At 42.5% G+C, this 118156-nt stretch overlaps 4 protein-coding genes across 10 annotated transcripts; 3 read left to right on the forward strand and 1 right to left on the reverse strand.

The window, feature by feature from the left end:
- Positions 1-19332: 19332 nt before the first annotated feature.
- LOC308672916 (uncharacterized protein) lies at positions 19333-57331 on the reverse strand. The gene is made up of 3 exons (XM_081336209.1): positions 56299-57331; positions 35986-36126; positions 19333-19522 (listed from the first exon to the last, which is right to left on the reverse strand). The coding sequence occupies exon 1, from the start codon at positions 57145-57147 to the stop codon at positions 56356-56358; it is 792 nt and encodes a 263-aa protein (XP_081192335.1). The 5' UTR covers positions 57148-57331; the 3' UTR covers positions 19333-19522; positions 35986-36126; positions 56299-56355.
- Positions 57087-80635, forward strand: LSM14A (LSM14A mRNA processing body assembly factor). 3 transcript variants are annotated; one of them, XM_081336206.1, is made up of 12 exons: positions 57143-57337; positions 57512-57545; positions 64240-64403; positions 68778-68910; positions 69179-69298; positions 71194-71370; positions 71851-71916; positions 74046-74222; positions 75063-75225; positions 77182-77422; positions 77822-77864; positions 78971-80635. In XM_081336206.1, the coding sequence occupies exons 4-11, from the start codon at positions 68844-68846 to the stop codon at positions 77861-77863; spliced, it is 1053 nt and encodes a 350-aa protein (XP_081192332.1). In that variant the 5' UTR covers positions 57143-57337; positions 57512-57545; positions 64240-64403; positions 68778-68843; the 3' UTR covers position 77864; positions 78971-80635. The 3 variants fall into 3 exon arrangements, with proteins under 3 accessions (XP_081192330.1, XP_081192331.1, XP_081192332.1); XM_081336204.1 differs by lacking the exon at positions 57512-57545 and having other exon boundaries at positions 57087-57337; XM_081336205.1 differs by lacking the exons at positions 57512-57545; positions 77822-77864 and having other exon boundaries at positions 57087-57337.
- A 1176-nt stretch (positions 80636-81811) lies between these two features.
- Positions 81812-95874, forward strand: PDCD2L (programmed cell death 2 like). 4 transcript variants are annotated; one of them, XR_014027536.1, is made up of 8 exons: positions 81812-82016; positions 82513-82676; positions 83780-83849; positions 85905-86248; positions 86697-86810; positions 91975-92086; positions 93763-93914; positions 95222-95874. XR_014027536.1 is itself a non-coding variant. In XM_081336207.1 (7 exons), exons 1-7 carry the CDS (start codon positions 81909-81911, stop codon positions 95350-95352), a joined length of 1101 nt encoding a protein of 366 aa, XP_081192333.1. In that variant the 5' UTR covers positions 81812-81908; the 3' UTR covers positions 95353-95874. The 4 variants fall into 4 exon arrangements, 2 of the variants coding, with proteins under 2 accessions (XP_081192333.1, XP_081192334.1); XR_014027537.1 differs by having other exon boundaries at positions 95204-95337; XM_081336207.1 differs by lacking the exon at positions 91975-92086 and having other exon boundaries at positions 95204-95874.
- A 1672-nt stretch (positions 95875-97546) lies between these two features.
- On the forward strand, positions 97547-111206 carry UBA2 (ubiquitin like modifier activating enzyme 2). Of its 2 annotated transcripts, none has more exons than XR_014027527.1 (17): positions 97547-97763; positions 99690-99773; positions 100547-100617; positions 101200-101264; positions 102455-102555; positions 102663-102784; positions 104129-104196; positions 104521-104642; positions 105892-105991; positions 107144-107304; positions 107596-107689; positions 107779-107891; positions 107969-108124; positions 108290-108386; positions 109479-109584; positions 109770-109892; positions 110317-111206. XR_014027527.1 is itself a non-coding variant. In XM_081336064.1 (17 exons), the coding sequence occupies exons 1-17, from the start codon at positions 97617-97619 to the stop codon at positions 110490-110492; spliced, it is 1911 nt and encodes a 636-aa protein (XP_081192190.1). In that variant the 5' UTR covers positions 97547-97616; the 3' UTR covers positions 110493-111206. The 2 variants fall into 2 exon arrangements, 1 of the variants encoding a protein (XP_081192190.1); XM_081336064.1 differs by having other exon boundaries at positions 109765-109892.
- The last annotated feature ends 6950 nt before the right edge of the window (positions 111207-118156 follow it).

Raw genomic sequence — 118156 nt, forward strand, 5'->3', positions numbered from 1 at the left:
TGTTTGCCATGCTCCTCGTGCTGCCCTTATAGTTGGTTAAGTGCTGCAGTCCCTGCCATACTTGCCTTGGATTGTTATCTGCTAAGTGGTTCTCCACCTTTTGTTTGTATTGTTGTTTTGCCATCCTAATGCCTCTTCTGAGGTTTGCCCTGGCCTCTCTGTATCTATCCCTGTCCCCTGCCTTAAAGGCAGAATCCCGGGCTCTCAGGAGTGTTCGTATCTCTGCAGTCATCCAGGGTTTACAGTTCCCGTAAACTCTAATGCACTTATCCGTTGTTACACTATCAGTGCATGTTCTAATATAAGAGAGTACGGCATCTGTATATGAATTTAGATCTTGTTCTTCAAATACACTCGTCAGTGGTTTCAAAGCAGTCCTGCAACTGACTGAGAGCACCCACTGGCCAGGTTCTGACCCTTTTTGTGACTGCCTGAGTCCTTTTCCTGAGAGGAACATACTTTGGGCACAACAGGAGTGAAAGATGGTCGGATGTACCCAGGTGGGAAAGAGGGAAAGCTCTGTATGCCTGTTTCAGATTGGAATACACGTGGTCTAAAGTGTTCTTCCCTCTGGTGGAAACTTGCACATACTGTGCAAACTTAGGGAGAACTGTCTTCAGACAAGCTTGATTGAAGTCCCCAGCCACGACAAGAGCGCCCTCTGGGTGAGTTTGCTGCTGCCTGGTGATGACGTCATACAGCTTAGAAAGTGCCATGCTGACATTGGCATCAGGTGGAACATAAACAGCTATAATAATTACCACAGTAATTTCTCTAGGCAGATAGAAAGGCCTACATATAACAGTCATCAGTTCCACATCTGGGAAGCAATACGTGTATACCAATCTGCTGTTATATAGTGTATATACAGTGTATATACACACACATTGCAAGCTGAAAGAATGGTTTCATTTAATGCTTTTAACATAAGGAGAATCTGTTCCTGGTCTTCATCCATATTCTCTTAGTAATGTATTAAATTAAGAGCTTTAAAGTCAGAGAATGAAAATAATTTTATAACTGAGTATAGAACACAGCTGAGCTTCTCACAGCTGATAATTGTCAAAGTTGAAAAAGTCTTATCTGTAGTCTGGGCTTCCAGCCAATTCTCCTTTAGACAATAACAAGTTGTAATATCAAATGTAGCCACAAGATGTCACCAATGCCATTTAAGGTTTTTTAAGTCCAAAATTTTTATAATCCTTTTTCCAATTTTACTTCTTTTTTGTAAACAAAAACCAAGGTCTTTAATAAGGATAAGAAATCTTTTGGTCCCCAAATTCTAGAAGATTAAGGTTATTCCTTCAGTGTTTTAACTCCCCTGGATAGTCAGCCACCACTATTCTTAGAGGGTGCAATAAAAGTTCTCTTCCTTCTCTCCTCATAGGGGGAAGATACTATGGGCAGCTTTTGCAGGAGAAAAAAAATACTTGGGATTAAAGAGAGGTTCAGATCTCACCCAGTCTCATCCGCACTGCTTTGGAGTGCCTAGTGGTAAGTTTGACTTCAGCTGTCTGCAGCCTAGTCATGAGCCATATTTCTATGGCCGGTCTTTCATCCGCCAGTTTGGAGGGCTGCCCCGGATCAAGTGGAAGGGCTACCACCCTCCTACAATCAAGCAGGGATCCCCTCCTTGCTGTTCGCCCCTACAGGGAGACTTTTGACCCTTTCCAGGGTCCCCCAACGGTGCAAAATCGAATGCGGAAGACGAAGCTTACCTTCCAGCGGCCACAGCAGCCACGATGGCAAACCGGAAGTCCTGAAATTATGTGTACTATTTCTAGGAATTCTACTGGGCATAATTTGATTACTTTTGAGTAAACATGCATTGGGCTGGCTACTATAATTCAAGGGCTAACAAGAAACTGGAAAAGGCTGTCTGGAAATGAGAACTTAAGGAGGGGAACACAGGAACTAGGGAAACAGACCAAGTGAGGATTAGGAAACAATCATTCTTGAATGGAAGAGTTGTAAAGCTCATTCAGAGCCAGGGAATGGACAATCCCCAAAATTCTCTCAGGGTTACTTCCCCAGCAAACATTTGGTAATACCACCAAATTTCATTGATGCATCTAGCAAAGTTGTTTTGTCCAAATTTAAGGTGGGAAAATACAAAGTTAGATTACAGATAACCATTGATTTACAACCACGATTGTCTCCAAAATTTCTGTTGCTCAGACAGTGGTTAAGTGAGTTTTGCCCCATTTTACAACCTTTCTTGCCACAGTTGTTAAGTTAATCACTGCAGTTGTTAGCTAGTAACACAGTTGTTAAGTGAATCAGATTCCCCCATTAACTCTGCTTGTCAGAAGGTCACAAAAGGTGATCCCGGGACACTGCAACCATCACAAAAATATGTTTCCAAAAGTCTGGATTTTGATCACATGACCATGGGGATGCTACAAGAGTTTTAAGTGTGAAAAACAGTCATATGTTTTTCAGTGCCATTGTAATTTCGAACAGTCACTAAATGAACTTGTTGAATGAAAAATCTTCCTCAGGGTCCAGTCCAAGCCGGCAATAAACAACATGGAGACTGCTTTAGAAAGAAGGTTGTAGTTTATTGAAGAGGAGAGCCAGACAGAAAGACGGCTTTGGAAAAACTGACCACAAGTAGTAGGGAGTGGGTTTTCATACCTTCTGGGGCTCTTGTTTGGAGTTGTTCCTGTGGCATGAACTTTGACCTGAATCTGAGCTTTTCTGGAATTCTGATGGTGGTGGGTTAATCCTATTATGTCCCAAAGGTCATATCCTCCTTCCCTGGGGCTGTGGCTGATGAGTTGGATTTTTGGTGTGAGGGATTGTTGATTCTAGGGATCTTTCTTCCTAATCCCAGCTTCCTGACTCCAATCTTTCTGACAAGATTATCACATCTGCATTTCCGCAGACCTGGCTTCTGTCTGGGGCAAAGAGACTTGGGGGGGGGGTTGGTTTCTGACTTTAAAATCCTTTGGGGAAATATATTCTGCCTTTTTAATATTTCCCAAAATATTTCTTTCTCTGGATTCTTTCCACAAACTGTTGTCAAGGACATCCTATACAGCCCATAAAATAGCACTAACATAGTTCATAAAATCAAGCCCGCCTCCATGAATGCATTGAACGAATCCTGGTCTGACTCATTTCTGCAATCCAGTTCCACGGACTCCCTTCTTTCGATTGCCACTCAAAACCTGCTAACGAAAAACTTCAACACTTAAATCAGTGAAGAAAATATGAACCATTAGCCAGGAATTCAAGTCACCAAATTTCAGTTATTGTTAGGAAAAGTTTCAAGAGTTCTTCTTAAGTGATGGACTCTCTTTGGCTGGGCTTTAAATGAAGTGTCGGGGGTACCGTTGGCATAGGAATTCTTCCCATATGTTAGATTCTTTTGCACATACTTAAATGTGCTCTCTCTTTATAGCTCAAAAACATAAAACAATATGTAAACTATTGTGCTAGTCTCTGACTACAATAAACATTTAATTTAAATTTAAATTTAAATTAGTAAACCATGCTGTATTTCTCCAGCTTTGTCTATCACAAGCGTATAAAGGTTATGAGGTAGAACCTGATATAAAAGGTTCAAGTAGCCATTTCATAGAACAGCACATCATTAACAACCTATAAACAACTACCCAAAAATATTTTTTTAAAAAACTTCGCTCTGATGAAAACTAATGTAAAAGCATGTGAAATTTATATTATGGCTAAGGAGTGGGAAAGCATGGCATAAGTTAATTTTTATAGATGGATTTAAAACTATAAATTCTTGATTGTGCTGAAAGGAATAAGATCAAGAAGTTAGGAAAATATATGAAGTTGGTCCAGAGTCTACTACAGAAATCCCAACTAATGGTTATCATTCAATTATGCACTGGCTTCCCAATTTTAATTTTTAAAAAATTAAATGGTAGAAACTTTGTGTGGTCAGCAATTTCATGTCAGAACACCCAAAACTCACAAGCTTTGGTAATCTTCAGAAACATTAAGCATTTTTTTTAAAAAAAAAACATTTTTTAAAAGCAGGATTCTGTAGAGCCCATCTGTGCTGTTACATCAGCCATAAGGCACTATGCAGTGCATATTGTGCTGCCACCATGTGGTTGTTTGGGGAACTACAACATTATGTAAATTTGGGGAACTACAACATTATGTTAATTTGTTCAGCCAACCCCTCCCATTTGTGATGTACTTCTTTCTTCTCCTTAAACCCCTCCCATTTGTGACGAACTTCCTCCTTCTTCTTACCCTGAATGTTCTATCTCTTCCTGCCACCATCTCACATGCGGTGGTCTCTTCATGCTAGGAATATTACTGTCTTTTGACCTTGAAATACCGTCCATTTCTTCATCTACCACACCTTGTCTGCTGTAATCTTTTCTACATGCAAATAAAGGTCCTTCTGGATGATTAAAAGGTAATTTCATGAGTTCTGCTATCTGGCAAAGGCTGTTAACAGTGATAGTATCCGCTTATACAGGCCAGGCACAGGGGTCTCAGCAAGGGGATAAATCATTAAACAACAGTCAGAGTCAGAATAGTCAAAAAACAGGAAGACTTCCGGTGGCGACGCGACGCTGAAAGACAGCCGTTTTTGGGCTGCCCGCTCCGCAGCTGTGTTTTTCCATCGTAAACAGCGTCGATCAGCTGTTTAGATGGATTTGAAGCCCCCTCCTCGGGAGAAGAGGAGGGGGTGAGGCCCCAGGTAGGGGTTGAGCTCTCCGGGCCGCCTGAGCTGAGAGCTTGGGCGGCTGAAGGATGAGCCCCCCCGAAGCCTGGGTTGCTCCGAGCTGCGCAGTGCCTCTGCTCTGGGATTTTTGGAGCAGAACCAGGCGTTAGCAACCACCCCTGCCAAAAGGAAATACTTTTGATTATCAAGATGCAGGCAGAGCGGTACAGGAGGTCAAGGTGAAGTGGACTCTTTATTTTTACTCTCTAGCTCAATGGATTTTATAGCTTTAAAGTGAAAGTGCGTAATAAGTGAAAGTGGGGGAAGATGGCGGCTAAAACTTCTAAAGCTCTTCGGAATGCGGGGTCTTCCCTGGTGCAAGAGACCTCATTGCAAGCTTTGCTTCCTCCTGCATTGACGCTTAAGGATTTACAAGACGCTCTTGGAAAGCATGCACAATTGATGTCTGATATGATGGATGAAAAGTTGAAAAAGCTGGAGGAGAAAATGGAGGAGAAAATGGAGAAATTGGAGAAGAAGATGGAAGAGAAGCTGAGAGCAATGAGGGTGGACATCTTGTCTATGGTTGAATCCGTAGCTGAATGTGTGCTACAGCTGGATATAAAAGTGGAGGACCTCAGTCAAAAGAACTCTATATTAGAAGCAAAGGTATTAGAAAATGAAAATATAAGGGATAAAATGGACGAAGAATTGAGCCTTGTTCAGTATAATCAGATGCAGTATGCTATTAGAATTAGGGGTTTAAAGGAGAATGGTAAAGAAGATTTAAAGCAGCTGATTTCTGAGGCTCTGGAAGGGGTACTGGGCCAGTCAGCATCTGAAATTGAGGGAAATATGGACAAAGTTTTTCGTGTAAATTCATGGATTGCAAGACAGAGGAAGTTACCCAGAGATGTGGTGGTCTATTTTACAAAGAGAGTAATTAGAGATGAAGTCATTCAAGCTGCTTATGATACTAATTTGGTAGTGGCTGAGCAAGAAGTTTTGGTTTTAAAAGAGATCCCTCCGAAGATCCTAAGGAGAAGGAAAGATTTTGCATTTCTAGTACAGGAACTTAAGAAACGTGATATTAAGTTTAGATGGGAGATTCCAGTTGGATTGGTGGCGACGCACGAAGGTAAAAGACATCGTTTGGTTACTGTGGCTCAGGCACGTGATTTTTATAGTAATGTGTTAAAAGCAACCCCCCTATCATTTTTGGAAGCTGCAAAAGGATACGGTGTGGGAAAGCTTCAAGATGTTGCAGATAGACAGACAGAGGACAATGGTGTTGGAGGGGATCAAGTCACAGTCTCATCGGTTGCTGCAGGAGGCCAGAAGATGACGCGTGCCGCCCTAAGAATTGCGAGACGAGAGCAAGAGCAAGACCAGCAGAAAGTTATGGAATCTTCAAAGTGTGCTTACAGTGAAGATATGGGAGGAGAGCGGTCTAAAGAAGTTTTGGGGGTCATGACAGAGGTGCTCCAAAAGTTTTGGGGCGTTAAGATTGCTGATTAAATTTTTAGATTAGAATGTCAATGGAGTAAAATTATTATAGAGGAGAAAGAAAGTTTTTTTTTAATATTTTACACAAAAAGATTGATGTTATTTGCTTGCTAGAAAAGTATATTAGGGTTATGGACTTAAAGTATGTGTTGAACTAAGAATGGGTATGTAAGCTCCTAATTAACAACAAGTTGTCTTAGAGATTGCCTAAATCTTTTTTTTATATACTCTTTTTATTTGAACTTTTATTTGAACTTAAGGATGATTTGGAACTGCGAGACATTTGGCGTGATACATGCAAGAACTATTTTTGATCATCGTTTAGTTTGGTCGGAGATTATTAAGATTAACAGAGATAAGCGCTTTTGGCGCGTAACTGAGAATTTGTTTGGAAATTAGAGAAAGGTGGGAGAATGCAAATAGCAGGTGAAAGGTTTTTTTTTCTTTTCTGTTTTTTTTTTTTTTTGAAATTAATATGAATAAGGACTGGGATTAAGAAAATTTATTTTGAGTAAAGCTCCTTTTCTGTTTTCCTCTTTTTCTTTTCTACTTTATTTGTAATATTAATATTGTTTGTGAATATTGTGAAGAGGAACTGAAGAGTCTCTTGTTGCGAGTGAAGAAGGAGAGTGCAAAAGTTGGGTTGAAACTAAACATTAAGAAAACCAAGATCATGGCATCCGGCCCTCTCAATTCCTGGCAAATAGATGGGGAAGAAATGGAGGTAGTGACAGATTTTATTTTCCTGGGCTCCAAGATCACTGCAGATGGGGACTGTAGTCAAGAAATTAAAAGACGCTTGCTCCTCGGGAGGAAAGCCATGGCAAATCTAGACAGCACACTAAAAAGCAGAGACATCACCCTGTCAACAAAAGTGCGTATAGTCAAGGCTATGGTCTTCCCAGTTGCAATGTATGGCAGTGAAAGTTGGACCATAAGAAAGGCTGAGCGCAAAAGAATTGAGGCCTTTGAACTCTGGTGCTGGAGAAGACTCCTGCGAGTCCCTTGGACTGCAAGGCGATCAAACCGGTCAGTCCTAGAGGAGATCAACCCTGACTGCTCTTTAGAAGGCCAGATCCTGAAGCTAAAACTCAAATACTTTGGCCACCTAATGAGGAGGAAGGACTCACTGGAGAAGAGCCTAATGCTGGGAAAGATTGAGGGCAATAGAAGAAGGGGACGACAGAGAATGAGGTGGCTGGATGGAGTCACTGAAGCAGTAGGCGTGAGCTTAAATGGACTCCAGAAGATGGTAGAGGACAGGAAAGCCTGGAGGAACATTGTCCATAGGGTCACGATGGGTCGGACACGACTTCGCAACTAACAACAACAACAATATTGTTTGTACTCATTTTATATGAGCTAGAGAGAGATAGAATTTATAGTTTATTGTTGATAACATAGGGGTGTTTATGTTTGTTTTTCGATTTTATGCCCTGTATTTAGCTCTGGGAAGTGGGGGGGGAGGAGGGAGTGGGGGAGAGGGATAGGGAGGGTTGGATAGGGGTGGGGGAGGGGGGGATTTAAGTCAAAATGTATTGTAAAACTTTTTAAATAAAAAAAAAAGAATAGTCAAAAAACAGTAATGATCAGACTTCCGGGTGGCGCTTCAGCGGCGAGGACAGTCGGATTCGACCGCCAGCCCTTCGATCCTGTTGAAGCGGCAGAATAGCCGACGATCAGCTGTTCTGCCACTCAAAAACCCTTCTCCTCGGGCAAAGAGGGGAGGGGGAGCTTCCAGGTAGGGGTAGAGCTCCCCTAGAGCCCCAGAACATTTGTTCTGGGGCATGAAGGGTGAGAGCCCCCCCGAAGCCTGGGAATGCTCCGGACGAAGGACTCTTCTGCTTTAGCAGAACAAGATGCTGAATCCACTCCTGCCAGATCTGATTGACATCTTGAGTGACGGTAGCAGCAGAGCTGATGCAGGAGCAAGATAAATATCAAGTACAAAGCTTTAACTCTGAAACTCAAACTCTCTTCCTGCTCCAATGATCATTTTGAAAGAAGGGGAAGATGGCGCCTGACTGATTTTTTTTTTCTTTTTAACAAGAAGCGAAAGTGTTTTTCTTTATTTTATTTTTATTTTTTATTTTTTATTTTAATCCCATTTATATCCCGCCCTTCTCCGAAGATTCAGGGCGGCTTACAATTTAAGCACAAACCAATGTGCTTAGCAATAGCCTTCATTTAAAGTAAAGTGACTGTTTGAACTGAGTTGGAATATGTAAAATGGACTTTTAAACCTTAAAAGAGCTACTTATAATTTGGAGGTGCTAAAAAGTTATTTTAAAAATTTGGTTATTTCACAGTTTAACTACAAAGTAATAAATGGACTAGAAAGTGAAAGTGTGTATTGAAAGTCATTAGTTGCAAAGATGGCTCCCAAACCGCATAGACCCGTTTTTAAAAGTGCTGAGGCATTGTTTGTTCAGCAATCTGGAACGCAGTCTTTGAAGTTACCTCCCGAAGCTGCTGCATCTGTATTGTTTTTAAAAGATTTACAATATGCTCTAAACGATGCCTTAAAAATTCAGTCTGGAAAAATATTTGAGAAGGTGGCAGAATTTATTGGAAAGGAGAGCAAGAAAATAAGGGAGGATACTTTGATGGCACTTCAAGTGTTTTCAGGCTGTATTGAGAATCTGGATGAATGTGTGGAAGAAGTGAAACAAAATAATCTGATGCTGGAGGCTAAAATGGGTGAAGTGGAGAACAAAATGGAAAAACTTGAAGATGATATGATGATGATGCAATATAGAGATATGGAATTCGCCCTGAGGATCAGAGGTTTGAAAGAAAATCCGCAGGAGAATCTGGAAGAGACGTTGGTGGATGCCCTGGCGCCTATTTTGGGGTTTCAACTTGAGGATTTTTTTGGGAAGATAGATAAAGCATTTTGTGTTAATTCTTGGATTGCTAAACAAAGGAAACTGCCAAGGGATGTGGTTGTGTATTTTACAAAGAGAAAGATTAGAAATGAGATCATTCAAATCTCTTATCATAAAAGACTTAAAGTGGCTAATCAGGAGGTTTTGATTCTGAAAGAGATTCCTCCAAGAATTTTGAGAAAAAGGAAAGATTTTTTCTTTCTGACAGATGAATTAAAGAAACAACAGCTTCGGTTTAGGTGGGAGATACCAGTGGGGATTGTGGTGAATTAGTGAATTAGTGTGGTGGGATGGAGGGTTTATTATCACTGTGTGTTGGGGGGAGAGAGCACAGGGGGAGGCTCAGCTAATCTCAATGTACACATGTTGTACTTTGACAATAAAGGTTTATTATTTATTATTATTCTGGAGAAAGATATTGTCTTAATACAGTAGAGAAGGCACGTGATTTTTATTCTAATGTATTGAAAGCAGGCTTACCGTCATCCTCAGAAGAAAAAAAAGGAAAGGAAGAAGGAGAGCGACAGTTACAAGAAATAGTTTCGGAGGCTGTGCAATCCTTGGCTTTATTTAAAGATCTTAAGATTCAAAGAATGACACGGCTGCATTTAAATTTAAAGAATAATAATAATAATAATAGTAGAGATTAATGAAGGACTTTGATAGAAATAAGATTTGGAACTTGTTAAACATAAATAAAATGGAACTTGTTAAAGATCGTAGGATAATCAAGATCTAATAATGGTGGATATTTGGGGATGGTATTTACAGTAGATCTTAAAAATTAGAATGTATGTATTTAAACTGTTAGTCTAAATGTTGAAGATGTGGCTGTGATGATGCAATGTATTATTATGTATGGTTGAATTGTAAAAGATTATAATTTTAAAAGTTAAAGTAATTTAGTGGAATATGTAAGATCTTTAAGAAAAAGATATTTATAACTAATAACTATAGTAGAATTTTTGGTACTGTTATATTGGAAGAAGGCTGATTTGTTTATTATAGAAGAATGGATTTTGAAAGTTTTGAATTAGATAGAAATGGTAGAATTTGGAATATGTGAAGAATATTTGTAATGGAGATATATTATGATGTTTAAGGAGAGTTAAAGCGCGACTGGATTTAAAGTGTAATTATAGTTAGTTAGTATATTTTAGATTAAGATTGTGAAAATAATACCCTGTATTCTGCTTTGGGAAGTTGGGGGGGGCTGGGGGAGGTAGGGGTATTGGGTGGGTTAGGGTATGAGTTAGGGGTAGGGGGGGATGGGGTTTTTGTTCAAAAATGTACTTTAAAACTTTTTAATAAAAAAAAAGACAGTAATGATCCTGCCTGTCCGCATGTATGGTGGAAGTGAAAGAACGGAGTTTAAGGAGAAGGAGGAAGTACGTCACAAATGGGAGGGGTTGGCTGAACAAATTAACATAATGTTGTAGTTCCCCAAATTTACATAATGTTGTAGTTCCCCAAACAACCACATGGTGGCAGCATAGTGCCTTATGCATCAGAGGCATATCTCTACTCCAGGAAGATGAAAGGCAGCTGTTCGGCCACTGCCATTGATGAAATTGTCCTCTGCCACCAAATTTGGGCTGTGATAGTCTTCTTACCCCAAGGGGTCTCTTCATTGGGTCTTCCTGTTGTGAAGGGGAACAAGCAAGAGAAAAAATGCTTTCATCGGGATTTTTTTCCAGTTTTTTTTATTTCTCAGATTTAAATACTATTTACTTGGTTCCATATCTGGATGGGGATGTGCTGTAAATTACTGGTTCTTAAAAGAAATATAAAGGCACCCTCAACTCAAGCTCACTCCTGGGGACATTTTTGTTGCAATTTTTCCAAAGTGGTTTTACCATTGCCTTCCCTGGGGCATATTTTCCAGATGGCCCTCCATCCAATTTTATCCCTAGTCTGCAAGATAACAAACAGAATAACAGAGGTGGATGGGACCTTGAAGGTCTTCTAACTTCAGTACTCAAAATTCAATAACCTCCATGTTGTCTCGAAAGGCATGGCTGTTTGCTAGGATCTGAATAAACTACAAGGACAAAATTATAATGGGAATATGTAATGTAAAAAGCATGAGCACGGGAAAGCTCGACTCAGTGACAGATGAAATAAAAGTCACAAATTAACATCTTAGCCATCAGCTGAGATAGACTGAGATTGGATATTCAGAGTCTAAAACTCGTGGCATGAAAAACAAAGAAAAAAACAGCATTTCTTTTATAGTTACCAAGAGTATAACAAGAATACTTTAGATTGGACGAATTAATATGACAATCATTCAGGTTTCTGCTCCAGCTACCAATGAGATTGATGAGTTTTATGATTAAGTTCAATTTGAGACACATCATGCGAGCAAATGTTGCTTGTGATTAGAGACTGGAATACCGGTATAATGGAATGCTGGATGGCTTTGGGGAACAAGGGGAAGAGACACTGCATGGGAAATAGCCAAACAAGAGAAGTGAGGGCCCTCAGTCACTCAACAGTGAGAGAAAGAAATTTAGCAAGGCTCCACCTTCCCGGATTAAACAGATTAAAGTGGCACTGGGCAATTTGTACTTTCAGACACAACATTAATGTCACCTTATAATAAAGTAGAATTAGTTAACCTCTGCTTGTTTCTTGTGTCGTTTCCTGTGAGGTTTATCTGGGAGTGCTGATATCAATCTTGCAATTCTCCTACTCTCTTCCAAGAGAGATTTCAAGAATAAATCCACAAGGAACAGCGGGACTGCTGAGCATCTGGCAGCTGCATTTTTACAATACCAAAAACAAGTAGATGTACAGATGGGCAACATACATACTTATGCTGTGACCTAAGTAACACATGTAGCTAGCAACTCAATCAATGCTTCTGCATTCCCATGGAAATTTGCAGAAGGGACCAGAATCAATTACATACTTTTGTTTCACTGGAGGTTTTTAAGAAAAGACTGGACAGTCACTTGTCTGAAATGGTATAGGGTCTCCTGCTTGAGTGGGGGGTTGGACTAGAAGACCTCCAAGGTCCCTTCCAGCTCTACTCTGATTGATTGATTTGAACACTGGACCCTATCCAACACAATGCAATTTAATGATGAAAAGTAGGGTTTTATACCAAGAGCAAAAAACGAAAAACAGATGCACAGGTATAGAATGGGTAATACCTATTCAACAGCAGTAACTGCGAGAGGGATCCAGGAGCCCTAGAGAACAACCACTTAAATATGAGCCTGCAGCTGTCAAAAAAGCCAATGCAGTCCTAGGCAACACCAATACAGATACTATCAAGCTAACATGAAGTTAGTGCCACTTTATCCAGCACCACGCTCAGAATGCTGCATCCAGTTTTGGTCACAAAAAAGATTTTGAGACTCTAGAAATAGTGCAGAAAAGGGCAACAAAGATGATTAAGGGACTGGAAGTGAAATGAACATTTGCGGGAACTGGGAATGTCTAGTCTAATGAAAACAAGGATTCATGTGACGTAATAGCAGTCTTCCAATATTTGAGGAATTGTCACAGAGGGGAGGGGGTCAACCTCCAAAGTACCTGAGGGCAGGTCCAGAAGTAACAAATGGAAACTTAATAAGGAGAGATCCAAACTAGAATTAAGGAGAAATTTCCTGTCAGTGAAAACAATTAAGTAGTGGAACAGCTTGCCCCAAGAAGTTGTGGGTGAATGGCTGTCACAGAGCAGAGGGGGTTGACTTATTCTCCAAAGCATCTGAGGGCAGAATAAGAAGGATGGAAGCTCATCTAAGAGAGATCGAACCTGGAATTAAGAAAAAAATTCCTGTCAGTGAGAACAATTAATCAGTGGAACAGATGGCCTGCGGAAGTCGTGGGTGCTCCATCACTGGAGGTTTTCAAGAAGAGACTGGACAGCCACTTGCACTTGCTCAAGCAGGGGATTGGACTAGATAGAAGATCTCCAAGGTCCCTTCCAATTTAATTAGGACCTAATTATAAGCAGAAACCCCTAGAAAACAAATCAAATAATGAGGCAAGGAGGGATGGGAAGGAAAACAAACTCAAACACCAAATAGGAGACATAGGAAGCATACCCAGATCACAAATGCCTATATATACAAATACACAAAGTTTGGGGAACAAACAGGGTGAACTAGAATTAATAATACATGAAGGTAGATATGATATAATTTGAATTACTGAAACTTGTTGGGACAAGACCCATGAGTGGAACACACTTGGTAAGGCCACACCTGGAATACTGTATCCAGCTTTGGTCACCACAATGTAAAAAAGATGTTGAGACTCTAGAAAGGGTACAGAGAAGAGCAACAAAGATGATTGGGGGACTGGAGGCTAAAACATATAGGGAACGGTTGCTGGAATTGGGTATGTGTAGTTTAACGAAGAGAAGGACAAGGGGTGACATGATAGCAGTGTTCCAATATCTCAGGGGCTGCCACAAAGAAGAGGGAGTCAAGCTATCCTCCAAAGCACCTGAAAGCAGGACAAGAAGCAATGGATGGAAACTAGTCAAGGAGAGAAGCAACCTAGAACTAAGGAGAAACTTGCTGACAACTTAGAACAATTAACCAGTGGAACTCCTTGCCTCCAGAAGCTGTGAATGTTCCAACACTGGAAGTTTTTAAGAAGAGACTGGACAGCCATTTGCCTGAAATGGTATAGGGTTTCCTGCCTGAGCAGGGGGTTGGACTAAATGACCTCCACGGTCCCTTCCAACTTACTTATTACTTATTATAAGGATATAAACTGTTCAAAAAACCCAGACCCCATAAAAGAGGACATGGAGTTGCACTATATGTAAAAGACCACTATATTGGTATAGAAACACATGAGACCAAAGACAAAAACCTAGAATGCATATGGCTCAGTGGGTTAGGACTCTGAGCTTGTCAATCAGATGGTCGGCAGTTTGTTGGGTTGAATCCCGAGTGCCGCGTAACAGAGTGAGCGCCTGTTACTCGTCCCAGCTTCTGCCAACCTAGCAGTTCGAAAGCACGTAAAAATGCAAGTAGAAAAATAGGGTCCACTACGATGGGAAGGTAACAGCGTTCCGTGCACCTTTGGCATCTAGTCATGCCGGCCACATGACCACGGAGACATCCTTGGACAAGCGCTGGCTCTTCGGCTTTGAAACGGAGATGAGCACCGGCCCCTAGAGTCGAAAACGACTAGCATGCATGTGCGGGAGAACCTTTACCTTTACCCTTTTATGTATATATATAATTTACCCTTTATATAATATATAATTGCTAACCAATTAACAAACATGTAGGAAACACACTACAGTAGTAATGGAAGACTTCAATTACACTGATATCAACTGGAAGACTAATTCTGAACCAAGTGAGAAATCGAATAGATTCCTGGCCAACCAAGTTGACAACTTTGTTGTCCAAAAGGTAGAGGAGGGAACTAGAGGGACAGCCATACTGAACTTAATTCTCATGAAGAAGTGATAGAGGGAGTTGAAACTGCAGGAACCTTGGGTGAGAGTGACCACATCATATTGGAATTCAATATAATGCAAACCACCAGAATATAATCCAACTAGTATCTTAAACTTTAAAAAAGCTGATTTTAACAAACTTAAAATAGCCTAAGAAAAATCCCATGGATGAAAATCCTAATGGGGAAAACAACTCAAGGTGTGGGAAACACTGAAAAATATGATCATAAAAGCCCAGTTCAACACAATACCACTGAAAAAGAAAAAATCCAAGAAGAAACCAGGATGGTTGCACAAAGATCTCTCTGACAAACTGAAACACAAAAAGGACAAGCACAAAAAGTGGAAAGAGGGACACATAAGGCAGAATATCAGCAGACAGCCAGAATCTGCAAAGAAGGAGTCAGGAAAGCAAAGGCTGAATGAATGAACAAAGACTTGCAACAAAAATCAAAGATAATTTTTAAAAAAGCTTATTTCAGCATATAAATAAATAGAAAAAAACAAGGAAATTGTAGGTCCACTAAAGACAGCAAGGAAGTAACAGGCAGCAGAGAAAAAGCAGAGCCGCTTTGCATTGGTCTTCACGCAAAAAGAACTATAGCCGAACCCCCCAAAAACACAACTGAAAAAGACAGACTAGAAATAAAAGTTAAAATAAATAAATAACAAAATGGTAAGAGAACACCCATCTGATCTTGATGAACATCCTGGAGCACCAGGGAGCTATTAGAGGATTGGAAAAGGACTGATGTGGTTCCCATCTTCAAAAAAGGAAAAAACACAGACCTGTTGTGATTCCTCACCGACCAGTGGATCCGGCAGCCGAGTCTGAGGACTCAGATGAGAAGGAAGGGTTTGGAGTGACATGGGAGTCTGAGAAAGGCTCTGAGGAGCACCAAGACTCACAGTCAGATGAGGAGCCTGGCCCCTCTACTCACGCTTGGGCAGAGACACAGCAGTTTTGGGAGCCTGAGTTGGGTGACAATGAGGATGTGCAGAGAGGAGAGGCAAGCAAGACAGAGGGGGGCAGTGGGGCAGCTCCAGAGGCAAAGGAAAAGTCATTAAGAAGCCACGCCCTGGCTGGACTATAAAAGGGCGAGGTGTGAGAGGTGCTGATTGCAGAAGGCAACCATTCACACTGCAGCTTTGTGTTTTGTTGATTGGGTTGTTTGCCTCTGAAGTCTTGGACATTGAGTCAGGTGTGTAAAAATAAAAATGGGGTTGTTTTTCTTGTGGGTCCTGCCTGGTTTCATGAAGAGGGGTTTTTCCTCATGAGTAAAGCAGTTGAGCAAGTACTTGCATAGGCTGGGACAGAACAAGACCCAGGAACTACAGACTGATACCTGAGAAGATACTGGAAAAGATAAGCAAAAAGATTTGCGAACATCTAAAAACAAAGAAAGTTATAACTAGAAGCCAGCATGGGTTTTTGTTAAAAACAGATCATGCCAAACTAATTTTTCTTCATTCTTTGATCAGGTGACTGATTTGGTGGAACAGCGGAATGCTGTGGACATTGTATACTTAGACTTCAGCAAGGCATTCTACAAAGTAAACGACAACAACCTATTTCTTGGAAAGTTTTAAAAAAGTGGGATAGACAGCATCACCATCATGGATTTTTAACTGGCTGACAAACCGCATTCAAAGAATAGTCCTTAATGGTGCTATGTCTACATGGAGGGAAGTAAGCAGTGGGATACCACAAGGTTAAGGGACGCGGTGGCTCAGTGGGTTAGGACGCTGAACTTGTCGATCGGAAGGTCGGCAGTTTGGCGGGTCGAATCCCGAGTGCCGCGTAGCAGAGTGAGTGCCTGTTACTCGTCCCAGCTTCTGCCCACCTAGCAGTTCAAAAGCACGTCAAAATGCAAGTAGAAAAATAGGGACCACTCCGGTGGGAAGGTAACAGCATTCCGTGCTAGTCATGCCAGCTACATGACCACGGAGACGTCCTCAGACAAGCGTTGGCTCTTCGGCTATGAAACGGAGATGAGCACCGGCCCCTAGAGTCGGAAACGACTAGCACGCATGTGCGGGGGAACCTTTACCTTTACCACAAGGTTCTATCCTAGGCCCAGTACTCTTCAGCATCTTCATAAATGACCTAGATGAGGGAATAGGAGGGGAACTTATCAAATTTGCAGATGACACTAACCTGGCAGGAATAGCCAACACCCCAGAAGACAAGCTCAGGATCCAAAAAGATCTTGACAGACTTGAACACTGGGCCTTATCACAAAATGAAATTCAATGTAGAGATTATGCAACTTTGCCTCTGAAAGGTGAAATGAGTTTGGGTTAAATGTTCCAAGATGTATAAGAGCTTGAATATGACTGTCCTATATTTTATCCCAATCTCTATCTGACGCCTTTCTCTTCCGTTTCGTCCCAAGAAAGACTTTAGTTGGATATAGGGGAATCTGTGTGTGTGTGTGTGTGTGTGTGTGTGTGTACTTACAATCATGTGATCAAAGCTTGACCCTTTTTAACAAGTCATGGTTGCATCTTGTCTTTTTTTAATTTCCTGTGGTCACCCATGCTCAGTGAACTTTTCTGATAGGGACACTTCTGTCCTGACCTCTGAGAAATTAAAAGCAATTTCTGTCTAATTGGCAAAAGAAGATCACTTTCCAAAGACCATTTGAGTAGCGCAAGAGTTGTCTAACTTAGCCCATGTCCAATGAACTCAAGATGTGGCAAAATTTAAAATGATCCATCTAATTAATATCTAGTCTTCAGGACATCCATGCAAGGAGGCACTAAAAATCAAGATGATCAAAGCTGTGTCCCTTTTTAGGTAATGGTTTCCATCACACAGTTGTGATCATGATCTTAATTTTTTGATCCCCCTTCCCATGAAAAACTTTGGGGATTGACGCCCTTCTTGGCTTTTGCTCAGTCCACTGAGACTGTTAATCCATGAATGTGCATTGCTTTCGTTTCTCCAGAATTCCTCTAGAATTCTCAGGCTGTGGACATTGCCAGTTTGCAGGAAAGTTCTGGTGCATTCTGAAATGACCAGACTTGCTAGATGTATGGAATCTTGGAGGCTCAGTGTTGCAATCCAGCTTGATGATGGGAATAGAGTTGGGAACTATTAGAGTTGATACACATTTTAAAAAGCAGAATTTTAATTAAACTTTGGCCCTTTCTTGACTTTTTTGAGCCCACCCCATGGATGATATCCCTGAAGGAATGTGGCTGTCCAAGTATATGGTTTTGTTTTGGTTTTTTGAATAAATGGATTACCTGAGTTGACACAAAACCTTAAGCCAGAAGCCACGTTTCCCAAGCACTTTGGCAAGGCTATACCTTGCATGGGCTGTGTGCAAGAGGGTGGCTAATGTTTCATCTGTTTCTTATGGTTGTTTTTTTTAATCATTTAAAGCTCCCCCTTTCCCTGGGACAGCTCCATCTCTTATTTACGTGTCCGTTTGCACGGACTGCTCAAAAGATAAGATGAAGGTTCATTTTACAAAAAGTGTTCATATTACCTGGTAAATGTGTCAGACAAGTCAAATAGGCTTTAAGGAGGTGTCAGAGATACAAAACTGAACATGAATCTGAAATAAGTGCTAATTGAATTCAAGCAGACAGTTGAGATAAAAAACATTCTGCTAATAAGAAATATGTATGAAATAAAGACAGGATCGACATGGCAAATGCAAATTATGTATGATTTAGCTTTTACATTATTAAATGTCTGACATATGTCTATTTTTGTAAGCTGATTCAAAGGCAGTGAACACTGCCCTCACTTTATAAGCAACGACGGAAGCACAGATGAATGTATGGTTTTTGAGAAGTAAACTATGTCTATGATGCTCAATTTAAAGTTTGATTGATACGTACCATCAGTGTAGACTGGTCTCTATTATAATTTTAGTCCCATTTCTTCACTATTCCTTGACTTATGATTAGGCCTGCATTTTTGGCTATCTGAATAGTATCAGCATACTACAGGTTACTGATGTTTATTATTCCAGGTTTAAAATCACACTCAAATCCTTCCAATGCAGCTTTCCTTAATATATGTTCGCATATATATTGAATAAATAAGGGGAGATTATATAGCTTTGTCTCACTCCTTTGCCAACCTAAAGCCAGATTGTACCACCATATTCTGTCTATAATGTGGTTTCCTGACCTGAATATAACTTCCTTGTAAGGACAGTGAGATGTTTTAGGATTTTTCTGAACTTGACATGATTGAGACCAAGACCTTTCTGTAATAAATGAAGTGTGAGAGTCCTCACAAGGCCAATGGTTCGTTGAGGCGCTTCCAAGAAAAAGGCAGCACGCAGGGATGCAATCAGGTGAAAGCTTTATTTAAATATAAAGCAAAGAAAAAGAGTTCCATGGCATGGAGGCATCCATGCCTGGATTGAGCCCATGGATCAGTCCCAAAGGGAGCTAGATCAAGAGCTAAAGTGCAGCCCCCGTGCAGGGGTTTTTATAGGGATTCCCAACCCCTCCCTTACCAATGAGAGTGAGGGGGCCGGAGGGCCATTAACTCTCTCCAATGGGGCTGCAGGGGCCGGAGGCCCCTGACCCACCAGTGGGAGCAAAGGTGCCTCTTTGCTCCCATCTGGTGACCTTTTAAGGAACTGCCATGGCTGGCACAAAAACATCTAACATGAAGTACCTATTGACAGCATGCATCAACAACAATATCTCATGTTCTTCAGTCAGCTTGAACAGGCATTCACAAGAAGTCAAGACTGGTTTGGAGGCACAAATACAGACACACAGGCACAACACTATACAATCCAAGTACATTTTCCTCTTTATTTCCAAACTTTGTGTCTGCCCTCCCAAGTAGACCAGAGAGGAAACATGACTAGATAAATTATTTATTGTACGGCAAGATTAACTGAATCTTCTTGTCTATGAGCATCTGCTGCTTTTTTGTACCCAGCTCTCACCAGCTCCAGTTGTTTCTTTAAGAGTAGGGTTGCTGGCCTCTTGTATAAGAAATCTGTGGCATAAGTAATGGTGCTTTCTGGCCCGGTTGTGCAGGTGGGATCCATATGTTGCCTGAAATGGAGACACACCAAGAGAGTTGTGCTGCGTTGTTATAGGCAAATTCAACAAGAGGTAGCATTTCAGCCTAGTTGTCTTGCTACTAAGGAATACAAATCTTAAACTGCCACAGTACCTGATCACCTCATATTTTTTCCATTGGAAACTGAATGATGAGATGGATGACATACAAATATGAATATTTAATCATTTCAAAGTACCCTCCAAATTTTGAAAGTTGATTTCATTTGTGTGTTGTGTCATGATTGACTGTCTATACAAAGAAGCAGTCCAAAAAAGTTGAGCTGTTTTGGGGGGCTCTTGGAAGATCCTTACAAAATTGAAATGGGCCAATTTGGTAAATAAATAAACTAAAGGGGATTTCTGAACCGGATAGCAATTTCAAGAGAAAAAAAAAATATCCATACATAAAGATAATCCTGAGTCCACTTGGTTTTCCTATTTCTCCTTGCCAAGGAGAGTATGATTAAGATGATTAAAGATCTGGAGACTGAAACATATGAAGAACAGTTGGGTTTGGCTAGACTGGAGAAAAGAAGGACTGGGAGTCACAATAGCAGTATTCCAGTATTTGAGGGGCTGCCACAAAGAGGAGGGGGTCAAAAATTACCAAAGGACAAGAAACAAGGGGTGGAAACTAATCAAGGAGAGAAGCAATCTGGAACTAAGGAAACAGTGAGGACAATTAACCAGTGGAACAGCTTGCCGTCAGGAGTTGTTTCATCACTGGAGGCTTTTAAGAAGAGACTGGACAGTCACTTGTCTGAAACACTATAGGGTCTCCTGCTTGAGTAGGGGGTTGGTCTGGAAGACCTCCAGGGTCCCTTCCAACTCTGTTATTCTGTGTTCTGTGTATTCCTTCAGGGAGATGACAGGAGTTGAAAAAGGGATAAAGGGTTGAACAGAGTTACTCTTGTCCTATAGTTGCCTCTTTCATTCCTAAAGGAAATTTTCTCTTTTCCTTCCTCCATCATATGGTCAGAGTTAAAAATAATGATTTTCAAACTGAAAATAATTCATAATTCTATTTGTTCTGGAAGTTTCTAGCACAAAACTTTTCAATTCAAACTAATAAGAAAACAGGTTGTTTATGATAGATGACCAAACACAACTAACAATAATAATTGATTTACTGATTTTGCTAAGATGAATGTTAATTAAGATTAATTGGTTTCAGTCAATTGCAGCTAATTATGTTTTCATTTAAAAAAACATTGTGTACTTGAATCACAGTACTTTTGCAGGAAGACATATCAACTTTGATTATCCATATTTTTACTCTGAATAAATTTATTTATGAATAAATGTTGTATCAATTATCAGGTTAACATCTGGAACAATACAAGTGAAAATTAGTTAGCTCATTCTCATCTCATTATTGCACTCATTTTCCTATTACATAATCTTTACAATTTGTTAAAATGCTTTTATTACTCAGGGTTTTTTTGCCCAATGTGTTGCCCTCTTCCCTGCCCAAGTTGAAATTCTAGAAATTATCTGTTACTATTTGGAATGCCTGAATTTGGGAAAATGGGATTCTGCTATTTTTATATCAAGATTGCTCAGGGCCTGCTTCATGGAAAAGCAGTAATAAAGAACTTGGTTCGGACTATATGCAAAGAAGGGTTGGTTTTTAGCTAATATTTTAAAAATATTAAAATATTTAATGTTTTAACATTATTTATTTAAAGCGAAGTATTGATTTAATTTAATAAGCAAAGAAGTTGACCTGTGCAGAAAGACCGATGTGCATGAAGGAGATCTTGTGGTCATGTATAATGACTGGCTTTACAATATCCAGTCACTTCTGCTTATTGTACATCATTTTGAAGTACCGTATATACTTGAGTATAAGCTGAATTTTTCAGCCCACTTTTTGGGCTGAAAAATTCCACTTCGGCTTATACTCCAGTCAACAAAAAAACTTACCGAGGACTTGTGCGCGGCCGAGGCTTTGGTGCTTCCGGGATCACGCGCACCTCTCCCAAGCCACCGCCGTCCGAGACCTGCCGAAGTTTGGGGAGGTTTGGGGAGGTGCGCGCGCACCTCCCCAAACCTCCCCAAACGGCAGGTCTCCGTTCCTCCGCGCCCTGCCTGCCTGCTTCTTTCCGCAGCGGAAAGAAGCAGGCAGGCAGGGCGCGGAGGAACGGAGACCTGCCGACGTTTGGGGAGGTTTGGGCGCCTCCCCAAACCTCCCCAGGTCTCCCTTCCTCCGCGCAGACCTGCCGACGTTTGGGGAGGTTTGGGTGCCTCCCCAAACCTCCCCAAACGTCGGCAGGTCTCCGTTCCTCCTGCCGACGTTTGGGGAGGTTTGGGCGCCTCCCCAAACGTCGGCAGGTCTCCGTTCCTCCTGCCAACGTTTGGGGAGGTTTGGGCGCCTCCCCAAACCTCCCCAGGTCTCCGTTCCTCCGCGCAGACCTGCCGACGTTTGGGGAGGTTTGGGCGCCTCCCCAAACCTCCCCAGGTCTCCGTTCCTCCTGCCGACGTTTGGGGAGGTTTGGGCGCCTCCCCAAACCTCCCCAAACGTCGGCAGGTCTCCGTTCCTCCTGCCGACGTTTGGGGAGGTTTGGGCACCTCCCCAAACCTCCCCAGGTCTCCGTTCCTCCGCGCAGACCTGCCGACGTTTGGGGAGGTTTGGGCACCTCCCCAAACCTCCCCAAACGTCGGCAGGTCTGCGCGGAGGAACGGAGACCTGGGGAGGTTTGGGGAGGCGCCCAAACCTCCCCAAACGTCGGCAGGAGGAACGGAGACCTGCCGACGTTTGGGGAGGTTTGGGGAGGCGCCCAAACCTCCCCAAAAGTCGGCAGGTCTGCGCGGAGGAACGGAGACCTGGGGAGGTTTGGGGAGGCGCCCAAACCTCCCCAAACGTCGGCAGGAGGAACGGAGACCTGCCGACGTTTGGGGAGGTTTGGGGAGGCGCCCAAACCTCCCCAAACGTCGGCAGGTCTGCGCGGAGGAACGGAGACCTGGGGAGGTTTGGGGAGGCGCCCAAACCTCCCCAAACGTCGGCAGGTCTGCGCGGAGGAACGGAGACCTGGGGAGGTTTGGGGAGGCGCCCAAACCTCCCCAAACGTCGGCAGGTCTGCGCGGAGGAACGGAGACCTGGGGAGGTTTGGGGAGGCGCCCAAACCTCCCCAAACGTCGGCAGGAGGAACGGAGACCTGCCGACGTTTGGGGAGGTTTGGGGAGGCGCCCAAACCTCCCCAAAAGTCGGCAGGTCTGCGCGGAGGAACGGAGACCTGGGGAGGTTTGGGGAGGCGCCCAAACCTCCCCAAACGTCGGCAGGAGGAACGGAGACCTGCCGACGTTTGGGGAGGTTTGGGGAGGCGCCCAAACCTCCCCAAACGTCGGCAGGTCTGCGCGGAGGAACGGAGACCTGCCGACGTTTGGGGAGGTTTGGGGAGGTGCGCGCGCACCTCCCCAAACTTCGGCAGGTCTCCGGACGGCAGCGGCTTGGGAGAGGTGCGCGCGATCCTGGAAGCACCGAAGCCTCGGCCGCGCGCAAGTCCTCGGTAAGCTCCGGGCGGTCACTTGCTTCGCGTCTCCTGAGGGAAGGGGGGGCGACTGGAGAGGGCGTGTTTCCTCGCCTGCTGGGCGCCGCGATTTGCCCGGGGAACGCGCGGGCCCCGAATGGCAGCGTGGAGCGAGGAAGCGGACAGCCAGGGCTTCCCCGAGAGCCGCGGCCACACAGGGTATTCCTGTGTATTCAGGCTTGCAAAATGGCAGATCGAGCCTCTGCTGGCGGCGGAGGCTTGCAGAACGGCGGATCGGCTTATACTCGAGTCAACAACTTTTCCCAGTTTTTGGGGGTGAAATTGGGGGTCTCGGCTTATACTCGAGTCGGCTTATACTCAAGTATATACGGTAAGCGTTATCTAAAATCTCAATTTCCAAAACATCCTGTAACAGCCAAGATATGCAAGATCAAGAATCATGCATGGAAACCAGGGATTTCATTGTTTTTGGTGGATAATTCTGTGAAAAACAACCTAGAGGTTTTTCTAGGAAAATCGCACTGAAAAAAAACTGGCTTCATGTATGTACATGTGTTATATGTTAATTGTTAATGTTAAATATTAGTGTTGGAAGAAATGTTAACCACTGTATGAGGTAATAACCATGACAGGAATACACGTGACAGCTTTTGACAGCTGTCAAAAGCTGCCGCCGGCAAAGGCGCAGGCGCAGCAAGCTGACAGCTCTCAGCTGTCAGCGCAGCTCACCACCACACATGCGCAAACCGCCATGAGGACGCGAAGCGGTCAAACACACCCCGCAGCCGATTGGCTCAGCAGTCCAGGCGGGAGAGGAACGAGCAGCGGATTGGTGCAGCCAACCAGCGGCCGGCTATAAAAGAGCAGAAGCGGAGCACATGATTGTCCAGTACCTCAATAAACTGTTTAGACCGAGCCAGCTGTCTCTGAGTGGTTCTTGAGCCACTTCAGTACATAGTTGTCAAATTCATTTCTTTCTAATTTAGCGGGCAAGTGTCTTCATCGCTACGGCTTTCTGTTCTCTCCCCGTTTGAGAAACCGAGGGCACTTTTGACCACAGCTTTTCATTCACCAAAGGCCATGTTGGTGAAGGGCCATGCTCAGGAAATTGACTAGTCTTCTTGGATACTGGACACTAATTTGAAACTGTTGCTCTAGTTTTAGCTTTGCACAAAATCTGACATCAAGAGTACAGAGAGGATGTTGAATAGGTAGGTGATCTCCCTCCCAAGTGAATAACGCTGCTTTGATCAAATTCCTTCCAATGTGTTGGGGTACCATTCCCAACCATCCAGGGAGCATGCAGGATGGTGGAGGATCCACGTCTGACCTTTCCTAGCCAGTCACATTCCTGGTCAGGAAGCAAAAACAAGCAAACAAACAAAGGCTTTGGGCCCAGGAGGAATTTCTCAACTTTCTGCCTTTTTCATACCTGGGAATTAGTCAACTCATGATTTATGACCACCATAGCATACCAGAGTTTTTAAAAGGGCTGCTGTCCATATTGTCCCCATTAAGGATAATAGTAATTTACATATGAAAACTCACAAAACAAAATTAAGGAAACCACGTTAGTTCCTCATGTCACCAAATAGATACCATGACATATATAAAAATAAAGGGAAAGAAAAGCGATCATTTGACAATACAATGACAGTTTGGTTTCATTAACATCTTTAATGTAGACTGTAGGAAGCCCCCCCCCCCAGAATAAAATATTCTTTATTCTTAATATTAAAAAGAGGCTGAAGGAGAAGAGGAGAGACATCTTCTTAAAATTTGCAGAAAGCAGCCCTGGTCTTCCTGCTATAGGAAAACAGCCTCAGGCAAAAACCTGAAGAGGCTACTCTTTGGGAATGGAGATTTTCCATCCATTCAGTAAGACTGGCCCAGTATTCATAAACGAAAAACAGCCAGAAACCCTCAATAAGCAACAGAAAAGGCAAGTCCAAACTGCCAAGATTCAATCAAACAAAACACCTAAGATTTGCATTTCCCCTCTTGCCTGTAGAACCAACCATGACCCCTACATAACCCCATAAGAATCTGGCAACAGCCCTTAAATTATTAAAGGACATATCGTTACACAGGGACAGGCATCTCAATCCTAAAGCCCCAAAGAATGTATAAAAACAAACCTACTCTCAACTCCACTTTGTCAGCTGTCCCAGAACTGCATGCTGTTGTCAGTTCTGCTCATCAATAAACAGAGATCTTCTTCCCTAGCAGTCAGCCTCCACTTTGTTTTTCAGTGTCTTTCTCACGGATTGGAACCAGACCTGATTTTTCTTCCAACGAGACTTTAAAAACCTTTGAGACCTGTGGTAAATAGTTTTAAGTTTCTCAGATTTGATGTTTTGTTCTCCCTTAACCAAACATCAAACCTGGGAAACAACTATTTACCACAGGTTTCAAAATGGAGTCTATCTGAGAATTGCAAATAAGAGGAAGGTAGCAACAGAAATAGCAAATGTATGAATTCAGAATTGTAATAAAATATATTATTCTTTTTCTTTGAACATTATGATGTTCAAAGAGGCCTATTCTTTGAACATTATGATGTTCAAAGAGGCCTATTCTTAGCAAAGTCTGTTAAGTGCTTATACATAGAAGACACCAAACTTTCAATAAAGAAAAGTATTGGTAGCTCAGGGTTGAAATGAGGGCTTGGGGCTGTATGAGCTTGGTTGTTTTCTTGCAAATGTTTCATTACCCAAACAAGGTCACATCATCAGTGCAGGACAAGAAACATGCAGGGCAAGAAACAAGAAACAATGGTTGGAAACTGACCAAAGAGAGAACAACCTAGAATTAAGGAGAAACTTCCTGACAGTGAGGACAATTAACCAGTGGAACAGCTTGCCTCCAGAAATCATGGGTGCTTCATCACTGGAGGTTTTTAAGAAGAGACTGGACAGTCACTTGCCTGAAATGGTATAGGTCCTCCTGCTTGAGTGGGGGGCTGGACTAGAAGACCTCCAAGATCCCTTCCAGCTCTATTCTATTCCATTCCATTCTAGTCTGGGTAAAGAAACATCTATGGAGATTCTTAGTCATCCAGGTCATGGTTGTCCCAAAGGTGCTTTTTCAAAAGGCAACTGAACTTTGTTTTTCCTTGAAGATGTTCTGAAGAAGCTTCTTGGATAAGAAGGGAAATGACTTCAAGGAAATAAAAGACCAGTTGCCTTTTGAAAAAGCACCTTTGAGACAATCAAGCTCAGAGAGCACCAAGGACTCCTCACACCAAAGTTTCAAATTAAGTAGAATACCGGATTATTATTATTATTATTATTATTATTATTATTATTATTATTATTATTATTATTATTATTATTATGCCCCTGTCATGGACCGATCATCATCTCCTGCGGCTGGTCTTCCGTTTTGCTACCCCCCGCCGTGGGTGTGTGGAACCAGTTAGATGGTACCGCCCCAGACACTTAATGGATCCCGAGAGGTTCCAGGCAGCGCTGGGGTCCCCACCTGCCTCCCCCACTCACAGCTCGGCAGATGCCTTAGTGGAAGCCTGGGAAAGGGCAGCCACTGAGGCTCTTGACCGAGTTGTACCCTTGCGGCCCCTGACCCAATGCAGATCCCGTCGAGCTCCATGGTTCTCCGCGGAGCTCCGGGAGATGAAGCGTCGGAGACGGGGCCTAGAGAGCGGCTGGAGGTCCAGCCGATCCGAATCCGACCGATTGCGACTAAGAACCTATATTAGGTCTTATCTCGCTGCGATAAGGGTGGCGAGGTCTAATCACTTCACTACCCTTATCGCGTCCGCAGATAATCGCCCGGCCGCCCTGTTTAGGGTGACTCGCTCCCTCCTTAATCAAGAGGTGAGGGAGGAACCCTTGCAGGGTCGTGCTGAGGAGTTTAACCATTATCAGTCGGAAAAAATCGCTCGGATTCGGACCGGTCTGGACTCTGACTGGGCAGAGTCTGACGATCAGGACACGGGCGGTCTTGTCGATATCACCTGGGAGGAGTTTGATTCTGTGACTCCGGAGGAAGTGGACAGGATTATGGGGAGGCTGAGCTCCACCACATGTTTATTGGACCCGTGCCCTTCCTGGCTGGTTTATGCAGCCCGGGAGAGGACACGCAGCTGGTTCCAAGCAGTTATATCAGCTTCTTTGAGGGAGGGTAGCTTCCCTGCCGTCTTGAAAGAGGCGGTGGTGAGGCCTCTCCTCAAGAAGCCTGCCTTGGACCCAGCTGTATTGAACAACTTTCGTCCGGTCTCCAACCTTCGCTTTCTTGCAAAGGTTGTTGAGAGTGTGGTGGCGCATCAGCTCCCTTTGGTCCTGGATGAAGCGGATTATCTAGACCCGTACCAATCTGGTTTCAGGCCCGGGCACAGCACGGAGACGGCATTGGTCGCGCTGGTGAATGATCTCTGGAGGGCTTGGGACAGGGGTCATTCCTCTGTTCTAGTCCTATTAGACCTCTCAGCGGCTTTCGATACCATCGACCATGGTATCCGGCTGGGGCGTCTCAGGGGATTGGGAGTGGGAGGCACGGTCTTACAGTGGTTCTCCTCCTATCTCCAGGGACGCTCGCAGTCGGTGTTGACAGGAGGGCAGAGGTCGACCGCAAGGTCTCTCGTTTGTGGAGTTCCTCAGGGGTCGGTCCTCTCGCCTCTCCTGTTCAACATCTACATGAAACCGCTGGGTGAGATCATTCGTGGCTTTGGAGTTGGGTATCATCAGTATGCTGATGATACCCAGCTTTTTCTTTCGACCCCAAACCACCCCAGTGATGCCCTCAACGTGATGTCCCATTGCCTGGAGGCGGTTCGGGTCTGGATGGGGAGGAACAGACTTCAACTCAACCCCGACAAGACCGAGTGGCTTTGCATACCTTCATCCCGGGTCTATTCGGATATTCCATCTCTTTCTATGGGGGGTGAATTATTACCCCCCGTAGATAGGGCTCGCAACTTGGGAGTCCTCCTAGATTCACGGCTCACCTTGGAAGATCACATGGTGGCTGTGACTAGGGGGGCTTTCGCCCAGGTTCGCCTGGTGCGCCAGTTGCGGCCCTATCTAAGCCGGGATGATTTATGCACGGTCACTCACGCGCTCGTGACCTCTCGTCTAGACTACTGCAATGCTCTCTACATGGGGCTTCCCTTGAGGACCACCCGGAGGCTCCAACTGGTACAGAATGCAGCCGCGAGAGTTGTGTTGGGAGTCTCCCGATACTCCCATGTCACACCTCTGCTCCGTGAGCTGCATTGGTTACCAGTTGTCTTCCGGGTGAGATTCAAGGTACTAGTAATGGTGTTTAAAGCCCTACATGGCAGGGGTCCGGAGTACCTTAGGGAACACCTGCTGCTGGCGTCTACTTCCCTCCGCCCTGTGCGTTCCCACAGAGAGGGCCTCCTCAGGGTGCCACCGGTCAGAGAATGTCGACTGGTGGCCCCCAGGGGGAGATCCTTCTCTGTGGGCGCCCCGGAGCTATGGAACCAGTTACCGGTTGAACTCCGGACGGCGCCCGATCTTCGCTCCTTTCGCCGCGATCTGAAAACATACTTGTTCGAGCAAGCCGGCCTGGCCTGAGGGGGGATTGGTGGGGTTTTTATTATTTTTATTGGGGTTTTTAGTATGTATTAACTGTATTTTTTAATTGGGCATGTATTTAATTACCTTTTATCTTTTGTAATTTCTGTGTTTTATTCTTGCCCTGTACACCGCCCTGAGTCCTTCGGGAGAAGGGCGGTATAGAAACATTAATAAATTAAATTAAAAATTAAATTATTATTATTATTATTATTATTATTATTATTATTATTATTATTATTAATAATAATAATAATAATAAGTAGTAGTAGTAGTAGTAGTAGTAGTAGTAGTAGTAGTAGTTGGAAGGGACCTTGGAGGTCATCTAGTCCAACCCCCTGCTCAGGCAGGAAACCCTATACCAGTGGTGGTTAACCTATGGCACACGTGCCAGAGGCAGCACTCAGAGCCCTCTCTGTTGGCACGCGCACTACTGCTGCCAGCAGCAGGTCCATCTGGCCGCCCCCGCCATCCGGAGCAGGAGCCCTGCCCAGCACAAAGGAGACGAAGCGGCCGACTAGCAAGCTTGAGTAGAGGTGGTAAAGCAGAGGTCACCAACCACTGTCGATTGGTGGACTGGAAGAAAAGGGAGGGGGAAGCATTTTACATGCGTGCATGCGCGCATGGGGCCGTGAGCACACACATGCTACAAATGGGGCAGGGCGAGTGCCTGCGTGATACTCACTAGCCTTTCCCCATTCTTGCGTGGTGCAGTGCCTTGTATCTGCACCCTGCAGTGCGGTGGCCATTTTTGCATCTTGCAGCACGGTGGCCCATTTTGTGCCCCCAGTTTTTGCATGCCAGAGGCAGCACTCAGAGGTGCCTCCCTGCTCTCCCTCAGGGCACCACAATGCTGATGCGGCCCTGGCACTTTGCAATAAATAAGTGTGTTTTGGGTTGCGGTTTGGGCACACGGTCTCTAAAAGGTTCGCCATCACTGCCCTATACCATTTTGGACAAATGGCTGTCCAGTCTCTTCTTAAAAACTTCCAGTGTTGGAGCATTCACCACTTCTGGAGGCAGGTTGTTCCACTGGTTAATTGTTCTAATTGTCAAGAGAATTCTCCTTAGTTCTAAGTTGCTTCTCTCCTTGACTAAAGAATCTGACAAAGAACTCTTGATCCATACTCTCCCTGGGAAGGAGATTTGAAAAAAACAACATTTTGTTGTATAAGCACTGTTGAATTATATTAAAAAATCAATAAAACATTTTTAAAAAGAGAAAACAACATTTTTGATAGTATAGCTTTTAATGGTTTGACAAGATTAATGTAGATTTTAAAAATCATGTTAGAAGTCCTATAACTAAGAATATGGAATAAATATAAATTTAGGCTGTGCCCTAAAATACTTTTACTGGTTTCAACGCAGGAAGCATTGTATAGGAAATGAACAGTAGACAAAGAAAAATGTTTGACATATCAATATTTATTACTATTGGAACATGGGGGATTTAAAATGAAGTCAAGAGAAAAATTGACTAAAGAAGGATTTAGATTTCATATGTATATTTAAGAGAGAGATTTACTATAGATAAAACACTATTAAAAACACAAAATAGAAATGGAAATTTAATTCTACAAATGATGAAATGATTGCTAAAATGTAAAAAAAAATGTTGATTTTAAATAGGGAATAATTTAAAGAACTGCATAATAAATTGGGCTAAGAATTTGATTATAAGATACAGATGGACCAGAATGTGGATAAAAGGACTGATATTCACATTGTGTTACAATTTAAGACGGAACGTTTATAAAATTATGTACTGTTGTTATATGATTTCAGAGAAATTATTGAAGACATACAAAGACACTTCTAATCAATGCCAGAAATGTGAAAAACACGAAGGGACATTTTGTTATACATGATGGAAAAAAGCAAAAAAAGAAAAGAGTACATATACAAGAATTTTAAAAATCAATATTCAGATGAAACATAACTTTTCTTATTAAGAGTTAATGGATAGCCAATTAGATAAGTCTTATGGAAGATTGATTTTGAATATGGTAACTGCAATGGGACCATTATAAGCACAAAGATGGAAAAATACTGAAATACCCATAATGAATGAGTAGATTTTGAAGATAGCAGAAGAAATGGTGAAAGTGGCATTTTCATTAGGGATAAGACAACAAGTACTTTTATAAAAGACTGGAAACTGCTTATTGACTTTCTGCAAAAACCAGGGAAAAAAGAAATGGTGATTTTTTAATTTTCTTGATTAAAAAAGGTTGAATATGGGAAGAAGAGAACCATGTTCTGGGAGAAGGTTTCGCAGCATTCCAAGCAGAACAACTAGATTCTATAATAGCTTTATACTATATAGTATCAACCTTGTTAACTCTCTTTTTTCTGCTATACATTCAAAATGGAATAAAAAGTGGAAAGAGGGGCACATAATTAAGGCAGCCTGCAAAGGTGAAGTGAGAAAAGCTAAGGCTCAAAATGAACTGAGGCTTGCAACAAAAATCAAAAATAACAGGAGGCTGTTTTGCAGCTGCGCACATAGGACGACTAGCCACATAGTTCTCAATGTCTTTCTTCAACGATGGCCACCAAAACTGCTGCTTAATCAAGTGTAATGTTTTTATGAAACCAAAGTGGCCAGCAGTTTTTGAATCATGGGTCCTCTGCAGGACAGTTTCTCTCAAACTGGAAGGCACATACAGTTTAGCCCCAACCCACACTAGACCATCACAAAGGGTGCAGTCATTCATGGGAGACAGAAACCTCTCATCATTTTTCAAAGCCCCTTTCAATTCTTCACATAGTTCATTTGGAAGTTCAGGCTGAGATTGGGGCTGGTAGTCCCTGGAGCTGCTAGCTACTTAGAGGGGATGACTGGCTGTAATACTTCAAGTCTAGCATTGTTATATTGAGGTAATCTAGTAGATAAAGCATCAGCCATGAAAGATTTCCCCGCTGGGATGTATCATAAGACGAAATTAAAATGGTTAAAATATTGTGCTTAGCGAACTTGCTTAGGTGACAATTTTCTTGGGGTTTTCAAGGCTTCAAGGTTTTTATGATCACTCCGCATCTCAAATGGTTGTTTAGTCCCCTCAATGAAATGCCTCCAAGTTAGTAATGCCCATCGCACCACAAATGCTTCTTTCTCCCAGACTGCCCACCTCCTTTCAGTGTCAGTCTCTTGGAGGTATAAGCGCAGGGTTGCAGTACCCCCCAGGCATTCTCCTGCAACAACATGGCAACCACAGCACATCACTAACATCTGCTTGGATCACAAACAGTGCCTCAGCATCAGGGTGTTTGAGTGAGAGTTCAGCTACAACCTCTTGAGCTTTTCAAACTTCGTTGGTATTCCTTGGTTTAGGCTTACTTTCACCCTTAGTTTTTAAAAAGTTGGTAAGAGGCAATGCAGTCTTGGTAAAGGAAGGGACGAATTGCCAATAGAAGTTACAAAAACCCAGAAAACTCTGCAATTGCTTCCTAGTGTATGGGCAGGGGGAAAGATGCCCAGTCTAACACTGCCCACAACTTTTTGGGATCCACCTCTATTCTTTCATGGGAAATGTGATAACCCAAACAGTCAATTTTGTCTTCGTGGAACTCACACTTTGACAGCTTAGCATATAGTTCAGCTGCCCTGAGCTTTTCCAGGGCTGCACACACCAATTTCACATGCTCCTCCATAGTATTAGTGTATATTAAAATGTCATCTAAGTATACCAAGACCCCTTTATACAAATGTTCAGGGAATACTTTGTTGATTAATTGCTCTTTCAGGAGCAGAGTCCCTGGTCAAGATTAATACCCCTATGCAAGTATAAAATCTGCTGAAGTACTGGAAACCCTAAATGCAAGACTCCCCCAAATCTTTGCGCTGGAAGGCAGTAAAGGACCAAGCGGTGGTGGGTGGAGTTGATCACCTATGTGGCTTAACCAGCACAGATCACCCTAAGGCAGATGGTGAGCACTGACTGCAAGGAATCAGGAAGAGGGAGGGGATGAAAACATGGGAAGAAGCTAACAAAACTTTTAAATAGTAAGGTTCTTCCCTGCCTCTGGACACAGCCCTATTCAAAACCCGCACGGGGGTTTTGTCATATGCAACAAGGAGGAATTTATCTCACATTTTTTAACCACCTTTCAAAGCCACCATTTTCCTGCTGTGGTTCCAGCATAAAAAGAGCACCAAAAAACCTAAAAAGTATTACACATTTTAACTAATCAAACCCATCACAAATTTTAAAATACCCATCAGAGACAGAAGCTGCAAAACAAGTTAGGAAAAACAGATGGATTTGGCTTTGGAAACGGCTTCCATAGGGCAGGTGCCATGCCTGATTTCTTGAACAAGCTGGGTTCACACAGACACAGACACAAACACACACACACACACACACACATTAAACAAACAAAAATATGTTTGCAAGTTCACACCTCAGCTAAGCCAGAACCAAAACCAAGTTATAGTGTAATGTGCTCAAGCACATTTCTTGAAAGTATTTTTTTTTAATAAAAATGCAGGGAAACATAATTCCAAAAGTTGTTCCTTATGCCTTCAACAGAGCAGTTTATTTCTGAGCAAAAGGACAAATGACTCAATTGTTAATGTCGCAAAACAAAGTTTGTTCATCATTTCTTATCAGCCAGTCTTTTACCCAAGCATCTAAGAAGAACCTTCAACGGCTTTTAAAGAAAAGGTAGAGTGTGAAGTAATAAAGAAAATATGGCATAATAAAACACTACAGGTGAAATACGTTTATACACCCCCACGACTATTTTTCAAAGTCCTTGCTTGGCTTCAGGTGCCAGTTTGCCTCCCAGGCTGAGAATATTGAGGAAAACCAATCAACATTCAGAGGATTAATAGAGGCTCTCCCTTCTTGGCCCAGAGGCTCCATGGGCAGGCATCTATTTGTCCTCAGGAGAGGTTAAAGGTTGAAGTGCAAATTGGCCAACAGCATTGGTCTTTATTCAGATGATCAAGGCAAAGCTTGGTCTCAATTGCTGTTTAATAATTCCATGAAATGTTATGGACTTAAATGTTGCAGAATCATTTCCTCCTTTTTTGATGGGTGAAAAGGAAGAAAAGGAAGAAAGAAAAGGCTACGGCTTTTATTCACTAAAATTTGTTCTCTTGCAGGGAAAAAGGAACACACTTGACAGCTTATTTACCAAAACTCACTAAAGATTTATTGATTTGTCAATCAGTGCCTCAAGCACGTTTCTCTTCATCGGAAAAAAAATTATAATTTCTAGTGGCATCTATATATAACCAAGCAAATGCAAGAACAATTTGAGCTCCGTTTAAAACATCCAGAAGAAAGAAAACACTCATTCTTCTTAGGGTCTGTGGGAGGTTAAACCTGAAAGTTTCTTTGTCATTTTTGTTATGTACTGATAATAACAGTTAATGTGCTTTGTTTTAAAAGTGTCTCCAATGGTTTTGGAGGGAAACTAAAGTTTATATTTGAGCGGGAAAACCAGCTTTAAATCTGATTGGTCACTGCCTAGTGGCGGCACATATAAATATCTGTCAGTCTGTCGGTTGAGCCAGTTCTGTTATTCTTGTAAATAAACCTGTTGCATTGAATCGGTCTGGTCAATGTCTCCATGAACCCACTACGCAACAATTTTACCATACCTTGTGGGCATTTGTAGCAATACCAGCAGGTAAAAGTAGAAAGGATTTTTAAATTGGTCTTCAAACAACTTGCTTCTTAATGAATCCACTTCTAAATAAAAGCCTGCATTTCCTAATGACTGAAAAGTCTTGGCTATCTGTAGCTGCAAGGGCTATTAAGCCAATGATGGACTTACATCTGGGCTTGCTAAGTTTCCTAACATTTATTTCAGCATAGAACTCTGGAAAAAATTGCTGCACTGTCTCAGCCTCTTCCTATTGTGGGAAGAATCCAGAGAATGAAATAGTTTGGGGAATATTAAAAAGACAGAATCTATTTCCCCAAAGGAATAATGGAGAAGATCTTTTAAAAAAACAGAAACCATGCAGAGGTGATAATCCTTTCAGAAAATTTGGAGCCAGGAAGCTAGAAGAGATTAGAAGGACAAAGACCCCTAAAATCTACATACCCCCACCAAAACTCTAAGAACAGGAAAAATAATAGGATTAACCCACCAATACCAAAAGGGCACACTCAGACTCAGGTCAAAGTATATGACACAGGAAATACAAAGCCTCAAACAGGAAATAACCTCAAGAGCCCCAGAAGGTATAAAAACCCACCAATCCCAGCAACATGTGGTCAACTGCTCCAGAGCCTCATGTTTTCTGGCTCTGTTCTTTAATAAACTGCAACCTTCTTTCTAAAGCAGTCTCCATTTTGTTTATTCCCGGCTTGGACTGGACCCTGATGAAGATATTTCATTCAACACTATATTTACAGGTCTTTGCTGAAAGAGTAGATGACAGCTGTGGCTAAGCTGGGCAAAGATTGCGCCCTTTCCTGGATCGGGCACCCTTCTCACAGTCACTCATGCCTTGGCACTGTTTATGTGAATCACTGCAGAGTTCTATATAAAGGGCCTGCCTTTGAAGATCATTCTGAAGCTACAACTGGTCCAGAATACGGAGGATATATGTGGTATGCATATCTTTACTTCACAAGCAGCATATTGACTTCCAGTTGCTCCCAGGTGCCAACTCAATGTGATGATAAGCCTTTATTTACAAAGGTCCTAGATATTTGTGCAACTGCCTTTCTCCATTTTTTTATGATTGTCCTATCAGGTCTGACAGGGTCAGCAGGCTCCAAGACCCACCAATAAAAAGAAGTTATCTTACTACAATTTGCTTTCTTTATTGTCACATCTATGGTGCATACCCAGCTCTGCATCCTTCAGGAAGATTTTAAAGACCTGGCTCCTTGCAGAAGCACTGGAGTGGAGCTGTTTGCAAATTGACTGGAACACTTTAAAAAAATTTATTAAAGTATATAAATACAAAGAAACTAATGCACACTGAGAAAAAGAGGTGCAGAGAGAAAGAGAGAGGTAAAGGATGACTTCCACTCCTTCCAGACAAATATTGACAATGTTTTTTCTAATATTTAAATTAAAATAATTATTCTTCCCATATCTTACCCCTTATCAATAATCAAATTACAAAAGCCCATCATTCACTCCTAATCAGCAAAAGTTAGTCAGAAGTATCACAATTAAAATAAGGCATACTAAATAACATACAATTTAAAATATAAATACAAGATTAAAATATGTACATATTAAAGATCTTGCCCCAAAACTAGCAACATTGGGTTCTCTCGCGCTGCCATGAGGTCCTCAATTGCATATTCATCGGGGAACAAAAGGCAGATATACACATATGTTGTTGTGTGCGTGTCACCACAATCACAAAGCACAGAAGCCACTAGATAGCCCCATTTGGGCAGAGTGCCTCTGGAACTTGGCATACCTGTGCTCAGTCTATTTGATGATTTCCATACTTCCCAACTTTTGTGAGATCCAGGTGCCAGTTCCTCCGTTGGTTCCATTCGGTCTTGGTTCTTTCCATAGGTTCACCCGGCTTTCCAATTCTTCAAAGTCTTCCATTGAACTAAGGAAAGAGAGAGAGAGATTAACCTTAGTTAAGTAAATCCATTTATTTCAATTTATCACTTTTTCCAAAAAATAAACAAAGAAATCTCCCCCTATTTAAAAATAGATCATTAGAGCCTCGTCATTCAGTCCCAATCAAAAAAAAAATCCATAAAAAGTTACCAGAAACCATAACACATATATTTTAACCCTGGTCAGATTTCTTGTGCTTTAAAAAACTTGATCATTAATCCTGTTGAATAATATCCTGCATGTTGATTCACCATTTTCTCTTCTTCTCCTTTCAGGAACAACTTCAGTAGTTTGATATGTTCCCTTGGTAAATCCAAGATAAATCAGAAGAAAGATTTAGAAGCCTTATTATTTGTATCTCCTCTTTAGTTATTAAACCATCAGTCAGATGGTTTTTTCATATCACTCTTGTAGTCTGGCATTTCACTCTTGTAGTCTGGCATTTCAAAATCCATTTCCAAATCCAAAGTATCTTTTTCCACATCATTGATACCTGGAATTTTTTAAAAATCCATTTTTAAATCCATATTCAAATCAGCCTCAGTCTTTGCGTTATATAGTAAAGTCTGTTCTTTTTTTATATCCTCTGTTAAATCCATTTTTATAGTATTAGACACTTTTATAAGTAATTTCTGAGCACATTGTTCAGAAGGAGGAGGTTATCCATTCAATTGTGTCCACTTCTTGGCAATTTCATGGGCTGGGTCTCTGCACATCTTGCACTACTCAGGCAAACTTCTTTCATCCAATATAGAAGGAAAAGCTCTCAGAGTGAGGAATCTTTCCCTTCAAAACATTCTTAACATCCAGAAAATCAATAGCAAACAACTTCTTACAGCAGAGAGGAAGTGGATGAACCCAGCGTCCGTTTGAAGGTGCTGACCTGCAGCTTAGACAGGATGATTTCCCCACCCACCCACCCACCCCCGGTGCTCTCAAACTAGCTGGAAATCACTATTTATTCACCAGTTCCGTTCAGTATAGGGACGCGGTGGCTCAGTGGGTTAAGACGCTGAGCTTGTCGATCAGAAGGTCGGCAGTTTGGCGGGTCGAATCCCGAGTGCCGCGTAACAGAGTGAGCGCCTGTTACTCGTCCCAGCTTCTGCCAACCTAGCAGTTCGAAAGCACGTAAAAAATGCAAGTAGAAAAATAGGGACCACTCCGGTGGGAAGGTAACAGCGTTCCGTGCGCCTTTGGCATCTAGTCATGCCGGCCACATGACCACGGAGACGTCCTCGGACAAGCGCTGGCTCTTCGGCTTTGAAACGGAGATGAGCACCGGCCCCTAGAGTCGGAAACGACTAGCACGCATGTGCGGGGGAACCTTTACCTTTACCTTTTACCTCCGTTCAGTATGGAGTAAGCCTGTGGGCGATCTTAGTCCTCTTCTTGATCTGGAGAGGAGTTCCATGGAGCGGATCCATTCACTGGCTCCTCTTAATACCACAGTCTTGGGTTCCAGTCTTGAGGAGCTCTCTTTAGTCAGCTATTGCTTCCCTGTAAGTCCTTGAAGTCCTTGACTTGAAGCTTAAGGATTTTAAGATTTTTGAATTTCGAATCAGGTTGCAATTCAGATGCATGATGAACTTACAGGTTCTACTAAATTATTTTGCCCAGCCTGGTGACTTCCTGGTAAGATGTCTGGAGCTGTATGCTTCATTCTATGCAACTACACCTCATTGACAATATCATGATAGGAAAGCATCTCTTCAGGCTCTGGATACCTCTGGCCCACAGTGAAGATACATGTTACTCTCAGTTTACTGATAATCTCAAATCCTGAACTGGAAAATGAACTATATCCCACCAGTTTCTTATACATGTTGAACAGAGAAAACAACAAATACTGAGTATAGGCCATTAAAAATCTTTCCAAGAAAATCCTTGGAAATAATTGAAACTAACAGCTGCAAATCACACCTCTTCTTTGTTTTAGACTACACCTGGCCATGGCTTAGCCTTAGAGCAGGCATGTCAAACTCGCAACGTCACGTGACGCCGTGCGACGTATCGGAGCTTTTTCCCATTGCCAAAAATGGGATGGGCGCGGTTTCTCTGTGACGCTCTGGCCCGCAGGCCGGCAGTTTGACACCCCTGCCTTAGAGTAAAGCAGTAGCAGTTCTGGTGGGCACAGTCTGAGGTCGTTAATTAATGCCACAGCTGTAGCTGTTCTTCCTAATGGGCAGTAGCTACATCGGTTTTGCTTGAAAATGTATCTACCTGTCCAGAAAAGAAGAAAAAAAAAGAGGCAAGGAAGAATTGATTGGGGGAGGAAGGACTAGTTGGAAGCTTAGTGCAATTTGTCTTGTAAAAATTGAGTTTTGTCACATGCCACACTGTTCTGTTAGACTTCTTAAACCAGGAGTGTCAGATGTGTCATGGCAAAACCGCGCCCACCCCATTGCCGGCAATGGAAAAAAGGCGATACATCATGACACGTCACGTGACGTTGCGAGTTTGACACCCCTGCCTTAAACCATGCCTTCCTATGTGAAGATGGAACATCCAGTTCTACTCTGGAGGGCCTGAATTGGGATTATAAATACGTGCCAATTCATATTGTGTGTTATATTTTATGGTGAGATGAAGGAGCCCTGGTCTCAAATTGTATTCATTTACCTATCAATCAATGAGATTTACAGGCAAATTAATCTATTTAAATTTAGATTTCATATCCTTATGTATTAGTACTTGAATGTCTTTCCTCAAAATCCTGGGTTGGTCTTTGTGGCTGTCATTGATGTAAATATAAAAGGACTCTTAAAAATTAATGGCAACAGAAGAGGAGCAAACCAGTGTAGCTTCTCACCAACACCTGTTTTACATTATCCAAAGACTACATACAGTAAGGCTGCAGCAAATTTAACTGCAGGCAAAAGCAGGAATGTTACCATTAGTATACTGCAGCTGTCAACCAAAAGTTACATTGTTATTGAAAATATATCTAAGAAAAAAAAACTAAATGAGAAAGAATAGAATAAATTTTGGAATGTGCAATACACTTTCCTTAATAAAAAAGGAAAACCTGTATTTGGAATTTTTTATTCCATTTTTTAGGAAGAAGAAATTAAAACTAATATACTAAAGAAAAATAATATAAAAACACTGCCCTCTAGTGTTGAATTTAATTAAAACCAAAGAGTTACAAAGGGTTTGCACTTTTTTGAAAGACAAAAACTTTTCTCTTTAACCCGAAAGAACTAGTCTCACGGAAACGGGGCTTGTTTTTCTGCTTTGCAAAGACCTGTACACAGTGGTGGGATCCAGCCGGTTTGCACCACTTCGGCAGAACGGTAGCTAATGTTTTGTTGCCCAGGCCCAGAATGGACTTCCGGAAGTGGCATCCACACAGAGAAGCGTTTGTTCACCTTGAATCCCACCACTGCCTGTACATCACCTTTCCACCTCATAAGGCTTTTGATGGTTGGGATTTTTGGTAACTGGAAACACTTTGCCATGGTATTATGAATTGCCAGAAACCACTCTAATTAAAAAAACTACCTTCTCTCCATGAACTAAATTAAATTGGCTCTAACGTGTAGAGTACAGCAAGTAGTAATTATTATTTTTTAAAGCGCCAGTGAAAGAAGAAAACATGGTTTAAAAACAATATGTGTTCAATAAACCTGTATGATAATATACATCATAAGGACAAAATCAATGGAAAACTCTGTTGCTATGTGACCACAAAACATTTTGCTATCTTTCTGCAGCATTCAGGTGTAGGCAAGGCATTTATGTTCATGTAACTTGTAGATTGTCTTTCACATCTCAAATATTGTGCTGAATAGCTGAATGGAAAGTGCATTTGAAATTAGCTTCTTTCATGTGCTATGACAAAGTTCCACAATATTCAGTTTATAGTATAATGCCAGGTAAAGTGAATGATATTATTACTCTCTTTATATGTGATTATCATTCTGTAATGTAGCTCTTCTGAAAAAAACAGAGAACAACATATGTGTTCTCAGACAATCATAAAATGTACTCTGGATTATCCTGCAATGATAGCATTAATGAAACATAGGTATTCCTGGATGAGCATTCATATCTGGTTTGACTCTTCTTATAAATTCCTCTCCATCGTCCTTAGGATATTATTTTCAGTAATGAAACCCAGTTCTGTTTCCCAATCCAAACAAGTTTTAGGAAATGGGATGGAAATGATTTAGGACATAAAATTATTTAGACCTTATTTTTTTTAAGGTGACAAGTCAGTTAACCTTTAACTAAACTTAGTTGGCAGGCAGTTAACTTCAAATAGATGGGTATGGTTAGCAGGAGCAGTTGCTTTGGAAGTATATTTTTCAACCATTCTACATTATTCATATTAATTAAGTTAAATCATTAATTTCTGGAAGGGGTAGATATAACTGGTTGAAAGAGCAGGGCACTGCAGTAAAATAACTTGAGAGCTTTTTATCAAAGTCCTGAAGCTGAAAATGATCTAACTCATTTGGCATTCTAAGTTGTACAGGAAACAACCAGGTGTATTGCAGCAGATGAAATCCTTGCCAAACTCCCTCAGACACTTTCAAAATATTCTCAGCACAACAAGAATCTATTTTTAGTCAACTTGCTACACCTTCATTAGAATAGGGTGACAGAACATCCGCAAATGCTTGTAATTTATATTTTTCATCTTTTATCTCCATACCTTTAATTTCTGGGTCCTGTCTAACATTTCTATTCAGCACTTCCAGAGTTAAAATAAATAATAATGGAGATAGTGGACACCCTTGTCTTGTGCCTTTTTTAATGTTAAAATTCTCTGTAAAATCTCCATTTACAATTACTTTAGCCATTTGTCTATGGTAAATTGTTTTGATTATATTTATAAAGTTTTCTCCAAACTATAGTTTAATTGTTGTACCATAAATTGCCAGTGGATACTATTGTACATCTTGGCACTAACGGTCTGTTCCAAAAGGATGTACTCTGTGTGCAGAATGATTTCCAGAGCTTGGGGCAGGAACTCAGCAGAATAGGCTGTAGACTCACTTTTTCAGAGGTCTTACCAGTGTATAAGGAGCAAAATGCTGCCGGCGTCAACTTCCCTCTGCCCTGTGCGTTCCCACAGAGAGGGCCTCCTCAGGGTGCCACCGGTCAGAGAATGTCGGCTGGTGGCCCCCAGGGGGAGGGCCTTCTCTGTGGGCACCCCGGCTTTATGGAATCAGCTGCCGGTTGAGCTCCGGATGGCACCTGACCTTCGCTCCTTCCGACGTGGTCTGAAGACCTACCTATTTGAGCAAGCCGGCCTGGCCTGATGGGGGATGTGTTGGGGTTTTTATTGTGGATTTTTATATTACTATCTATTGTTTTAGCTCGGGCTCCTATTTAATTCTTTTTTAATTTTTGTACTCTGTATTTTTATATGTGCCCTGTTCACCGCCCTGAGTCCTTCGGGAGAAGGGCGGTATACAAATATAATAATAAATAAATAAAATAAAATAAATAAAATGGAAAAGGCCAGCTTATAGCAGAATTTAATATGTGGCTAAAGGAGTGGTGTAAAGGAGAAGGCTTTGGTTATATTAGTCATGATGTCTGTAGCTGGTCCAATGAAAAAATGTACAAAAGAGTTGGTCTGCATCCATTCAAGAAAGGGACAGAGTTACTTGGCAATAAATTCACAGCTTTTCTGGAGGAACATTTAAACTAAACAACGGGGACAGTGAGTTAATTGATACAGAACATCACTGTCCCCGGCAATCTAAGAAAATCATAAAGGACTCAAATGTCTACACACCAATGCACAGAGTATGAACAGTAAGCAGGGTGAACTAGAAATTCAGGTAAATGAGGGTGGATATGATATTGTTGCCATTACAGAAACATGGTGGGATGAAACCCACAAATGGAACACACAGCTAGAGGGATTTAAATTATTTAAAAGAAACAGACTAAACAAAAGAGGAGGTGGAGTTGCTCTATATATAAGAAATAACTTTATCTCTACAGAAATAGAGCACAACAATGATGAAAACTGTAAACCTGAATGCATTTGGGTCAATATAAAAGGGGGGGAAAATGACATTGCCATAGGTGTATACTATAGGCCGCCCAACCAAGCAGAGGAAATAGATGAACTTTTTGCTAGTCAGCTAACTAAGGTCTGTAGGAAGCACATCACAATAGTAATGGGGGACTTTAATTACCCTGACATCAACTGGGAGACAAACTCTGCACCAAGTGGAAGATCAAACAGATTCCTGACAAACCTAGCAGACAACTTTGTCTCCCAAAAAGTAGAGAAGGGAACTAGGGGATTAGCCATATTGGATTTAATTCTCACTAACAGAGATGAAATGATAGAAAGTGTTGAAGCCACAGGAACCTTGGGGGGAAGTGATCATGCAATATTGGAATTCAACATTCCGGAAGCACAAGCAATAGAACACAGCCAAACTAGAGTCTTGGACTTTAAAAGAGCTAATTTCAATAAACTTAGAGAGAGCTTGGGAAGAATTCCATGGATGAGAATCCTAAAGGGGAAAACAACTCAAGAAGCTTGGGAAATTTTGAAAAGTGAGATAATAAAGGCTCACTCTAGCACAATACCAACAAAGAAGAAAAATAACAGCTCTCAAAAGAAAGCAGCATGGCTGCATAAAGAACTCTCTGATAAATTGAAAGATAAAAAGGACAAGTATAAGAAGTGGAAAGAGGGGCACATAACTACGGCAGAATATCAGCAAATAGCCCATGCCTGCAAAGATGAAGTGAGGGAAGCTAAGGCTCAAAATGAACTAAGGCTTGCGACCAAAGTCAAAAATAACAAAAAAAGCTTCTTTCAACATATAACAAACAAGAAAAAAGTTAAGGAAATGATTGGTCCATTAGTGGGGGAAAGTGGCAAGAAGGTGACAAGCAACAGGGAGAAAGCAGAACTATTTAACTCGTTTTTTGCATCTGTCTTTACACAAAGGGGAAAAACAGTCCAACCTACCAAAACCAGTGCCATAAAAAACAGAATAGAAATGCAAGTTAAGATAGGCAAGAAAATGGTAAGTGAGCACCTGTCCAGCCTAGATGAGTTCAAATCACCAGGAACAGATGGATTACACCCCAAAGTTCACAAGGAACTGGCAAACGTGATCTCAGAACCACTGAACTATATTTTTCAAAGATCCTGGAGCACTGGGGAACTACCAGAGGACTGGAAGAGAGCTGATGTAGTTCACATCTTCAAAAAAGGGAAAAAAATAGATCCAGGAAAATACAGACCTATCAGCCTGACCTCAATAGCTGGGAAGATAATCAAACAACAAATCAGCGAACACCTTGATGCAAACAAAGTCATCACTAAAAATCAACATGGGTTTGTTAAAAACAGATCATGCCAGACAAAACTTATTGCATTCTTTGACCAAGTGACAAAATTAGTGGACCAGAGGAATGCTGTAGATATAATTTACTTGGACTTCAGTAAGGCATTTGATAAAGTAGATCACAACCTACTACTTGATAAGATAGAAAAATGTGGGCTAGATAGCATCACCACCAGATGGATTCGTAGCTGGCTGACAGGCCGTACTCAGCATGTGGTCCTCAATGGAACTGCATCTACATGGAAGGAAGTGTGTAGTGGGGAGCCCCAGGGCTCTGTTCTGGGCCCAGTGCTCTTCAACATCTTTATCAACGATTTGGACGAGGGGATAGATGGGGAACTCATCAAATTTGCAGACAACACCAAGCTGGCCGGAATAGCCAATACTCCAGACGACACCAAGCTGGCAGGAATAGCCAATACTCCAGACTAGCCAATACTCCAGACTCAAACACTGGGCGCTATCTAACAAAATGAAATTCAATGGTGAAAAAAGTAAGATTCTACATTTAGGCAGGAAAATCAAATGCACAGGTATAGTATAGGTGGTTCCTTGCTCAATAGTAGTAACTGTGAGAGGGATCTCGGAGTCCTAGTAGACAATCACTTCAATATGAGCCAGCAGTGTGCTGCAGCTGCCAAAAAAGCCAACCCAGTGCTAGGCTGCATTAACAGAGGGATAGAATCAAGATCAAGTGAAGTACTAATACCACTTTACAATGCCTTGGTAAGGCCACACCTGGAATACTGCATCCAGTTTTGGTCACCACGATGTAAAAAAGATGTCGAGACTCTAGAAAGGGTACAGAGAAGAGCAACAAAGATGATTGGGGGACTGGAGGCTAAAACATATAGGGAACGGTTGCTGGAATTGGGTATGTGTAGTTTAACGAAGAGAAGGGTGAGGGGTGACATGATAGCAGTCTTTCAATATCTCAGGGGCTGCCCCAAAGAAGAGGGAGTCAAGCTATTCTCCAAAGCACCTGAAAGCAGGACAAGAAGCAACGGATGGAAACTAGTCAAGGAGAGAAGCAACCTAGAACTAAGGAGAAGACAGAACAATTAACCGGTGGAACAACCTGCCTCCAGAAGTGGTGAATGCTCCGACACTGGAAGTTTTTAAGAACAGACTGGACAGCCATTTGCCTGAAATGGTATAGGGTTTCCTGCCAGAAATACCATTTCCCCCCCTAAAAGCAGCTCTGCATTATGTCAGCTAAAATAAACTAACTTCCAGAAATTGTATAAACATCAAGCATATTAAAACAAAATAGTGTGTTAGAACTCGGGGGGGGGGGATGAGTGCCACTGCAGCACCACTTTCTGGGGATCCATTTGAATTTCGCCTGTGGAAATGTGGTAGCCCCAAAAATCCAGTTGTTTCAAGTTAAAGGCACACTTTTCTAGCTTAGCAAAAAGGTGTTTTTTCTCTCAGCCTAGCCAGGAGTTCCTGCACATGTTGAACGTGCTGAGATTTGAATACAGAGTAGATCAGAATGTCCTCTATTAAAGTACTATAAATTTGTCGAGTACATCAGAAAAAATCTGGTTCATAAATCTGGAAAATGCTGCCAGTTGATTAACCCAAATGTACTCAAACTTGCCATACTTAGTGTCAAAGTATTCATGGCCTTCCTTGATTCTAATGAAATTGTATGCATTGCAAAGGTCCAACTTGGTAAAAATGGTTGCACTTTGTAATCTCTCCAGCCAGTCTGCTATTAATGGCAATGGGCAATGGTCCCTCACCAACACAGAATTCAAAGTTTTATAGTCATGAACCCTAACCCTCAGGGGAACCTCACTTGGGTTTCTGATGCCTGGGTCTTGCTTCTTGGGACTTGAAGCTAGTGATTCTGAAGGTTTAATAAATCCTTTTGTAAGTTAAAAGTCCAAATATCATTTTTAAATTGCTAGGTCTTTAGCTGACATGGGATACTGCTCTGAGCAGGAATTTTAGCCCCTGGGATCGGGTCTATGTCATAGTTGTAGTCTCTGTATGGAAGGAGGACTGAGGCTTTGTTCTCTTCAAAAATATCTGCAAAATTTTCATTCTTGCTCAGTAGCCTGGAAGTTTCTTCCCTGTGGCTTTCTGCAGGCTGGGCTGAGGGATGGGCACGGTGATCATGGCAACCTGGATGATCAAAAGTGTCTTTCCTCCAATGAACAGTAGTGTCAAACTACAAATCCTACTGGCTTTAGGACCGCGGCATGCTTCTAACTTGCCAACAGAGAGGGGAGGAAGGGAAGAGAGAGCTTTGAATCTACAGGTGTCCTTTATCAGCGTGAGACCCGAAGCTGCTGAAGAATTGTTTTGGCAAAACTAAAGTCTATTCTCATAACAATCACTAGAAGATGTACCGGACGATGTGACCTGTATGTCAGAAAGGGGTAGGAAAAGTTTCGTTCTTTTAATTAACTGCTTTCCGCCATTTCCTTACAGCGAGCTTCCTTTTGGCCCCACCGGTTTGATTCTGCTCAACAAAAATAATCATTAGAAGTTTGCAATGGCTGTTTTGCTTGGTTGGGCTTTTCAGCCATGGGTTGAGAAGTAGGGTTGTGAAGTGCAGCATCCAATCCCATGACAAGGTAAGGTGGTTTGTAACATAGAGGGATAAAAGCTCATTGTGTGTCACTATTGTCACACACATAAGGGACGCGGTGGCTCAGTGGGTTAGGACGCTGAGCTTGTCGATCAGAAGGTCGGCAGTTTGGCAGGTCGAATCCCGAGTGCCGCGTAGCAGAGTGAGCGCCTGTTACTCGTCCCAGCTTCTGCCAACCTAGCAGTTCGAAAGCACGTAAAAATGCAAGTAGAAAAATAGGGACCACTACGGTGGGAAGGTAACAGCGTTCCGTGCGCCTTTGGTGTCTAGTCATGCCGGCCACATGACCACGGAGACGTCCTCAGACAAGCGCTGGCTCTTCGGCTTTGAAACGGAGATGAGCACCGGCCCCTAGAGTTGGAAACGACTAGCACGCATGTGCGGGGGAACCTTTACCTTTACCTTTATTGTCACACATAAGGGATCTGTGATGTGAGTTTTCAGAATCCAACCATCCTTTTAACCTGCAATGGGGACCTTAGAAGGGTAACCAGGATGTTCCATGTCTTCAGCATCAAGTCTCTACAGCTGGTCATGGCCCCTGACTCTAATAATGGTTTCCTCCTGCCTGCTGGAGACATAAATCTTTAAGAGCATATCTGGAGGGGAATGGTCTGGAGTTCCATTTGCTGCTTTAATAGCTCCTACTCAAGTTCTTCTGAGAGGGGCTATTGTCATTTCCATGGCTCGGGTTGGGCACTGACAAACAAATCGTACTGAGCAATGAAGATTCTAATTTTTAAAAAATAATGTTTAGTTTATTCAAGAAAAGTTAAAATACAAAACACCAAAATATAAAAAAGAAAAAAAAACACAAGTCATTAAAAGGGTCTTAGAAAAGATTAACACATATACACATAACATCCTCCCTAGCTGAACGCTGACTAATATAATACAACAACGTTAATCTCCCACCCCTTACAAAACAGGCCAAAATAATTTCAAACTACTCAACTAAATCTGTTTACGAATTATTAGCCTGTCATCTATATACATTAATAACAAAATAGCAGGAAAACAATAATAAGAGTATTATATAAAAATAAAAATTATCAATAATAATGGAAGACAAAATTAAGATTCCAAAACCCTTTGTTAACAAATTGTTATTATAATCAACTCGGAGAAAATTTAATCTTAAATCATCCCAAAAAATTAAGCCTAATTGGTGCAGATCAATTATCCATGTTTGTTTCTTAATGCAGGGCTTTTCAACCTTTTCACCCAATGTACCACTTTTAGGATATGGCAACATCCGAGTACCACCAGTCGCCTAGCAAGGTGTCAAAAACTTGACCCCCCAAAAAAGGAAAAAAGTGATGTAGTCCTCGACTTATAGGTAGTCCTAGTTCACTTAGTGACTGTTTGAAGTTACCATTGCACTGAAAAAAGTGCCCCCCAGGCCACAGCCAAGCAAGACACCTGCCTGCCCGCCCAGCGGCGCTCTTCCTCCTCTCCGAGGTTTTCATTGTTGTGAGCATTTCTGTTTAGGATTGGCAGCAGGGGTGGGGTGGGGTGGGGGTGTTTGGTTTTTATTCCCCCATCTGCTGTGTGGTTGCAGCAGGTTTTGGTCCCTTCACATGACCCTGGGACACTGTGACCGTCATAAATATGAATCAGTTGCCAAGCATCTGAATGTAAATCACAAGACCCTGGAGATGCTGCAACATTCCAGCTGATCGGCGCTTCTTCTGGGCTCAGAAGTGCCAGGATCAGTGCTGAGCTCCAGCTGGAGCCTGGCGCTGATCCTGGCACTTCCGCTGAGTCCTGACAGCCCCGAAGCGCTGATCCTGGCGCTTCCGCTGAGCCCTGACAGCCCTGCAGCTCCAGCCGTCTCTCGCTCAGGCTTGTGCGGTGCTGCCACTGGTTCAGCTCATCCCCCTCCCCTGCTACCACTTTTCTAGGATGGTCGCATACCACTTGCCAGGTGCCAATGTACCACAGGTGGTACCCGTACCACTGGTTGAAAAGCCCTGTCTTAATGCCATCTCTTGATTAAATACAGTAAGTCCAATCTCCAAAACTAATCTATCTTCCCCCCAAAAGTTGGTTGGGATTGTTCCCCAATTAAATGTAATAACTTTCCCCACTCTCCTTCAAACCCCTTAAAAAGAACCCATTTATCACTTATCCACCAAGACAGTTCTATTATATGAAAACACAAGATTGAGCTTCAGAGGTATATGAGGTTGGCTCTGTTATTTCTAGATCCATGTTTCTTTCTGGCTGCTTTATTGCTGGAAAGCAAGGCTCCTCTTGATTTGGCTTTGCCACAGTCTGTGTTGTTTCTGAGTCATGTTGTTTAAATCTGCTAGTGTAAAACCAGATTCCTTTTGCAAGTTTAAAATATTTAGGGTCGGTTTTTCCAAAATGTTTTCCACAGACTATAAATTCATCAAACCTTTAAGAAACAAATTTGACTAGAGATTGTATGTTTACTAAGCAGTGTTTTCTTTCTCTCTCGCCCCCCCTCCCCGACCCCCAGTGTCAGCCATCTCCTTCTCTGTAATCTGATATGTTGTTATTCCATGAAGCAGACCAGCAGAAGAGGGGATACTAAACACAGAGAGGATAGTTTCTGATTGTTTTGATCCAAGTTAATAAAATACTGATTCCCTGAGGTGAATATACAGTAAAATATAGCCCTAATATACATTTACACCATCCAGAAACACATTTTATTTATTTATTTTATTTATTTTAATTCCATTTATATCCCGCCCTTCTCCGAAGACTCAGGGCGGCTTACAAGCTTAGCAGTGCTTCCATACAGAAATTGGTACGGGTAACCCAATAAATCCAAAAGAAAACAGAAAGCGCAAATAAAGTCCAACTGGAGGTTGAAATAAATCATCATTCAGACAGCCAATTGACATTTAGAGATAAAACAAACAAAAGTACAAAAAGTAAAAAGTTCCAGGCTTGCTTACAAAGATATCTGCTGCTAAGAAGAGATGTAAATGCCCACTGACTTCTCGGCTGCTGCCACAAGGAGCTGCAAACTTCAAGATTCTCCCTTCCAGAAGGTTCCACAGCCCCCCCAAATTGTCTTGGGTCAGATCCAGGGGGTAGGGCTGCCAAAGAGCCAGCTGTCAACCGTCTAACTAGTGAACTCAAAATCAAGGAGTCTTCAAGGCTTTGAAGTGCCATAAAAGATAAACTTTTTCCAAGCCATCCTGTTGCCAGAGAAGCACGTCCATCACAATATTGTCAGCTGCTGCTCCAGCCTGTGCATCCAATGGCATTCTGGTTCTTTTTTTTTCTCTCTCTCTCTCTCTTTCTTTCTTTCTTTCTTTCTTTCTTTCTTTCTTTCTTTCTTTCTTTCTTTCTTTCTTTTCTTTCTTCTCTCTCTCTCTCTCTTCTTTTTCTTTCTCTCTGTCTTTCTAAAAATTTTGATGATTAACCAGATTAATGTTAGGCACAAAGAATTAGGATGATTCATAAATTTGCAGCATAAAAGATTTATTCAGACCTATACACAAGACTCTGGTCAACTAACGGTCAGCACTAAATTGGCACTACAGAAGAGTCAACACAATTCAAGGGAGGCTATACTTGAATATCTTGTGGCAATGCAAGGACTCTAAACTGATGACACATTTAACTCCACTCCTCAGCTCTGCCAGCTTTTCTCCCAGTTTTTGATATTGCTAAGACTACAGATGGCCATTGAAAACGTTTGATCAGCTACTGAAAGATAACTTCATTCTCTTGATTAAATATGCACTCTGAAAGACCCCTTGAAATATTTCTGTCTTTCTAAGAAGACCCTTTGATTACTGAAAAAAATATCCAAATTTCTATTCCCAGTTCAGTAGGGAAAAGCTGCCCTATGGCGCTTCTGTACAGAATACGTATTACATTAAACTTTATTCAAAGATGCACATGTTTTAATGAAGGTTCAAAATGTTGCTTTGTTTGGAATCCCAAAAATACATAATTAAATTTCGGTTAAGTAAAAAGAATGTTCCAATGCAGGGTTGTTGCTCCTAGAAAACTGTTGCATACTATAGTACATCCCTGGAACAGTGAATATTATAAAAATATAACCTTGATAACAAATCAAAGGAACACAAGTCAAAATGATCAGAAAGGAACCCAATGTGTTTTCCTTTAGCTGCAAAATATGTTGTGGCAACTTAAGAATCCTAGTCAGTACAGGAAGAATAAAATAAATCTTCAGAGACCTGTCAGGCCAAAAAAAAAGGATAAAAATGATTTCACAGAAGAAGAAAGGCAGAAAAATAAAGATATCTTACAAAAGGGGACCACGAATCTTTACATGAAACACAAAAAACAATGTTTCCAAGTTTCTGTTTATCATACTTTTTGTATTTATGTTTTGGATAATTATAACATTTCTTCTAGAAGAAGTAATACTTTCAGGCACCAGCTGCCCTTCTGGGATTTTTTTTTTTAAAAACACCTAAAACCTAAAAAGATTAGCAAATGTCATGTCAATTAGATCATCACCAAATCTTGTATGTTGTTATCTGAAACTGCAAGATGTCGTACAAGTGTCTCACAAGATTTAAAAGAAGCATGAAAGGTATTACATTTCAGGGGTCCACAGATGACATCAAGAACAGGGGTCCCCAACCCCCAGTCCCTGGACCAGCACCGGTCTGCAGCAGGATGCAGGCAGCATGCGAAACCAGGCCCCCTCCGGCCCGCAGAAAAACCTCTCTCTACGGAACCGGTCCCTGCGGCCCAAAAGGTTAGGGACCTCTGATCTAGAACAACTTTCCCCAGTCTGGTTCTTTCCTTATGTACCCAGTTACATTACCCAGAATCCCTGAATAAAAATCTCCAGTGACCATTCCTGGCTTAGTGCAATAACCTTGGGAGGCAAAATGAAGAGCTGCAGCCTAGGGAACGGCCTGATAAATGAAATCTGAGTCTGAAGGAGAGGTGTGCGTGAAGAAAGTTCTCAGAAGGCACCCACCCTACTTTTTGGAGAGTAAAAGGAAAGGAGACGGAAGAGGTACTTTCAATCCAAGGGCAGGAAAGTAGCTGCTACCAGTTGGGAAAGAGCGTGCTAGGTGCACAATTGGCAGGAGGAGATATGGTGTGAGGATGGTGGGGTTACTGTGGGGAGCGAGGATATGTGAGGATATGTGGGTGGCTGGCGAGGTGTTGTGCAGCACAGGTGGAGGAAGCTGACCCAAGCAACTTGTGGACTATGCTGCTGGCTTCCCCACAACTTTGCTTGTGGAAAGCTGGCAGGTAAGGTAGCAAATCATAGTCATGTGACCCTGGGACACGGCAACCATCATGAGACCTGCTTGCCAAGCATCTAGATCATGAACATATAATTGTGGGGTGATGCAACAACTGGAAGTTCAAAGACCAGTCGTAACAACTACCCAGCTGTCCTCAGTTCTAACCCTCATTAACTAAGGACTACCTGTAACCAGTACAATATCGGGGAAAAGGACAGACCCCCTCATTACTGTGCAGTTAGTCTATGGGGTGGGGGTGGGGGAACCAGCAACTAAATACCCACTTTTCGAACTGCAAGCTAGACTGGCTGTAACTGGAGAGTGTGCTGCAGATGATTGGGTGGGATTTTGAGAGGCCAAATCTACAGTGCCCCACCTTGCAATTTAATATGAACTTTTTACAGCCTCATTTATAGCGAAGTAATGAAAGCAGAGACACTGTGAACACTTTGGATGCTTTTTCCCACATTTCTCCCCACCAGGGCTAAATAGCTGAGGGTGAGATAAGCTCTCGATTGACTTGTAGTTATTTATGCTTCTCTTTGCATCCATTCTTTTTCCAGCTTTCCACAACATCTCATCTTTGTACACCTTAAGATTTTAAAAGCTCTTTGAAAGGGAATCTGCAAACACCAAGAAACGAGCAAAGCTGTTACAGGTACTTGAAGTGCACCCGGAGGCTTCAGCTGGTGCAAAATGCGGCCGTGCGGGTGCTTATGGGAGGATCGCGATACTCCCATGTTACACCACTCCTGCGCGAGCTGCATTGGCTTCCGGTTGCCCTCCGGGTGCGATTCAAGGTGCTGGTAATAACCTTTATTAAAGCCCTACATGGCTTAGGCCCGGGGTACTTGTGAGACCACCTGCTGCCATTGTCAACTTCCCATCGCCTGGTTCGCTCCCACAGAGTCGGCCTCCTCAGGGTTCCGTCGGCCAGGCAATGCCAGCTGGCAACCCCCAGGGCGAGAGCTTTCTCTGTGGGCGCGCCGACCCTCTGGAACGAACTGCCCCCGGAACTGCGGACAGCCCCTGACCTTCGGTCCTTCTGCCGTGACCTGAAGACATGGATGTTCCAACAAGCGGGCCTGGACTGACTATGGTTTAAAATTTGGCTTTTATTGGGTTAAATTGTCATTTATTTATTACATCCATTGTTTAACTGTTTTTTAAATTTTGTACTTTGTTTTTTAATTTTTTATTGTTGTGAGCCGCCCTGAGTCCTTGGGGAGAAGGGCAGCATATAAATTTAATAAATCTAAATCTAAATCTAATCTAAATCTACTTTTCAACTTACGATCATTGAGCCCAAAATTCCTGTTCCTAAGTGAGACATTTGTTAAGTGAGTTTTGCCCCATTTTATGACCTTTCTTGCCCCATTTGTTAAGTGAATCACTGTAGTTGTTAAGTTAGTAACACGGTTGTTAAGTGAATCCGGCTTCCCCATTGACTTTGCTTGTCAGAAGGTCGCAAAAGGGGATCACGTGACCCTGGGACACTGCGACTGTCATAAACAGCAAGCAGTTGTCAAGCATCTGAATTTTTATCACTGACTATGGCTGTCACTGCAAAAAATGGTCATACGACACTTTTTCCCAGTGCCATTGTAACTTCGAACAGTCATTAAATGAACTGTTGTTAAGTCAGGGACTACCTGTACTAGAAGCCAACATGTTTGTCAAAAACAGATCATGCCAGACAGACCTTATTGCATTGACAAAGTGACTAAATTAGTGGATCAGGGAAATACTGTGGACATAGTTTACTTAGATTTCTTTAAGGCATTTGATAAAAGAGACCACAGCCTATTTTTTGGTAAGATATAAAAAAAGGTGGGTCACCAGATTGATTTGTAACCAGATGGACTTGTAACTTTCCAACAGTGGTGAGAAAAGAAGTCTTACGTTTGGGCAAGGAAAGCCAAATGCAGTCATAGAATAGGCAGTACCTAAGTGCATCAACAAAGGGATAGACAGCAACAGGGTCACAAGAAGTGATAGCACCGCTCTATGCCACACTAGCCACACTTGGGAGTACCGCATGCAATTCTGGGTCACCACAATACAAAAAAGACGCTGAAGCCCTGGAAAGAGTGAAGAGAAGAGCAACAAAAATGATAAGGGACCTGGGGGCTAAACCTTAAACGTACGATGAACGGTTGCAGGAACTGGATATGTCTAGCCCGACAAAGAGGAGGACCAGGGGTGATATGGTAGCAGTCTTCTAATATCTGAGGGGTTGTCACAGAGAAGAAGGATCGACTTATTCTCCAAGGTACCTGTCAGACCCCTCCATTTTATTTGCCTGCATATTATTGCTTTGCTTGGATATTCATTTTCGGGGTCTGTCATTCTGGTGGGAGCGGGGGCTATTTGGCTGGGAAATTGATTTGCCTTGCTCTGCTCTGTCCTGCTTGAAACGCCTCCCCTTGTGAGAAAGGAATGTGACCTGAAAAACATCTGCCTTGTCTCCAGACAAGTGAGCCTGGCACTGTTGGAATCCAGCCAATCTACAGGTGCCACCGTGTCATGAGAAGCTGGAGATCCAGTGGCCTTCTCAAGACCTCGCTTTCATTTCCCAACAGTCCCAGGCTCAGTTTCAAGCAGGACAGAGCAGAGCAAGGCAAATCAATTTCATCTCTAACTCTACCAGGTTCTTTTAAGAACATCAGGTATTCAAGGAATCGAGTTGCCACTAGATGGTAGCAGTTAACACACCACATTGGGAGGAAAGAGCATGAAGATTCTGGAGGGTGCCTCATGACTTACCCAAGTATTAGACTTAAGTCCTAAACACTTTTTTACACACACTCACGTTGCACCAAGCCATGGATTATTTTAAACATAGTTTCTTGAATAAGTTGCCATTACAATTATTTTTTCTTTTTACAAAGCATTTTAAAGGAAAATGTGGCATGAAGAATAAAAGAGATTTAAAAATAAAAGTAAAATTTAATTATGGAGTGTGGGGTCATTATGATTATTTTTCTTATGCAATATGTTTAGTCATTTAGATTGTTATGCAAATAGGCAACTATGTTAAGAATGTAATACTATATTTCAAAATTAGTAGACAACTAAGGGGGGGGTTTGATGGATTGGCTTGCAGGGGTGCTCTCTAGAGCAGCGTTGAGTGCTGGGGCCTTGGGGCAAGTAGGCTAGTGTTATTTATTTATTTATTTATTTATTAAATTTGTATACCGCTCTTCTCCCGAAGGACTCAGGGCGGTGAACAGGGCAATACATATAAAAAACAAGATACAAAAATTAAAAACGATTAAATAAAATGCCCACGAATAAGTTAAAACACATTAAAAGTAGGTTAAAACACATTAATAAAACCCAACCCCATCCCATCAGGCCAGGCCAGCTTGTTCGAAAAGGTAGGTTAAACGCTCCTGGCTACTTTCCTTCGTGACCAGAGGCAAGCTCGCCTGACCAAAAACCAGCCAAGACACAGTGAAGGCCTTTTGTTTCGTTTATTGCAACAAGCGGGGAGAGAAGCTATCAAAACTTGGTTCTCTCCAAAATATTCACAATCCCTCCTCTTTCCCCATTGGCTGAGGTACTATGAGGTTACACTCTTTCTGACCGCCTCCTACATATTTCCTGCTACATACTAAATCATACATCCCATGTACATTAAAATTAAGAGATAATTTATGCAAGGTGTGTCAGTTAATATTAATCAACTAATTGCACATGCGCAGTTGCTTGAGTTCTAGCCCCCTTTTTATGACCTTTTAGAAAAAAATAGGTTCTTTCCAGTTTTGCTAGTTATCTTCTCTTACAGACGTTTTTATAGCTTGTCTTCTTCCTTTCCCACTCTAAGAGCTAGCTAATTTTTGCCTACGTGTTTCACTTAACATCCTTTCTTTGTGCTCTCCTTTCCTGGCTCTCATCTTCTTAGTAAATTCAGTTTTAAATTTCTCAATATTAAAATTTGAAGACCTTTCATTTACTTCTATCATTAGGGAGGGGTGCTGTAAGGACCTGCCTCAACTACAGTAGGTCTCCCAAGAAAGCAGAACTCTTGAAACAGGCATTGTCTCAAAAGGAACTTTTTATTGAGAGTTAGTGATAGGAAGGAAGCAAAGCGAGGTCTGAGGAAAGAGCCCACCTAAGCAGTATCTCAAAAGTGGTATTCCTTACTCCTCCCCCCAGGGTCCTACTGTCCCTTTGAATCTCAGCCAATCCACAGATGATATATTGCTTTGGTCTCCCCAAGGTCTCTGTCGGTTTTGTTTCCCTGTGGCTCCAAGCGCCAAGCCAACCATCTTCCAGATAAGGCTGATGGTATTCGGCTGCATTCCTTCCGCTGGGAGAAGGGCAGCATGGCACAGCACTGCAAAGCATATTGTATATCCCCACAATGGAATCCCTCCTCCCAGCAGAATGGCAGCCCCCCCCCAAAATGGTTATAGAAGCATGGATAGGAATACAGCAGGCCTGCAAGGGGGTGCATAGTAGGCGCACAAAATAATGGGGCGAAGTCCACCATGCAGCCGATAGGAATTTTTTTTTAGAAAAGGCAGAGTCAGAACAGGCACTTTTCCCACACTATTTATCCATTTATCTATCAAATGTGTATAAAACCATCCATCTCAGAAAAAAACAGTTGCAACCAGCCTGGCTTCCATTGAGGACCTGTATACTTCACCAGCCAGAAAAAGGGCTGAGAAAACATCTGCAGACCCCTCACATCCTGGAGATAAACTGTTTCAGCCACTATGAGGGCATCGCACGCCGAAACCATTAGACCACGGGTAGGCAACCTCGGCTCTTTTATGACTCATGGACTTCAACTCCCAGAATTCCTGAGTCAGCTATGCTGACTCAGGAATTCTGGGAGTTGAAGTCCATGAGTCATAAAAGAGCCGAGGTTGCCTACCCCTGCATCAGACGCAAAGGTAGTTTCCCGCCCCCGCAACCACTCTGCCGAACACCCAACGCCCACTTGTCTCGCTTCTCATTTTCCCTACCATCTTCTCCTATTAGTTTCTTACGATTCATCCATTGCTGCTTGTAACTTATGATTAAGGATCGTAACTACGATTTCTGATCTATGACGTCTCGCTCGCTGTTTCTATGCGCGCCGCGAGCCGCTGCGCCGGAGACAAAGTCCTCGTTGTGCGTCCATCACATTCCGCTTCTGTCTGACGATTGCGCAGACCAAAACGCCGCCGCCTCATCGCTCTGCGCAAATCCGTTCCCCGCAGACGGGCCCGGTCACGCCGCGCTGCCCGCCGTTCAGGGCCGGGGTCGAGAGGCCGCCCGCCCGCCCGTCCCGGCCGCAGAGCTCGTCCTCGCCTAGCTCGGAGCGCCTGGGCGCCAGCGAGGCTCCGCCGGGCCGGCCTTGCTCTCTCCGGGCGCCTTCGGGCTCCTCCCCGAGGGTCCCCCTGCCTTCCTCGGGCCGCCTCGACGGCTCCCCCGAGGGAAAATCTTCCCGCGGATAGCGTGGCCTCCTCCTCTTCGGCCCCCCTTCTCGGCTCGCTAGACCCAGGCGGCCGACAAGCGGGACGAGGCCCTTCAGCCCGGCGGCGGCAGAGAGCCAGCCGGGAGGAGGGCCTCGCGGGGGCAGAGGCAAACCCGCCTGAGGGGGAGAGAGGCTCTTTCCGGCTGCTGCCGGCCCGGCTCTCGCCGCATAGATTGCCTCTCGGGCCTGCTGCGAAGCCCCGGCCTGGCAGGCGGCCCGAGCCCGGCGGGACTACAACTCCCAGAATTCGTAGCGAGGGCCTCCCGCTCTTCCCCGCCGCCTTCGTTTCGCCCAGCGCGGGGCACTGCGGTTCTCGCGAGAGGTCGCTGCCGTTTCCCGGCATCCGTTTCGTGGCGCTGCTGAAGGCGGCGGCCGCCATATTGGGAGCGTTCGGCCGGCTGTAGCCCGGAGGCGGCTGGCGCGGAAAGGAAGCGGAGTCGGCGGCGCCATGAGCGGGGGCACGCCATACATCGGCAGCAAGATCAGCCTCATCTCCAAGGCCGAGATCCGCTACGAGGGCATCCTCTACACCATCGACACCGAGAATTCTACCGTGGCCCTCGCCAAGGGTGAGCGCGGACAGGCCCCGCAGGCCGCGCGGAGGGCCGAGCCTCGCCGCGAGCGAGATCCAGAGCCCGAGGGGCCGCGGAGCCCTTGTTTTCCCCCTGGTTGAAGCCGTTGGCTTTCCGAGGGCTTTTTGCGTTTGTCTCTCTTCTCCTCACTAAGTCTTTAAATACTCTTAGGGCGGATAGAATAACAGAGTTCCCAATCCTCTGGGTAAATATTTCTCTTCTGCTTTTCACTCCTTCCAGATTTGCTGTAGGAAATAGGGTTACTATTTGTAATATTTTGGAAAGAATTCTTGGTAGAATATGTATTATGCGTTTCCAAGCCTTTTCAGCCCTCCAACATCTTCAAATGGACATTTCCAGCTTAATGTCTGAAATTGGACACTTAAACTGGGATCTTAGGTGTTTACCTGCTGGCAATCCAACAGTCCCTGTATGGGGCACTTGGACTCTTGCTGGAGGTAGCGATGTGAGTTGTAATTCAAAGTACAAGAACTATTAGTTTTGAATTTAGTTAGTATAGAGACACTGAGGTAGACATATGAAGCAGCAGACTGATCTGAAAAAGAGAACTTGTGTCATTTCCCCAGGAAACATTACATGAAGACAAAACAACTTATTTGGTTGAAGGCAAAAGGTCTTGACTAATCAAGCAAGTTCTGCTTACCCAAATTATAGGAACCGCAGTACAATTACAGACTGAGGTTTTGTTTAAATTGCTGCTGCAGGCTTAAGGTACAAAAGATAGCTCAGCTCATGTGGAGGAAGACCTCCACTGAGGCTGTAAAAAGTAAGCCAGATTCACAGTACAACAGCTTCCATAGTAATTCACATTTTCCAATTGTTATTCTTTTCTAAATATACTGAAAAGTTCTGTTTTCCTTGGTACAGAATTTCTGTATTTTACGTTGGCTGGTCATCTTGGTTGTAAGATATTTTTAAGTCTGGTCAGTATTTAAAAGTGCTGTTAACTTCTCATTGTGGAAGCATGTATGATATGACAATATCAATTACTCAAATTGCATTCATTTGGTGTAAAAATTGAATATTATACTATTCAAATCTGGAATTGTAATCCAAATAGTTTTGGGTTTAAATTCCATGCTCTGAACAAGTTTCATGTGGAATTTTACAAAACAGCGGCTGTTTTGCATCTTTTAAAAGGTGATTCAAAACTGTAAACCTGGAAGCAAGATGGGTACAAACAAATCTAATAAACATTTTAAAGATTTATTCAGATACCATTTTAAGGAGATGATATCTGAAATTGGTTGCAAAGCCAATCCTATACTAATTTAGTTCTGACTATGCTTTTCATTTATAAACTTTGAGTTACAAGGAAATATAACTGCAGTCCTAGTCTTTCATTTTTCACCTGTAATACCTGCCTTCTTCAATACATCTACATTAGTTTACTTGTTCTCTTTAACTGTTAAGTGAAAGCATATAGACAGAACAGTGTACATGCAGTCAGATACCCAATATCTCTGTCTGTCCCCTTATTGGCCTCTCTCACCCCAGCAAGAGGTAGTAAAAATATTCAAGGCAATTCAAGTTTGGTGTAGTGGTAAAGGTGCTGGCCTAGAAATCAGGAAATGATGAGTTCTAGTTCTAGGTGGCTGGATGGAGTCACTGAAGCAGTAGGCATGAGCTTAAATGGACTCCAGAAGATGGTAGAGGACAGGAAGGCCTGGAGGAACGTTATCCATGGGTTGGACACGATTTTGCAATTAGCAACAAGTCCCTCCTTAGGCATGAAAACCAGCTGGGTGGCTTTGGGCCAGTCACTGTCTGTCAGCCCTCACAGGTTGTTGTGGGGAACATAGGAGGAGGAAGGAGTATTATGCACATACTGAATATTCACCACTTTGAATTACTTGTGAAATAATAAAAGGCAGGATTAAAAAAATAATATAAACATTGGTGTTTGGGGATGATTTAATTATTACTAAATAATTATTATTTAATTTCAAGATAGGCCTTCCATATACTATATTGAACCAGATATTTCAAAATCAATGAGGCCCAAAATTTCCATTGCTAAGCAAGACAAGTGAGTTGCACCCCATTTACGACCTCTGTTGTCGCACTTGAGTGAATCATGCGGTTGTTACGTTTTCCCCATTGACTTTGCTTGTCAGAAGGAGCAGGGAAGGTTACAAATGGTGATCACACGACGTGGGACAGTGCAACTGTCATAAATACAGGTAGCCCTCGTCTTAAGATCCCAATCAAGCCCAAAATTTATGTTAAGTGAGACATTTTTTAGTGAGTTTTGCCCCATTTTATGATCTTGCCATAGTTAAGTGAATCATTGCAGTTGATAAGTTAGTAACACGGTTGTTAAGTGAATCCGTCTTCCCCATTGATTTTGCTTGTCAAAAGGTTGCAAAAGGTGATCAGATGACCTTAGGACACAGTAACAGTCATAAGTATGAACCAGTTGCCAAGCATCTGAATTTTGATCACATGATCACGGGGCTGCTACAAAGTTTGTAAGTGAAAAAAGTCACTTTTTTTAGTACTGTTGTAGCAGTATGGCAGTGAAAGTTGGACCATAAGAAAGGCTGAGCGCCAAAGAATTGAGGCCTTTGAACTATGGTGCTGGAGAAGACTCCTGCGAGTCCCTTGGACTGCAAGGCGATCAAACCGGTCAGTCCTAGAGGAGATCAATCCTGACTGCTCTTTAGAAGGCCAGATCCTGAAGCTAAAACTCAAATACTTTGGCCACCTAATGAGAAGGAAGGACTCACTGGAGAAGAGCCTAATGCTGGGAAAGATCGAGGGCAATAGAAGAAGGGGACGACAGAGAATGAGGTGGCTGGATGGAGTCACTGAAGCAGTAGGCGTGAGCTTAAATGGACTCCAGAAGATGGTAGAAGACAGGAAGGCCTGGAGGAATGTTGTCCATAGGGTCGCGATGGGTCGGACACGACTTCGCAGCTAACAACAACAACAGCTTTGAACCATCATTAAATGAGTTATTGTAAATTGAGGACTACCTGTACATGCCAGTTGTCAAGTGCCTGAATTTTGGTCATGTGACCATGGTGGAAAAAAAATTTCAGTTTCATAACTACCAACAGTTACACAAATGTTTGTAAGTCGAGGACTATGTGTACAACAGTCACAGCTTCCCATGGTCACATGATTGCCACTTGGAATCTTCATAGCTGGTTTCCAACAAACAAACTCAATGGGGAAGCCTGCAGGAACTCACAGGGTTGTGAGATACTGTGATCACCCATGGTGATTTCCTTAACAATGGCAGCTGGAACTGATGAAGTGTCCTTTTAATTTGGAACTGGTAACATGATTTTTCACTTTATGACCAGAGTTGCCAGTCCTAATTGTGGTTGGTGAGGACTACCTGCCCATCTGATGCTCCTATTTGTGAGTTCTATGTGGAACAACCTTGGAAAGTTGGATCTGTAAAAGTAGAAATGCCTCTTGTCTTTGACGGTTGTGTGCACATTGGAGATTCCTCCAAAATCTTCATTAAAGACCTGTGATGACTCCTCTGGATACTTCCCCAGATATCTGTCCAAATGTCAGCTCGGAGGAAGATGAACCAGTTCCAGGCATGTTTGGAGTAGGGTTGGTTAATGGCTCCAAGCAGCCATCTGAGAGAGATTTGGCTCAAGCACAGCTGCAGCAGGGCAGCCCTGAGGCTTCAGGGAGGGAAAGCATGTAACTGCAACCAGTCAGTGATGAGGAAGAGGAACTGCCTTCTGCACCTGATCCAAGAACTCGTAGGGCAGAGAAAAGGCAGGAGCAGAGAAGGTCAGCCAGTTTACTTGTGAGGAGAAAGCCTCGCCTTTCTTGACAAGCTGCACTGGAAACTGGCTAATTAACACAGCAGACAGATGGAAACGATGCTGGGAACAATGTGTTCATTTCCTAGCTGTGTTGTTTTCTGGTTGTTGTGATTCTTGCCTTGCTTTGGATTGACACAGTGCCTTGTGAACTCTGGACTTTTGTTGCCTCATGAACCCTCTTGTATTGTGGATTTAATTTTGCCTTGTGGGTTTATTTTGACTGGGAAACTTTGTGGACTCATTGCCCATTGCTCTGTGGATTAGCATTGGTCTGCTTGTGGCTGGAGTTAATTGGGACAGTTCTGGGTGTTTGGTGAACGGAGTTGCGGGGGAATATTAATAAACCTACTAAACCAGAGTTACGTGTATTGGTTGTGTGTCTGTGTGTGAGCGGCACAGCACAGAACCAGAGCATACTTGGTCATCAGTGGGAGCAGAAAATGATGATGGGCAGCACGGGCTGCAGAGTTCAGGGGGCCAAAAGGGCATAGATAGCGGAGATAAGCAGGGGGGAGAGTTGTGGCCATAGGTGTGGATGGGATCCCACACACCCAAATTTTGGTCACTTGATCATGGGACACTGCAACATCTGTAACTTCAGAGACCAGTCATGTCCCTTTATTCAGTGATGTTGTAACTTGACTACTTGCAATGTTTGGGTGAGGAGCAGTTGCCACAGCATATAGATAGTCCTCAATCTATGATGATAATGTTGTTTTAGCCATTTAGTTGTGTCCAACTGTAGAATTTTTAACAAGATGTGGACTTCTAAGCATTTATTTACTGAAGTCAAAGGTAAAGCTGTGTGCTTAGTTTGTGAAATATGGATCACTATGTTTAAGGATTACAATTTGAATCCCTACTATGTGTCTAAACACGCACAGATATAGAACAGCTTGACTGATGCAGGGTGGGCACTGGCATCTGATGGTTTGCTAGCTAAGCTGGAAAATGAACAAGGATTTGTTGCCAACCTTCACACATCCGAGGATGGTGCAGCCAAGAACAGTTATGTGGTATCTCACAAAATCGCAAAAAAACAGTAAGCCATTTTTTGATGGGGAGTTTATCAAAGAGTATTTGGTGGATTTTACAGCGCTACTGTGTCCCAAATAAAAAGAGGCATTTGAATATGTGCCCCTCCAAATGAACTGTAACTAAAAAGATTGAGGGCATTGCTGGAAGTCTGGAGTTTCAGCTGCCAAACAAAGCAAGCAATTTTGATATTTTTTTTCTCCTTGGCTTTGGGTGAGAGCTGAGATATCTGTGACACAGCCAGTTACTCATCTTTGTACATGGGATAAAGTGGGGCTTTAAGATTACAGAGGATCTGGCAGCAATGCAGTCAATGAAAGACAATAAAGAATGATTTGTTCACAGAGGTAAATGCATGCTTGTTACAAGGTGGGACTGAAATGGGACAGATTGGCAGATCTTACAATAGATGATTGTCCCACAGGGAAAAATGAAATGGATGCAGGATAGACTAAAATGAACCCTGAACAGAAATTAGTATTTTTACATTGTATTATACATCAGGAGATGTTGTGTAAGTCAGTGCTAAAAAATAATTATATTTTGAAGTTGTAATTAAAACAGTTAACTTCATCAGACCAACAGCATTGAATCACAGAAATTTGTTGCACTTTTGGAGGCTCGTGAGACTAAACATCAGGACATAGGTACCACATAGCTGCCAGAACCTGACTTGACTCAACATCTTCAGCCCCTATGGTGCACTTACCTATATTTGATTTCTAATTTCCAATTGATCTCCCATAGGCCAGACACGGATGGCTAAAGGGCTGGGGACTATACAGTGGCCAGATCATGAGAAATTTGTAGTTTCTTTCAAGCCAAATGGAGGACAACATTCTGTTCTTACTTTTTTAAGGGTATTACAGTTTTAGTAATTTGTTTAGTTTGAACAGTGTATTCTAGTGGAAGAACTGCACTGGAGAGAGATGTTAAGAGAGTCCTTGCACTGCAGAAGCCTGACGTCGTCCAAAATCTCTCAAACCTTATCTGGCTGTTCCACAGGGAATGCAGTCATTGTGGTGGGACTCTTGTAACATAGGTGACTAACAAAGCTGCTGCTTGAGGCTACACATGAGTGGTTCTGGTTGCTTGTGCCTGATGGATCCTTTGTAGCTTGGCATGATGTGACAGCTCATCACTGAGCAGCATGCAAATACTGAAATAAATAAGACATTGTTTCCGATTGATATGCCTCCTTTTAGCTCTACTTTTGAGAAATGTTCATTTGAAAATATTGGCATAGTAGACCAAATGTATGAGTGATATTGCTCTAGGATTGCTTAGAGTAGGCGTGTCCAACCTGCAACCCACTGCATGCAACCCTGGACAGCTACCGTCTTTCTCTGAAAATAAGACCCGGGCTTTTTTTTTCCCCTCTTCCAAAAGGTCTTATTTTTAGGGGGTGTCTTCCATTCACCTCCGGCACCAACAGCCCCGCCCATCTGGCCCACTTCTTCTGAAGGTGCAGCTTCATTCTGCAGCTGAGAATGGAGCTCTGCTCTGCATTTCGCAGTCAGAGGCCCTTCTGGAAGGCCTCTGCCGCTGAGAACTGAGCTATGGATTGAAGGCTGCAGAAGCTTTTTAGAAAGGCCTCTGATTGCTATATGCAGGCTGGGGGACACCACAGAAGAAGTGGGCTGGCGAGGAGAGGCAGGTGTCGATTCGTGAGAGGCCTAGTAAGTGGGTGCGGGGAGGAGCTCCATACACACATCCGCCCTAGCTTGATTTTTAGGCATGTGCCTCGCCCCAAAACTAGGGCTTATTTTTGGGGTAGGGCTTATATTAGGCCCACCCCCCCCCCCAAAAATCAAGCTAGGGCTTATTTTTGGGGTAAGTCTTACCTTCAGGAAAACACAGTAGTTAATGCTGCGCCACAAGATTGTAAACTTGTAACATTAATATGTGATTTATATATATATTTGCCCAAGATGATGATTCTTCATTTGGTTGCTCACCCATGGCTTAGACTCAGAACAAATACTTAATGATCCAAATTCTTGAATTGTTTGCATATAAAATTAATATAATTTTTTTTTTGTTCTGCAGTTTGTTCATTTGGAACTGAAGACAGACCAACTGATCGGCCTATACCACCTCGTGATGAAGTATTCGAATACATCATATTCCGCGGAAGTGATATTAAGGATTTAACTGTTTGTGAACCTCCTAAACCACAGTGTTCTCTTCCCCAAGATCCAGCAATTGTTCAGGTATCACTGTGTAACACTGAACTTTATGTGGGTCTAATTGTGAAAAGTGAAAAATCTGTTTGTGTGTGTGTGTGTGTGTGTATGTATGTTTTAAAGTGCACTGAATGTTACTATACATAAATATTTGGTGAATATTTCCCTGAATTTCAGAGAAAACACCCAATACCTTTGCATAATGGATTTTTCTTTTTTAAATATGTTTTATTGATTTTTAACATAATTACCTTAATATTTGGTAAAGCGTGTTGTCTGGGTTAGTGTTTAAAAAACAATAACAATTTCTATAATTCTATAGTCCATATTATGGCTTTGCTTGATTTTCTCTTCTTCCAATAATATTCTTTTTTGCGAACCTTAAATTAATACAGATTATTTGAATAAATGACAGTTAAATATAAACATTTGCTCATGTTTCTGCAAATAATAACCACATCAATATAAAATTTCTTTTCTGATTAATCATCTTGATTGCCTCATCATAGATCCTGTTTACAAAGTTCTTATTTAAGTTTGTTTTCCCCACAATATTCAAAGCATTCTTACTGGTTTAGATTTTCTCAACATTAGTTACAGAAGTATTTAAATCTTTTTTCTCATACAAGCCACCCCAACATTTTTACATTTCTCATATCTTAAAAAAAGAAAAAGAAAATCAGAGAAAACACTTCTTTTATATAAACCATCCCAACATTTTTATATTTTTCATATCAAACAACAAAACACAAAAGAAAAAAGAAAGAAAAAATACTATGTTACTTGAGCGGTTCATCCCTCTTAAACTAATTTTCATTTATATCCAAATCAAATAAATGTTTAATTTTAAAATATTCCCTCTGGTAAATCCCATCATCTAGTTTCTTAATTCTCACTTTAGCCTTTTCTTTTTTGCCAAACATCTTTCCTGATCAATATGGTTCGCTGAATCAAAGAATCTTCCCATAATCTTGAAAATGTTGTTACAGGTATAAAAGGCAAAACAGGTAAGATGTTTTTATAGGAAGGTTTCGCCCCTTCGTATATATTAAGAGTCTTTTTCTTTCTTTCTTGATTTTATTTATCATTTTTTGTCTTTCAAGTTCTCGTACTTCTGACAGAATCCATTTTGTCAAATCTTTTTTCTTGTCCTCAGACTTATTTTGTGTAGGTTTTCTTTTCCATATCCAGTATTTCCTGTAGGTTTTCTTCCTTCTGGGTTAAGTCATACTTCTGTTGTTAAATTCCATTCTAAAATCTCTCTCCTCTGTCTTGTATTCCATTGTCTGTTTTTTCTGCTCACTCTATTTTTATTTTCTGAGAATTTTTGTGTTGTAAAGTTAAATTGGAGATGTGTCCATTTATATTTTCAAAGTTATTTTTGATTTCCTTGCAGTTTAAGATCGTTGTTGCTTGAATTTGCAACAGAGCATAGGTCTCCTCCTGGAAAGTATTTGTTTTTTTCTAGGTACTTTCTGCATATCTCTGGTTTTTCATGATAGTCAAAAGTCAGGGTTTTCCTTTCTCTGCAGACTGCTTTAGAATCACAGTTGAGTTAGTATTTGTAATCCAGAAAGGTCAATTTTTTTTAGAGTTTATAGTTCTCACTCTGTAGATAGCTCAAAATGTTTTCTTTATTTTTCCTTTCCTTTTCTTTTCTTTTCTTTCTTTCTTTTTTTGGTCACAGCTGTTCTGTTATTAAGACATTGAAGGTCCTCAAGAAGCAGCGCTTCGTGGGCTTTACCAATCCCTGTAATAGAGCAACTGCGTATATTTTCATTCACCATTAGATGTCAGCACCAGTTCATTATTATTTTTTTCATTTTTTAGTAATGGACAATTGTTTACTTCTATTTTCATGATTTAAAAAGAAAACCTTAACAAATTATACCGATTTCAAACTTATCCAAGTTAAGTCTTATAATCCTTTCATTTCAATATATTTCTGTTCCCCCTGAACAGTTTAATTCGCTGCTTCCATCTGTAGGAGGGTGGGGCAAGATCCCCCTCCTCCCTTTTGGAGGCTTTTTGCTTTTGGGGGGGTTCTTTCCCCCCCCCCAGGAATCAGTTTTCAAGTAGAAGAGAGAAAATCACAGTTATTACCCAGTTCCAAACACATTGTTTACAGTCAGCTTAAAGTAGTGCTTTTGGGCTTCAGCTGCTTGTAGCTTGGGCTAGACTGATGTTAGCTAGCCTTTGTCCTGCCGGTTTTTGGAGGGCTTTTCCCAAACCGATCGGATTGACCACCATCTTTCTGCAATCGGCGGGACTTCCTTTCTTCTTTGATGCCTCTATGGGGCAACTTCAGGCCCATTTAGGATACCCTAGCAGGCAGAAATCAGCTGTAGGGTGCAGAGCCCCGCAATCCCTTGGCTGCTGCACTACTGTGCAAAACCAGAAGCCTCTTGAATAATGGATTTTTCACTCACCTCTATCCACAACAATAGAAATATTACATCAGGCAAAGTGAAAGGCATTTGGTAAGGGAATGGTCAAGTCTTTATATAGGGTGCAGAAATAAATGATACATAGTTATTAAATATGTGAAGCAGCAAATCAAATAACTGATGTGCAGTCAGTGCTTTGTTTTGTTAGACATGAAAAAAGACAGAAATCCTTAAAGCATGGTAAATCTTTTCCTTTAATAAAGGACTTCAGAGTGCACTTATATTGTTTGGTTGCTGAAAAGGCTAGTTTTTGTACATTAAAGAAGATGGCTTTGGCTCAAGGGAAAAACATGATTCCCTAAACTTCAAAAAGAGATATGGATGCCATGCTAAAATGCTGATTATTACTAATTTATTAAATTGCTAATAAAGCTTAAATTTTATATAACACAATTACCAACAGGATGTCATGGATCTTAAATAGTAGTAGTATTACTAAAATAATGATCAAGGCCAATATCTTATATGTAGTCCTTGACTTAATGACTATTTGCAGTCACGACAGCTTCAGAATGGGTGCTGTAAAGCACTTCTGGCCACCGTAAAACATCATGCTGTTATCTGCTTCCCATCACCTGAACGCATTTCAGGTGGTTGACAGCTTGTTCATGTTGATGGCCAGTTGCCAAGTGCCCTGCAATCATGTGATCACCATTTGGAATCTGCCATTTCCCCCAAAAAATCAATGGGAAGTCAGCAGGCAGCGTTCCTCCAGCACTTGGAAGGATTTACCCTCCCCTCCCAAAGGAATGGACTTCAGATCAGGTGAAAAAACTAACAAGCACCATGGATCAGAGCCTTTGAACAATGTTTCTCCATGTCTCCACAGGGGAAAATGCTAGCGAATGCCAGCATCCAAAACCTTTCAGCTTGCTAGCATTTTAGCAAATGCCATTCCTGCCCCTGTAGAGAGGAAAACACTAGTGTCAGTATCCTGGGTCTTCCTATTGTTTTCTCCAGAATTGAGGTTTCTCCCTCCGACGGAGGAGATATTCCTTGGAACAAATGTCTGCCGTAAGCACTAGGGAACACCATCCTTCTCACGGTTATTCTTCCCGGTGGGAGAAGACACAAGCTTCCTGGATATGGTGTGAGGACTGGGTCCTCTTCCTACCCCATCATACTCACAAGGCACAGGACCTTTCCTGGGTGCTCCACGTAATGACTTACACAGTTGCTTAACAGTTGCAACGGGGAACAAGAACTATATTTGTTGAGCAAGGCAGTCACATGTCGCTCAGTGACCAAGATTCCAGGACTGATTGGTTCTACTCAAGAACAGGTCCTGAAAGTGCAAGGATTATGCTTTATTTAAAATATTTCTATCCCATTTTTCTATTTTAAAAAGTTCAAGTTAAATTGTGACACAGTGAGAATGAACATTGCTCATTTTTGCATCAAGAAAAATTCTGGCCCTTGGCAGCTTGTGAAATACATCTGCTGGCATTATGATAAAATTGCGCTCTCATTGCATATTGTAGATTTTTGAGACTTGACTCTACGTATTAAGGAACCTGCAAGATTTTTGTGGTGCACAATTTTAAGAGACATCCCAGTGCAAAAATATGCATATAGTTGAAAAACGTGTTCTGCTATTCTGTCATTAGACAATAAGGTGCTCTATGTAAAAAGAGCTTTACTAACATGCCTTTGAGCAGCATATAAATAGGAAGACTTATCAGGGCTGTCACATATTTCATGTTATGTCTCTTTTCCAACTAGCCTTGTATTCAGGTTGAAGTCATTGTTATTCCATGCTTTGTTAGCTTAATGGCAAATGAGTTGATGAAAATTAAAATTACGTATGTCTCCAGTATGTAAAATGAATTTTTATGAATGGACAATTGTATTGTATACCACTGATTGTTGAGAGTTAAAAGAAGAGCCTCTTTTGTTTTTATTGCTGATTTGTAGAAAATGGCACAAAATCACTTTCAAACACTGTTTTCTTCAGTCTTCTCTAGGATCATCTTCTACTTCTTCATACCAGTCGGTGGGTTCTTATGGTCCTTTCAGCAGAATGCCGGCCTACAGTCAGTTTAGTCCAAGCCCATTAGTGGGTCAGCAGTTTGGGGCTGTTGGTGTTGGTAAGCTGCATTATTTTTTTCTTCAACAAGCAAAAGCTACGTGCACAATAGAGGGATCTCACGGGCAAACTGAGGGGTGCATGTAGCTCTTTGAGCTGCTACCTGCTGGTTGAGTTGAGCTTCTGAGTAGCCTTCAAGGGCAATCCCATATAGAGCTTGTTACATGTAGCCAAGGTGGCTGAGTGACTTGATCTGTTAAAATGGTGTTGTTGTTTTTAAGTAGTGAAAATAACAAGTGAGATGTGACACTTCTTTTATCTTGACGCAGGAAATTCATTAACATCTTTTGGAACAGAAACTCCAGTGAGTACAAGTTTGTCCCAGAACAGTGCAGTTGGTGCCACTTTTACAACAGATGCAAGATCACTAAAAACACAGCACTCTCAAGGTAAGGATTAATCCTTTCACATTCCTTACAATTGTCATGTATTCCACAATGTAGTATGTGTTCTGTAAATCTGTGCTCCCCAAATAGTAATGATAAAGACATCTTTAAGCATAGCATAACATTTTTATATGTCCTGCCCTGTTTCTCCATATCAGATATTAAAGCCTTCTAAGTTCCTTGGATTTTGGACCACACTAGATCTTATTGAGGAAATTACAGGTATAATTTCTAAAATCCTTATTTGAGAGTCATGCCAGTCAGCAGGTATAAATGCAAAGAAAGATATCATAGAAGAAACCTAGATTCTTATGCCCTCATATATTTCTTACTGGATATACAGATAGTCCTAGACTTACAACCATTTGTTTAATGATCGTTCACAGTTACAACAACACTGAAAAAAGTGGCTTCTGACTTATGACCACTGCAGCATCCCCGTGATCACATGTTCATAATTCAGACGCTTGGCAGCTGGCATGTATATATGACGGTTGCAGGGTCCCAGGGTCATGTGATCTCCCTTTGTGACCTTTTGACAAGCAAATACAGTGGCGAAACCAGGTTCACTTAACAACCATATTATTAACTGCAGCATTTCATTTAACAATTGTTGGTAAGAAAAGTTGTAAAATGGAACAGAATTCACTTAATGCCTATTTTGCTTAGCAACAGAAATTTTGGGCTCAATTGTGGCTGTAAGTCAGGGACTGCCTGTATAACCTTATTCTTGCATCGTTATTGGAAGCTTTATCTCATTGCAAATGAGGGGTTGATTAAATACTCTCCAACAGTGGTACAAGCTTATAAAAGCTAAGATACATTGCAGGCCTAGATTGGGCTTGAGTGACTAGGTTTATTGAATACTATGAATAGGATCTCCTGGGTGGTGTCTCTGTTGAAATATCTTCTAGAATTCAAGATACTGAACTACTGTACTACATTCTTTGGTGTAAGGAAAATATTTTTTTGTATTCTCTGGCTTTCAAGTACAATTGTATTTGGTTGATTTTACTCTGTAATTACACATTCTTTTGTCTGGTCTGTAGCAGCATTCAAAATATCTCGAATGCAATGTGTTTCAAAACTGAATGCCTCTTCTCAAATTCAGAACACTTGGTCCAACCTTACCAGAATTGATCCAGTGCTCTTTTATGATTCCAAAAATATCTTGAGCTCAAAACAAGATATTTCAAACTTAAACATTCAGAATATTGTTTGTGCCCTTCGCTAATATATCTACTGGTGACTGTTAATTTGAATAATTTCATAAACCTATTTCAAAGACTTGTCAGAACATATATTTTATTTGGGAGAAAAAGCTTTCTGAAAAAATAATAGTACTGCTTTTCAGAATTTTCAATGATCTGATTAATGAAGTCCCATAATGTTATAATGTTAAGACAATAATTAAATATAATCGAAAGGTGTTTTATTGTGCCTTTTGCCAATAAACTGAGAGTTAATTCTATGCAGTGAGGATATGCAGTCTGTTTTTCCAACCAGGTAATAAAACTAGAACTTAAGAAAGCACTGTCCTCCTTGTTCAAGCTCTCTTTTTAAGCTGTTTTCTTAAGAAAATGACTATAAAACATTAATGCCATGTGTTGAACAAATTTAAACAAGTGATAAAATTATCCACCTCGCCTAAGTCTGGCAGGTCCAGTATTACTGGATCCTTTCTTCCTTTAAAAAAGGAGAAAAAAATTATAGGAAGAGATTTAGTGACTGAAGATAAAGATTTACAGCAGGACAAGTTCCCTTTATTTAAAATGAGAAAGGGAATATTTTCGTCTAACTTTACAGATAAATTCTATTTGAGAAAGTTACATAGTAGATTTCCAAGGAATCCTTAAAGGAGGCCCTGAGCTAACACTATATTCCTGCTTCTGTTTCAGCTCGGTCAACCCCTCCTCCCTTAGATCACTTGAGAAAGAGTCCAACCCTGGAGCAAGCAGTGCAAACGGCATCGGCCCATCTACCTGCCTCGGTCCCAGTTGGGAGGAGTTCTGTTTCAAACCGACCACTTGGGTCTGCCAACCAAAAAACATTAGATCATCAGGAACACAGGCGAGGTAGAATATTACTTTAGTATGATATTGCTGCAACATTGTGTATGGTGGGTTGTTTTTAGATATTTTGGTCTTTTGTTAGTCTTTTGAAAGTCCCTGTAAATTTTGAATTTGTCTTATGTGCTAAAGTGGCATAGAGATCATCTGCCAGTGGAAAAATGTCATGCCTTGAGATAAATTGATAGGTGCATCTTTATGTCTTGTACGCAGGAAGATACTTTTGGCAGCAGAGAAGCCTTTTCAGTGGTGGGTTCCAGCTTGGAAAAAATGTGTCCTTTGTTCTGGGGCGTATGCAGAACAGGAAGCTTAACGGTTCTTAATCAGGAACAAACCCATCACATTCATTTAGAGTCAGCCCGAGTTTGGCAGAAATGAAGCCAGGAATGTTTTGCTTCTTCCAAGTCCCAGATGAGATAAAGCCTGTTTATAATTATGTTTATAATTATTTATTGTAAGTATTAATTGCATTTTTTCAATTTCTAGCTGAAGCACAGAAGGTGGCAAGATGTGAAGTAGAACATCTAAGAAATGAAAACAAGCGACAAATAGGTAAACTGAAATCACTTTTGAAAATAAAACATTCTGCCATAGGGTGGGCTAAACTACAACAATGTCCTAAAAGGTCTTCCCTGCTTGAAAGGGTTGAGATGTAAGAACATTCCCCTCATTTTCTTCTTCCTTTGGACATGAGAACTGGATAGAACGGCTTGCATTACCGTATTTTCCGGCGTATAAGACGACTTTTTAACCCATGAAAATCTTCTCAAAAGTCAGGGGTCGTCTTATACGCTGGGTGCTGAAAATTTAGGGACAGGGCTGGCTGGAAGACCTGGAGCGGATCTCCCATTTAGTCTGCGCAGGGAAAGCGGGACCAATTGGAGTAGAAGCTGCAGTCTTGTGATTTTTTACAGGTGGGGGTCTGGGCGTCTTTCCTTCTAAAGTTGAAGAGCAGCTGTAGTATATCCCAACTTGAAAGGCAGGTGGGGAAGGCAGCAGCCAGAGCAGCGGCTTAGCTCTAAGGACACATTTGACTCAGGAACTGGGCGGGCTGGCTGGAAAACCTGGAGCGGATCTCCCATGTGGTCTTTTTTTAAAAAATCCCATTTATATCCTGCCCTTCTCCGAAGACTCAGGGTGGCTTACAATTTAAAGCACAAATCAACGTGCTTAGCAATAGCCTTCATTCTGTGTATATGCCTGTTTATTAGGGCTTTCACACACACACCCCAAGCAGCATTATTACAAAGTCAGCTTATTGCCCCCAACAATCTGGGTCCTCATTTTACCTACCTTGGAAGGATGGAAAGCTGAGTCAACCTTGAGCCTGGTGGGATGCGAACCTGCACTAATTGCAGGCAGCTGGTGTTACTTAAGGCTCTGCGCAGGGAAAGCTTTAGAGTGAATTAGGAAAATTGAAAAAGTGAATTAGGAAAATAGGGAACGGTTGCTGGAATTGGGTATGTGTAGTTTAACGAAGAGAAGGGTGAGGGGTGACATGATAGCAGTGATCCAATATCTCAGGGGCTGCCCCAAAGAAGAGGGAGCCAAGCTATTCTCCAAAGCACCTGAAAGCAGGACAAGAAGCAATGGATGGAAACTAGTCAAGGAGAGAAGCAACCTAGAACTAAGGAGAAACTTTCTGACAGTTAGAACAATTAACCAGTGGAACAACCTGCCTCCAGAAGTGGTGAATGCTCCAACACTGGAAGTTTTTAAGAAGAGACTGGACAGCCATTTGTCTGAAATGGTATAGGGTTTCCTGCCTTAGCAGGGGGTTGGACTAGATGACCTCCAAGGTCCCCTCCAAATTATTATTATTATTATTATTATTATTATTATTATTATTATTATTATTATTATTATTATTATTATAGTTTAATCCACTTGCACTGTTTTATGTTTACATGTTTGATGACAAACAGCCTTATGTTTATAAGTGACAGTTTTCCTACTAAGCACCTGCATGTCATAAGCATTTGAATTAAAATTACCATATTAAAATCAAATCTGATGTTTTTTAATTTTTATTTGGTGTGCGTTGGAAGAGGGGTAGTCTTATACAGCGAGTATAGCCCAAACCCTATAATTTAACAGGAAATGTAGGGGGTTGTCTTATACGCCGGAAAATACAGTATATTCCTGCATATAGGGAGATGGCTTCAGCCATTGCTGATTGGAACAAATCAGGACCAAAGTGGATTTCAGTTCTGATCCACAAACAGCTGGCTCCTTATCAGACATTACAAATATGTTGTTTGTGAAAGAGCAAAAGCAACTGCTTTCCTCCTCAGAGATTTGGTGGCAGAGGGCAGGGCTGACTTGTAAGCTTTCTTTCTAAGGATACGTAGTGTGTTTTCATCACTGATGACTTTTGAGTTTGTGTCTCACCCAAAATGCAAATATTTTTGATCCTGAAAAGATTGAGGAGTAGAGCAATCTTCAGTCTTATGAAATACATTCATTCAGGATTTCTGTGACTTTTTAAACTAATTCATCCAAAATAAAACATTCAGTATGTCTTGGTGACATCTGATATAGGTTTTTCACATTATTAGTATTGGCAAACAAAATATTGCCCATTGGTCACTGTTGAATGTCATTTGAAGATGCTGTTTGCCCCAACCTGAAAACCTGTGGAGCCCTTTAGCCCCTGGTTTTGTTTTTTGTTTTTGTTACAGTTCCAGGTGCACCTTTGCGGAGGAGCCGGGCAGGCCATCGAGGAGGCCGAGGAAGGTTTGGTGTGAGGCGGGATGTTCCCATGAAGTTTGAGAAGGATTTTGACTTTGAAAGTGCAAATGCACAGTTTAATAAAGATGAAATAGATCGTGAATTTCAAAATAAGCTAAAACTGAAAGGTAAGTGGTGAACAGAGCATTTTTTTATTTTTATGAGGCTTTGCTGACTGGAGTTAAATCTTATGGGTGTTTTTGTTGAAGAGAGGCTTCATTTAGACATAGTCAAAGTCTGTGAGTTTTCTCCTACATAATTTTCTTTTTCCCTGAAGTAATTGTGTTGTCTTACATTCTAAAATGCAACTGCATATGCACCAGATTTAAGTACCCAAATTGTTTGAATTAATAAAATGTAATTATAGAGTTTTCAGTGGGTTCAGTTCATACCTAATCGTGCTTAGAAAAGATTGAAAATCATCACGACCTTGTGATTTTAATATGACTACATCTGGATCTAACTGACGTCCTTGTGTAACTTTAGTTTTTGCTAGTTACAAGAATATGGTAAAATGTGGTAAAAGGATACGAAAACAAACAAGAAAAAATTAAAAGGTAGGTAGGTAAAATGAGGAAACCAGATTGTTGGGGGCAATTAAGCTGACTTTGTAATAATGCCGCTTGGTGTGTGTGTGAAAGCCCTAATAAGCAGGCATATACATAGAATGAAGGCTACTGCTAAGCTTGTAAGCCGCCCTGAGTCTTCGGAGAAGGGCGGGATATAAATGGAATTTATTTTTATTTTTTTAAAAAGAACCATTTGTGTTTTTTCTCAGTTTGGGGGTTCCCTTCCTCCATGTGACAATGTCATTTGCAGTCATTGAACTGACCTGCTCCAAAAGTAGCTGCACCCAAGAAGATCAGGCAGTGATAGTGAAGTTAAACGGTTATCAGTCTTTTTCAGACATTATTTTCCTAGAAGGGTCATTGAGGTTGGTCTTGTCTTTTCCCCTTTTTATTTTCTAGAGGATAAGACTGAAAAACCTGTGAATGGGGAAGATAAAGGCGATTCAGGTGTTGACACCCAAAACAGCGAAGGCAATGCAGATGATGAAGACCCTCTTGGCCCAAATTGCTATTATGACAAAACCAAGTCTTTCTTTGATAACATTTCTTGTGATGACAACAGGTACCAGGTTTTTCTGAGCAAAGCTACAAATGATGTTCTTTTGATACTAACATGTACAGTTGTTCTGTACCAGCCTGCTACCGGCCCTGCAGCAAAAGCAGGGACAACCCCTTTACAAACGGCAAGAGGCTGGAATAAAGCCTGCCAAATTTATTAACATAAAACAGAGCAAGACAAGACACCAACCATGAAACAGGAGCTATGAAACAGGAACTATCCAAGCGGTTGCCTTCAGCAAACCAGCCCTCCCACACATTCCCCTTAAATACAGTTCAGGGCGTGGCCTCTCTCTGCCTCCTTCCGAGGTGCCCCATTGCCTTCCTCTGTTTACTCCTGATTGACTGCCTCCTGCGTCGGGCGTCCTTGAACAGGGCCAGCTGTGGGTCATCTTCATCCACGCTGTCAGGCTCACACAGCTGGGTCTCCCTCGTGACCAGGTGGGAGGGGCATGGCTGAGGGCTCTGTGGAGCCTCAAAGCCATCAGCAGCAAGCTCTTCAACACCCCCCTCCTCCTCCTCTGAGTCGTCCGACCCAACTGCCGAACCCACAGGCTGACCCTGAATCACAACAAGAATGTCTGAACCAGAATTTTGCATGTGAATAGAGATGTGAAGTTTCTTTTTCACATTAAGCAGAATGAACGCAGTAGAATGAACTGGACTAGTGCATCATATAGGTGGGTGCAACTTTTGATAGCAGTGTCTGCAAATAAAAATGATTTCTATCTTAAATTATTAGTAACTTGTTTTTATAACTATAATCTTTTTTATGTACTCAGGCTTGCCACAGTTCATTCTACTCTGTTCATTTTGCTGCAAGCCATATGAACCATAGATGGAGACTTCAAGTGTCAGGCTTGTCCCGACTTGAACATTTAGGAAAGAGAGATAGACCCTCAACTCCATTTTTGAAGTGAAAGGTTTACTTTTACTAAAGTCAAGTGGTTACAGCATAAGCAAAGCCGGATCTGAATATTCCCATGCAAAGCCTGCATTTTTCCCTCTTTGTCGGATTCAGAGACCAGTCAACGCAGGGTGTCCCAAATATGTCTGTCTGCCTACGCAGACTTTATTTTATTTATACAGTTTTAACAAGCAGGAAATTACACACAGCAGAAGCATTGTTTATTGGTGTACTCCTTAGTCAATCTTAGAGAACATCCGAACATCCCATGCCAGGGCGGAGTCTTCCTTATCTAGCTGGTTCCTTGCAGTCCTTGGCAGTGCTAATTGGAATGAGCTCATATACATGTGGATAACAGAATACTGAGGCAGGCAGTTTGCTGCGCACAGTCCCTTCATATCCTTGACCTCCATCTCTACACCTCTTCCTTGGTCCTCCCCCACTGACCAGTTTGTCAGTGTCCAATTATATTTGGTGCCTCTTAGGTGGAGTTTCGCATTCCATTTCGGCTGGTCTGTTCTGGATTAACACCTTTGGTTCCTGTCATTTGTCATTCCCCCCTCCTACCTCCCCAGTTTCTCTCCCCTGCATTTTATGGCAGGATGCCAGCAAGCAGAGTGTGGTGAAGATGGCAGACCTGACACTGAGATTGAGACTTCTGCTAAAATCAGGCAGGTTCTCTCAAAATCCAAGGCTGAGGCAGTGGACAAAGTTGTTTCATCCTTTTTCTCTTGCAAAAAGGTGCATCCCATTTTTTTACATTTGGGAGACTTCTAAGTACTGCATCAGTTTATCAACAGTAATGAATGCTAAGTGGAGCTTAATGAAGATGTTAACATTTCTAAATTCACCTGTCTCTTTTCCTTTGGGTGTCTACTACTAAAGGTTTGAGAAATAGGTTACAATTGCATAATGTGCTGTAATACAGTTTTTACCTTTCATTTTGCTAACTAACCCTGGCATTTCTAGTCGTCATCTGGTGCAAATACCTTTTTATGAAAAAACTGGTCATGACTTGAAGCAACAGCAACTTATCACTTCTGTAACTTTCAGAGAACGAAGACCAACCTGGGCAGAGGAAAGAAGATTAAATGCAGAGACATTTGGAATTCCATTGCGTCCAAACCGTGGTCGGGGGGGGTTCAGAGCCAGAGGGGGGAGCGGAGGAGCTGGTGGCTTCCGGGGCGGTAGAGGACGTGGAAACACAAGGGGAACCTACGGTGCTCCTCGGGGTTTTCGTGGTGGATTCAGAGGTGGCCGCGGTGGCAGGGAGTTTGCGGATTTTGAATATAGGGTAAGGCAGTCACCAATATTATTACTTTCTGTAAATTGCTAATTGTAGTGCTACTTAAAGAACTGAAATAGTTTAGATAATTCACTCACTTTTTTCTTTACTTACGGTACCATTATCTCAGTAGATCTTTATGATTATCATAAAAATATATCTAGCATGATCTTATAAGTACAGTGAAAGAGAAAATCTGAACTGGTTCTATGAATCTTCCTGCCAGTTTTTCCTTTCCTTTTCCACCACTGGTTGGTGGCCTCATTGAATTGATTAATTAAGCAGCCCATTAAATGGGCTACAAATTCATGGTGAAGTTTCCTTTTTATCAAGTCAGATCACTCCTCTGTCTAACGTCATTAGCTCTATACTCCCCAGCAATAACAAGGAACTTTCCATCTGTATTAGGCAATGAACTGGGACTTTGCACAGACTAAACGTAGGCGCTAAAGTAAGAGGCATGCCTTAATTTTTCTTAAGAGCAGAAATTGTTCTATTTCATTCATATTTTGATGTACAGTAATTATTATTTATGTTATATAACACATAGTTGGTAAAGTCTAGTAGATGTAATGAAACTCATTCATTTTAGATTTTTAGATTTTATTAGATTTATATACCGCCCTTTCCCGAAGGACTCAGGGCGGTTTACAGGGCATTTTAAAATCACATCAATATAAAATACAAAGTTAAAAGAGAATTAAAAGATTAAATTATCCCTGAAAATAAAACCCCAGTTAAAATTCTCAGCCTGGGTCAGAGAGCTCAAAGAGCCAAGTCTTCAGGTCCCGGCAGAATGAGCGTAGGTCAGGGGCAGTCCTGAGCTCCACGGGCAGCTGGTTCCAGAGGGCAGGCGCACCCACAGAAAAGGCCCTCTCCCTGGGTGTTATCCGCCGGCAATCTTTTACCGGTGGCACCCTGAGAAGACCCTCTGCGAGCGCACTGGACGAAGGGAACTTGATGCTGGCAGCAGGTGTTCCCTCAAATAGCCCGGACCCAGGCCATTTAGGGCTTTATAGGTCATCACCAGCACTTTGAATCTCACCCGGAGAGCAACCGGAAGCCAATGCAGCTCACGGAGTAGAGGTGTTACATGGGAGTATCGGGAGACCCCCATCACAACTCGCGCGGCCGCATTCTGCACCAGTTGTAGTCTCCGAATGGTCCTCAAGGGCAGCCCCATGTAGAGAGCATTGCAGTAGTCTAAACGGGAGGTCACGAGCGCATGAGTGACTGTGCGTAGGGCATCTCGGTCCAGGTAGGGTCGCAACTGGCGCACCAGGCGAACCTGGGCAAAAGCTCCCCTGGTCACGGTTCGTATATGATCTTCAAAATTGAGCCATGAGTCCAGGAGGACGCCTAAGATGCGAGCCCTATCAATGGGGGGTAACACCTCACCCCCCATCATTAAAGGTGGCATTTTGAAAATTTGATGACAAATTTATTATTTATCAAATTTGTATGGCTGCCCATCTTTCAAAATGTTTATGATCTTGATCAAATTGACTTTATATCAGGTTGACCCAAGAATAATGTTAATCTTATATTACTTTTTAGAAAGACAACAAAGTTGCAGCATAATCTACAAAGAATTTGAAAGCAGGTGGACTTGCTGATCTTCATGGTACCGAGAAGGTGTTGGTTTTTTGGAAAGAATTATGTTCGTTTGCCGTTAAAACTTCACCAGCACTGGCGTTTGTTTTTAATTTCAAAGGAGCAGTAGCTTTTTTTGAAAATATGGCCATCTTCAAAAACAAGAATATTAAATATATTTGAGATAGAAAACTTAAAATAATTTCTTACATATAGTTAAAGTATAAAGTACTTCTGTGGAGTTTTAGTATTTCTTTTTTCATTACAGAAAGGATTTTTCTGAACTAAAACTGTATTTTATAATTGCTGCAGGCTGCAAAGACAATTGTATGCAGAAGGCCGTCAGTACTGTGAGTGTGTTGATCCTGTGAAGGTTGTATTTGAAATCCTATAATCTCTTTTCAGATAGTTGTAACTTTTGTCAAACAGGATGCTGGGCAGTAGAAAATTTGGTTTGTCAGTAAAGAAAGCATAAACATTGAAAATGCTGTTTCTTAGGCAAAGGAAGCTTTTTATAGTTGTATAATTCCATGATTATCCCATTGCCAAAGAAACACTAGGGATTTTGTATAGCTGTATAAAAAGCAACTAATTTTTTAAGAATAAACATTTTTAAGTCTACAAAACTGCCGTGTTGAAGTGCTAAACACGTTTGGAGGGTTTCTTTCTAGCTTTTCAGCTTTAAATTTGTTTGTTTTTATATTTTAATTACCAATAAATATTTGAAATGTTCTTCCATTATTCAGAAGGATTAAAATATTTGTCTTGCAAGAAATCCATTTCATAGTTTTTGGTCTTGCTGAAGGTCTGGACCACACTAAGGGACTATTTAGATAAAGATAAACCGTAACACTTTATGCACAGTTTGAAAGTCACGTTATGATAGTAAGTGAAAAAAGAACCAGCCCCTGAATTGTTCCCGTTGATGTGCCTGGAATAAAAATGAAATGTCTCCATGTGTCGATTCTTAAAATGTTTTGTATTGTTGGCATACTCAATTAAAAGTGATTTCTTAGTGTCTGCAATCGCCAGAGTTTTGATGGACTGTAGCTTGGAGACATTGACTGTTCATTTTTACCCCAGTATCACTAGAATGATTTTGCCTGGAGTAACAGGTTAATTCTGAATAACTAGTTATGACTTCTTTTGCTATTAAGTTATAATTAGATACAGATCTTTAATAATTTGTATTTTTATGTATATCTAAAAGCCACAAGAATAAAGGGATCCAAAGATTAAAATATTTTATCTAATTTCCTGAATTTTTGTTCATTTTCCTTCATGTTCAGTAGTGATAAAATGTGGATAAATGCACTGTTAGCAAATGGGAATATTAAAATGATAGAATCATAATTTTATATTTTTTGTATAGCACTATAAGGAAGTATTTTGTAATTCATTTCCATATGAGGTCAAGTATTTGGCAACTGTAGAATTAGATACTACTGTTTAGTAATATTCTGCATGTTAACAACAATGCCTTTTTTGGAATCCACAAATCATGATACTGAACAGTTTTGGGGGGCTTTTTAGACAAAAGGCAAATGCTGTATTGTTGCAATAACTCTGTATACTGTATAAGGTATCCCAAACTTATTTAAACTAGATAAATTGTAAATACCAATGAGACGTTATGAAGGTATGATTTGGTTCCGATTTACCCATCAGTTATTTTGAGTTTACTAATTGGGGTGTACTGTACCCTAACAAACAGCAGCATGACATCCCTTCAGTGTATCTTGCTACGGAAAGGTGGGCCTTCTATTTTAAGCCGGAATAAAACCATTCAATAAGAAAAGTAAATCTTTGTGAAATTTCTTTACAGCTCAGTCATATTTCAAACATAGATATTTGGGCCACTTCTTTTGGCTCACTTGTTTTAAAACCAGTTTAGTCATGTGTTTAACAATTAAACCTACAGCCTCACAGCTTTGGATGAAAACAGTTTTAGTATTAAATGTAACTGGCCTAAATTTTAAAATTTTGATGTTTTTCTTATATTACATCTTAATGGTCCATGTTCTTCCATTAGCATTTGGTATCAAAATACAGAGAATAGGTTTACCGTATTAGGATCATCTAAACCCCCAATGAAGCCCAAAAAAGGATAAACGCACTTGATGTGCAAGAAAATCAAGATTTCCAATTTCTGGTTTTGAAAACCTGTGACTCAGCCATGGAAAGCTGAGAATGTTTGCTCTCATCCCATGGATACAGTTTTTGCACATTTACATTTAAAAGACAACTGTGGACTGCAAAATCAAAGATTGGATGACATCCTTCGATTGTAGGGAAGCAGATCTTGTTCAATTGCTTAGAAGGGATTTTAATCTCAAAACGGGAAAGGATTTAAATCTGCGTCTCAAGCTTACCTGAAATTAGAAAACCGTGCAGACTTTTTTATTTTTTTACTTTGGTTAACCCTGGCTTTGCCTCCAAGGCCTGCTTGGAAGGAGGCCGGGCTGCCCAAGGAGGAGCCCCGCGATTGGCGTTCCGCTCTCCCGCTTCTCTGTCAACCACGGAGGCGGAATTTCCGTAGCCGCAGCTGGTCAGGAAGGGGAAAGGCCCGCGACCGCTGCCCGCGACGCCCCTTCCCAGCCGGCAGCAGCCCGCACCTCGCGGAAAAAGCCAGTCCCCTCCGGCCGAGCTCGGCCCCGGCGCTTTCCTGCCTCGCCCAATTCCCCGTCTCGGCCGGGGCTTCCCTTCCGCCTCCCGAGCACAAGCGGCGGGGCGCGTCCGGCCTCCAGGAGCCACCCGCGCGGCGACAGCCCGGCCTCCGGCTGGAAAGAAGCAGCTTCGCGCGTCCACGTTTGGCCGCCCTCGCCTGCCGTCTCCAGGGGGCGGTGGCCACGCTTCCGGTCGCCCTGCCGCTGCTTCCGCCACGTGGGTGGCCCGAGGCGCCATGGCGACCGCGCCGTCCCGGGTGCTGTTGGGGCTGCGCGACGCCGCCGTCCCGCCGGGCGAGGCCCTCCCGTGGCAGGGCACGGCCAGCAAGCTGGGCGGATCTCCGGTGGGTCGAGGACCCGCTGAGCGCCGCCGCCGCCGCCTCCTGCCTGCGGCCTGGCTGGGAGAGTCTGAGGGCGCCCGGGCGGTGATGGGCTCGCTCGCTCGGGCGGGCGGGCCTGGGTGCCCGCCTGAACCCTCGGCAAGATCTCCGGAGGGCCGCCAGCCCGTCCCCGCTGCGCCCCTCGCGCCGCCGCCTTCCCGCTGGGGGCGCCGCAGTTCAGCCGCGCTCCTGCCCCGCGGTGCTGGCGGCGGCGGCGCAGGACGGCGTGCCGGTCCCGGCTCTTTCTCGGAGCGCGGCTGACAGGAAGCCCCGGGCTGGCCGGGAGGCCAGGCGCTCGCCCCGAGGCTGAAGCCCTCTGCCGAAATGGACCTCGCCCGCTTTGTGGTGCTGGGCGGTTGGGGGAGGGGTGGCTGGGGCGCTGCGTGGCCCCTTGCAGGAAAGAAAGAAGGATCCTTTGTGGAAGGTTAAACAACTTCAGCTTCTTCCCCTTTTCTCCCAGGATTGGAGGCTCCCCGCGCCTGTGGTCCATCCGGCCTGTGGGAGATGCAGGGCTGGCTTGCTGCACCTGGTGCAAGTCTATTGTTCCCTTGAAGGCTCGCCGTACCACCGGGTCATTAACGTATTTGCTTGTGCCACAAAAAGCTGCTGGGGGAATTCTGAAAGGTGGCTTGGGTTTTATCTCGGCTTTTGAGGGGCAAACTGTCTTGTGTTTAAGTGAGACTTGTGTACGTAACTAAGAAGTTAATGCTATCTAATACTTTGCTCTGTAAAGTTCTTTAAATGTTCTGCAATCTCAAGAAGTAGACCCTTCCTCTTGTAAGGGTTTGCAAGAGAGTTATGGATGAGCACCTTCCTTGTAGGCAAAAGACCTCAAGTGGTAAAGAATATTCCAGAGCTCCTGCTACCTGGTTCAGCAACCCCAGCAAATCAATAACATTATTTAAAAAGTTCAGCAACTGAAGTTGTGACACTATTGAGAGGATTGCAGCATCCCATTCATATGATCACCATTTGTAACTTTCCCTACTGGCTTCCCACAAGCAAAGTCAATGGGGAAATCGGCAGAGGTCACAAATCACTCCCATAAGCCACTCCCGTTGCTTTTCTCCGGATGAGCCTGCTACACAACACCCCCCTGCCTTCACTCCCTATCATACATTTGCCTGGTCAAGCTTGCGCAACACCCCTGCCTACCCACATTCTGTAGCGCTCACCTGCTGACTGGCCTTGTGAGCCAACTGGGACAGATTTCCTGCCAGCTTCCCCACTGATTTTGTTTGTGGGAAGTTACAGGTCATGTCCACATGATGTCCTTGGTTAATAATCCCTGATCCTCATTTAACAATGGCAACTGGGACTGTGGGAATTGCAATTTCTAAGCGATGAAGTTACATGATTTGGTTTATGATGGAAATTACCATCATTAAGCAAGGACTGCCTGTAGGGCTTAGTATGCTATGTGAACCCAGCCATTGTGATTGTGATGGTTTATTTTTTAGTTTGTTGAGGTAATTTGTGGTATTAAAGCATGAATATTGTGCAAAGCAAAATAGACTAGTGACCTGTTTAAAATCGGGTGGCATCCTGCATTAGTTCACCCAGTGAGAACAAGGCAAAAAAGGAATCCAAGTCAGAAATTTCTTGATTTATGCAGGTTAACTTTTTTGCAGTAATTAGTCAAATCTAGTAAAGTTACTGTGAAGCAATTTTGTTAACATTAATTAATTTATTTCTGTTTTGCTATTGTTTCTACCATGTTTTTAAAGCTGGAAGGTGTTACGATCCCAGTATTTACAAGATCCAGGAAAAGAAATACAAGACTGCGCAGGGAAGCAGGTATCATGGGCCATCGAGAGTATATTCCATAACTAGTTGCCTGTGGGCCAGGTCAGCTCTCTAACGGGGAACTTCCAGTGTAGAAGTACAAGCCTTTGCTGGACTATCAGTTAAGAAATTCACATTAGAATTGGGGCATTTAATGGCTATTGAACTAGTCCCTAAGTGTCAGTGAAACATAGGGAGAGAGAGTGTTTTATATATATATATTAGTCTGTTAAAACAAGGGTAGCTTGCAACATGCTACAAGATAATATATGTAGTCTTCATCAGAATATATTATATTTGTGCACCTTGTCTCAATATAGCTACTGTATATAGCTTGGTATAGTTAATTGGAATATTAATGGGAAGACTAACATGCCTTTTTATATCAACTTCCCAGTCTGGATGCAAGGGCAGACAAACATTCTCTGTGAAGCAGAAACATTCTGCTATGTATTGGTTAGGTTATAATGGGTAAAAAAATGGTTCAGATAGTTAAATATATGCCTAATTTATTCTTTTTGTTCAAGTTTGTTTCTTAATATGGTGCCTGCTACAGTTGGGACTGGCATATTTCATTCTTGGAGAATGTCCTTTGTTTGCGGAAACAATTCGGAGAAAGTTTAACAAAAAAAGAAAAAGGAATTGATGGTTCCTTTTCATCCAAACTCTTGCCATCCCAGCTCCACCACAGGTCATTAATAAGTGTAACAAAGGCTGTCTTAGAAATTTAGCTGAAATTGGCCCAGACAATCTATCAGAGTCTCTCTCCAGAATACAGTGAAATTTGAGGGGTCTTTGGCACTTTCTCAGCTTGGTGGTTTTCTTGAAGATGTTTCATTACCCAAAGTAGGTAACATCCTCAGTGCTAGTAGGGATTGTGCTTACTCTTTATATTCTAGTGGTTTGCCTTGTCAGCATTGATGGAAGTGGTCTTGGAGTTTCATTGGTTGGGGTGTTTCCTGTTAACTTGTTTGACAGTTTCTTGATTGGAGTATTGTTTACTTCTTGATAGTTGGTCTGATGTTAATCTTGGCATTAATCATGGCTCATCTGGGTGCTGATTGCTGATGAGGAAGGCGTTTTGGCCTTTTTGTTTCCTTTTTGGCTTGTTGATTGTCTCTTGTATGTAGATGTTTATGTTATGTCTATTGATGGCCAATTTGTCAGAACACCAATGGTCAGAACACCAGTCCATGAACACCAATGGAAAGTCAGATGACTTGATGAAAACTCTTTAATTTCACAATATATGGGCAGACTAACCAGTTTCGCCTGGACAACTGTGACCAGCTTAGACCAAGCCAAGTCCAAAAATGCTAGAGAATTCCAGGAAGCCTGGCACTCTTAACAAATTGGCCATCAATAGACACATAGACATAAACAACATACTATGCAAAAGAGATAATTAACAAGTCAAAAAGGGAACAAGAAGACCAAAACACCTTCCTATCAGCAATCAACAATCAGATGAGCCATGATTAATGCAAAGATTAACATCAGACCAACTGTCAAGAAGTAAACACTATCCAGTCAAAGAACTGCCAAACCAGCTAACAAATAAACAGTCCAACCAAAGAGACTCCAAGAGCATTTCCACCAACACTGATGGGACAAGCTGCTAGTATATAAATTGAGAGCAAATGTCTTTCCTTACTAGCATTGATGATGTTACCTAGTTTGGGTAATGAAACATCTGCAACTTCAGAGAGCACCAAGTACCCCTTATTTCAACCCCAAGCTACAAATATTCTCCTTTATCATTTAAAATTGTTTTTTTCTATAGCCATGTGTTCATTTCAAAGGTGTTTTCAGCTGTGCAAAATCTGCATTGTGTCTCCTAAAAGAAGCATAAAGAGATCAAAGGTATAGCTTTGTTTTGCAAGCAGAAGGGCCCAGCCAGATTTATTTGTTAAGTTCATGTAGCTGCCCTTCTCAAATATGGCTCACAGGAATTAAAAAAGAATATTAAAAAAAAATCTTGACCACCCCTCTGGATTAAAGCAACTGCTTTAGAACTGCTTGGATCTGGCTCTGCATAAGTTACATCTGCATCCCTTGGTTGAATAGGAGCAAGAATGGACACAAGCAGCCACAGACTGGTGCAGTGGAGCAGATGACTGGGGAGAGAACTGTGGAGAGGCTCCTTCTGAGCTATCCGGGACTTTCCACACTTTCCCCAGAGAAACAGACTGTGCAGCTCTATTCCAGAGGATGAGCTTGGGGAAGAATAATCTGGCTCAGGAAGAGCAAATCAAGCCCTCCAGCTGTGTCCCCGAGTTCCAGCCCTACTACATCAGTGTAGTGGATGAAGAAGACTACCTGTGTTGGGATGATCTGGATCATGCTCAGAGGCTTTTCAAGGAGTATCAGCAGAGGGAGGATGTGGATTTGGAACGTTTGATGTCAGCAGGGTGAGGCTTGAGTCAAGGTTAATCTGAAAGTTTTCCCTGGATTGCAAAGGTCCTACAGTGGCCAGAAAATTTGTACCGAGCAACGGCCAGGTCTGCAGATCTGGAGAAGATACAGCATAGAACAGAGTATATGCAAGAGACTTGCTATTTGAATATTTATAGTTTTCTATTCTAGGCATCAAAGCGGTTCACAAAAGTACAGACCGTTCAGATAACAAAATACAAATGTAAAAAACTTATCAGGATCGGTCATAAAGTCAACAGCATAAAAGTATAGATAAATCTTCCTCCAGGCAGAGCTTCAATCCTGCTGTCATGGTTTTTAACCACATCCTGTGGATATCCCAATCCATAGTTCTCACTTTTTCTGTTCAGTAGAAAACACTTCTGAATTTGTTACTAATGCAGTAATGTGATTGGAGTAACATCAGTGCTTCTCTATGCTTAGTTACACCACTGATGGTTCTGGAGAGAAGTATGAGAAGAATGAAGCTGAAAAGAAAAACCAGATATTCTACAAATTCATGAAAAGAATTTCCTCCTGCCAGGAACAGATCTTAAGGTAGGTTAGGCCCATTTGTTTAGCTTCTACTTATTAAAAAACAGAAGAATTTAGAATATATTTGAGCCCTACTGCCAACCCTCCCACGCAGGGTATTCAGCAAAGAAAGACTCCTGGGCCAGTTTCATTTTCCAAGAGAGTAATTTGCTGAGCTGGCATGGATATGGAAGTAGCAAAGCTAATTCTAACGGTTCCCACAGAAATAGCATAATTAAACATCCCCCAGCCATCCCACGGTCACTTTATTTCCTCCAGTCCACTGTGTTCATTTTGTTTGGGTAACGGACTGGACTTTCCCAGCTGCTTGACCTTGAGGCGGTGGCATAGCTACAAGCTTCAAGTCGGCTCTCTTGCATTCCTTTTCCCCCCACTCCTAATACCTCTCTTACATTCCAGTCATTCCCTCCCTCTGTTGCTTCCTGTCTGGCTGTGAGCAGGGGTTGCACTGCAGCCATGCTTCAGCCATGACTCTCCTACGTGAAGGAGGGTATCCTAAATCATGGGAAGCAGGCTTTTAGACATTTAAAAGCAAAACATTTTTCCTCCAAGCAGTGGGGCCGCTGATAATGTAGTGATGTTCCTGGACGATAAGGGAAGTGGGCTATGCCGGTTTCTTTTACCAATGGAAGGGGAGGATCTGAGGCAAATAGTGGCATTCAGCTGGCAAGTATTTTGTATACCTGCTGTAAACATTAAACAAGAAAAGCAGTTGCTGCAAATTGGCAGGTTGCATTGAATTTCAGTGCCATGCTTTCAGAGCAGGTTTTGGGAGACGCCATGTGGATGTTCCCCTTAAGTAAAAATTCCAGCCGTCAACGCAGATGAACAAAACTAAAAGGTGGACGTATCAGTCTGAAGCAAAATCTTTTCTGTATGTGTAGATGAAAGCCCTCGTAACAACAAATCAAGATCAGGGATTCCAAATCATGTATATGCAAAAAGATTGGCAATTTCTGTAGAATAAAATGTTCTTCAATCTCCTTTGGTTCATAGAGCTGTGCTGTAGCACAGTAGCACGTTAGGTGTTATTGTTTTATAACCCACTATATAACATGCCATGAAGTGCAATAACTGTAGAATATTATTAAACCAAGTATCTAAAACGATAGGAACGGATGTTGTGGAATTGGAGGAAGTCCAGAAGTCCTGACTCATTATGCAGTAGCAACAGAAATCATTAATGCCTTTCCCCTTTCAAACACATTTAATAATTTCTGCAGTTGGATCTCACCATTCTGTATACAGCGACGGCTTTGGAAATGCGAGAGAACCCTGTTTGTTTGCTATGTTTTGAGAATCTATATAGCTGCCCACTCACTTTCAGTGATTCTGGATAGCTCACAAAACAATAAAAACCCAACACAGAGTGACACAATAACCCAGCCCCCTGGCAACAACAAGCAATCAACAAGTTACATGGGCTCGATCCCACTCTGGGTTCTCCAGACCCAGATCTTCAGGGTCTTTGCAAAAGAGTGCCAAAGGGGGGGGAGTCCAATCTCTATGGGGATGGTGTTCCAAAGGGAGGGAACCACCCTGGAGAAGGCCCTTCTGGATCCTGCCAGATGTACCTCCTTAGGAGAGGGGACCCACAACGTTCCCTGCCTCCCCACTGTGGTGGGTCGGGTGGATGTGACCTGGTCTCAAGCCATTTAGGGCTTTAAAGATGACAACCAATTGTACTCGGAAGCAAATTAGCAGCCAATGCAGCTCCCGCAGCAGAGGTGACACATGTGCCCACCTGGGTCTATACTAAACCATGTGGGCTGCTGCATTTTGAACCAATTGGAGTTTACAGATGCTTTTCAAGGGCGGCCCCATGTAGAGGTATCAGTCTACAATAGCCCAAAATCAGGAGTCCAGTCGTATTTTTGTTCTCAAATAATACATTTGATTAAGAGGCATAGTGTCGTCTCCATGCTTCTGATTAAATGAGTTACAGTTCACAAAAGTTTGTATATTTTAATCAAATATACTGTACTCAAATGTCACAATAAGATGTTGTTGCGAAGTCATGTCTGACCCCTCACGACCCCATGGACAATGTTCCTCCAGGCCTTCCTGTCCTCTAACATCATCTGGAGTCCATTTAAGCTCACGCCTACTGCTTCAAGTGACTCCATCCAGCCACCTCATTCTCTGTCGTCCCCTTCTTCTCTTGCCCTCAACCTTTCCCAGCATGAGGCTCTTCTCCAGTGAGTCCTTCCTTCTCATTAGGTGGCCAAAGTATTTGAGTTTCAACTTTAGGATCTGGCCTTCTAAAGAGCAGTCAGGGTTGATCTCTAGGACTGACGATAAGATACTATAGTACAAAACCCCTTCTAATTTCTATATTTACATACTGTTTGTTTGTTTGTTTGTTTATTTATTTATTTATTTATTTTATTAGATTTATATACCGCCCCTCTCCCGAAGGACTCGGGGCGGTATACAGGGCAATTAAAACAATATACAGCACATAATATACAAAAATTAAAATAAATTAAACGAAATAGCCCAAGCAATAAAACACGTTCTAAAATTTAAAATTTGGAATTTAAAATCTAAAACCCCAATCCCTCAGTCCAGGCCGGCAAGTTCAAATAACCAAGTCTCAACAGGAAGCTGGTTCCAGAGGGCAGGCGTGCCCACAGAGAATGCTCTCCCCCTGGGGGCCGCCAGTCGACATGAAATGTTTATGAAATGTCTCCATCGACATAATGAAAAGACTAAACATTGTTTCTTTCTTTCAAGGTTTAATGATATATTTAAACTAAACTGAATAATTTCCTCTATTAGAAAAGGATTGAACTGTGAGGTCCTTGATGCTCTCTGAGCTTAGTGGTTTTCTTGCAGAAATTTCATTACCTAAGTAGCTCAAACATCATTGATGCTAGACAGAGTGGGATTTGCTCTCTGTTTATACACAGGTAACTTGACCTGTCATTGGTGGAAGTGTTCTTGGTGATTCCTTGGTTAGGCTGTTGTTTATTATTTGTTTGTCTAAGTGGGTAGTTCGTTGATTGGGGTATTTACTACTCAGTTGTCGGTTTAGTATTAATCTTGGTATTAATCTCTACATACAGTATCTGTATGTAGAGAATAGCTAGAAGAGATAAGAATGCCTTCTTAAATGAACAGTGCAAAGAACTAGAAGAAAACAATAGAATAGGGAGGACCAGAGATCTTTTCAAGAAAATTGAAGAGATTAAGGGAACGTTTAATGCAAAAATGGGCATGATAAAGGACCAAAATGGCAGGGACCTAACAGAGGCAGAAGAGATTAAGAAGAGGTGGCAAAATTACACAGAAGAACTATACAAGAATGAGCTTAACGTCCCTGATAATCACAATGAGGTGGTCACTGACCTCGAGCCAGACATCCTAGAATGTGAAGTGGGCCTTAGAAAAGCTGAGCAACAACAAAGCTAGTGGAGGTGACAGTATTCCAGCTGAGCTATTCAAAATCTTAAAAGACAATGCAGTAAAAGTGCTACACTCAATTTGCCAGCAAATTTGGAAAACTCAACAGTGGCCACAGGATTGGAAAAGATCAGTTTACATTCCAATTCCAAAGAAAGGCAGTGCCAAAGAATGTTCAAACTATCGCACCATTGCACTCATTTCTCATGCTAGCAAAGTCATGCTTAAAATCCTACAAGCTAGACTTCAGCAGTATGTGGATCGAGAACTACCAGAAGTACAGGCAGGATTTCGAAGAGGCAGAGGAACTAGAGATCAAATTGCCAACATACGCTGGATCATGGAGAAAGCTAGGGAGTTCCAGAAAAACATCTACTTCTGCTTCATTGACTATGCTAAAGCCTTTGATTGTGTGGATCATAACAAACTGTGGCAAGTTCTTAAAGAGATGGGTGTACCAGACCATCTTATTTGTCTCTTGAGAAACCTATATGTGGGCCAAGAAGCAACAGTGAGAACTGGACATGGAACCACTGATTGGTTCAAAATTGGGAAAGGAGTCCGGCAAGGCTGTATACTGTCGCCCTGCCTATTTAAATTATATGCAAGCACATCATGAGAAAGGCAGGGCTAGAGGAGTCAAAAGTTGGAATTGAGATTGCCGGAAGAAATAACAACCTAAGATATGCAGATGATACCACTCTAATGGCAGAAAGTGAAGAGGAACTGAAGAGTCTCTTGTTGCGAATGAAGAAGGAGAGTGCAAAAGTTGGGTTGAAACTAAATATTAAGAAAACCAAGATCATGGCATCCGGCCCTCTCAATTCCTGGCAAATAGATGGGGAAGAAATGGAGGTAGTGACAGATTTTATTTTCCTGGGCTCCAAGATCACTGCAGATGGGGACTGTAGCCAAGAAATTAAAAGACGCTTGCTCCTTGGGAGGAAAGCCATGGCAAATCTAGACAGCATACTAAAAAGCAGAGACATCAGCCTGTCAACAAAAGTGCGTATAGTCAAGGCTATGGTCTTCCCAGTTGCAATGTATGGCAGTGAAAGTTGGACCATAAAAAAGGCCGAGCACCAAAGAATTGAGGCCTTTGAACTGTGGTGCTGGAGAAGACTCCTGCGAGTCCCTTGGACTGCAAGGCGATCAAACCGGTCAGTCCTAGAGGAGATCAATCCTGACTGCTCTTTAGATGGCCAGATCCTGAAGCTAAAACTCAAATACTTTGGCCACCTAATGAGAAGGAAGGACTCATTGGAGAAGAGCCTAATGCTGGGAAAGATTGAGGGCAATAGAAGAAGGGGATGACAGAGAATGAGGTGGCTGGATGGAGTCACTTGAAGCAGTAGGCGTGAGCTTAAATGGACTCCAGAAGATGGTAGAGGACAGGAAGGCCTGGAGGAACGTCCATAGGGTCGCGATGGGTCGGACACGACTTCATAGCTAACAACAACACAGTATCTGGGTGTTGATTGCTGGCAAGGATGTTTGTGATCTTTTAAGCTGTTTGATCGTTTCTTTGATAGGGCTTGTAGATATTGCTGATATCTATGTGCCTTCTTTAATTATTCTTTTTTATTATGACAAAAGTTGTCATCTACATAAGATTACAATACACAGAGATTAACACTGACGTTAATACCAGACCAACAATCAAAAAGTAAACAGCCCCATTTGTAACAGAATATCTTTACTTCTGATGTCTTCTTTTAAAAAATATTTTATTTTACTTTTATTCCATGTGTTACTAAAATAGGGTCATGGTGGCGCAGTGGTTAGAATGCAGTATTGCAGGCAAACTCTTGAGCACAGCCTGGCATTCAATCCTGGCAGAGCTCAAGGTTGACTCAGCCTTCCATTCTTCCGAGGTCGGTAATTTAATTTAATTTAATTTAATAATATTTATATACCGCCCTTCTCCCTGAGGACTCAGGGCGGTTCACAGGGCAAAAGTCAAATACAAAGTACAAACATTAAAAAGAGATTAAATAATTGCCCAAGTTAAAACAATTAATACAATTATAAAACCCCAAAAATAAAATTAAGAATACAAAAAAATAAAAACCCCACCAATCCCCATCAGGCTAGGCCAGCTTGTACAAACAAAAACGTCTTGAGATCGCGACGAAAGGAGCGAAGATCGGGCGCCATCCGGAGCTCTACCGGCAACTGATTCCACAGCTCCGGAGCGCCCACAGAGAAGGATCTCCCCCTGGGTGCCACCAATCGACATTCTCTGATCGGTGGCACCCTGAGGAGGCCCTCTCTGTGGGAACGCACAGGGCGCAGGGAGCTTGATGCCGGCAGCAGATGTTCCCTAAGGTACTCCGGCCCCATGCCATGAAGGGCTTTGAACACCATTACCAGTACCTTGAATCTCCCCCGGAAGGCAACTGGCAACCAATGCAGCTCACGGAGCAAAGGTGTAACGTGGGAGTATCGGGAGACTCCCAACACAACTCTCGCGGCTGCATTCTGTACCAGTTGGAGCTTCCGGGTGGTCCTCAAGGGCAGCCCCATGTAGAGAGCGTTGCAGTAGTCCAGACGAGAGGCCACGAGCGCATGAGTGACCGTGCATAAATCATCCCGGCCAAGATAGGGCCGCAACTGGCGCACCAGGCGAACCTGGGCGAAAGCCCCCCTAGTCACGGCTCCTATATGGTCTTCCAGGGTGAGCCGTGAGTCTAGGAGGACTCCCAAGTTGCGAGCCCTATCTACGGGGGGTAATAGTTCACCCCCCATAGCAAGAGGTGGAATGTCCGAATAGACCCGGGATGAAGATATGCAAAGCCACTCAGTCTTGTCGGGGTTGAGTTGAAGTCTGTTCCTCCCCATCCAGACCCGAACTGCCTCCAGGCAACGGGACATCACGTTGAGGGCATCACTGGGGTGGTTTGGGGTCGAAAGGAAAAGTTGGGTATCATCCGCGTACTGATGATACCCAACTCCAAAACCACGAATGATCTCACCCAGCGGTTTCATGTAGATGTTGAACAGGAGAGGCGAGAGGACCGACCCCTGAGGAACTCCACAAACGAGAGACCTCGCGGTCGACCTCTGCCCTCCTGCCAACACCGACTGCGAACGTCCCTGGAGATAGGAGGAGAACCACTGTAAGACTGTGCCTCCCACTCCCAGTCCCCTGAGACGCCGCAGCAAGATACCATGGTCGATGGTATCGAAAGCCGCCGAGAGGTCTAATAGGACTAGAACAGAGGAATATCCCCTGTCCCGAGCCCTCCAGAGATCATTCACCAGCGCGACCAATGCCGTCTCCGTGCTGTGCCCGGGCCTGAAACCCGATTGGTACGGGTCTAGATAATCCGCTTCATCCAGGACCAGAGGGAGCTGACTCAGATGGTTGTGGCCAAGATGCTGACATTTGTAAACCGCTCAGAGTGCGCTGTAAAACACTATGGAGTGGTATATAAATCTAAGTGCTATTGCTGTTGCTAAAGTTACCAAAACTATTTTTTTACTGTATTTTTTTTGTTTAGCTGCCTAGGGATAGCTTTTTCCCTAAATTGAAGCTTTTGACTCTTAGATACTCCTGGAATGGCCAGCCTTTATTTATTACCCACCCATCTGCAGACTTGCAGACAAGAGTCCCACCCTGTAATAACTGCAAAAGCAAGAGAATCTTCGAATTCCAACTTATGCCAGCCCTAGTCAACATGCTAAAGACCAGAGAAAATGGTAGGTAGCTGAATTAAGATTTTGTCTTGCAATTAGTTGTTTGTTTGTTTTGGGGGGGGGGGAGTTTTCCTTCTTTCTGTGGTGTAAGTATGGAAGAGGGGCTGGGTAGAAAACTGAAGGTTCTACTTCAGAATGGAAGACTGTTCAGCTAATTTCTGCCTATATACTGCTTCTGTTTGCAAATGCCTTGTCAGTCTGGGTTTGGCTGTTCCATTCACCCTATGGATTTCTCTTACAATAAATTATTTTTCCCCCACATGCTTGGACAAGAGCTGCCAAACTAGCTAGCCATTGAGATACTAACAGCTTGCGGGCAATAAGTCCAGTGGAGACTTAACCTCCAAATCCTTGGGATTCAGAAGGTGCAGTCATATTCTCTTAAATGCTGATATCTGGGCTTCTTTCTGAGACGTTTCAGGCTTTTGCAAACATATTCTTGTTCTAATCCAGTTTTGCTTGAAGCCTTTCTTAAGTTTTCTTTTGTAGGTTATTTATAGGATAGCTAAGAATTTGAATGAATGTGGAATGTAGCTAGTCAGAATTTTCCAAATTATTAGGAAGGCAAGAAGGACCAGTGCAGGGGTGTCAAACTTGCTACATCATGTGACGTGTCATGACATATTGCGACTTTTTTCCCCTTGCCGAGGAATAAAATCCTAATCTCTATCCCGTTTTTTCAGTCATTGGTAAAATAGATCCCATATTTGAAAATACTCTGTATCTTCCTTTTCTTTAATCTTCAATGTGAGTCTATTCATTTCTGCACATTCCAGTATTTCTTTATGTCATCTTCAGAAGGTGTTTCTTCATTTTTCCAATTCTGCACAAAAGCAATTCTTGCTGCTATTAATTACATGTACCATTAAATATACATTTTCTTTCTCATATTTTCCTGAAATTTTTGGTAAGATACTCATTTTCACTGTTGCTGTTCTCCCCGACATTGAAAGTTGGAAGTTTTTCCACTTTTCCAAATCCAATTTTGTTTTAGCACTCTTACATAGTTATCTTCTTTTACTGTTACACATCTTGCTGTTAGATAAATTCCCAAGTACTTGACTTTTTTATTTGAAGATGGTTTTTTGTTGATTTTTTAGTTTTTCTGTTAAATTCTTTGTTAACACTTTAGTCTTTTCTCTGTTTATTGTCAACCCTGCCACTTCTCCAAATTTTTCTATTTTTTCCAAAAGTTTAGTGCTTGTTTCCAGTGGATCTTCCAATTATCAGTTGAATTTTAAAAACAAAACTTTTTACATGCATTTGTGATGAGGGCAATAACCCTGAAAAAGCTCTTCTTTTTTTGGCAGATACATCAATAGAATTTGGAACAGCAGTAGTATACACATGTGAGAAAAGTTGTTGGATAGCCGGTTGTTCTTCACCCTTGGAAGAATATGTTTTTGTGCAAGAAGATCCAGACCAGCAATTGTTTAAATAGATTATATTTAATTCCTTGCCTAACCGAAGACACACAAGAAAACTGAATCAGATATCATGAGGCCCCGCAATTTGTGCAAAAGAGAAATGTTGGCCTCCACTGGTCCTACCTGCCTAACCTTGTCCAGGCTCAGAAGCATATATTCTGCGTATGCGCACCAATGCGCAACTCTGTCAAGCACTTCATGTTGGGGGCTGGTTTCTGCATCTCCCCACTACAGCTGGGCTGACCATTCTGATATTGTGAGGGGAAGCAGCTATTTGTTTTTCATTTCCAGGAGATCATAGATGTGGCCCTGGAAGCGCTGCTTTTTTGGTGTTCTAGAATGGTCTTAACAGGTTCGTTCTCCCTCCCATTTAGGCTGCCTTTCAGAGAAAGCAGAAGGCAGCTTTTCCAGCAGGGTTTCAAGACCTGATATCCTATGTTGGGATTAGTATGTGTTCCTATCTTGTGAGCTACCAAGTGTCATATCACTGCAACATCATATAAATTTGATTAATAAATATTGTACTGTTGCGATGATTTCATGTTTTTTACTGTTACTGTAGGGGTGTGTGTGTGTGCGTGCGCGTGTAGTTCCCTTCTCACCCATATGGGTGGCATGGATTTTCCCCAATCTCAAGTCTTTGCTAGATCTTCCATAGTTGCTGCTACCTCAGGCATTCTTTCAGCAGCTTATCTCTGGATGCCAACTTATTGATTGAAAGGGTTTTTTTTTTCAGGAGGCAACTGGACTTTTTCTTTGAAGACGTTTCACTTCTCATCCAAGAAGCGTCTTCAGCTCTGACTGGATGTTGGGGAATGGAAGGATTTATATTCCTTGCAGACAGCCGGTAGTTTGCATTCTTTTAGAGAATTGTTGAGGCCATTTGGAGGTTTACCTGTGTCCTCAGAGTCAGCTGAGTAGTGCAAATGTGTATGGAGCCTTCTTGGCTGCAAGATGTTTTTCTGCCCTTCACTGTTGGAAGACAGGCGCAGGATGTTGGCGATGAGTTTTTGTGCTCTGCATTCAAACTGAAGCGCAAATGGTTCCTGTAGTCTGAAATGTTTTCTGGGAATCCATTCATACTCCCTCACCATTCGAAGGGTGTTCGTCCCAAAGCGCATAGCTGAATAAATGTCTATGGAGGTTCTCAGTCATCCAGGTCGTGGTTGTCCCAAAGGTGCTTTTTTCAGGAGGCAACTGGGCTTTCTTGTTTTCTTTGAAGATGTTTCGCTTCTCATCTAAGAAGCTTCTTCACTGCCTTCACTATGGGGGAATGGAATGGAATAGAATATAGAACAGAATAGAATAGGCCAAGTGTGATTGGACATACAAGGAATTTGTCTCCCGTGCATAAGCTCTAAATGTACATAGAAACAACAAATTAGATAATCACGAGATAGCAGTGGAGAAGATAGTAGAAAAGATGAGAAAGGTAACAGTAATACAGCCATACTACACAGGTAAATATCCTAGTCCTAGGCCTAAGAGAGTACTGTGGCACTTAGATGTTCAGCCCAATGGCAGAAGAGAAAGAACCGCATTGGTGTCTAGTTTTGGCCTGCAGCGTACGGTAACTGTCTCTAGACAGCCTGGAGGACGCTCAGATCAAGGCAGTGCGGGTAATAGGCGCCCACCAAAGCGCCCGCGCTGCTGCTGCTGGAGGAGAAGTCCCCAGAGGCTGCGCTCCCTGCTCCGACGCCGAAGCGCTCCAGGCCTCACTGGGGAAAAGGGCTTCTGCCGCGGCGGCTCTTCCTGCGCCCCTCCCGGACCCGCCGCGGGGCTGCCCCCTTCACCGGCGTCCGCCGGGATGTTCTCGGCGGCCGCCCGGAGCCCACACCGGCTTGGGGCGGCGCGCCTCTTCGGGAAGGGCCTTTCGCGAGGAGGCCGGCCTGGGTAGCGCTCCGGGCGGCTTCTCCCGCCTGCGCCTCTGCGGGGAAAGCCCGGGCTGGAAGCGGAGAAGAGGCCGGCCGGAGCGCCACCCGAGCGCCCTTCCTCCGCTCTGCGGGGCTCCGGCGAGGCCCGGCCCTGCTCGGGCGGCAGAGGGGCGGCCGAGGCCGCGGAGGGGCGGGGAAGGGGAAGTCCCGGGGGGGGCAGGGGGAATCCCCGCTGCTGCCTGCCGGCCGCTAGGGGCGCCGCGCAACGAGGGCAGCGGCCGCTCTGGAAAAGGCTTCCCGCTCTGTGGTGACGGTCGCCGGAGGCGGCGTGAGGAGTGGCGCATGCGCGGGGCCTGGCGGGAGTCCCGGCCGTCCCTTTTCCCGCCCGCTTCCTCAGCGCTGGGATGGCGGCGGCGGCGGCGGCGCTGGCCCCGCAGGGGGAGCTGGCCCAGGCCGTGGCGCGCGCCCGGGTGCTGGTGGTGGGCGCCGGCGGCATCGGCTGCGAGCTGCTCAAGGACCTGGTGCTCACCGGCTTCGCCCACATCGACGTGGTGAGGCCTGGGGGCTCGGCGGCCGCTGGCCTTCCACCCCGGGAGGGGAGGGGCGGGGCTCGATGGCGGCGCGGGAAGGGCGCCTCCTCCCCCCCCCGCCGGGGCCGCCCGGCGCCGGACCCCGGCTCAGTCCGCAGGCCGGCGCTGGGCCTGCCGCGGGGCTCCCTGCCGCGAAGGCGGGCTGAGGCTGGGCCGGAGGGTGCCCGGATGGGCGCCGGCGGGAAAGCAGCCTCCGCGGCTCTCCGGGGAGCCTGAGGCGGGGAAGCGGCGGCGCTCGGGGCTGCGACTGGTGTCCGGCGGAGGGCCCCGGCCTCCTTTGCGGCAGAGCCGGTGGCCTCCTCGCCCGGCCCGCCCGCCCGCCCTTCGCCCTCCCCGTCGCCTGGTTCGGGGAGATGGTGAGGCAGAGGCCGGCCGTAGCTGCCCTGACCCGGAGTCCCCCTGACGGGCCCTCTCGCGGCCTGGCCTGCTTAGAAGCGGGAGCTGCAGAGAGCCCGGAAAGGAAGAAGGGAGGGAAAGAGCAGCCTCTGGAAGTGTCTGTTGGGATGTTGAGTTCAGCTTTTCTGCTGTTCCTATCTGAAGTCTATTCGTTAGGTACTTGTGAGATCTTAGGAAAGTATGTGCAAAGTAGCTAACTTAGTTATACCTGAAGCCGTTCTCCTGGATTAGTACATTGCAATTTACACGAGCACAAGATTAACGTAAAAAGTGACCTCCCCAAGTTAAAACTATTGAAACTGAATATGTCGTGTGAATGCATTTAAGAGGTCTTTATAGTTTGCCTGTGGTTGCTTTAAGATTGTCTATTCATAATGGAGCTTTTTCTGCTGCTACTGCAATGCTTTGAAATCTATTCCCTGCAAAGTTGGAGGCCCAAATGTTATTTACAAAACTCCTTAAGATTGGGAGGAGTCTGTTCCAGTGTTTGTGTACAGTGACTGCTGCGTATTTGTAAAAGAATTGTGCATGGTTTTCACAGAACAGCTTGGGATATGCAGGAAATATAAAATGCTTAAAATTCAAACTTTAGTATCATAAACAGTAAAAAAAATGTAGAGGATTGCAAGTGATATTTTCAGACATCCATAAACTGCTATGTCCTTATAGATCTTTCTACCTTAAATAAGTGTACTTTTGCACCTGTATGGGATGGGTATAGGTAACATTTTTTCTGCTAATAAAGATTAGTTTAGCTATGTTTTACTGATTAATCTCATTCTTTAATTTGACTTCGCCAGGACATAGTGGTAGAACAAATTATGATATTGGAACATCGCTGATTTTATTTTATAATGCAAATGAAAATCAGTTATTGTTGATTATTACAAAGTAAAAGCTAGAAAATAGGATAGAAGAGTATATATTTAATATGCAGCAGGTTGGATTCAGATTTAATTATACTGACAGCAAATCCACTGATACTTTGATTAACCAAAGTCTCACTGATTTCAGTTATTCTAGCTTAAGTATAACTAAACCTGGACTCAAATTTTCTGTTTGCATTCCAATATTTATGGGATTGTTAAAGCCCCTACATGAAGCCTTAAGCATACAAAGAAGAGACCCATTTGGCACTCATGGATGTACAAGATTGTTGTGCACAGAACAGACAATATTGTATCATATATATTCTTTTCTGACTTCAGACTGCTAGTGGAAGCAGGCAATTAAAAATATTGAGAATTGATTAAGAAATACTAATAATAATTTGTATTCCACAGTTACCCAAATCTAGGTTGGTGTTCAGCTTTTAAGTTGAAATAGTACATAGCTGCATTTTTGCAGAAGACTGAGGTGAAAGCAAAGGGGTGGTTCATATTTCTGGGTCCTTCCTCATTCAAAAAGCAATACCATGATCTCTAATATGCATAACATGCTTTTGTTAATTCATCTGAACAGATCTGGTAACTACAATTACTATATTTCTAGATTGATCTGGATACCATTGATGTCAGTAATCTCAATAGGCAGTTTTTGTTTCAAAAGAAGCACGTTGGGAGATCAAAAGCTCAGGTAAGAGGAATCCTAAGTATATAGTTTCTTGTATTTTTCAGCTAATTCAAATTATTCACTATTTATATCGTCTCAAGAAGTCATTTTCAGTTTTTCCTCTCCATTTTCATTGTACAAACAGTTCCTTAAATATTCATTTATTTTATTCAATTTTGTGGCTTTCTAACTTACAAATTGTAGCCTTGGGTGTCAGACTGTGTTAAAAGCAAGTAAACAAGAAATAACAAAAATACATTTAAAAACAAACAAAAAATTATAACTCCGAAGATCTGGGCACTAAGTAAAATCATAAGTTGTTTAGGACTTAGAGCAGGGGGTCTCCAGCCCCCGGACTGAGATGTGGCCCATTTGGGTTGCACAACTGGCAGGCGAGTGTGCTTGTGTAGCTCCATTTGTGTGCAGCAGGCACCTCTATTATTTCATATCTATTAGAATTTAGTCCAATATAGCTGACCCACCGGTTCCTTCCCCTACCTCTTGGATGATAAAGTTGTCTATCACTTCCGCCAGCGATCTTTGCAGGGGCCCCCCATCACACACACACGTGTTCATGTACCAACTACTTTGCTTAATGACCAAGTCACTGGAAAGGATTGCCATCACTAAACAACAAGAGGGTGTACATATGCACTAACTTTTTGATTTGTTTGGTTTGTGTCTACCTGTTCGTCTTGTAGAATTATTAAAACTCCATAAGGTAATTTCGACTTACAGTATAAAATTTAGATTTAATTGGTTCTTGAGTATAAACATGCTTTCTTGATCTCTTGCAGGTTGCCAAGGAAAGTGTGCTACAGTTTCACCCACAAGCTAATATTATTGCTTATCATGACAGCATCATGAAGTATGTCTGATTCTTGTTCTTAAATGTTTTTAGTGCTTATTTTTTAAAAATGTGTTTTTTGGAAATAATTTCTGTTTGTCACACACAGCTGAGTTTCTTTCATAACTTGTAGCATTGTAAGATATCAGACCATTTGAATTTTCTTTTTTTACTTAATTCTGATTTGGTAACACAGAATACCTGATACCACCTCATCATCAGCTATGCATATTCCAAACAAAGACAGATTTCGCTAGATGTCTGCCTAGATATAACACAGTCAATTTTATTCAGAAAATAAAATGTTTTAGTTTGGACCTTAACTAGCTTTTGCTTAAAGAAATAGATTGTGGAAAGAGCAGTGATCTTCTATCAATTAGCTTTCCAGCCTGAAAAAAACAGCCCTTTTTATTTTTCTTCAAAGTGTTTTGATATATTAACTGAAAGTATTTTTGAATTAACCTGCTAATCCATATAGTTTGTGTAATGGACTGGGTAACCAGTGGAATTACAAGCCTGATGATTTGATGTTTGGAAAGGGTTGTATTCACATAGGTTTCATTTGACAGATTTAACTAAGAGGTATGTGCTCTTTTTCTGCAGCCCTGATTATAATGTGGAATTTTTTCGTCAGTTCATCCTAGTAATGAATGCCTTAGATAACAGAGGTGAGATTTCTCTTTGCATCTTACATTTTTTAATGGGTCCCACAGACAAACACATTTGTAACCTCAAATATTTGCTACTTCTCTTTCACTGTATTTTATAATAACATGGGGTACATAGACAAGGAAGTAATATTTAAGAATTAATGTTAAATGCTCTGATTGTAAGTTGCTAATTTGCCCAGTGATCAAATTGAGCAATATCTGCCTGTAGAGGGCAAAGGGAATGGCTTTGAAGGACAGAAAGAAGAATTGCTGCTCACGTAGTGGTCAGAAATTAATTTGAGAAAATATGTCAGACAAGGCCCTCCCTGATTCACATGAAGATAAAGATTTGCCCCCCAAAATGACATAGAACAATCAGTCGGGTTCAGTTCGTTAAATGTCTGTGGAGATTCTCAGTCATCCAGGTCATGGTTGTCCCAAAGGTGGTTTTTCAAAGAGCTGAAGAAGCTTCTTGGATGAGGAGTGAAAAGAGTAGAAAGTCCAGATGCCTCTTGAAAAAAAACACACTGGGATATTCAGTTCATTATTTGCTTCCATTAAATAGAATCTTATCAAACTAAACATATATTAATCTCACTCTAAGGGATATAACTTGGGAGACTCTAGGAAGTAGCTATCCTAAATCTCTTCCTCTTTGGAGGATTGTGTTGCTTCTTGTCATGCCCCCTTTCTTGGAATGTGCTCCCTCCCTAGAAACTGCTCTAATACTGTAGCCCATCGTACGTGCACCCCTTCCACAGGCACCAACTCTCAACAACGGCATAATTTTCTTAGAAAAAGAATAACAAAATTGGAAGGGACCCAGTCCAATCCCCAGCTTGAGCAGGAAGCCCTATACTGTTCTGGGCAAATGGCTCTCCAGTCTTCTTGAAAACCTCCAGCGCTTGAGCACCTACAACTTCTGGAGGCAAGCCATTTTATTAATTGTTCTCGCTGTCAGGAAATTTGTCCTTAATTCTAGGTTGGATTTCTTTTCATAATTTTCCACACGTTACTTCTTGTCCTGCCCTCAGGTGCTTTGGAGAATAGGTTGACCTCTGTGAAGCCCCTCAAATATTGGAAGACAGCTATTTTAGTCAGGTCTATCGTGTAGGACTGACATCACTGTTCTTTCGGGAGAAATATGGCCGTATTGAACGTAGATTTCTTGGTTCTTGGAAGTCAGTAATGGTCATCTCTTTGCCCAGCTGCCCGTAACCACGTGAACAGGATGTGTTTGGCTGCTGATATCCCTCTTATAGAAAGTGGAACCGCAGGCTATCTTGGACAAGTCACTGTTATCAAAAAGGTAGGACATTATTATCTTTCTGGTCTCTGATGCTGCAGCATTATAATCCTCAAAATGTATCAATGCTCACTCTACAGTATTTTTCCCTATTTTTTTTCTTTCAATAGGGAGTGACAGAGTGTTATGAATGTCATCCTAAACCAACCCAGAAAACGTTTCCAGGCTGTACCATTCGGAACACTCCTTCTGAACCCATCCACTGCATTGTCTGGGCCAAGTATTTATTCAAGTAAGCTGCCTCTTTTGAAGGGAAAAATGCCATTCTCCTGTTCCGGTCCCAGAGGAGTCCTGCTTCTCTTGGCTCTGCCAGCACTGAGAAGTAACTCCTTGGGCTGGGGCTCTGCGCCTGGTTTATAGAGATTTTTCAGCTAGGACTATGATCGCATCTTGCAGAAGAAACCTGGGCGTAACAGATCATTACAGCCAGCGTGCTGTACACGTACGCACAAGGAAGATACGTTGTCCTGTCCTGTTCAGTTGCAGCTGCCAAGAGCGCCTGTGTTTCTGTGGAAACGTCTCTGAAATTTTTATAATAATTCTTCAGAGATTCTTCTTCTAAAAGCTGCATTGAATGATGAATACCAAGAATATTATAACCAGCAGGGCCCTTTTGGACAACTTCCAATAGTGGCAGTCTGTTCTTTACAGATAAATCATCAGATAATTTGGAATTGGCTCAAAGGATGATCCAGGCACTAGAAACCCTTAAGGAAAGATTGAGGAAAGTGGTACATTTGGCCCTGAGAAGCGAACTCTCAGGAGGATGTAGAGGCAGTTACGAAACTACTGTGAAGATGATATGTAGAAGACCAAAACCTGCCTTTGCCACTGCATAAAATAATGGATTAGAGAAAAGCAAATTCCAACGGAATGCCAGAAAATCTTCCTTAACAATAAATATATTTCAGGGTAGAGCTTGGAGGAGATAAGACTGCTTTGTAAAAGAGGAGGATTTACTACAGATAAATTGAAACGGAAATTTCAGTCGTTAAGCAGGCAGTTGTTATGAGAGTGATCAGGTGAGCAGACCTGATTTTACAAGTGCTTTTACTGCAGTTGGTAAGTAAATCCCATAGTTGTTAAGTGAATCACATAGTCATTAAGTAAATCCAAACTCCCCAGTTGACTTTGTCAGATGTCTGGTGGGACAGTTGAAATCCTGATCGCTTGACTACAAGATGCTGCAACTGTTGTAAAAGTGAGCCAGTTTCCAAGCACCCAGATTTCAGTTCTGACTCCAGGGATGGTGCAAGGCATAAGTCACTTTTTCCTAGGCTGTTGTAACTTGAACTGTCATTAAATAAACGGCATAAGTCAAGGAGTGCTGTATAATATTTGAATGCAGATCAAGACTGACTTGGACATGCAGCATCTCTAACTCTTACTATGGGATTTTTTTCCTCTCTACTTCTTAAACACTTGCCTGGGTGATGTAGTGTTAAATTGGGCTAAATTCAGCAGACATTCCAATAAACCAAAAAGATAATTGCTTTCCCAAATGCTGTATTTGGGGAAAAGGTTCACATCCTTTGCTCACCATGAAATTTCATGTCTTGTGTGTTTGAACCCATAGCCAGCTGTTTGGAGAAGAAGATGCTGATCAAGAGGTGTCTCCTGACAGAGCTGATCCTGAAGCTGCTTGTAAGTGTAAAATTCTTCTTGTTCTTTAAATGAGCCCTTTACTTTGCCTATTGGCGGGCCAGAACCTTTCACGGCTTTTCTCCCAGAGGGCCAACCAAGGCTGTTCCATTCTCCTTGCCACAAAAACATCGGTATCCAGACCATCAAAGTCTTAGCCATTTCCTTAAAAGGTTTTGGATTAAGAACATACATGTCTTGGAATCTAAATGATATCCACAATTGTCTGTGTGGGCTGTCTTCCTAAGAAGTACCTGCTCTTTGCCCAATAAAAGGCCTTGGGCAAAATGTCTTAGTAATGGATGTAACATGTCCCATTATTGACAGGGGAGCCAGCAGAAGTGGAGGCTAGAGCCAGAGCCTCAAATGTGGATGGGGACATCAAACGGGTTTCAACCAAGGAATGGGCTAAATCAACAGGCTATGATGCAGTTAAGCTTTTCACTAAGGTAGGGCATGCTCAGTGTTTATGTCTCTGCAAGCTGAAGAAAAACAGAAGTAAATGTCTACAATGGACTTAGTTCCATAATGCCTACTTGTATAATAGGATGTAGTGATGAAGTTAAATGAAACGTGGTACTATAGTAGTCGTCAGTTTTTAATTTTAAAAAGTTTTACATTTTTAAAATTTAAAATTGTAAAGCATTTCAATTTACTAATTAGTAATGTATTCTGAAAGGTGAAAACGAGAGTACATTCCCTATCCTCTATACCTCGTGAATCTCTATTTAGCCCATGTGGTTGCTGTGGGGACTTGCCTGTTTTGATCAGGGACATTTAAGAGAGAAGAAGCTGTTTCTATGCTGTAGAACAGGTCCCTAACCCCAGGGCTGGTACTGGGCCATGGCCATGTGCTTTCGAACTGCTAGGTTGGCAGAAGCTGGGATGAGTAACAGGCGTTCACTCTGTTACGCAGCACTCAGGATTCGACCCGCCAAACTGCTGACCTTCTGATCGACAAGCTCAGCGTCTTAACCCACTGAGCCACCGCGTCCCCTTGCGTTGGTATAGGAATGCTAAAACTCCAAAGGCTGCTGGCTGCATTTGCACTCCCCATGTTGTTTTAGAGAGTGTACTGTTTTTCATAGCGATCAGCTATACATTTGAGAAGGGAAAGCTGCTAAAAGAGCAAGAAGGGATTATGTGGACAAATGTTTGTATTGGGAGAGGAGTACCATTTTTTTGTCTGGGAATTGACCTGACTTTATTATATTTTTTATGGGCCATTAGGCCAGCAGTTCCCAACCTTTGTGGCGGCCTGGCTGGGAGGGAGAGGGGAAACGGGCCGGCACATATGTGCACACAGCTCCAATCATGTGAGCAGTGGGCTGGCATGCACATGCAGCTCAACTGCTGGCCCACCACTCACGCCGGTTCTGCATAGGCCACGACCCGGTAGTGGGCCACAGCCTGGGGGTTGGGGACCCCTGCTTTAGGCTACTTCAGCTGATGTTAAGCCTTTAGATTTCACAACATGTTCATTAATTTTGCTCACTTTATCAAATTTACACAAAATTACATTCAACAATTTAAGATATTTCAGAAATTTATTATTGTCAGCAAATTTCACGTTGTGTATCTTTGAAACAGCTCTGTTGCTAATATTCCCAATCAGCCCTAACCCGAGAGCTCTTAATATTTATAGCATAAAAGAACATCACTTAATATTAAGCTTCCTTTCCAAATCTGGATTTCTAGCTTTTCAAAGATGATATCAGGTACCTGTTAACAATGGATAAGCTCTGGAGAAAAAGGAAAGCTCCTATTCCTCTGGACTGGAATGAAATACAAAATCAAGGTAAGCATTTTTAGATTAAGAGTTGAAAATATCTGAATCAGCAAAACAGTATTTCGGTACTGGCCTTCAGCAGAACTGTGTATTTACATCATTTATTTAGTGCTGATCCCAGAATATTCTGAAGGATATGATCATGTCAATTTAAATTTGACAAGTTATTGTTTATTGCCTTTCACAACTGCAGCTGTGAAAAGGTTGAGGATATTTGTATTATAAATGTTATGTATAAAAATCTAAGTGCAGTAAAGCCTCAACTTAGTGGACTTTTCAGAGAGGAGGGGGCTCAAATCGAGCAGTTGTGAAGATCTCTTGGTTGCCTTCTCAGCATTGGAACTGTTGTCCTTCAACTGTTTGAGGGCCCATTTCTCTGATTCTGTGTCGGCAAAGAAGTGGATCGCAGCAGGAAGCAGGCTGTGGCGAAGGGATTGCTGTTGCTTCAGCTCAGCCTTCCACTAGTCTGCCACCCAGCACCCCTGTCCAAAGATCTCTGCACTTCCAGGCTTCTTTCCCCAATTCAGATGCTCTCTCCTGGGCAGCCACCACCTCTTCTCATTGGGAATGTAAACATTTGTTTATTTGTATCCCGCCTTTACTATTTTTATAGTTCAAGGAAGCAAATACACTCAATGCACGTTTCTCCGCCTATTTCTCCCACAACCACCACCCTAGGTGGTGAGTGGAGCCGAGAGAGGACGAGTGGGCCAAAGTTACCCAACTGACTTTCATGTCCTAGGTGGGATTTGAACTGGCATTCTGCTTTCTAGCCTGGTGCTCAACCATTAGATCAAACTGGTCAAGGAAGAAGCAGATTCCTCTTGTAGGGGAAGCAGCGGCCAAAGTCCAGACTGCTTCCAAAAATCAAAGACGAGCCCTTTGTTTTGAGATACTGTTTGGGTGAATATTGTGCCTGTCCACTAAACTTTATCTCTGTTGAAGTGGCAGCTCGTTTCCAACAGAAGGTAACACGATAAGACTGTTTGTGCTGCTGTTTATTTGCTTCAGATGTGTATTTGTGTTTGTAATAGTTGCAGCGTGAGTGGAACTCTCATTGTCTTAATGTACAAATAATATATTTGATGTAAATTGCATTCAGTTTAGAATGTTTTAAAGAACAATTTGCTCAGTTTTTCTTTTCTCCTTTTCCATCTGAAGACAGCAGCACATCTAATCCACAGAATGAGTCTCCTTTGGGCCTCAAGGACCAGCAGGTTTTAGACATAAAGAGCTGTGCACATTTGTTCGCTAAGAGCATAGAGACGCTGAGAGTTCAACTGGCAGAAAAAGGTGATGGAGCTGAGCTTGTATGGGATAAGGTTAGTTCAGCAAATGTCTGAGAGTCTGTTTACTGCAGAGGAATAAACCAGCCTGCTAGCTAAGAAGTAGCACTGTATATTGTTGAACAGAGCCAGAAAACACTGTTTAAGATGAAATGAAGGCTGCTAAATGAATCCATTAGAAAATGTTCTTTACTGGACAAATGTGTGGAAGAAAGGTTTTGAAAATACACAAAACTGAAAAAAATGACCCATATATTTTACATTTATATTTCATGATGGGGCTGTAGATACTTTCTTGTTAACTGAAGATAGAAATCTTGATTACAGGACGACCCTTCTGCCATGGATTTTGTCACTTCTGCTGCAAATCTCAGGATGCATATCTTTAGTATGAATATGAAGAGCAAATTTGATATCAAATGTAAGTTTTGGTTTCCTTAAGCTTTTTCAAATACTTGCTGTGTTGTTTCTACATACAGGAAAAGCATCCTATTTTTGCTTCCTTTTCAGCAATGGCAGGAAACATTATCCCGGCCATAGCTACTACCAATGCCATAATAGCTGGTCTGATAGTGCTGGAGGGTCTAAAAATTCTCTCAGGAAAGATTGAGCAATGCAGAGCGGTAAGTGTGGTAGCAGCTGATTACTTTCCTTTTTCTCCTTGGCCCTCCTGAATATATGATTTGTTTTCTCCTCTAAGATCTTCCTGAACAAACAACCTAACCCCAAAAAGAAGCTGCTTGTTCCTTGTGCTCTGGACCCCCCTAATCCTAACTGCTATGTTTGTGCAAGTAAACCAGAAGTGACGGTGAAACTTAATGTCTACAAAGTCACTGTTCTGACACTGCAAGACAAGGTAAGTCAGCTGCACTTTTTTCCATTCAATCCCTGCTTGAACAGCACTGATAGAATGCGCCTCCCCAGAATCTGTGGCCCGACTGAGTTTTAACATTCTTGTTTTTAATTTAGAGAGAAAGGGAGAAAGAATGTTAGCATCTGAAAGTGTATTTTTATCTAACAGATAGTTAAAGAGAAATTTAATATGGTAGCGCCCGATGTCCAAATAGAAGATGGAAAGGGAACTATTCTCATCTCTTCAGAAGAAGGAGAAACTGAAGGTATGAAATTAAAGCTAAAACAGGATGGTGAATATTAAAAAAGGGGAAAAAAACAGTTCTCAACTTTATGTTACATTTCATCAGTATTGTTCTGTCCAAACTCCACAATACTCGGTCCCACCACAACAGAAACAAACGCCTTATTTTTTTCTGAAAGCACATCACATTGTATTCTGGTTATAATTAATTTAACAAACACATCCTCTTCTCAATTCACCACCTTTAGAACTGAACTAATTTCCATTCCCCTTGTTGTCTAATAGGAAGACAAAAGTAAATTCTCACTCGCTGAAATCTGCTTGCAGTTGAAGCAGCAAAAGGGTGAAAAGTGTTTGCAGGCATAAATAATAGGATTGAAAACTGAGATCTTCAACAACGGCAGCAGCCTTCAAGGAAAAATTTGCTGCTTCGATAAGGTCACCCCCATCCCTTATTCTCCTCCTCCTCCAAGAAGCAAAAGAGAACAATGGTGGGGGGGGGTGTGAGATTTCCCTTCTTCAGCCACTTGTAAAGCAGGAAAAACTGACGAAATGAGAGCATGGACGTTCCCTTTTCTCAGTGGCGTCTTTGGGAATCCAAAGCTATTCTCCTTGTGTCCTTGCCAGAAGTGTGAGATGCAAGGAAAAGGGTACCTGTGAGGGAGAGGGAAAGCAGAAAAGGTTTCACCAATGAGGATGACTCACCTGGGCAAGTATGGAAGTGGAAGAGATAAATGAGAAAGAAGGGAAAGAGCTCTCAAGTCCTTCTCCCACCCTGAGCTGAACTACAAAGAGGAGTGCCTATCAGGCTTGCAGTTAGACATGGGGGTTGAGTAAGAATGTATTTTTAGTCATTGTTAAAGCAACTGTTTGGTCAAGGAAGAATTAATTCTGAAAATACTGGCTCCTGCACTTCCATAAAACCTTTACATCTTTTGTGCATATTCTTTTCTCAGATAAGAGTACATGCATCCCCCACTTTTCAGTCAGGCAAAGAACTGACTATAATTCAATGTTTTACCAGCCTTGTGTTTGATTATTATAACCTTTTGTAGGCGGATGACGTTTTTTATAAAACATGACGTGTGTCCTTTTTCTGATTTCTTGCTTACAGCAAATAACCACAAGATGTTGTCAGAATTTGGGATTCGAAACGGCACCCGGCTGCAAGCAGATGACTTTCTGCAGGATTATACCCTACTGATCAATGTGCTACACAGGTGAGGAAGGTCAGATCCAACTTTATGAGATATGGCTGAAATTAGAATTTCTGCAGAAAGAATGAGATTGCTAACAGAGAGATCAAATCTGGCTTTTCTTGGCCAAATGCAGAAACTCTTCTCATTAACCAGGCAGCCTTGCCCATAGAAGCTTATTCTTGTCTATATCTTTTTGAATAGTGAAGACCTTGCAAAAGATTTGGAATTTGAAGTTGTTGGTGATGAGATCATTGGTCCCAAATCAGAACAATCCACTAGAAATATCACCAATGGGAGTGATGATGGAGCTCAGCCTTCGACATCTACAGGTAAGGAAAAAAACAATATTGCTGATGTACTTTGGTCATTTTGGAAGTTTTGGCAGCCAAGTTGCATGTTGAAATGTAATGCATGTTGAATAAAACTAATTTGTACATTTTTAATACGCTGTAAAACACACAGATTTTATTTAATCCTCTAAATAAGGATTACACCAATTTCTTTCCTACTAGATTTGTCTTGTCCTTACAACCACATGTCTTCTTCTCTCTCTGCCAGACATTTTAGGAATTAAAGTGGTTTAGTAATTCACATCCTTCACTGCAAATGTCAGGTTGTGACATATTCATAAATGGTTGTTCTCAAACAGCAGAAAGTATTGATAAAAATAAAAATGCATAGATGCTTCCTGTAAACTTGCATTTTAAAGAACTGTAAAAACGGTTTGCAGTATGATAACTCTTTCTTTTCCAGCTCATGATGAAGATGATGATGATGATGTTCTGATTGTTGAGACTGAAGAAGTTCCATCCAACAATGCCGATGGCACAGAAGCTAAGCACCGCAAGAGGAAGTTTGAGGACAAAGAGTACACTGGGGCAAAAAGAATGCGATCCGAGCTGCCAGATGATGTGATAGCCCTGGATTGAGGGCTGCCATGCCAGAGGTTGTGCCCAAACAGCCAATGGAAGGGAGGTGTGAATAGCTGTATCAGCCCAATTTGCAAAATCTCTGCCATTGTCTTTCCATCAAATGTAGATCTTCCCCAGTATGCAATTTGGAATATATTGGGGTATCTTATCTAGTCACAAAAATGAAGCGCTCCATAATGTTTGAAAGATGAATTGATAAAGGAAAACAAAGGAACCGCAGATGAGTGAAGAGTTATAAATTGGTAAATTTTAGAACATTTCAATTCTGGTTTAAAAAAACATTTCTAAGCCTAGTTCTTGCAATATCACACCTTCAGAACTAAATTTGAAAATGAATGAGTTGTGTTTCAAGTAATCATTGGACGCTATGTAAATTACTGTAAAACAATATTCCATCAGCTGGTAGTGCCTGCTGTGTCAAAAATGGATGTTGGTGTAGTGTTAGAATTTCAGATTATTTATATAGGATGTTATGTAAAACTTAACTGCTATTCTACCAGGCATCTGATGGACCAAATAAATACATTAGCTATAAACTACATCTGTTTGCACAGACCACCTGTGTGCTGACATGAGGATTTGTAAAATGACTTCATAATATTGTACTAACTTTGATCTTAAGTATCCATAAACATACTGCAGGGCTTTTGAAAAACTTTCTTTGTTGGCATTGAAAAGGGAGGGTTTTTTAAATAAAAAAAAATTCACTGATTTGTCCGAAAAAAGTCTTTTATTTGCCATGAGAACATTTAAATCAACTTCTTAAGTGAATTTACTGTTTCAAAGTATGAAAAGTAAGTTGAGAAATGTAATCCAACTGCAAGGGACATTAAAAAATCGATGCATTTCTGTAAAACCAAAATGAATGTGACACCAAGAAACAATTCCATTTACCTCTTAGGAGATAGCAAATGATGCAAGTAAAGACTTATCGTTTTTCTCCCTCACTATTCAAAACATAGAACGGGACTTCTGCTACTTGTATTCAAAGAGTGTGTGTGTGTGTACAACTGTTCAAAATTATGACTTGTTGAGAAAATATTTTGCAATCAAGGTGCTCATTTATCATCTTTGCAGCATCTCTCAATTATTGCATGCCATTAGTCTAGACAGCACACTAAAAAGCAGAGACATCACCCTGTCAACAAAAGTGCGTATAGTCAAGGCTATGGTCTTCCCAGTTGCAATGTATGGCAGTGAAAGTTGGACCATAAGAAAGGCTGAGCGCCAAAGAATTGAGGCCTTTGAACTATGGTGCTGGAGAAGACTCCTGTGAGTCCCTTGGACTGCAAGGCGATCAAACCGGTCAGTCCTAGAGGAGATCAATCCTGACTGCTCTTTAGAAGGCCAGATCCTGAAGCTAAAACTCAAATACTTTGGCCACCTAATGAGAAGGAAGGACTCACTGGAGAAGAGCCTCATGCTGGGAAAGGTGGAGGGCAAGAGAAGAAGAGGACGACAGAGAATGAGGTGGCTGGATGGAGTCACTGAAGCAGGAGGCGTGAGCTTAAATGGACTCCAGAAGATGGTAGAAGACAGGAAGGCCTGGAGGAATGTTGTCCATAGGGTCGCGATGGGTCGGACACGACTTCGCAGCTAACAACAACAACACTCAGCAGTACACATCCTATAGCTGATCCTTGGTTTTTTCCCTGCACAGAGTACAAATATTGGAGAGAAAGGGATTAGAAGAAAGAGGCACATACAGAGAATACACTTGGAGGAGGCACAAGTGCACTCCTTTCAGTATGTATTCTCCATTGCTTATTTTCTTCTAATCCCTTCCTCTCCAGTGAAGTGAAATACAAATATTAATTCCGTTCTTGCTAATTTTCCCAGCATAGGGATAAGCATTCCAAAGGGTAGAGAAGTGAGGGAGAAAGGAACAGTGAAATAAAATTGCCAGCATGCTCATGATTTTGCATTAGCAACCATATCAGCAATCCAGCTGCTAGTCCCCAATTGTGGTCATAAAATGAAGAATACCTGCAACTTCTTTGTGCTGGGGAAAGCTGTCCTTTATAGATGGCTTAAAATTCTGTTTAGATGGCACCATCTCATAGTTACTTCTTCAGATGATGTTCTAGCTAATTAAGCATGGAGGGTGAGAGGGTTGCCAGCTTTATTTAATAATCAGGAGAGGAGAAAGCTCCAGACCATCTACTACCTACAAAATGTGGTCAGAATGAAACTGCAGCAACAGTAGGTCGCAAGTTTATACAAGCTATGTTCCCTGATAGGAGTTGGAGCACATGAACCTCCAAATCCGCTTTTCCATTTGTGCTTTCTTGTATATTCCCTCTTCAGTCTCCCTCATATACTCTGGGTTCAGATACCACACTAAAGTTAAATCTAGCCGCCCAAAGTTGCTCAAGGGTAAGACAGGTGGTATACAAATTTAATGATTAACAGTTGCCATATCCCCATAACACATTGCTACAGGCTATGATATTGGAAGCTCAAACTACCCAGTTTTAATCTAATGTAAGCTATGTGTAGGAGAACCAGGCTGAGCCTGAGAGAGGGGTCAAATGTGTCATCAGGCTCAAGTCCCTTTGTGCCCACAAAAGATCTAAGTCCATGTACCTTGAATTCTGTTGACTCTTCTGCCAATTTGCTTTGACCATTAGGTCAGGTTCTTGTAGAAAGTGTTAGCATGCATTAAACCTGAATTCATTTGAATTGCCTAGGCTCCTGATTTTTTGCACCTGACACTATGAATCCATCTAGTTAGCCCATATTCTGTAGCATTCACCATGCTTTGAAAAAAGGATGTAGTCTGTCTGAGCTTCCCTTCTGTTACGCGACCAAGAAACAGGATACAGCTTGACAAAAATTTTTTTTTACCAACAAGCGGTTTCTCCAGAGAGCTGCTTTGTCTCCACTCATGGCATCGCATTGTTCTCCCTTCTCCCCTCTCTAGTAAGTCAATGACAAATAAGTACGGTGAATTTCCTTTGCAAATTTTGTCATTAAAATTTGCAGAAGTTTTGATGATGTGCCCAACTGTCAAGAGACCTGTCTTTCTGGTAGGCACGAAAGGGCTTCCTTTGTTGTTCCCAAACTATGGATGTGGTCAGAAGTAGCACTTGGCTCCATCTCCATCTTTAGAACCTCTAGCCATCGTCTCCAAAAGCCTTAAATCCCAGGGGATGGCTCCATCTATCTAGTCAAGTATTTATGGCACATCAATCATGGCTGAATCTTCTTCCTGCTTATACAGCTGGTGCTTGGCTGTATCAACATTCAAATACTTAAAGAATGGTAGGAATCTAAACTGTATTATGGCTGTTGGGCAACAGAAAATGGGATGCAGGTTATGACTGAATGGTCAGTAAAACAAACGTTTGAAGTATTTTTAAGATTTGGGTCAGCAGTTCCTAAAATCCTCAGGAGGAAATTACTCAGCATGTGTGCCCAGCCATTCCATATGGTCTTCATGGACAGGTGTCTTCCAGGAGAAAAAGGGTTGTTTGCATATCGATCACAAAACTTATCTGGAATAGGTTTTGGATAGCGATGTACATATATGCAGACTTGGAGAATGCAAAGGGTTTTTTCAGGGCTGTCCTGTAATTACAGTCACTGTGACTGAAGTACAATAGTGGTGACCCACTCGCTCTTCAGCATCCAGAAAAGTTCAAAATCATCAGCAAAATAATATTTAAATCAGAACAATTAAATAGCAGATCAGCATACCTTACAAAAGCATCAACACTTTGACTTGCACAATTACAAAGTTAGTTGTTGCCTTCCTGTCCTCTACCATCTTCTGGAGTCCATTTAAGCTCACGCCTACTGCTTCAGTGACTCCATCCAGCCACCTCCTTCTCTGTCGTCCCCTTCTTCTATTGCCCTCAATCTTTCCCAGCATTAGGCTCTTCTCCAGTGAGTCCTTCCTTCTCATTAGGTGGCCAAAGTATTTGAGTTTTAGCTTCAGGATCTGGCCTTCTAAAGAGCAGTCAGGGTTGATCTCCTCTAGGACTGACTGGTTTGATCGCCTTGCAGTCCAAGGGACTCGCAGGAGTCTTCTCCAGCACCACAGTTCAAAGGCTTCGATTCTTTGGCGCTCAGCCTTTCTTATGGTCCAGCTTTCACTGCCATACATTGCAACTGGGAAGACCATAGCCTTGACTATACGCACTTTTGTTGACAGGGTGATGTCTCTGCTTTTTAGTGTGCTGTCTAGGTTTGCCATGGCTTTCCTCCCCAGGAGCAAGCGTCTTTTAATTTCTTGGCTGCAGTCCCCGTCTGCGGTGATCTTGGAGCCCAGGAAAATAAAATCTGTCACTACCTCCATTTCTTCCCCATCTATTTGCCAGGAATTGAGAAGGCCGGATGGCATGATCTTGGTTTTACCAAGACATTGAATGGTGGAGTGTATCACCATTAGAAGGGGCCATTAAAGTCACTGAGTCCAACTGCCTGTGCAAATCAGGACTCTGTCCAATTCTCCAAAGGTTTCAATACCTCCAGGCATTTCTGCTCACCATCTAGCCAAGTCAATGGTCAATTTTTATCAATGTTTTGTTTTGCAAATTCCATTAAACTTTGGACTGTTTATATTTCGCTGAGCAAATTTTCAGAGATAGGGTTAAGATTAGGGTTAGAACACATCACCTTGAACTGTTTTACAAATCATAATAACAGCTGTACATAGTACTTTAAACCAAAGCCAAATAATCCATAGATTAGATTGGATTGGATTTTGTGGGGGGGGCATGGGGAGACATATGGGGTAAGGGCTTCAGCCTGACCACAGTGGTTCTATAGGAGCTAATGACTTGGAATACCAACGTCATGGTTCCGACAAATGAAACTCTTCGAAGAACTTCAAGGCATTGTTTACTTTAAAGAATCTTTAATAGAAAAGCATAGCTTCGGCACATACATGGTTGAAGCCGAAATCTGAATTCCCCTCCCCTAAACACATAGTATCAAAGCACAATTCACTCCCCTAATTTAGTCATAAATCACATTCTCCAATTAGTTTGAAATGCAAGCTCTCCCTCCTGTTTCCAACCGGCCATTTCTTATCATCTCTTATTTCAAAAGCCCCAGAATTGTTATGTCTAATTAACTCCCATCCCATTCTAAGAGTAAAGCATAGAAAGAAAAAGGCTGCATCTCCCTATGTTGTCAAAGCAAGAAAGTCCCGTGTTAGCAGCATTGACAACCGACCTTTCTGAAGAGCAGAAGGCTGGGGGTCAATGCAGACATAAAGAATCAATTTGGTGTGGTGGTGAAGGCTCCATGCTAGAAAGGGGCGGAGGTGAGTTCTTGTCCCACTGTGGCACAAAGCCGGCTGGGTGACCTTGGGCTACTCCCTTTCTCAGCTCCAGGAAGGAGGCAACGGCAAATGGTTGCCAAAAACTTTGCCAATAAAACTCCAGGGATTTTAAAGGTAGCCTCCAGGAGTTGGGACTGACTCAAATAAGAGATCCGGTTGAAATGACAATGTTCAACTAGAAGCCAAGAGCTGTGAGCTCTAGTCCCCTCTTGGGCATGGGGGAATTTGAGCCATCCCTCCCTCTCAACACAACCCTCAAAATGTTGCGGTTGTGGAGAAAATAAGACAATGTGTCAGGCTCGGGCATCGCGGACAAGCCTGACACAGGGCATTAGATATCCTATAAAGGCAAATTGTTAAACAAAGAATAATAATACAAGACTTTAACAAACCAGCCCCTGCCACATTTTACCCCAGGCTTTACAATTGCTAATAAGAAAGAGAAAAGTGTGTGAATTTGACACTACCTGGAATCAGCAGAAGAGAAGAGAAACAACTGGAGAAAATCACTAAAAACAATGTCCTGCAAATAGAAGTGAACTGACTGGGGCAAAAGAAAGCACAGATAATATCAATAGTGAAGGCGCCTGGGGTGCAATCCTAAAAAAACAGAAGCACAATTTGAGCACCATCGGCCTTGACAAAATTCCCAGCACTCAATTGCAAAAGGCAGCTTCACTGGGAATAGCTCCATCTTGTGACCAAACCTAAACCTATTACACCATCAAACATCCAGATCTGCCCATCCCAGGACCCTGGAAAGGACTCAGTAAATGCCAATCCAGTTTTAAACATCTGGCTGACTGTCTGATGACTCCCCCAGACGATTCTACAGATACCTCTACACGTCATCTGGGGGGAGGATGAACCGGTTCTTGGTTGGCATGTCAGGAGCTGAGTTAATTGATGGCTCCGAGTGGTTGTCTGGAAGGAGGTTGGCTGAGGCTCCAGCTGGAGAAAGCATGCAGTTGCAGATGGTCAGTGGGGAGGAAGAGGACCTGCCTTCTGCACCTGATCCAAGAACAGGTAGGACAAAGAAAAGTTGGAGCAGAGACGGTCAGCCAGACTACCTGAGAGAAGAAAGCCTCACCCCTTGATGGGCTGTACCAGAAGCTGCCTATTTAGCACAGCAGACGGAAGCAACTATGGGAACTTGTCCGGTTCCTACCTACGTGTTTTCTGGTCGTTGTGATTCCTGCCTCGCTTTGGATTGACAACGTACCTTGATTTGAATTGTGCCTTGGAAACTGGACTTTTCTTGACGCGTAAGCTCTCTTCTGTTGCGGATTTAAGTTTGCCTGGTAGATTTATTTTGTTTTATTTTGTTTGAGAAACTTTCAAGTGCCTTGCAGAGTCTTTGGCCATTGCTCTCTGCTCATGGCTGGACTTAACTGAGACAATTCTGGGGGTTTTGGTGAAGGGAATTGCTGGGGAATATTAATAAACTCAGTTATATGTGCATGTGAGTGAGCGGGGCAGCACACTACGTGATGAACTATAATCATCATAGGCACTACCATGCCCCCAGAGAAGCACTATTTTGACCTCCGTGAGGCGTTACTTTGATGTGGTTTTGTAGGGCTTGTGTGCTCTGAGGAAGATGAGAGCTACGTCAGAGGTTCAATCCTATTGGATAGGTCTCACTAGAGGAGCCAGACAAAGAGCGTCTCTCCCATTAAAAATATGGTGGTTTAGAATTTACAGAAACATCTACTAGATCAGTCATCTCAACACAAACTGCACAAGGTGTTGCATGCAGTTCCTGGACATCTGGAGGGAAACAGGCTACAGATGTCAGGACTGCTGGCTGAGCTCAGGGTCACAGCTAATACAAGGCGGCTCCACACACACAATTGCACTTCTCAGATGACCCTGAGGACGCAGGTCCGTGGTCTGGATGGGGATAATACAACCCATGGGAAACTTTGCCTTCATTCCCTAAGACAGCGTTTTCCAACCTTAGGAACTTGAAGATGAGTGGACTTCAACTCCCAGAATTCCCCAGCCAGCATAGCTGGCTGGGGAATTCTGGGAGTTGAAGTTCACGCATCTTCAAGTTCCTAAGGTTGGGAAACGCTGCCCTAAGATGTGAAAACTGGGAAACAGGTCAACCCACCCCAGAGGAGGCTTGCAGGAAACACCGAGCTAATCGCCGCATTTAGTGAATTCTTACACTCGCACTCGTCTCCCCAAAGGCCAGCGATCGGTTCCTCGCGCTTACAGCCCTCAATCCTCCGGGGTTATAAAGCGAGGACCGCGCGGGCGCCAGCCACCTTCCCCGCGCCGTCGGGCCGGGCCGCGAAGGGCCCCCGCGGGGCGGGCACACGGCGGGGGGGGGCACAAGCCGCGGGGGGTGGAGGAGCTGGACCCG

The sequence above is a fragment of the Vipera berus genome, assembly GCF_964194415.1.
Source record: "Vipera berus genome assembly, chromosome: 10".
NCBI classification, from domain to species: domain Eukaryota; kingdom Metazoa; phylum Chordata; class Lepidosauria; order Squamata; family Viperidae; genus Vipera; species Vipera berus.

Excerpts from the sequence above, each read along its gene's own strand:
- LOC308672916 (XM_081336209.1), bottom strand. The coding sequence starts at position 57,147 with ATGGCGGCCGCCGCCTTCAGCAGCGCCACGAAACGGATGCCGGGAAAC.
- LSM14A (XM_081336204.1), top strand. The coding sequence starts at position 57,217 with ATGAGCGGGGGCACGCCATACATCGGCAGCAAGATCAGCCTCATCTCC. Across the intron at positions 68,911-69,178 it reads GTTTGGGGCTGTTGGTGTTG|GAAATTCATTAACATCTTTT; the intron begins GTAAGCTGCATT and ends ATCTTGACGCAG. Across the intron at positions 71,371-71,850 it reads TCATCAGGAACACAGGCGAG|CTGAAGCACAGAAGGTGGCA; the intron begins GTAGAATATTAC and ends TTCAATTTCTAG.
- UBA2 (XM_081336064.1), top strand. The coding sequence starts at position 97,617 with ATGGCGGCGGCGGCGGCGGCGCTGGCCCCGCAGGGGGAGCTGGCCCAG. Across the intron at positions 100,618-101,199 it reads TATCATGACAGCATCATGAA|CCCTGATTATAATGTGGAAT; the intron begins GTATGTCTGATT and ends CTTTTTCTGCAG. Across the intron at positions 107,892-107,968 it reads AGATTGAGCAATGCAGAGCG|ATCTTCCTGAACAAACAACC; the intron begins GTAAGTGTGGTA and ends TTCTCCTCTAAG.
- PDCD2L (XM_081336207.1), top strand. The coding sequence starts at position 81,909 with ATGGCGACCGCGCCGTCCCGGGTGCTGTTGGGGCTGCGCGACGCCGCC. Across the intron at positions 82,017-82,512 it reads GCAAGCTGGGCGGATCTCCG|GATTGGAGGCTCCCCGCGCC; the intron begins GTGGGTCGAGGA and ends CTTTTCTCCCAG. Across the intron at positions 93,915-95,203 it reads GCTAAAGACCAGAGAAAATG|CTCTTCTTTTTTTGGCAGAT; the intron begins GTAGGTAGCTGA and ends ACCCTGAAAAAG.